At 41.4% G+C, this 125,394-nt stretch overlaps 1 protein-coding gene across 3 annotated transcripts; it reads right to left on the bottom strand.

Annotated features, from left to right (window-relative positions):
- Positions 1-39,456: 39,456 nt before the first annotated feature.
- Positions 39,457-124,691, bottom strand: LOC138602270 (potassium/sodium hyperpolarization-activated cyclic nucleotide-gated channel 1). 3 transcript variants are annotated; one of them, XM_069673718.1, is made up of 10 exons: positions 124,124-124,691; positions 116,329-116,752; positions 88,306-88,467; positions 71,411-71,629; positions 65,082-65,228; positions 60,231-60,471; positions 50,950-51,114; positions 43,330-43,451; positions 42,856-43,212; positions 39,457-42,819 (listed from the first exon to the last, which is right to left on the bottom strand). In XM_069673718.1, exons 1-10 carry the CDS (start codon positions 124,471-124,473, stop codon positions 42,340-42,342), a joined length of 2,667 nt encoding a protein of 888 aa, XP_069529819.1. In that variant the 5' UTR covers positions 124,474-124,691; the 3' UTR covers positions 39,457-42,339. The 3 variants fall into 3 exon arrangements, with proteins under 3 accessions (XP_069529819.1, XP_069529818.1, XP_069529820.1); XM_069673719.1 differs by lacking the exon at positions 39,457-42,819 and adding an exon at positions 46,963-47,026 and having other exon boundaries at positions 43,187-43,451; XM_069673717.1 differs by having other exon boundaries at positions 39,457-43,451.
- Between the last annotated feature and the right edge of the window lie 703 nt (positions 124,692-125,394).

The raw sequence follows: 125,394 nt of genomic DNA, 5'->3' as shown, positions 1-125,394 counted from the left end.
CCTGTAAAGGATATGCTAGTGAAACAAGAGGACTGCGGTGTCACTTACAGCCACTATGGTTCCTTTTCAATCTGAGAGGTCAGTCAGGTGTGATTGAACTTTATTCTGAAATATGACATCAGTCAGGGTTAGGGTTTCGATTCAGGTGAAATGTAATATAATATTTCCTGATAAAATCACACTGAAGATTGTGAATCATGCCTTTGAGAGTGTCATATAGCAGAAAATAGCACCTCTAGCCTGCGTCAAAGGGCCTGCTCAAGCATGAACATTTCAGTTCAAAGGAAAGCAGTGCGTCTACTCGCTCCATTACAACAAGGCCGTCTGAAGCTGCAGTTCAATTTCCTACCACTTGATGGCCCTTTCAACCAACAGATCCCACCCCCACCCCTCTTTCGCCACTATCGTCATCATTGCCCACAAAATGGATGACAGCTTTTAGAAATACCAGGGTGCGTCACGACTCTGAGGTGCACATGCTGTGCCATTTATGTTCCACCTGTTCTGATGCCTCAGCAGCCCCGAGAGGAGAGGAGAGGCAGAGAAGGATCATGCCTGCAGCAGCACAAGTAGCCGATTAATGTTGCAGGCTGGTGCTGCATATCAAAGCTACAGGGCTGATGCCCTCACTGTAATATCTGGCAACATCTTCTGCCTTAGAGACATGAGATAATTATCTGTGACTCTTTTGCTGTGTCATCAACTTCCAGGAAACAACACAGAGCAACAAAGGAAGCATCCTTACCCTTTACTCTGCACTTTATTGCCTCTTTCAAACAAATGAAAGAGAGTTTAATTATGTTGGCTTGGTTGATGGCTTTAAGTAGTTAAGGCTTGTTTACCGGGACTGTTCCTTGCTTTAATCAGCTCTCTCTCTCTCTCTGTTTGTGTGTGTGTTTCCATCTGCCTGCCACATTACAAACTTAAAATCTGGTTCGGAAAAGACCACAGTGTCATTATACATTTCCTTTTCTCTCTGTTTACCCACAAACCAGTATCAGTTTTGCGGATCTGAGTGGGTGTTTCCTGACCTGGAAGGATTGGTTAGAGCAGAGCGGGGACCTTTATTTTCCACTTAACAATACCACATCAAGTGAAACTCCTATCTTTACTGCCTCGACAGGGGAAGAATCTGCACCGTCAAGAGACCAAATGGACCCGGAATCAAATCAGACGAAAGAACAGTGAACCAAGGAGAGAGGACACAGTTGGTAGAGGTTTTTGTGGGTAAAAAAACCCCACAAAAGCCAATGAAGACTAAAACTGTCTGTCTGGGATGGCTCTTGGCTGTTTCTCTTGATTAAGGAGCTGTCCTTGAGATTTCTGCGAGTCGAACCGGAGAAAGGTGGAGCAGAGCTACTCTGCCAATCTGGGATAGTTTTCAGGGTTGTTGTGGTCGTTGACAAGAAGAAATGTGAGAAGAAAGCAGAAGAGAAAATATGTTGTGAAAAAGAGCATTTTATGATAATTGGATGCTATATAATACAGCGGCATGCAAATACAGTCTTTTATCCTCTAAATACTCCCTCACACATGGGATGGCGACGAGAGTATCACAGAAAACGAGCACTCCACTGTCTAAACTCCTCTCCCTCAGTCTTCCTCTCTTCACAGTGCAGCACTGCAGTGCCGCTCTGCACATGCCCAGACAGACGGCGAGAGAGCCACAGCAAGTTCGAGCTCACTGGAAATATTAACAGGCTGCATCACCGACACTTTCATGCACTCCCGCAAGCTGTGTTTGTATGAGGAACAATAGACTAACTTCACACAAATAAATATGGACTTCTCAGTGATGTTTCTGAAAGGTTAAATGCATTTGATGTCCCGAGAATCAAACCTGTGACTCACTCGTTACAGGGCTTTCTTTTGTTTCAAGGTCGATCTGCCTCCTACACAAACTGTTAATATACAATGAGAGAAAATTTCCATCATTACTATATTGCTTAAGCTTAATACTGTATGTTACTTTCTATATAGCTCTCTATGTTAATTATCTTATTAGATCTCAGTATGGTTCCGTTTTATGTATATTTTATTTTACAGCTAGACCACGCCTGTTACAATATTGTCATAACAAGCCTCACTGAAGTATAACTAATGCAATCTTAGAATAAATGTAGGTAATAATCTAAACATTCTGGTTGGCTCACTAATTCTGATATGAATAAGACAAATATGTTGTGGTTTAATGCTAGCACAGCTTCTGTAGAACATTATTCATTCTGCTCTTTTAGAGTGCTTGGAACAAAAGTAGACCAAGGATGCCTTCAGTGAGCACACACAAAATGTGAATCATAACTCACCAAAAGGCTAAATCAATGCTAAAATAAGCAGGAGAAAGGACATCAATGGAACTGAATGAGGAAAAGGCTAAACTTAGAGACACATGGGTGTGTTATTTTGGCTGGAAAATCGAAGAAAAACGACGTCAGTAACACAGGGGAGATGTATCGCTATTTTACACTATTCTATGATGCTTCCGCTGCATTAAACAGAATGGAGTGGAGACCAAGCGGAGGAGAAATGGTCTGAAAATGGTCTCAAAGGATAGGTTTACATTTTTCTAAGTGAGCCTGACAACAGCCGTTATTGGTTGGTGTAAATGTTCCTCCTCTCCATACGGACCAGGAAAGGCTCCCTTTCTGATGCAGTTCCCAAAAAGGAGATGAGGCACAAAATCCACAACAGTTTTGTCCAAAATGGCATTTATTAATATATATGTAACATCTTCACTCTAAAACATCTTCAAACGACTAGGCCTATATTCTATGTATTGTTGAGTTGAGTGCTTTAATTATCGCCCCAAAAAAATTGTATTATTTAATTTGAGGCAAGTAGCAGTGCCCTTTATTTGGTCAGTCTTCTGGGAAAGCCTGGGAAAAACCTTATGATACATCAAAGTGATGAAGTGGGTAAACTGTACATGCTAGCCAACGTTAAATACAGTAACTTAAATAGAATGTAATGAAGGAAATTAAAAAACTAGAAAGTGAATAAAACATTACCTTGCCCGTGAACATGATTCCTGCCTGAGTCACGTCAGCTAGATTTTCATCAACAACAGACAAAAACGCCCATTATCCCACGCTACTTCACAATGTCATTCGACAGGTGTTTTGTTATTGTTTTAATTGAGAGACCCCTATCAGCAGAAATAAGTACTGTGCCTTTAAAGTACATGTTCAAGTTTTGTTTCCTCATATGTAAAGCATGTATCGTTGCCTATATGCCAGTATCCAGCACTGAAATGATTCACTTTGTCGCTCACAAAAGTTCATTTATCGAAATATGTGGAAACAGAAAGAATTATATAAGCAGTTTCATGGGGACTTAAAACTTTAGCCAATGTCACAGCCCGATGTTGTGTTGATAGCAAAACCTGACATTGGGATGACGTCAAAACCCAATGTTGGGATGATGTTAAAACCCGACTGTGGGATTAAGTCAAAACCCGACAGTGGGATGATGTCAAAACCCGACATTGAGTTGACTTCAAAACCCGACGTTGGGATGATTTCAAAACTCGCATTGGGTCGACAGCAAAACCTGAGGCTGGGTCGACTTCAAAGCCCGACGTGGGGTTGACATCAAAACCTGACATTGGGATGACGACAAGACCCAAGGCTGGGTCGACTTCAAAGCCCGATGTTGGGTTGACGTCAAAATCTGATGGTGAGATTACGTCAAAACCCGAAGGTGGGATGATGTCAAAACCTGACATTGGGATGACGTCAAATCCCAACGTTGAGTTGACCTCAAAACCCGACGTTAGGATGACATCAAAACGCGGCATTGGGTCGACTCCAAAACCCGACATTGGGATGAAGGCAAAACCTGATGCTAGGTGAAATCAAATCCCGACTTCAAAATGGGAACTTAAAAGTTAAGCCAAAGCTAATATGAGACTTGTAGAGGCTGGTAGTCTAAGTAATTATGGACAGGAAGAACAATTTTTGCATCTGAAAAGTGTTTTAATGTACATATCAGTATGTTTTGTTTTAAGATTGACTTGAGAAAATGCTAATCTTAAAATTACAATCAAAAGTAACAACGTGCAGCACAGGCAACATCACTTTGGCTCTTCCTCCCCCTCCTCTGTTCGGGCAGCAGATTAATACAGAGTTTTACTTCCTGTCATCTCAGTGAGAATGAAACTCCACCACACGTCACTGTGACTCTCTCTCCCTCTCTTTCTTTCTCCACTCGCACCAGCTGTTCAAAGGTTCACTGGTGACTCACATAAGGTGTAAAGAGATGTGACGTGCGAGGAAGTCTGGTTTTTGAGCTGCTGTAAACATGCCCATCCCCGCAGAAGGGATCCTGGATAAGCAAACGCTCACATGTCATAAGAAAGACGATGAACATGATGGTTGTCTTTAAACCATAAGAGCATCTGGACATCAACAAGTCCAAAGTGCTTTTGCATATTAAAAACAGCGCTTCGTGTATCCTTATTGGTTAAGTTCAATCTTACAGATTCACTGCCAAAACAATCAAAATCTGGACAAAGCCGATTTAAAGCACTTGCTCCATGTTGATTACTACAGGAAAAGAAAAAAAGCAATGACAATTATTGTTAGATTGAAATTTTCCTTTGGTACAGAGCATGTTACTGCACGTGTTCCTTAACCAGTGCTGCGATCAATAAATATAACCTCAGTGCAGTGTCCTTGGGATGGCCACAATTCACTGCCCATCCCTGCCATTATGGCTCCCCCCCTCCTCTGGATCTCCTGGCTCACTGTTACCGCCCACCCCTAGAACGCACGCACACGCACAGTCCACTGCATCCCTCCTTGAATTAATCCTTCCTCTTCATCCTCTTATCTGATCCAGATACTTATTCACCATATTCACACGGCAGCCATTTTCCCTTGACCTCGCACTTAAATGCTGTTATAATGTTGTACTGCTGCATTCCAGGTAGGCAATATAAATGTAAAGTGTCTATCATGATTGTCATTTCAGTGCTTCCTTACCAATGAACAAATGAAAAGACACTTGATAGTAAAAATGTGGAGGGGATCAGGCAGTATTTCAAAGTAAAACAACATATTTGATAACCCATTTGCTACTATTAGACATCAGCTAATGTTAGCATTTAGCTAGTCTAGCTAAAATGACGTTAGCAAGCATGTAAATTTCTAGCTAACATTCTGCTATCAACAAATTTCCTTTCCTTTTTTATTGTGCGACACTACCAAATGGTATAACAAGCTTTCAGCCACTTCATACCTTATGGAAATATAAGCTAGTAAGTGGCTAAATACTAGCGTTAACTGGTGTCTGACTGTAGCAACAGCAGCTAGCTTTAGCATTCAACCACTTTCTAACTATCATAATGTTAGCTAGGAATTCATGCCTTTCCTGTTTTATCGTGTATCACTACCAAACAGTTATATAAGCAGAAGCTAGTTAATAGCTGAAGCTAACAGCTAACGTTAGCCGTCGCTAACGGGTTGTCGAATACGTTGTTTTAACTTGAAATATGTCCAGATTTCTCTTTCGTATTTTCACCGTACATTGTCTTTTCAGCTGATGATCCATCAAGAAACGGTTAAATGATAATGATTCCTCAGACATCCAAAATTTATACAACTTACAACCTTGAACGCAGCAGTATGACATTATAACAGCATTTGAGCTTCCCACCCTGAGCCTGACATCAGAGGAAAATGGCCCTTTTTGTGAATATGGTCAATTGATAAAGGAATGTAATGGTCTGTTTCCACAACCCTCTATGACAAAGTGTGTGCATATGAAGTGAAATGGGGTGAAAAGAAGTGTTCAGAGTTTATGACGAAGGAAAAAAAACAAGGACATTTTCTGAACCTTCAGTAAAATGTATGACAGAACTGTTGCCGGTTCCCATGTCAGATGGATTGGTTAATTTATGAGGACATGGAGAATGTGCTGCATATTTCGTGATCTGGATGTCCTGAAATCTACAGCCAGGGAGCAGATGGTTGGACTGTAGCAAGCCATGCGGGAAAAATGGGTAAAGATGCGTTTCTTTCTCTCCCAGACGGACCCTTTGAACTAAGGTGACATTTCACAGATCTCTACCTTTTCCGCTCTCCTCTTTTTAGCCGCTTTTCTTAACTCAAGGTGTTCGGGACTAGCACAGCTCCGGTAAATTGCTCATCATCATTTAAATTAGTTCTGAAGCATTAGACAGAATTGGCCCTGGGTATGAGTTAATTTATGGCTCAGTTGAGGCAACATGCACCACTACACAGAGCCATATTGTTTAGCTTAAGAGTTATTAGCATACCCGTCTGCCTCCCTTCACTTCCACAGGATGTTAGAATTTGCAGCAGTGAGTTCAGTTCAGGTAGTTTTGTGTGAACTGAGCTAACATTTCATTTCGATTTGCCCAGAAGGGTGTGAGGCTGACCCGCATGTACAGTTCGGTAAAGACAGACCTTTCACTGATACTGTGATCCTTCTTGGCAAGGCAACACGAAGGTGAGGATATCGCCTCTGGATGGGAAACTTCCATGTCTACTTTTACCTCTTATTTACTGCTTTTACTGAACCAAACACCTCTACTGAAAAACAGTGTGTCTCTTGTTTATTGTTTGCTACAAGTAAGGTTGTTTGTATTTCTGTATGTTTTGTTTGCATAATAATGCCCTGGATATTCACAGTGTGTAGGTGTGATAACGATGGTGCAAAGAAAGTTTTTGATCCTGTGTGTAGTTTCAGGCTTACTTAAACCATCTGTTTTGTCGACACTGGCTTTTCTTTCTCCTTGTTTGAAAAAGAAAACAAAAACCTGCCATCAGCAAAATATATAACAACATTTTCAGTTCATACACTTGGCTGAATATTGTCCTTGTTATCTGATGTGACTTGAATTAAACAGAATTTTTTATGTATTAGCAGGATTTTCATTCCGTTTACTTTGTTGCAGGTTGTCAATCTCCCCCTGATGTTTGATTAAGCTTCAGACACAGGCTAATGGTTGTAAGGGTGCTAACCAACTACTCTGATTGCCACCACAGCTTGTATAAAAAGATGGACAACATGACAGCTCCCTAAAAGTGAAGCCAAAACATTTGGAGCGCCCCCCTGCTGACTGGCTGCAGTATAGGTCATAAAGCCCGCCTCCTCCACGATAACAGATGGGACATGAGTCAAACTATAAAATCAAAATACACGCTAAATGATTTTTTCTCAAACATGGTTTCTGTCATTATAGTTCGTTCTTATCATGCTGATTTATGTCCAAGTGTTCATTTTCTGACAAGTTTAGTTTTAATGGGGCGCCCCACGTACATCCCCCACTCACTCCTCCTCACATTTCCTGTCTCTCTTCAGTTGTCCTATCAAACAAAGGCAAAAAGCCAAATAAATAATCTTAAAAGTTTAGTTTTAATTAGTTATTTGATGCTGTCAAAAGGATGATTGACAGCTCTGTTGACAAATACGGCTCCTGCAGCCGACCTGTTCCGGATTAGCAGAGTAGAGGAGGATCGGCGAGAGTAGACATAACTAAAACAATCACTACAGTCGTTCAAGTTTACATATCTGTGAACGTCTGCTTCAGACCAACACAAGAAGCTGTTCTGCTGTTAAATAAGCCGAGGTGCAGGACCTTTAAATAGGGTGTTTTTGTTAGCGGAAGCGGCTACGACGGCTCTACCTGCCGATCTCTACTGCGCAGCTCTGGCTCCAAATGACGTCACCAAAAAATAGGGCAGCGCCCATCACGGGGGTATCTTGGCTTTAATTTCCTACAATGAGAGCAGATGGAGACCATCTTTATATACAGTCATTGGTTGCCACATACATAGCAAATGCAAAACTTCACATTAGTCTTCTTTTTCTGATTGTAAAACCTTTCAAATTGAACACCACATAACAGCATCTCTTCCATGTTTGCTTTTAGGATGTATCACTGAGAAGCTTTGCAAAATGTCCTTCTACATTGTACACGTTTGCTTCTCTCCGTTTTCTGTTTTCATGTAATGTTTGTGGTTATAAAAGCAAAAGACATCTCTGGACAGCTTGTATATGAGGATTGAGATCTCAGCAGAAACTGGCAGCTTTCATCAATAACACTTACAAACCCCCGATAATATAATTACTGCCAAAACACTGTGACAGGTTTTCACTTTACAACAGCGACTGAATCAGATCTTTCCTCGTCAGGTACTCGCCTCATCCTTCAGTCTTATTTAAAGTCTTCCTCATTTGGTCCAACAAAACACTCTTCAGCCGCACAGCTCATGCAGATTGCTGATCCGCTGTCCGACCGACCTGTCTGAGAGGTCATCGGCTGATGGTATCACCTAATTGTATTTCCTGTGAGCTGGCCAAGGTGTCAATCATAGGCCACAGGCAGCAGTAGCTCCCGGTTTTCTTCTTTTTTGATTGTATTACCCTTCAGAAATGTCACTAATTAGTCAGTCATACATTTTAAATGCCAGTATGTTGGTGGCAACATTTGGGAGAAAAGCAAACAAGTCATGCTGACTGTGTAGGTGATGGTCACGGCTCATAATGCTGTGGATCTCACACTGTGGGTTTCTGTCCAGCTGTGTCACACTCCTGGGTAGATCACAGTCACAGTACACGTGCTGCTTCCATTCAAAAAGTACAAATACAACTGGAAGCTGATTTTATATGTTGCAACAGATAGTACAGGTTTAAAAGTTGTAATGAAGATTATTGACCACCACACACACAAACACCTTCCCTGCCACTTGCTGATAAGGTTTCCCCATCAGCCAGCTGCAGCCACAGCACTCTCTCTCCTGTGGGACGCAACATTTCCATCCTTGAGGACACCTAAGCTGTAAATAATCTCTGGCATCTACATACAGCGCCGATGCACCGATATGTTCGTATCATTCGCAGCAATGCGACCCTGATCAGTTATGACACGTGGCCGTAATGCAGCTTTACATTCTGTGTTACAATACATAAGGAACTGGGCGACAGTATGAGGCCTAAAAATCACTTCTTAGTCGTTTTCATTTGCCGCCTATTTAATTGAAATACATCGAAAGATTCCCCCTAATTTAATAATATATTAATAAATCCTCTTGTACCAAATGTTTTTTCTTCCACAAGATAGTCAGAAGACGACTTACCATGAAGTGAAGAGATTTTTGCCCTGGAAAACAACACACATTGTTAAAAAATGATGGCAAAGTGGCAGAACATCAAACAAGGTTACTCGCTGCATTTCCTGGTGCAATGGAAAATGAGGACACAGATATTCGAAGCTTACTGGATTCTCAAGTTTGATTGAAGTTGTGTAAAAATGTTCCTTTAATCGGAGTAAAAAGTCTGCAAGTCACTCTTTAATATAGCGTGGGTTCCCAGTACTTAATGGCTTGTAACCCATTAAGATAAAGCAGTGTTGACCTGTTCACTGGTTGCATCAGTCAGTGATTTTTTATACGTCCAAACAAAGAGTTATTTTTCACCTTTTCTCTAAAGGATTGTCCTGTAATTCACTACAAATGAAGATTGCACTGCTAGCAGTTCTGTGAAGTCTGCTTAAAGACACAACGGCGCTTGCAACTAAATGCTAATATCAGAATGCTAACATTCTTACAATGACAATACTAACAACTTGCTCATGTTTTGCAGGTATCATGTTACCATGTTCATAGTTTAGCATGTTAGCTTGCTAGCATTTGTTTATGCACAAAGTACAGCTAAGGGTATTTGGATGTTATTAGTTTTGCATGTGTCGAAAAGGTCAGGCTCTCAAAAGAGTCACCATTAATATCTATGAGTACATTTATACTAGAATTAGTACTATTACTAATCCGTCAAATGGATAGCAGAACTTCCGAATGCAGATCAGCCTTCTTATCCTGTGAATCATCATGCAATGCCTCAGTTATGCTCAGTGATCCCATGTGGGGTGGCTGTGGCTCAGTGGTAAGGTCGGTCGTCTCTCAGTTGGAGGGTTTGGGGTTCGGTCCCTGACTGCTAATCACATGTCGAAGTGTCCTTGGGCAAGACACTGAACCACAAATTGCTCCAGTAGGCACAGCCATCAGGTATGAATGGGCATAGATCCTGATTTGAGATTGGCACCTAGGCCTTTGCCATCAGTGTGTGTGTGTGTGTGTGTGTGTGTGTGTGAATGGGTGAATAGTTTGAATTCACACTAGTGGAGCGAAGAAGAAGACCCCTCCCTGGACCGTCTAGTCAGTCAATCGTTCTGCTAACACATTGAACAAACATTGCCATCTCACGCGGCTCTTCACACTTCAACTCTTCATGTGCAGATGCTCTGATTGGACTATTCGAGCCATAAGTAATCACTACCTTGTAACTGTGATGTGTGGTGATGCATCATGCTCCTGATGAAACGGTTAGCAGAGAGGCACACAGCATGACACATGCTGAAGTAACTGGCTGCTGACTTGATGCATAAACAACAATTTAAAAGCATTTCCACACTTCACACATGGCTCTCCATGGATGCTTGTATTGTGCAGCAGTGCTGTGCGGTACATGTTGTTTATCAGTAAGTGTTTGCACTCCCAGCATTCTGCCTCTCTTCCTTTAAAAGTACCACTGTTAACTAGGCAGCAAATACGCCTATAAATATACACATTTGCAGCTGAAGCATAGAATATCAAGCTCTTCTCATACTCTTTATATTGTTCTGAACACTTGAAGCCCCTGAGCCTCTTCAATAATGCATTAAACTGTAACTTTCAGGTCAGCGCGGGGAGGCGGTGGAGGTAAACACAGCATCAATATGGATAAGTCTCACGCAGCCTCGACGCTGGACTCATCGCTCCCTCTCTCTCACCTCTTCCACATGGTCATCTTTCTCTCTCACACATACTGTACACACTCTCTCTCACACACTACTGGAAGGGCGTGATTGCATAACACTGACGCTCACAGCTGCTGGTTTATCATTTATTAATGCTTCTTTCAGAAGCATAATTTGCTGTGCTCTGTATAGGACAGTAATAATTCAGGTGATATGCTGAGAAAAATGTGAGATGGGCCAGGGAAATGGACCTAACTGAGTTTTGGAGCAGAAAAGGGTTTTTGTTCCTTGAGCAAAGGGGTCATTTAACACACAAAGGCAGCAGTATGAGGTGAAAAAGGCTGTTAAAGTCATGTTTCAGGTAAGTAATTCAAAGACAAATACAAGTAAAACAGGACGTTTAAAACCAGACTGTACACTGAGAATATCTAACATGCATGACAGACATGATGTAGGATGGAGGGGCGTTTTTATGCATACAACTATAAAACTTCCCTGACCACGAAGCCATATGGCCAATTTGGGTGGAGGCCATCCCCCTTGTTAGGAACATATCCAAAACAGCATCCCTGTATAAATATTACTTAATTTTTAAATAGAAGTGGTGGGTTGGAAAAAGATCAAGAGTAAATGTGCATCATCTAGACATCGTGGATTTCTGCCCCCAATTTTGTGCCAATCCCTCCATTAGTGGTCGAAAAATTTCCTTGGTTAAGTGAAAACTTTGACCAGATGGTGGTGCACTAGGATAAATCCCATGGGCACCATTGGTACCAGAGTCCAAGAATTTGCAATCCTTCCAATATGTGTGAAAACATACAACGTAGACTAAAAAATGTAAACCTCTAAATCTCTTTGATGTGCTCAGAAGTCGGTAGGATTCATCCCTTGGCAAACTTTAATATCTACTTTACAATAAGACTCCTTTGGCAATGCCTCCGAACAGAGTCTGGGCCAAAGAGATGCATAGATCAACTTTACCATCTCATTCTGTGAGAAGGTTCCAGATTATGTGGCTACGAAATAAAGAAATCTCTTTATTGACAATACCATAGAACCCTCGGCTGTCTCTGAGGGCAGGCACCAGTATGATTGTAAGTAGAAGAGGGCAGCTACATAAAATATCTACTCTCTATTTCACAGCCCCATTTTTTCCATTTCCAGTGTCCTCCTAAAGAAATCAATACTTTCTTTAGTAAGCAGAGAGAGGAAGGAGGAGTGGGGTGCAAATGAACAAAAGGCCCCAGAGAAAATGAAACAGGAACTGGAGGAAGAGAGTGTTCTAAAAGTGCTCTGAAAGAAGAGCAGCAGAGGAGGTGAGAAGAGTCTGAGTGCTGCTGTCTGCCAAAGGTGGGGGGGGGACAAAGCAGCCCAGAACACCTGACCTTTGATTTGAAGGCAGAGCAAAAGATTAAAAAGAAAACCCTGCACAACGACTGGGCTGTAGGGCAAAAAAAATGGACAGTGAGCCTGTCAAAGAGAAGCTCAAACCAAACAGATCCACCTATCTCCTCTTTGAAGCAAAACAAGTCGGAAGACTTATGTCATATTTGTTTCATATTCCTTTATTCAAACCTCTTTGTTATCATTGTTATTTCCTTTACTAGTTAGTTTTTATTTCACAAAAGAACATGATTGTCTTTATTCAACATTTTTCTAGATAACACTCAGTTTTTGTCACAGCAGAGAAGCAGAAAGAACGTTGGACTGCCTTCAAGGAGAGCCATGCCAGTTTTCCCAGCATGACTGTTATTTTGTGGTTGAGCAGAAAAAAAAATTGTGTTGAAGCAAAAAAACTGAGCTGTACTGATACCATCTTAAAATTGGTTAATTCTATTGAAGTGATGTCAGCATTCTATGCTGAAGTCAAAAAGCACACAAGGTATGGCCATGCTAGCTGCTCTGTGAGGCTGCACAGCAGAGCTCTGAGCTACATGCTAACGTGGGAAGCCTAAAATATGTGAAGGAGCACAAACAACATTACAAGAATATGAATCCGAAAATGCAGACCTACCAGATTGGCTAAAAAGAGAAGACACAGGAAATTGACACTTTGGGGCTCTGAAATATAAAGTAGTACGTCATCTGCATACAAACACATTTTATGTAGCTGCCCTCCTCTACATACAATCATACTGGCGTCGGCCGTCGGGGAGACAGATGGATTTGCATGTAAGTATTGGGATTCTTGGTAGTGACATTCAAACACATTTCGTTCCTCTTTACCAAAATCTAGTTTTTAAGTTGTGTAGTTATGTCTCTTTTGTTGGAGACATGAACCAAAATATAATCCTTACTATGGATGTTTTGGTAAGTGTTTCCATTGGTCCATCCCTGTTAAAATATGACATACCTACGCATGTTGCTTGTCCTGTTCTTGGTTTTGAGAACAATGTTGATGAGCAAACACTGCAGCCAACTGGAGGGCTGTTAACTCTGGCATCATATGAAATGGTTGAAGTACCTGCGCATGTCATCCTCCTAATTTAATAACCCGGGAGCCGGGCTCAAGGACAGACAATGGTGGTGACAAACTTGAGATTCAGAACATGATAGAAGAAGACAGGGAGGAGAAAGACTGGGGACGGAGGGAGGGGAATATGTTCCTCTCAGTCCTTCACAATATTTGATCAAACAAAGTTAAAGGTAGTAAAACTAAAAAAGTGCATGTCCAACCTTCTTTCTAGTTTTCCAGCAAACCTTCTGCACAACCTGCAAATGTGTGACATCATTTTGTTTGAGGCACTGGTACAGAGAGTTGCAGTAACTCAACTGTTAAGAGATTAACGCATGGTTGACTTTCATCTGGTCAGCAAAAACACTCAGCTCTTTTCAACTGTTCATCAAAATTCAATTTGGCTTCATAAGCTGACTTATGGCGTCGATGGACTCAGGGCACACGCGCTCTTCATGGTACATGGATGACAGATGTATGAACTACAGGGGTTTATGGTCCAGAGCATTCAGCAGATGGGGGAGTTTCTCATACTGTGGTATTTACATTACCACCCTTACGTGTGGTCTACATTATGTTGGGGATGCAGCTTCAGAGATACAGTTCTGTTGAGTCATAATAAACACAAATAAAGGAATATATCTTTAATTGGACCATGAATCAGGAAATTTTAAATACTGATAGCACTGAAAATTTAAGTGAGATCTGAAAGATGCATATTTTTCTTCAAACAGATAAAAGACTTGACACGTTTTATTTATGGTGAAACTCTAGTTGTTTTACACATTAATATCTGTTAACAGGTCTTCGGCAGGACTATTGTCTATGTGGAAAGAGGTGTAGAAAGTGGCAGCAAAATGTCACCATCAATCCTGAAAATGCAAGTACAGTTAAAAGCGAAAGGACAGCGGACATGAAAAGCACATGCAAAATACAACAACTTTATATCCATTCATCCATCCATCATCCATCTATCCATTTTCTTCCGCCTATCCGGGATCAGGTTGCAGTGGCAGCAGGCTAAGCAAGTTAGCCCAGACGTCCCTTTCCCTAGCAACATTCTCCAGCTTCTCCTGGGGGATCCCAAGGCATCCGGATGTCTGAGCTCCTAACGCTATCTCTAAAGCTGAGCCTCAGACATCCTGCGGAGGAAAGTCATTTCAGCCGCTTGTATCCGTGATCTCATTCTTTCGGTCACTACCCAAAGCTCATGACCATAGGAGAGGGTTGGAACGTAGATCGACTGGTAAATTGAGAACTTTGACTGACAGGTCAGCTCCTTCTTCACCACGATCCAGAACAATGCCTGCAATACTGTTGATACCGCATTGATCCGCCTGTCAATCTCACCATCCATTGTACCCTCCCTCGTGAACAACACCCCGAAATACTTGAACTCGTTCGCTTGCGGCAGTACCTCTCTTCCCACCCGAAGTCATCAATCCACCGCTTTCCGTCAGAGAACAATGACCTCAGCCTTGGAGGTGCTGACTCTCATCCCATCTGCTTCATACTCAGTGACTGGAGGAGGTCACGGCTTGATGAAGCCAACAGAAATAATTCCATATTTACTTTTTAAAGAAAAATAAATTACATTTTATAATTATAATATAAAAATGGAAGCTGCTCCAATTATACACAATGTATTTAAATGTATTCTTAGCTGTGCTGTCTTGTTTGTCGTATTTGCATATTTAGCGACATGATGATGATTTTAGTTGAAGGATGGATTAAATGGCTTCAGGGATGGGGTTATTTTTTATGTGAAAAAACAACTTTGCAGACTATTGTGCTTAAGTAACAGAAGAGTTGATGTAAAATAGGCCTGAACTGACATCTCTGTGTGAATTACACTCGCTTTTATATAAGAAAAACTTGGGTGGGGTGCTACGAAGACGATGACTACAGTGTGCAGCGTGACTGAACGGTGCAGAAAAGCATCAAAACAGTCAGAGAGAAACAAGCCCTGCAGAGCAACTTCAGCCTGAAAACGTTAAGTGGTTCTGTGTTCTGACCTGCAGATGTCTGCTCTGAATTTTGAAGCACTATTACTAACTGGAAAATGTATTTAAGCTGTGAAATGCAGTTGCTGGATATATGTGTTCAATCCCACTGCACCTGCCAGCCTCCACCTGTGGAGGAGTGATCCAAAACTCAGTTACTGAGGATTTTCTCAAGATAGAGTCTGATATCAACATTAAATGTGTATTTACATTATTCTTAATAAGACCTAACAACAATAAGGTTTCAAGCTGAAAAATAAAAAGATACTAATTCAGAATTTTAAACTTGCAAGCTCAAAAACACATCATATAACCAGGATATTAAGAAGAGGATTGATGCATGTGTAGCTGTTTGTATGGGTTTATTATAAAGACAGCTGACCGCTCAAACCTATAAGATTCATTCATAAAGGCCTGGACTAGAGGCGTTATAAACACAGAGAAATACACAATCACCTGACTCTCAGTGCTCTCATGCTCTGCCTGAGGACACGCATTAAAAAAAAACAGGAACAAATATTCCTTCATCATGTTGCTCCCCTGTTCTGTTTGTCTATTCTGTCTCATCTCGTCTCTCTGTTAAGATGACAAGAACAAATGGCGATCATTTTGTTCTGTGAGATGAGATGAGATGAGAGAGGATCCTCTGCTGAGCAAGCCTCACGTGAGCCTGAACACGCAGGAAATATGTTGTGTGTGTGTCGCAGCGGAAAATGTGAAACAGATGACAAGCTGGACGGAGTGTTACAGGACGACAAGGCCTTAAAGGACCTTAAGTGACAGGATGTGCCATGATGAAGAATCTCTCCCTGTCATACTGCTGACTATAAATCTCTTTGTGAAAAAAACTATTTTAAATCTGTCACCAACAGTTGGTTGGCTCATGCAAACACTCAGTGAGAATGATATATGTTGGCTAACAAACTGCTTTATCTTTTAATCTGTAATTTAAAAACTGTCAGATGGATTACGGACCCCCTCAACTCATCTCAATGGGTCAGGCTACATGAGACTCTTGTAGTCATCCATAAGGTCCCCGCGCGGCTATGTCCTGTCTTCTCCATTTTTTAGTCTCTAGACTAAAAGTTAGTACAAGTGCAGGTAATTTCTTAAATCTACAGATGAGTTGTTCTCGGCCTGCTTCATGGAAATAAGGTATCACACTGGCCTCTGAGACACTGTGAGCTACACATTAGTAAAAACTTAAACACTGTTATTGACTCAAACATAACTTCCACCTTCTCAGATCCTTGTTACAGTTTCTTGACAAGATATCAAACTTTGCGCTATAATTTTTTCATTCTCACTGGTTTCTTGGTATTTAAATGTGTAAAACATCAATCAACTAGAAAATATCGTTGAGTTAAAACATTGCTTAGGACTAACCTTTTTGCCAGAGATTTTAAGCCAGTTAATGGCATTGTAAGCTAAACAGCATCCTTTCCCACTGGTCAAATAACCCGCTAACACCCAGCTTTTTTGCTTCGTGGGAAAGGCTACAATCGACATTCAGACCCGGGTCAAATGACTCTGTCTACTGCAGGGTCATTTGACCCGGGTTAACCAGGGTAATTATTGCCTCGGCTCCGATCGGCATTGATGGGAACATAAACCCGAGTCGACACGCTAATCTCCGCCCCCTTTCCGGCATGATGCTATACTCCGTCGGTAGCTCTTGCGACTCCTTGTCACATCATTCCAAATTTGTCGGCGCGGAAATCTTTCCAAATTGGGACAGGGTTTGATAAATAGACTGAATGAGTAATAGATACAATGAAGAAAGAGGCTGTCTTCAAAATACCATTCTATACAAGCAGTACGTACTGATTTGGCCAAAATGTAGTATGTAGTACGCAAACAAAAGCTAAATTTACAGTATGCCAACAATACCCGGACGCGTACTGATTCGGAAAAAATCTCCAGAATGCACTGGACCTATGTGGGATACCTACTGTAATGCTGGAACGTCACAACGGCAGTTGAAATGGCAGACGACAGCAGAAGAGCAGAAGGGGGCGCTATAGCTAAAGAAGCAGCTTTTTGCTATTGGCGCCTGGTGTTGTATACTGCAAAAAAAATTTGAACAGTTCTATACTACATACTACAGCCGAAAGCAGTATGCAATATGTACTGTAGTATACAGTATACAGTATATAGTATGACATTTCAAACACAGCCCTAACCACAGTAACATCTTCTCTGTTTACTAACCCTTTCCGGCACGTTTGTGACGTCAGACGGTGACGCAGCAGAAAAGAGACCGACAGGAGTATACTCCACTGGCAATGGGAAAAGAGACAATCGGGATCTATAAGTCTTCCCTGGTCTGAAAAACCCACGTCAACGCACTCATTTCGGTGGGAAAGGGGTTATAGTTAATCCAGACTATTCTCTGTTAAAAGAATGTGACATCTTCTCCCCTCTGTTAGGAGATAATATCTGAAAATTACAAACCAATTATCTCATACGTTTTAAACCCTGAAGCTTTGTTGTATTATGCTACTGCCTGATATTTTCTAATTTTCTTATTTAGGTTTTTTATCATGTTTATGTTTTTATTCCGCTCCAGGCTGAGAGAATTTTCTCTTGTGGGACCTGAACTGAACTATGATTTCACACACTGTACGGGCAGCACTTCCTATGAGAGAGAGAGAGAGAGAGAATCAACAAAGACAGGAAGACAGTGATTGTCAGTGATTGAAGTGGTGCGGTTTGAGATGTGCAGGGTGCAGACAAAGGTCAGTCCTCGGGTGTTACCTCAGACAGACTGAAGTTTATTTGTAAGACTGGGATGATAAAGATAGTAAACTTGTAATTTAACAAAAAAAAAGCCATTAAGTAACTGCCTCGTGCTGGCTTTTGTCTCGGCAAACATCAATCAAAGAAGGCTTATAAAAACCACAAAAGATATGACTAATAATGAAATTTGGCATCCATGAATAACTTTGACTTGCCTGTTAATAATCATTGATTTTTCCTCTGAGGCTCTTGTGTTCAGGTCATCTGAGGTGTGGCCAGTAGTGTACGTCAAGTAACCCAACAGCTTCCCTCTCATCAATAAACCTCTGAGATGCTTCATCAGAGTCACAAGCAAACACCGATCCAGAAATAGCTTTCCTCCAATGTCACGATGACAAAGAGAAACTTTCCACAGCAACATCTGAGCCTAGAATCCATGCACACACACTCACACACACGGAAGAGAGGAGCAGAGATAGCTCACCTGGCCTCTTTGTTATGTAAATCGATGGAATCAATATGACAAATGTACTGTAAAGGGGGAAAAATACAATGCTTTCTCATCTCCACCCGCATTCATCCTCAACCACTGCTCTTATCGCCCTTCCCAGCCACGAGCAAAGGCCTGATTAATGGCTGCCACGTGTCAGCTACGTAAATCGTCAGGGCACGCTTGGTTGCATATGAATGGACAGGGTGTGAATTAGAGGGTGACGCACAGAAGTGAGGGCTCAGGGCCTCCACTTCTGATTCTGCAGCAGCTCCGTGTCTGAGCACAATCTCAGATCATTTTACTTTAGGGAAAATACTGACACATATATGGAAGGGAAATGATTGATTTATAACAAAGACTGAACGGTGCACCAATTTAAAACTTTAAATCAACCAGACACTGTTTGACAATGTGTATATTCAATGCATTCATTGTGTGGCTGAATCTATAGCCGTGTTAGCAGCTCTGGTCGACTGAACTGTAGTGCTTTGAGCTAAATGCTAATGAAAACATGCTAACATGCTCACAATGAGAATGCTTACATGCTGGTTTTCAGCTGTTAGCATGCTATGTAATTTAGCGTCAGCATGCCAATTAGAGCCTGATCGATGTATCTGTCTGCTTATATTATCGGGCCTGTCACAGGTACAGTGTATCGGGATTGATGTGTAGTTTTTCCAATATGTGCTGATATCAAAACGTATTTTAGTGAACATATAATACAGAAAACAATGCTTGGGGTGATTTAGAAATTATGTCGGCAAGAATTTAGTAGCAGAGCCCTGACATCATAGTTTACAAAACTCTTAGTGTCTGCAGCACATGCAGCAGAGCAGCACAGCTGAGCAGATGGTCTGCAGTAGAATTTGTTTAAGAAAGCAGCCTATTGAGTATCTATTATGCCTATTATGCAGACATATTGGTGCAAAATTTGTTTTCAATCCAAAAGGTCTTCTTTCATTGCGGCAAAATTTCACTTTATTTCCCACCATATCAGTAATTTTTCTCCTTTAAAGTTGTAATCTCAAAGTAATTTACGGGAGCAGACTTTCCAGATATCCAGACAGTGTTGCAGGTGTGACGTCCACGGTTAGCTCCGGTTGTAACTCTTGATTTTCCTCGCCAATGGTCGCTTTCCTTTTTAGACTGTTTGCCTTCATCTGAGCGTCGAATTAGTTTCTTTTTCTTTGGATTTTCACTTTGAAGTTGTATCTGTAGTCATCCATCTTTTCTTTCTTTGTTCAGCCATAGTAGATTAATGTTTACTCGCAATGCTCGCAGGGACCGAAAAAGCAGCCGCTTAGCCCCGCCTACCCTCTCTGGCAGACCAACCACTGCTGAGCGATGGTTGTGATCACTGCCTGTGTCGCCACAGACACCCAGTCTGTAATACTGCAAATGCAAAGGCTTTCATCATTGGGCCATAGGCTTAATCACCACTGTGTTATCTCATTGGGCGATAGATAGTGACTTAACATGAAATATCTTCAATTATCACTTTAAAATTGGTATCGTATCAGCCTCAATTATCCTATATCTGTCAGGCTCCATGTGCTAAGTAGCATTTATTCCATCAAACCGCCCAAAAGTTAAGTTATAAGATATTTGGAATCAATCACTGCCCAACCCCTTTCACGATTAGGAACAGTCACCATCGTGTGCGACACAAGTGCAAAGTTGCTGCATCTGTTCGTAAATGTACCTTTGGGTTCAAATTGTGCAACCTAGCTGATGTGGCCTGACTGCCTGCGTAACAGCCACATGGCCACTCACTGTGCCTGCATTATTACCTCAGGCCGATCACCAACGTGTGGTTGCTTACTTCAACACCACATCTGTACATGTCCATTCCCTCTGTGATGTAATACTTCCTCCTGATGACACACAGGAAACAATCTGATTATCACATAGCTTCTGTCAGAGCAGCGCAGGCACGTCCTGCAACATGAGGGGAAGGGGGGGGGATTTCAGGTCGGGCAGATGGCGTTCTTTTGTGGACGTATTTATGTTTTCATATGCTTTTGCTTCACCCTTAAAAAGGATTTACTCTCTCCAGTGAGGCTCCAATCTTGTTTATGTAATATTCATGATTTTCACCAAAATGACGGGATACTTTTTGACGCCACAATTTCCTCTGTCATTGCTTCTTCTGTCAAGATTGTCGTCTATTTGATTTGGGAGAGCATCAGGCAGAAATGTCATGAATACTTTAAAAAGTGGCTTAGTAGCAGATATACAAGAATATAAATATATAACCTTATTGATAATGTGTCTTTATAAATTAAATAAGCCAAAGAAATCTGTGTAAAAAATAATATTTTACTTTATAAGAGCCATAAAATAACCCTATAATAGACCTAAAAATACTGTTTATTGTCCTTAAAAGTAGTCCAGTGTGCTTAATAGGCCATCTGAGGAATTCGGACACCAATCTCAGAATCTAGGGCTTGCATGTCAAAGAGACGACAAATATCTACTTCTTAAGACGACTGTGACGGCACACACTTAAAAAAAAAGAGAGAGAGAGAAAGAATTTACAAAGTCTCCATTGGTCGAATCTTAATGCCAGATTATATCGAGACCGAATGAAACATCTGTCATGCAAGGAGCCGAGTAAACGGCACAATATGACTTGTGAATGTCACAGGAAGAGAAAAATAATCTGCTGACCTAAGAAGAGGAGAGAGTTTAAGATGTCTTTATCTGTTTGACATGCTGCTATATAAATAGAAGAACTAGGAGTTAGTGAAAACAGGTCACTGTTATTGTTGGGGAGATAGTGGATAAATCATAACATCATTTTTTACTGAAATTAAGTTTCAATAAAGAATTTTTAGAAAAAGAATTGAGTGAAAAACCTAAAGATTAAGGCCTCAAAAGAAACTCAAATAATCAAAAGGCCGTGGTTTCTTGAATGCATCTTCTTGAACTCTGCAGAGAACTTATTTAGGACACAATATAATACTATTTTTCAGCAACTTTGGGTATTATTGATCTATCACTTCCTGGAGTTTGTGAACAGACCAGCATTTTCTTGAAGTGACAGTCACCTTGGTTTTAAAATATACCCCCCCAAAAACAATAAAGTCATAGTACCATGGCAAAAAAAGTAGAAGTAATGGTAGAAGCTCTAGCAGGTGAACGGGCAGCAGTAGCGGAGCCATAATAGAATTACATCAGATCCCTTTCATATTTTATTTTGGAGAAAAAAAATAAAATAAAGGCTTATGTGTCGTCTAACAGACGGTTCAGGATTCCACAGCTTAGACTAAACAGGCTGCAGAGGTCATTCACTTCCCAATCCATCAAATTACTAATACATGTTTTGTTGATCTGAACGTGCTACGTGCTACGTTAGCTAGTCTGATTTACCTCCACTGTAGTTCTTCCCTATGGTGCGATGGCTGTATGTATGCGTGACTCTCTGTATGTTCCGATCACAACAGCTCCACAATCTGTTCAAATCCTGGTCCTGAGAAGACAAAAAAGAGGGGAGAATGAAAATATTATCATTAATTTGGTTATAGAAACAACAACAAAAAGTCAATTCATAAGGGATTTGTTTAATCTGGCTGGGTTTAATGAAGGCAGGATTATTTACTGTTACGCAGGAGGCTTTGGTGTCACATGTCCACAGAGTCTGGGATAGGGATAGGGCTCTACACCACAGGGAAACCTCTTACATCCTTTTGCCCTCCAACTGACCAGATTATAGTTTGCTTAAGTGATGACTAACTGAGTCTGAATGACCAGGGTTTCAGTACATCTAGGCACACAGTAAAACAAAATTCATAGTAAAAGGATGATAAAAATCTTATTTCTATATAGTTTTGTAAGCTATAAACAGATGCCCTCACATGTGAGATTGTCGGATCAGACTCAATTCATTCATGCTCAAAAACAATGCAGACGTCATCTCCTCAGATTTAATATAATCCTGCCATATTACACTGTTAATAGTAATTGTTGTAAGCAGTACTCTGAAAGATAAATTCATCTGCAACAGACCTTAAGAACCGGCTGTTCCTTCGCTTTTTAGACTGATGATATAAAACCATGTCATGATCTCTGGTGCTCTTATGTAATCACATATCATTTCATTACATTAGAATTCAATAGTCACGCACAGTCGCATGCTGATAACATGTAAACATCAGATCAAATGTACAGTAAATATGCTGTGTTCTTTTCCGGGCAGAAAAAGCATTTAGAGTGATTGACGTAGTGAGGATGTATGTTTCAACTGCGGTGGGAAGTATATACATTCAAATAATAAAGTACAAATTTTTTCTGGTACAATACTTATATGTCCATTTTATGTTGTTCAAAAACTCAGAACAACTGCATTTCAGATAGGGATGCACGATATTGGATTTTTTGCCATTATTTTCAAACCCTTTTTGCCGATTTAGATACCAATACATTAGGCAAATGTTTATTTTCCACTTAATTGCAGTGACCATCAAGTCTCCCCTTTAGTTGAATTGATATCAAGCCTACTCTTATTGTAGTGGACAAAAACTGCCATACCGCAGACATCTTGCACCCTTCTTCAAGCTTGATGGAAGAGGCATGGTGCAGGCAGAAAAATGACATATCTGCCGATGCTGTATTCCCATTCCTACTTTTTTGGATTAAGGATTTAATTGCAGAGTAAATTATAAAATTCCAAATACTAAAATGGAGTAGGCTTATTAAGTACCTCAGTTTAGTAATGAAATATTGATTTAAAGTACAGGTTCCTCCAAGAGGGGGCTATGTATTTTACTTAGGATTTAATCACAATAGAATTTAACCACCCTCCACCTTCACTTTGAACTATATTGACATTTTAAAACAGCCATTTGCTTTTGTTATTAATACATTTTATGTTTGTTCTTTACAAAGAGATGTTTCTAGCGTGCCCTCATTGATAGAAAAGGGGGTTAACTACTTAAGAAACTGGCAACTTATGTTAAAAGGAGTTCTATTATACAGTACTTATTGACGTACTGCGCAACAGCTAACCTAGCTTGACTGCTATCCTCCTCTATTGCTAATGTAACGTTAGCATTTAAATGCGCAAACTCACCTGTAAACAGCGAGCCCTCATGTGACTTTAAGACGTATGAGGAAAAATAAATATGTCCCATTTGCTAAACATTTCAGCCTGTTGAGCGACGGACAGTTAGCTTTTAAACTTACCCTGAAGTTGAAGTTGGAAGAAACGTTTTTAACTCCCGCTCTCTTCCGGTCGGACTTCCGGTCGACAACGTTTCAAACGGTTGTTTTGAGATCCTCAGCATTACCTCTCCAAGGTAAGACTGTCCACTTGCTGTTTACATAATGTAAATTATGCATTAGCCTGAATTTGCGTTTTCAGTCGTGTTTATGGACTGTTAAATATGGCTATAGACCTTCTAGTGTGTGTTTCCTTGCCGTATTGAGTGATGTTTTGGCTGCAAATTTAAGCTAACTATTTGTTTTATTTTGAGTTGTGAATTCATATTTGTAACTTGATGTGGCAAAGGTCGGTTAAGATATTTGTTGTGGTGAAATGTGCAAAGTCCCACTCATGTTTGAGTATAAGAGTGATATGAATGGTGCTGGTTTTGTGGCATATATCCTTACAGGTTGTTTCTGTTTTAGGGACTTTTTGATGATGCAATGCTAGCTGGGGGTCTATAGTAGAGGCTTATGTTGCATATTGTGATAACATGTTTCCTTCATGCCCAGTTACTTAAAAGACTCCACATAGCTGCTGCTTCTTTTATTGAGGGAGCAGAGCTTGGTTAATTATTCCTGAAGTAGCTAACATGGTGAGAGCCTGGGCAGCAGTGTTGTCATAATACATTGAGCCGACTGACTGAAATACTTTTACCTTTGTCAGAATTATACAAGGGGCTTAGTTTCCGCATACTGTACACTGTAATTTGGTACAAAAACATAATTTTCAGGCAAGATATGTCAAGAGCTGAGATGAGATTCAGGGGTCAGGATCATAACGATAACTACAAAAAGAAAATTAAGTCGACCTATATGCAATATCTAATTTTTTATTGGCCAGTAGGATTAGGATACCATGAAATTATAAGGCAGTAACTATACGTAAAAACTGTATCTATATGTTAAAACATGTCTTTCAAGAAGGCCAATAACAAGTGAGCCTAAGGAGGAATTTGACTCACAGAATTTAACCAGTATCATAAAACCCACCTGAAGGCTTTTAGGGGAAAAAAGTACATTTACAAGCCTTGAAAACATTTTATAGAAAAAAAAAATCTATACAAAAAAATGTTTTAGTATAGATTCATCTTCTGATTACTTTCCGGATCATTAGATTAGAGTTTAAATTAGAGTTTCCATTTTGCAAAGGTTATATGTAGTATATTGAACTGTGTTTCTTGTCTGACCAAAACACAGCTTACTATGATGTGAGACAAGCAAAAACTCACAAATCACATTTTTCCCCATTATTGCTTGATAGACTTAAACCTTTATCCTGTTTATTTGATATAAAATCCTGTCAGTCCGGTGTATGACATATTCAGGCTCAGTACTCATTTATTCATCAGTATCTTTCGGGGCCTTGACCTTTGAGCGGATCAGTCAGAGAATGTCAGGTTTCACTTTACCTTCACTTGTTGACACTGTATGCTCGACTTTCTGGGAAAGTATTAATCTTGTCTTGTTCAGACAGATTAATGTTGGAGAGCAGAGGAGTGGGTCTGGTAAAGGGATATTGTATGTTGTCCTTGATGCAGTGACAAGATAATCTGGTGGTGGAGACCCCCTAAGAGGGCCCCCTGCTGCATGTGTGTGGGATCAAAGCCAACAGTCAATCAGAGGGAGGGATTCAGATGAGAGACTCAAGATATGGAAGGTCTCCAAGGGTGCTGTATTGTGAGCGTGTTGTGTATGATATGATATCTAATACAGCACGAGACAAGTATGTTTGGATAAAATGTAAGAATTCATGGTGTTTACCCGCAGTGACATATTAATCTTTGTCAAGAGCCTGAGAGGAGACCGGGTTTAAATCGCATTTGTGCATGCAAATGAAGATAAATGAATGTTGAAAAAGCCCCAGAATAAACTTTTTAAATAAATCTGATAACCTCCCCCCCATCTGTATCAGATCTAATATCCTACTCTCTGCAGTTAGTCAGCACTTTATACACATTATCGCAGCATTTTGAAGCTCAGTTGGATTGAGGCAACCTGTGGTGCTCTGTGCCTTTTTAATCTTTTTATTACCCTCCTGGATGCGTACTGACATTTTACTTTGGGCAGATTTTGTGGTATTTTAATCTGGTTACCTTTGGGCGGGAGGCCTTTTCTCTTTTTATCTGTCTGGCAGCAGGAAAACAGAACAAATACGGGAGTGCTTTACAAAAACAAGCTAAATTCATAGGAGATCCAGCTCACAAACAAAACTCAAACTTTCCTGCATGATAGATCTGTGTATGTTTTGCTATTTATGCAGACATAAAAGGTTTTTCAAAACATACAATACAGAAAACACTGCTTGTGGGGGGAATAAGCAATGATGTCATCACCAAGTTTTTGGCAGTTATCTTTGACTCTATTGTTTACAACACTTCCCACCAAAATTAGCGCGTTGACGCTGGTTTTTCAGACCTGGGAAGACCCTCTAATAAATGCCAATTTTCTGTTTTTTCATTGCCAGTATTGGAGTATACAGCTTTCGGTCTCTTTTCTGCTGCGTCACCGACTAACGTCACAAACGCGCCGGAAACAGAGTTAGTAAACAATAGTACACACAAAGAACATTATACTCTTTGGTAAGCAGCACGGATGCCAGTGAAGATGTTATGGTGGTTAGGTCTTCATTGTATCTATTACCCATTCAGTCTATTTCTCAAACTTGGCGCCGACAAATTTGGAATGATGTTTGAGCGCTGCTCGGACAGAGATGGGTGGAATTTGTTGCTGTGCGCGCCAAAAAGGGGGCGGAGATTAGTATGTCGACCCGGGTTTTGTGTTCCCATCAATGCCGATCAGAGCTGAGGCGATAATTACCCGGGTCTACTGCAGAGTCATTTGACCCGAGTGTAAATTCTGATTGTAACCTTTCCCACTAAGTAAAAAAGCCGGGTGTTATTGGGTTTTTTGACCTGTGGGAAAGCGGCTTATGTTAGCACTGAGAACATGTCTCGAAGCCCCACAGCCAAGACAGTCGTCCACACATGAATTAGTTGACAATATCTAATTATGTTTAGTATTTTTTGATAAATGTCTAAGTTTAAGAAAGCAGCCGTTTGAGCACATTTGCATGGTCATATGTGTATTATAATGACCATGCATTAGCTATAGTACTAGTATATGCATGGTCGTAGTCTTGGGCTTGTTGGAGGTGTGTGCTCTCGGGGAGCCTTTATAGTTGTTGATATGTTGTTGTGTATGAGAACAGAAATGTTTAGGGGTTATGGGAAGGAGAAAAAAAAGTGCAGGAAAGGGAGAAATCCTCTATGTGTTATATATTTGATGAAGCAGAAGGCCCACACTATCTGCTGACAGATTATCAATAGGTTTTTTAGTGGTAGAGGCAAGGCAGCATCAGCAACGAGCATGAAAAATGGCTATTTTACGAACATTTAATTGACCTCATGCTACTCTCATGGCGTAATGGGCACGCTCTGTGAATGCTTTTACTGGTAACGAGGATTCTGCTTTTTTTCTCACACAGGTGTTATGAAGGCGTCTGTTCAGGGAGAAAAAGATACGTCTGTGTGTGTGCGTGAGAGAGCGAGCAAGAAGAGCGTGTGTGTGAGATAACAAGAAGCCTCTGACCTCTACCATGAGGTCAGTGCAGACGTCCTGCAGTCATATCTGAGGTTAAACGCTACGTGAAGGCGAGGTGCTTGTGAAAGGTCAGAGTGACTCACAGCACATCTGGGTACCACACGCAAGAAACAAAATATAAAAAAAGAAAGAGCGGCTATAGACAAAGGAAATGTCACTTGTCTTCAGCTCGATCGCTGTAGGAGGAGAAGAGAGCTGCTGCATGTGGCGAACACGTGTAAGAGTCGATGGGAGGGTGCTGAAAAGATCAATTATTCAACTGTAAATGAATCAATGAGTAATCAACTTATTACTAATCCTCACTGAAGCTGGTTAATGAGTAGTTTCTTAAACATCAGTGTGCATTTATCACTGTGAATTAGGGAAGTTTTCATCCAGCTGTAGTTCAAATCTCCATAAAACAGTCATAGCAAAGCTAATTAATGTTTGTTTCCATCCTGTTCAAAAAAGAGAAGTTGGTTCATCCACATAAACAACAGACAGAGGTAGCAAGTAGTTATCAAACAATATGGAAATATGACATTTTGGTTTGTTTAATTAATTAATTATCGCTCCACAATGTTGAGATGTTTTTGTCTTTTCAGTGAAGCAGAAACTTCAGTGGATGATGAAGTCAATTCTTCATGTTCGGCAAGATTTATTTGCTGTCTGTCTGTCTGTGGCATTTTGTCTCATTTGCTTTATCAGCACACTGTTTGAATTGAAAATGTGCATAAAAACAGGTAGATTGAAATGCACTCATTGAGAATGTAACTTTAAGATCAGGTGACTTATCATATGTACTTGTATTTAGCAGACTACAATAATAAGGCTAATAGTAAAAATAGCGCAGTAGAGATCGGCGGGTGGTGTCGACATAGCCACTTCCGCTAACCAAAACACACTTAACTTACCAAAAAAACAGCAAGGATCTCGCTCGCCGGCGTGTTTAACAGCAGAACAGCTTCTTTGTGTTGGTCTGAGGTTAACGTTCCCAGGTATGGAAACTTCAATGACTGTAGTGATTGTTTTTGTTACTTTTCCACTCGCGGATCCTCCTCCACTCTGCTAATATGGAACAGATCGGCTGCAGGAGCAGTATTTGTCAACTGAGCTGTCAATCATTTTGACAGCATCAAATAACTAATTAAAAATAAACTCGTCAAGATGGTTTAGTGCAAGTGAAACGTTCATGGCTGCTCGAGTCAATGCTTTTCAAGCTGTTTGACCAAATCTTTCTTTGCCGGCTTGATGCCTCAGAGAACGTCATCATCTTGGTTTTGTCAAACATCAGATGTAGTTCTACTCGCTACCAAGCCCAGCTCTGGAGACACTGGTACAGATGACTCGTTAAAATTTGTATTTATTTTACATTTTAAACCATGGATTTTTATTGTGCTTTAGTATAACTTATTGTGTAATTTTAGGTAAACAGATAAGGACTTGCAGCTCTCAAAGCCATACAAACACAGCTTTTGTGTCTGGTACTTTAAATGATATCAAATAAATTAAAGTACAATAACAAAGAGTCGGTCTAGACCTGCTCTTTCTGTAAAGTGTCTCGAGATCACTCTGGTTATGATTTGGCGCTATACAAATTTGATTTGATTTGATACATTTTTGATTTGAAAGTACCTAATATTACATCAAATATGGCCCCAGGGCGGCCATATTTGATGTACCAAAAACTCAGAGCAGGCTGGACTTCTGTATCTCTTATATAAACGTAGAAGTTGTAATCCTAAATGAGGTGTTTTTACATACAGAATATCACAAATGTATGTCAAAATATTCACATAAAAGCATTACTGGGTGCCATTTAGCTCACCTGGTAGTGTGTGTCCAGTGTACAAGGGCTTGGTCCTTCGTCACAGGGTTCTGTCCCAGCTCTCCCCTTCTTTTACTGTCAGTCATCTGCCTTTAAATGGAACAAATTTGTTATAAGTATTTACATCTACTGTTACACAAAACATAATTTTAGTATAATTACATCTTAGAAATTAAAGACACTTTGATATCCGCTGTAGCTACACAGGAAGTAGACAGGTCTGTGTCGACTTGGCCTGCTCAGATGATAAGAGTACACTTACTTTCAACAGACACTGAGGCCGTGCCAAACCAACAGCTGCCTGAGTTTGTAATCATGTAAAGAGCTAGACTAGCTGCCGTCACAGTGTATAGGCCGCGTTCCCAGTGGTGCCAGCACCTGTGTACCTTCACAAACCTCCGTAAGCATCTATTTATAAGAACATGGCTCATCATCTTATTTGGATGGTGTCCAAAGTGCCAATATCTGAGTGCGATTTATATTAGAGTGTGCCAGCTGCTGTGAGACAACAAGGTGATGTGACTTACAGAGCCAAAGTGAAACTAGAGCCTCTGGGTTCTGTTCCCGAAGTGAGAAAACACCATTCAATATCCCCCTGACATTTGTAGTAGCATAACAAATAGTCAAGCCCTGAAACAAAACCTTACTCACCAGTAGGTTTCGTGTTCTATCGGTTTTGGCCTAGATCAGGGCAGTAAAAATAACATAATATAGATTGTTGTTTATTCAGTATTTTTGTTTCTATTAGCTGCCTAATTCCCAAAAGGACTAGACCGTTGCAAGTCGAGTTCTGCATAAGGGGCCGGTCAAGTCGAGTAAATGGGTCACAAATAGCTCAGACTGTGAATTGTATGGCTATGGATGAACCAGGATGATGGATGCGAGCACCTTAATTAGCTGAACTGGCTTCTAGTGACCAGCTGAACCTGTCAATTCACAGATGAAAACAGAGCAAACCTTTGGCTTATTTGTGAGTTGCTAAATTTAGTGAAAATGTAACTGAACCACCCTATAAACACAGGCCGCGTGTTTCTTTATGTTGCTTTGATGGAAATTAGTTTAAGGAGTTAAAAAGCAGACTGAGGTGGAGAGCAACACTGTGGCTGCTCCCACATTGAAAACAGCCTCCCATGAAGGGCAGACTGAGACCTCACAGAGATAATCTCGATCGACTTTTGTGTCGCTACGGACTTCAGTATTGAGCTCAGATCACAGAGACAGAGCTCCTGCTGCGTCCTCTTTGAAGAAGATGTGTTATCAGATAATTTTCACCACAGTGCAGAATAAACTCTGACCTTTTACTGTCCATTTTAGGGAATGTAAATGGAATCCTACCCAGTCCAAAGTTTTACACAATTGTGTTACGATTGGTTTTGGCTGTGAGTTATTATTTCTTATTTTATTATTATTTATTTATTCAATAAAAACTATACCTAGGGTTTGTTGTGTCCAGAGTCTATGGACATTTTGCTGCTGCTCCTGGTTCCAAGTCGTCCAAACCAAGGGAATCTGACAAATCGTTATCATTAACAGCTTCTCAATCGAAAAGGTAATGGATAGTGAAAACCAGGAGGACCATCAGGGCATATTTCAAGGTAAAGCAACATATTTGAAATCCCACAAGCTATTGTTAGACAACAGGAATACATTCCTAGCTAACATTATCGTTAACTAGCGCAACGTTAGCATGTTAGCTTGCTAAATATTTAGACTAATTTTATGATTTAGCTTGCTAAAAAGCTAGAAAATAGGAAAAGGATACATTTTAGCTAACATTGGAGGAAAGGCCTGAATCACTTGCAAAGAGTTATGTTATGTGTCCTCTATCATATAACTTCTTAGCTGTAAGTGGTTGAATGCTAACATTAGCCGTTGTCTGAAAGGTAGCTAATGAGTCATCAAATATGTTGTTTTAACTTGAATTAGGGCCCAATGTCCTCCAGGTTTTCACGTCAAGTTAATCAATCAAAAGCACAGAAAGGAAAATTATTATTGTCAGATTCCCTAATACGATTTGCAAAATTAAAACACAGCAGTATGACATTATAACAGCATTGACCCTGCCCTGAGTGTCATATCCGAGGAAAATGGCCACTGTGTGAATATGGTCATTAGTGTATTTGTAAAGCTGCGGACATGGTGTTTTGTATTTACCGTATCAATATTACACAAGTAAAAAAATGTAGAGGTCAAAGGGTTAAAAAGATCCTAAACCTAACCCCAAAGAGACCGGCTGGTGTGTGTGTGCGTGCGCTTGTACGTGTGATCTGTAGACAAATAGAGTGGACAGACACAGGCAGACAAAGCAGCAGAGGAGGAGGCCAAACAGCAGCAGGACAGCTCTTGAATTCTAATCAGAGTCCCCTGTTTTGATTCCCAGAAAGCTCTCACCCAGCAGGCCGGGACATTGTGCATGTCATCAGTGCTTGCACAGATACAGAGTAAACACAAACACACACAATGACTGAATCTGACGCATGACAGTGGGGAAATATCTGATATGAAAGAGCCGGCTGACCGTGGGACAGACAGAAAACGAGGTGACCCCACTTTAAACGGGTTCACAATCAATCTCTGGACCGCTGTTGAAATGAAAGCTGCATAAATTTAACTAAAACCCCAAAAATCATCTTGAGGATTACTGTGGTTGTCTCCCCTGTTGGGTGTGTGTAACATGGGCACCTAAGGACGGTCGCTCAGTTCGTAATGTTAGAAATGTCTTGAGGATGATTGTTTGAAATGAAATGCAACGGAGGGAAGGAAGTTAAGTTGACATTGATTTTGCCGGCCTGATGCATTGATCAGAGGGACAAACAGGACGCATACTGGAGGGGCTGCCTTTCTCTAAACTGACGAGTGTTAGTAATTTATTACATGAAGACGGTTTCAGACAAGGATAAATGAAGAACATCTTTCAACATTATATTTACCCCCTAAATAACCTATGTGACAGCCTGTGTAAAACTAGCCAAAAATGTTTCAAACACCAGGTTAAATTTGTGGAACGTGTCGATGATCGAGACATCTTTACTTTCATGCCAGGATATTGTATCATACACTGGCTATATGAGGTTGATATAGCGAACGTGGTGTCATCCACTGGTTTGGTGACCCTTCTGAAGCCTTATGTTCGGTATTTTGCCATCAATATTTTTTTGGAGGCAGAAATTAGCATATTTGGGGGTATAAGCAAATGCTAAGTTAACGGAAAATAGGCGAATCTGTACTTCATAGTAACTTGGGAAGAAATTGGAATGCTAATTTAAGCTAGCAAAAAGCAGCCAACTCGTTGTCTTTAAGATCAACTGAACTTTAAATTAGGCATTTTTCGGTCGCCGGGGTAACGACTTACCAATCACAGGTAGCCACGCTCTAAAGCTAACCCTGCTTAATTGTCTTTTTTACTCTAAATGGGACCTTATTTTACTAAATTTAAAGACATGTAGTATTGAACACAATTTGAAACCAGCCACTGAGACCTGATGTCGCCCCCTGCCATTAGAAGGTCTGCAGTTTTAAGGCCACTCTGCACAGACTTCCCTTTCAGACTTGGAGCCTATGTCCGTCTCTTATGTACAGTCTTTGAATGATACAAAAGCAGTCTTGGTTTTGAATCTTAATCCCAGTCCAAATGTCACATTTCTTTAATTAAGATGTTAAGGATCTTTATGATACTGTCAGAACACTTTGAAACTACTTAAGGCTGAAGACGGCAAGATTCGCACAACTGTAAGACAACGATTACAACAGCTGTTGCTGCTTTGTGTGGGATATACTTGTGTAGGCTATCTGCGATATTGCTGTGGATTTTTGCAGCAAAGTTGTTTTTCAGATTCACAGAAAATGTGGTGTCACTGAGCACAGCAGTGGATTTAAAACACAGAGAGGTCACCATACCCATTACAGTACTTGGTGTGCTGCAGTAGCTCATTAAGCCCTTGATAAATGGTAAAATGTTGCCAGATAACGTATTAGTTTCATTAGATATATGCAAATAGGGAAGTAATTTAATTTCAAATCCATTATTTCTCAGGTGGGAACTCTCCGCAGTGTTTTATCAGTCGCCAGTGAAAAGCTTTACCACACAGTATGGTCTTTATCTCATACTGTGCTATGTTGTCCTTGGTATTATTAAACTTGCATGGTTGTTGACCCCAGTGCTGCAGGATAAATAAAATGTGTTCATATGCAATCCTTAATAATTTAATCTATAGGATAACATCCTTCTAGAGGACAAGCAAATATATTTGTAGGGCACAAGTTATTCTCCGGTCATACCAAGGTTAATGCCCATGTTCTTTCAGTGTAATGCTGAAAGTACAACATCACACAATAGCTACACAAAAGGGTATCATAGAAGGATCTCTACCATACCTAACCTTTCAACAGTTAAATCAGATATAAGTAGTTTAATGGAGTTATTCCTCTCTACATGTTTACTACGGAACAAATAATCCTTAATTCTACCTCTTCTGGCTGCTTAAGCTCTCAGGGACTTAACTAGCTAATGACAGTGGCTTTATTTTCTATTGAACACATTTTCCAACCTTGAGTAACTGATGGATCAGTGAGGGTCACGCATAAGCCTGCCACCTTGTTTTAGCCTCCTTTCAAAGTTCATAACCCCCACACCACTAATCCTGTCCGTTCATACGCAAGCCTGTAACAAAGGTCAGAGCCTAACTAGTCAACAACATCTGAATGGGAGTTATAGAACGAGCGGTACTGGGATGAAAGGTGGGAGTTAGACCTATATGCATCCATAACAACAGGCCATTGACTGTTTGACTTTTTGTGCAATAAATAGCAATATCTGCTAATGTTCTGTTCTAACCCTATTGTGCATTACATATTACATTAATGACTCTAAAATGAAAGCATGTAGCCAAGACATGACAGGGAGGAGTGCAGAGCAGATATGTTTGCTAATGACATTGACATTTGTCTTGTTATCAGTGGTAATAATCAGCACCTAAATAAAACTGTGCTCTACCTTTTAGCTAAGAAAATAAAAGAGGGAGCACAGAGGAAGTATTGGTGAGTCTTTGGGACGTCACTCACCCAGGCAGGATCTTCTATCATCCCCTTGGTTGGAATTGGGTGGCTCTGTCAGGGTTGTGGTTTAAACAAAAAGGTAGAGGATCCAGGTGCAAACTTATTGATATTTATTGAAACACACAAAAAAACAGGCAAAAACAAATGCTTACTGTTGAGTCCATGTAAGAAATCCAACAAAATGAGATAAGGTCCAAAACTCGGCAAAACACAAGAAACCCCACAAGGAAGCAATTCACAAGGAGAAAAGGTAGATGCAAGACAAATGACAAATGTAGAACTGACACTGAGACAGGGGAACACAAAGACTGAATACACTTGGGAGGTGAGGCTAATTAGACACAGGTGAGGCAATGAAGGGGCAGGTGAAAACAATAAGGACAGGGCACGTAATCAAACAAGTGGGAAAAACGCAGGAAGGCAGGGAAGTGGAAGAACACTGGCTGCTTCTCATGTCTCTTAAATTGCATCCATGCTTCCTTCACTTGCGTCTTAGTCCCTCCCACCAGAGATGCATGGAGAGACGCGAGGAAACCAAGAGAGATGGGAGGAAACGAGGGAATGTTTTTTAAGAGACATGAGACGTCCTTTCCGATGAAGCGTCACGTGCTGCAACATCTGTTTGTGATGATCTTGTCAGCTGATCACAGCTGGATCAGCTGTCAGTCTGCTTTAATAGCTGTTTGTGTCTGCACTCATGTGAACTGTATTAATTCCAATCAAACACACAGTAACAGTGTTTCCTCTCTGTATCCTGTTACCTGTTTAACAAACACCTACACATGAAGAACAGGCTGCACTCTGTGTTCCTGCTGCAGAGCCAGACGGACATTTCTTACCAGCACTATGTCTTTATATTATTTGTTCATTATTTACATTTTCAATCACTAATAATCTGATCTGAATTAATTATTTAATAAGCCCAAATACTGTCTGTTCATGAACTATGAAAATGATTTATTAGGCTCAAAGTTTCAGGATGAATAGAAATCACGTCACGCTGATCAAACTTTGATGATCAGTCTCACATGTAAAAAGTGTGCCCTGCTGACAGAGAGACTCTCCTGCTCCCTCTGAATTCATTCATTCATCTGTAATAAAAGTTAGCAGGGAAATAACTGATCTATTAAATTTAATAGAAATGAATCTGTTTTTGCTACTTTTGATTTGAACTTATTTTTATTCACTTTTATATATCTTACGACAAGTTATGATCAATATTTCGTTCTAAACGATCACAGCTTGTCAAATACCAACTCATTATACCGACGTTGTTTATAGTCGGTTTCAAGGCGCCCTGTAAAGTCTGTTTTAAGGTCAGCTTCTTCCTCTCTGCGATATCAAAGTCCAGCGATGTTGTGAAGTTTCACATGAGTCCGATCTGCTCCAGCGTCCAATCACTAACTGATCTGTAATAAGGGGGCGTGTCGGCCGGTAAAAGACTTCCGTGGAGGCTGCTCTCGTGTATCCTCGCTTATCGCTCCTCGTAACTCCCTCCTCTCTCCTCGATCCTCGCTCCTCCGAGCAGCGATAAGAGCTTTGAGACGGTCCTTAATATGGTGGCTCCGGAACTACTTCCGGTTCGAGCGAGGAGCGAGGAGATATCAAATAAGGTGACAAAGTAAAACAGGAAATGATCCAAACAATGAAACCCAAATGACATACTTGACTAAACAAGACTAAATCAAGACAAGAGCACAGATTAATGAAATACAAAACTGAACATGATAACTCATGGCAGGATTGCACTGTTCTAGGTTGTGATGCTGGATGTTTTGATGCCCGAAGCAAACTACATAAAGATGAACAGCGTTGGGACATTCTGTGCCTTAGTAATGTAATAATGATGTATTTTTAAAAAGTTCTGCACCAGGGTTCCTATCATGCTTTGTGTGATGTAAACAGGAAATGTCACAGGGAACATTCAGCTGTAGTTAAAGTGTGTTAGTTCGGAAAGTTTGCACCTTAAAAAACCTGTATGTAAAGACAACAATCATTGAAATGGTTATTGGACTATTGCCATAAGTTGTGGTGATTATTGCAATGTTTGTATGATGTGTGCATGAATGCTAATTGTTTCTATAAGGGTCCAAAACTTTGATTTGATTGCTTTTATTCTTCTCTGTGTGCCCTCCCAGGCGTTGGCGTCCCTGTTGCGCATGTCGCCTTCACCATGAGCTCCCACTGGTTCCAGGTACCTCTACATATCGTATCAGAGGTGTTGCGCCCCAGGTGCTGTGCTATATAAATACAGTATTTATAACCATGCTGTGCACAGTGTTTTCAAGTAAGGCAGTTAGATGCAGATATAAGAAGAGAAACTATGAGGAGAATTGTGTTTAACAGCAGCTTGTGGAGGAAGAGCTGCAAGGATAGCAGTATACAACAATACAAGGTTTTGTTTTAAGGATGCTCCTGACTTTTTCATAGGAGCTAATAATGTTGGCTGTGGTTCAATTACCCATGTTTAAGTATGCTAATCAGGCCGTTCATTCATCCCATTAAGCCCTGCTATCTCTATAATTAAACAGAAGTTGAACAGTTTTACCAGCTGAATGGAAGATGAATGGATGTGCTTTGTTCCTGTATCGCACTGTAACTCCCAGAACAGTAACAGATTTAGAGCGGCCTGGCATGCTCTAACCCACAGTGATACATTCCTGCCTCATTGTAGAGATAGTTAGGAGTAGATCCAGTGGATATCTTCAGAGACATGAGTCGGAGATGACAGACCCCTTATGTATAAAGTGGTTTTGATTGGTACCTACAGCAGTTCAGGTTAAGATGTCAGAAAACCAAGTAATCTCTGTGTAAAATGTAGCACAATTCTCAATCTAGAAAAATAATATTGTGTTGATTTTTTCTATTTTGCACTGGAAGTTATTTATTAGTTATGGATATCAATATATTGTTAATGTCTTTTAAAGTTGCATAATTTACTCTGGTCATTACGTGGCAGGTAGCGCTGCTCCTGTGACGACGGCCCTGCAAACTAACTCTACATCTTCAGTCAAAACACACAGGCACACGCTAAAATATTCATCCCCCCCTGAATACAATTACTCACATTTAATGAAGCATTAATGCCTAATTGAGGGCAGCGTTTCTCTGAGAATGGAGCGCCGCAGCTCAGCCGAAGCCCGCGTCACCTCCGCGTAACCCCTGCGAGTCTGCCGTTCAAAAGGTAACCGCAAACCGGCCCTGCAATATGAGCTGTGCTCAACTTCTACTTTGTACAGGGAGGGAGAAAACAGACAGCCTTTCAGAGTAAAGTACTCAGAGTTCATTTTTCAAGATATGATATCAATTATTAAAATGTGCTGATAAATCGTCTCCAGGGCTGCAAGTAATGATTGTTCTTATTAATGATTGAACTGATGATTATTTTCTCAATTAATCAAGTAATCTTTTTGCCTATTAAATATCAGAAAGTAGAGAAAAATACCTGTAATAATTTTACAGAGTCTATTTTTAGGTCTGGTTTTGTAATAAAAAAAGATATTCTACTAACATATGAAAAATAAAACCGTCATCCACATATTTCAGAAGCTGGAACCTGCAAAAAAAATAGGCTTTTTATGTTGTTGTGTTTTTTTGCATAAATTACTAAAATAACAGGTCATCAAAAATGTGTCTATGAAATGACCAGCTTGTTCCAGCTCTGTTGAACATGCAAACAAAAATCAGTAGAGCTTCGATATGAGCAAAACATTAGCTTGCATTTTGTCACCTGTCCTGTAAATGCGTACATAGTCAGAGGTCTGTCTTTTGTGTGATTACTCCGATTTGTAGGTAATAAATGGAAATCCATTGTGGTCACATGGACGTATTTTTCTCCCCGCCTGTAGCTGCTGACAGACACTATTCCTGAATACGCTATGACCCTCCATCACCGCATCATCTCTCAAATCATTTCTCCATTTTCTCCCTCCATCAAATTGTAAATGAGTAAAAGATCACACTCTCGCGCAGCGCCCGTCTCAACCAAAACACACTGATTGACAATAGAACGACACACACTCACTTTTAGATGACAATATGTCGTTTATTTTCTATATTTTAAAGGTTTATTATTTACAAACAAAATAAACAAAAAAAATCAAAAAGATTTTTTGACAAACACTGTTTGTCTGCATATTGTTGTAAGAAAGTTTACATGTATCTTTCTTTCGTCTGTACCAAGTAACCAACTGAAAGTTCGTTTAGTCAAAGCCTTGGATTACATAAATGAGCTGAACAATGACCATGTGAGTGGGCTTTAAGAGGACCGAGCAGCTCCTTGTAGCTTCTGCCCCTCTCTCCACTACGCACATCATCAGTAAACATATGAAACCTGTGGTCACACAAACCAAACGAACATTTGGTTTGTCCTCTCTGGGCATTTTCCTCAGTTCTTTTTGCATCTCTTTTTTTTTTTCTTCTCAAACCAACAAAAGAACAAACAAAAAAGAAATATACAAATATATGTGCTGGTTTGTTGAGAGTCTCTATACTGCTAATATGTAAGCTTGTTAGTTTGTGTTTTACATCACCATTAATGCCCATTCCAGTATGTTATTTGTGATTGGTAAAGTGAAAAAAAGCACATAGTTGGGAAGCTCTCCCTCCAAAGGCATGTATCAAAAACAGCACAAACTAACAGTGCTGCTATCCATCTCCACTGTGTACTAGTTCCTAAACACTATGGCATATTCACGATTAAGCGCTCTTCGTTGTAAATAGAACATCTCTCCCCCTCATTTAGAACCTCATACAGGATCAGGGCAGCACAAACTCTCGGGGTTATTCGCCATAGTCACACGGCGGCCATTTTCTTTTAACATCACACTCAAGGTGAGAAGCTTAAATTCTGGTATAATGTTGTGCTGCTGTGCTCCGGTTTCTGAGTCGAGTAAATGTAGCGTATCTGACAATCGTTGTCATTTCACTGCTTCCTGATGAATAAGTTAATGAAAACACAATTGACATTAAAAATATGATGGGAAATCTGGCTATATTTTAAAGTAAAACAACATATTTGATAACCCTTAAGCTACTGTTAGAAAACAGCAACCACCTCCTAGCTAACATTACGTTAGCTTACATTACATTAGCTAAGAAGTCAATTACGTTAGGTAGAAATGTATGCCTTTTCTGTTTTATCATGTACCACTATCCAACCGTTATATAAACTTTCAGCTACTTCCTAGCTAACACAATTATACGCTAGTAGGTTGCTGAATGCTAACTTTAGCTGTTGTAGCTATCAAATATGATCTATTGTGATGTTTTATCTTGGCCATATGTGGCCATATTTCCCTTAAAGATTTTGAAGCGCCAAAGTCCTCAGATACCCTAAAATTACACAACTAACAACCTGGAACGCAGCAGTACGACATTATAAAAGCATTTTAGCTTTCTAGCCTGAGTATGACATCAGAGGAAAAATGTCCGCTTTCTAAATGTGGGCAATTGCTGCCTTACTTACTCATTCAACATCTAAGCTAGCTGCAAGAATCCACACCCCTTTTTATTAGTAAATCAGAAAGTGCAATTTAAAACAACGACAATGACTTAGAATGTTTTGCTTTGGCCAGTTTCCTTCCACACATCAATATTCAACCCAAACATCAGTGGCTATAGCTACAAAGAAAGGTATAAAGGTGCTCCGAATTTGTACAATGTCTCATTGAGCGTGATATGACTGCAAGTCTAAAGATTGCACTTTTATTTTTTAAACTGTACAAAACCTCATTAAATATTCTATATAGCTTGACGGACGATGTTAGAAAAAACCTGCCTCTAGGAGTTCACATTGTAAGTAAAGATACCAATTGGATAAAGTGAGACATTTGGCCATCATCATTGCTTACTCCTTTCCGGTCTAAAAACACTGAGACATAGAACACATAGAGTATAGTAAGAATGAACTGTGTGCAGAAGTGTCCCCCGAACGCACCGAGCTCACACTCGTAACAAAGGATGGAACATGGCTATAGTTTAGGCACAAATACTTAAGAAATGTCCATGTGAAGAGTCAATGCTTCTGTTCACACACAGGTAACGTCTAGGCAGACAGACAATGAACAAAACAGAATCTAACATTACATTTAACGTCAACATTTTTGAGATAGTATCTTTTTAAGTATTTGTGACAGTGCATGCTTTCATGACATTGGTGGGTTGACTGCATTGGTACACTATCGACACAATCTGTAGCGAAGACTTGTTATCTTTTAAAAACTGTAGTTCCAAGGGCTCAGACACTTTGAACTGACGGGATATCCGATGCCATGAAAACTATGACTCTATAGGAGAAATTCTGCGTTACTGACAGCCGTTTGAAGACTGCAGAGAAGCCATAGGCGATCTAATGTGTGTGCCAGGGAGATGGCCTGTAAGCCACGATGGCTGGCTTATTTTAGCTGAGTCATCATTGGCTATTGTTAGATTAAATTATTCAGAATAGCTTTTAACCTTTTTTGATAGAGTCATAATATTCCGGCTTGACCTTGCGCCCCCTTTCCTCCAACTTGAGTCCATGTCAGTTTAGAGTACCTAAGCCCATATAATGGATTTACATGAGACAGAAACCTTAATGCAAACCAGCATTTTCTTTTTCCGACACCTCAGGGTGAAAAAGTCCGCATACCTGACGCCTTCAACCTCTAACGTGTGTTAAAAAACATGTCGTGCCGGGCTCTTCAACTACAGCGATATGACAGTGTGCAGTACAGTTTTAATCAAGAAGCAGATGCAAGCACAATATTTAATTGTAGTTTTAAAAAAAAAAAATGGTGTATTGAATGAAAAAGAAGCCTCATTTCAGTCCTTACAATAAATGAATATGACAAGAGTTTGTTTTGGGAAATGCGGTGATAGAAAAGACACATTAACTCTGAAATGAAGTTGTGTATTGAAGGTAAATATTGTATATGTTCACTTGATGTGAAATGAAAACCTACACTAGGACCAGGAGTAGTATACAGAGAGAGAGAGAGAGGGATCCTTAAATGTCCTCCGATCAGGCATTTCTCAGCATCAAGTACTGCTAGCTATTGCATTAAGGTTTGTCCATCTCTTATGAAACATATGTATTTTGTCTCTTATAGATGATATCCAGGTTCCTGATAGAAGTAAGACATTGTTATGATAGAGAATGCACCACACAGTATCTGTAAATACTAGCTCTACAAAACTATTTACAGCACACATATAGGTAATCTTTATGTCACAGTCTATTGCATAATGGTGATAATCTTTAGTTTATAAATATTATAAATATACACAGAAGTTTTAAGCAACATTACATAACATCTCAGCCATCTGAAATCAGAAATAGAAAACAATAGCATCCATCCATATCTTTCTCCACGTTACACTCCTCGAAAATAAACACAAAGTAAGCAGCATTTCTATAATCTATGATTCCCTTTGGACCCATAACACTGTCATGGTTTGTACGCGAGCCGCTGTGGGGGCAGAGTGGCTCAGCAGACTGTACTTTTGTCGCTGAGAGCAACATAACACTTTAGTTACAGTATCTGTGTTGAGTTCTGAAAATGAGGATTCAGGAGATTCATTTTTACGTGCGTGTGCTTTTTGAGATTATTTGTCATTTTGAGTCGCTTGCGTTTATTATTCCACAGTGGTGCCTAAAGCTGCTTAATAGGAGAAGATAATTTCTCTTCCTCAATTTAAAAGAAAAGGAAAAGTCATTGTCAGAATCCACAATGCATTCCAGTTTAAAAAAAAAAAAAGCAAAACGAGAAAGAAAAAATCTTCATACATTGAATATAATTCTTTATATTTGTCAGAAAGGAAGACTCATGTTTATACTACAGCTTTTAAATTGCCTTTGCCAAATATTCTAGTTGGATTTTACACACGCGGTCACATGCACGCACACACACTCTCTCACACACCCATACACACAGCAGCATATATATAAACACATATATGAATATATGTGTGTATATATATATTTAGATATATAGCGCAAATGAAAAGAGAGATGTATCTGTATAATATACATTCTTAAGTTTAGGGAGACAATGTGTCTAAAATATAATACAAGGGCTTGTATGTACAGGGTTTCTATGAGGTTATTTTAGAAGAAGATCGGAGAGAAACAAAAACGCTGAAGTTCCTCATTTTTATCTCTTTTGTTTGTATCTCCATTTTTAAAAATGAATTGAAAGATATATAGGTTTAAAAAATGAATTGGGGGGGGGAAAAATTGGATCATAAATTGGATGCAAAACGCATTTTGTCTTGCTCAGTCTCCGTACTGCTCAGAACAGAATCTCTCCTGGATCCGGGGGATTCCCTGTGCTGGGTTGAGGACGATGTTGATGATGATGCTGCTGCTGCCGCAGCCGCCGCCGCTGCTGCCGCGGCCGAACGCACCGGGGGCAGCGCTCCCGACGACATCTGGCGGAATAGGTTGACCCGTTGGGGGACTGTGGTGCGGATGCCGCTCTGCAGACTCATCCCCTGGATCGCTGCGGCCGCGGGGGGCACGATGGAGGCCAGTGAGTCTCCTGAGGCTGGGTGAGCCCGTGGCCCCAGAGATGTGTCGTGTGGCAGTGATGGTTGGGAGGCCGATAAGTGTCTGACATCTCTGCTCAAGCTGCCTGACTGCAGAGCCTGTGTGCTCTTGTGGATGTCTCCCCGCTGAGGTGACGGGACCTGCTGCACCTGCTGAGGTGACGGCTGCTGCTGCTGCTGTGCTGCTGGCCCTGCGGTTGTGGTCGACACCGACGGCTGCTGGGGAAGCTGCTGCTGCGTTGATAGAGACGGTTGAGCGATGGGCTGCTGGATAAGCGACAGCTGGGAGGCCGTGCGCGAGCCGTACTGGAAGCTCCGGTTAGCCAGAGGGGTCTGAACAGACGGACTGCACATAGCAGCGGTGAAGGAGCAGGGCGACATGATGGCTCCCTGCTGGAGGGGGGTCTGTGGGTTGGTGGAGGAAGAATGGAGGCTGCCATGTGAAAGACTAGGAGCAGGGTAGACCCCCTGCGCTGCAGCAGCGGCGGCGGCAGCGGCCGGCAGCATGCGGGCAGCAGAAGCATTGGCGATAGCTGATGCGCTGTAGGTCAGGGGCATGGAGGACTGCTGGAGCGTGTTGGTGCCGAAGGCCGTGGGGAAGGGCGGCTGGGCTGGCGAGTTAATGATGGAGTTTCCTGACATTGGTGTTGAGTTCATCCCGCTGACCGACTGCTTGCGGTCCACCATCATCACCATCTCCCTGTCCTGACGGATAATCTGCTTCAATATCTCGTTCTCCTGCGTGTTGAAAACGCCGGCGTTCAGATCCTTCTGGAACTTCTGCAGCAGCAAGGAGTTCTTCTTCCCTGTGGGGATGCAGTCAGGAGAGGTGAGCACAGAAAGCAGTGGCAAACTCTGGTTGCCCTAAACCACAGGAACATTGCAGGAATCACAACACTCGTGAAGAAGATGCAGCTTGCATGTTTTAATAGGACACTTTTTTTTTAACATTTATTTCTTGTTGCACCAAATCTGCTTCATCTGCATGAGTCAACAAACTGTTTGAATTCCCTCCATTAATGTCAACCCTTTCAAGCTGCATCTTTTCACATCCACTAAGTTCTGTCATATTGAATACAAAGTGTGAAGGACATTGAATGGTAATGACTATGGGAAATATACGGTTTGAGAGGAGTGAAGGACACATAAGGAGACAGATTACTGAAAGTGTGACGTGAGAGCGGAGACTGTGAAGGTGCTGATGTGGACGATGAAACACAGAAGAATACTGATACCCACACATCACGCTACTGGATAGTTTGTCTTTTTAAGAAAGGGCAAAAAGTCTAACCTCTAGGAATAAAAAAAGACACTTTCTATTTAAATCACAAAGACAACTCTGCTAAGTCACATTACAGGGACACTTAGAATTAATATTTTAATTTAAGATGAGTCAACACAAGCAAAGAAAACCACAAAGATCTATTGTTTACACACTAGGAATGGGCTACAGATTATATACATTATAATGTGTTTATACCTGTATGGAATCTTACCACAGAATGCTATATTACCCTTTATCATAAAAATGCACTGAATTCAATGTTTATTTTCCAAAATAAGAGGTTTAAAATGCCGTGTTATAGTTTGCAACAATTTGTCAGAAGAATTAAATAATAATAGATACGATTTTTCCTTAATGCAGTAAACAAATTAGTTTTAAAAATGCTGCGTTTATGCACAACAAAGGGCATTCTGAGCCCACAGGCCTGCTAATCTTTCCCAGCCCGTCACAAGTCGTGGACCGGAATAATAAAAGCTTGTAATAAAAGCTTGACAGATGGCTTCTTTAAACACCAAACACTTCTGTGGCTTTGGGAGTTTGGGAGCAAACTGTGGTAAGATGCTAAGTGGTACTAAAAGCATGAAAGACGTCTTGATACTGGGCTTTTGTAGAAATTAATGCCTCGCTTGACAGTGATAATATTAAAGATGTGTTTAACATGTTTACTTTGAATGACTGCGTCCGAATGTATTTAGAGTATGTGTTTCCTGTAATTACTGTTGACCTTGCGTATCGACAGGCTGCGAGGCGATATTTGTCAGTAAAGAAGACAGAGTCGACTTTTAGTGTGCTGACGGCTTTAGCCTCAGTCAATCAATCATTAAGCCCTGTCCTTGAGGGCAGAAGATTTCTGCTCAGAGTTTACAGTCGAGCAGCGTTTGTTGGAAGCTTTTCTCTCCTCTCAAGGCTGCCAACGAGCCGAGCGTTGAGCTGTAACTGCTGAACACGGATTGATGTTATGTTTCGCAGCCATTTCTCAGAATCAGGTTCTCCATTTTGACCGAGACAGTCACTACAGGGTCGGGGAGTTAGAGCTAAAACTAGCACCACAGACGAGACTGCTGTTAACTTACAAGGCTGCTCTCATTGCATTTTTAAAGGTGACAGGGTTAAACTCTGTAGATCGGAAGGACAACATGTGTTTATTATTATTTCTGCAAATAGAAGCTGTGAGGGTCTGAATGCCTGCTGGGGGTTAGACACTTGAGTATTGTAAGGATTTCAGAGTAACAGACATTAGTGTTTACTTTTTCATCTATTTAAAATGAAACTTACCACAATGGTTGACTGTAATGTGTACAATGTGTTATTTCTAGATTCTTCTGGCCTCTTTGACACTTGCACTGTCAGTGCAAAAGACAACAACTTCTTACACCAAAGGAAACAAATATGGCCGCTTGTTAAGTGGCCCTACTAGAATATATGACCATCTATATTATCAGTTTTGCACATGCAGGGCTCTGCGCTCAAGTTGGCAAATATGCACCATTCATTTAGAATGTCAAAATAAAGTGTTCAACTTAGTGATAAATCATAAGCAAAAGACTGTTGCACTTTCAAACTAAAGCTTGTTGAGAAATATTTCTTATCTAAGGTTTGTGCTACAGTAATAAATGTGTTAAACATTGTGAAACTGTTCTAGTTCGGTTAGGTTTAGGTTCCCCAATAAGACGTTTTAAACATACTGAATATTTCCTTCTTAAAAAGATTCTCTTCTGCTTTTCCAATGAATGCCAGCTGTCAAAATTGAACAGGTATGCAAAATGCAGTTTAGTGGATCTATGCACTTTGGACTTTGTAAAAGTCTGACTTTGTAATATTACGACTGATTACAAAGAAATATTAAAAACAAAATGAAAACAAACAAATAAAAACATAAACAAAACACCGATCCATATTAATCCATATTAAGGAGCGTATATAAATACAACAGAAATGGATCAGATATGGGTTTAACTACCATTTACACGTATAGGATTATAATACTGTTAGAAGTTTGTGTTTCCAGACACAATAGAACCTTTTGATATGAACTCAATGTGCATAATTGACCCATCAATTTGTTAATATATTAATACCCATATCTGAAACTGAATCACAACCACATCATTTTGTAAAAAAACAGTCTGAAAGCCAACAAACACACCAAACAAACACGTAAAAAACAAGCAAAACACCATAATGTAAACAAACACCATATAAAAAATGAACACCATATTTAAGGAAAAATAATAAACACAAACTTTAAAGTGCATTCAAGACTTAACAGAGAAATTGCATACTACACTGTAATTTGATCAAAACAAATTTTCCTATAATCTTAATGAAATACTTATTTTCTTTTACTGCAGGAAATATTTAATTCATATGAATGGATTAAATTAACATCTTCCCTCCACATGGTGTCAACATGACATAACTGAGGCTCTGTATTAAAAACAGTTTAACCGAAATATGAGGTTAAAAATCGAAATCTTTTCCTTCATTATTTACACAAAAGACAGAATTCCTTTTCAAAGTCAGACAATCAGAAACAAACTTTTTTTTTTTCTATTGGTGAAAACATGAATAAATAATGAAATGGGATTCTGCATGTAACAAAAACTGTTTGTGGCATTGCATTAGTAAAGTCTTTACTAATCTGCAGACATGGTTTTAATAGTGAAAAACTTTGAACAAAGCATTCAAAGATCAAATAAAAAAAATGTCACATCAATAGAGCTGAGCATGTGTTCATAATCCAGTCGATTATAGTGTTAAAAAATAAACATGGCATGTGACACTGAATGAGAGTTCTTTGTTTCTGTGATTGTCTTTGTGTTTGACATTTTGAATGTGTCCATCAAAACATCTACAGGACTTGTGTGGGTGACTGGAGTTATGTGTCACTGATGCAGGAATTAAACAGTTAATGTAACCTTCAGCAAGAGGTCAAACTCTTGGAGGATGAATTTGAGACCGGATCCATTTAGCAAGCCTCTATAGGTCATTTTGTCCCTGTTCGAATATTGGAATTGGAATAAAGTGTTTACCTGATGCCTACTCGTCGGCCAGGACACTCTTGAAAACGAGATGTGCTCGTCTCAAGACGGACTCCTGGTCAAATAATTTTTAGATAGATAAAAGATAATGTCAAATGTGCAACACGTTATTGGTTTCAAAGCATGGTTACTTTTTTTTTCTTTCCTTTTTTTTGAGCAAGACAAGCATGTAACCAAATGCAGTTCATATATAGAAACGATACAACCAGCACGGATCATGACAAGTATCTTCCCTCGTATGAGACAAAACCCCCTTCATGGTTAGTCTGAAAGGATGGATCGAATCTAAATCACTCTGAGAAGTGTCAGTCAGAGTGGGCAGCTTTATATTTAGCTATGGTGAAAAGCTAACTCAGCTGGTAGCTCTCAGAAAAAGGGCAAATGTAGATTTGGACTGTTGAGGTCAAAGGGCATACGGTATGGCACAGATCCATACACTTCCCTTCAGGGCAAAAAAGGATTTTATTTTTTTTAGTTTATGCCAAAACATGCAACCTTGTCTCCTGTGAATTACATTCATATGCAACTACTCCTTTATTAGTATTAAGTTTCAATGGAAGAAGTGTGACATACAATACAAAGTGACGTACGGGTGGATGGAGGTTCGTAGCAGGATGTGGAGGTTTGTGTAACACATTTAACTACAAATCGTTGTCATTTGTAAAATATGACCACATTTTTTCCTTAAAAAATATCCAGTAGTTTTATTCGCCACAGTTTAACCAGCCTCGAGCAGACATTGTAAGAATACAGGCCCTGATCATGAATATTTAGCTGTCGAGCAGACATTTCAATGTAATCCAGTCAACCTGCCACCATAAGGTTTCCCCCCAAATCTTAGTGATATAATTTATATATGAATGTATCTCTGAGGAGAAAAGGTTGTCTCAACAGTGACAAACATCTGTTATTCGATTCTGATTGGACTCTTAGTGGTTTTGTTCCAAATTTGTCGTTTAGTACTTGTTGCTGACACTAAGGTATTGCAATTGTTAGTCTACACTTGGCTTGCAAAGCAAATTCAATATTGTAATATACTGTATGATATATAGAAATGTATATATGTGCCTGTGTCGGGCAAAATAATACACAAATACAAAGCCATGACAAAGAAAAACAACAGTAACAGATAGAAAAGTAGATACAGACTGCAAGCTTAACCACTGATACGAGACAACATTGGCACACTGTAATTATGCAAATTCAGCTTAAGTTTTGTATTCAGGCGATATTGTTTTCTGGCTGATGAAATAGGGAAATAAATCACCAAACATTACGTCTGTAGTGTCATTGGCTGGCTTTAATGCTTGTTGACAAGCGGGCTGCTTCATTGGTAAAGTGAGCGGCCTGATTTACGCCACAAAAGTAACGACAATCATAAATTGTAGGGAAAGTGGTTATTTAAGAAATCCACTTCTTCAAGCAGCAGAATTAATTCTTCAAAAGTACTTTTAATTCATTCTAAAAATGTATTTTTTCAACCACCAGTAAAAACGCACCAGGCAGTACCTGATAAATCAGCTCAACCTCACACAGGTTGGAAATGCACGTTATCACATACTTTACAATTATTTGGCGCTTTAAGTTGATTTAACGTATCATAACAAGTGTAATATCCACCATATTCACACGGCAGCCATTTTCCTCTGATGTCACGCGTAATGAGTGAGAAGCTTAAATGTTATAATGTTGTACCACTGTGTTCCAGGTTGTAAGTTACGTAAATGTAGATTATCTGACTAATTAGTGTATTTTAATCACGTCATGATTGATCAGAAACTTGTAAACTTCATTAGACAATAAACAGTGAAAATATGGAGGCACATTTGGACATATTTCAACGTGAATCTACATATTTGATTACCTCTTAGCTACCATAAGACAACAGCTAATGTTAGCATTCACCACAAACATTATGTTAGCTAGGAATGGACGCCTTTGGTAGTAAGAAAGTAAAACATCATACTTGATAAACCATTAGCTAAAGTCAGACAACAGCTAACGTTAGCATTCAGGTACTAGCTAATATTAAGATTAGCTAGCAAGTGGCTAAAAACTAAAACTACCACTTGGTAGTGTTACGCAATACAATTACTTTATTTACTTTACTTTGTATTGCGTAACACTACCAAGTGGTAGTATTGGTTTTTAGCCACTTGCTAGCTAACCTTTATATAAGCTAGAACCTGAATGCTAACGTTAGCTGTTGTCTGACTTTAGCTAATGGGTTATCAAGTATGATGTTTTACTTTCTTCTGAATTTTCATTCTCAAATGTCTTCTAAGTTGCTGATCAATATTCAATCAGTAAAATGTTAACAATTGTAAGATACCCTACATTGTGTTACAACCTGGAACTCAGCAGCGTGACGATATCACAGCATTTGAGCTTCCACCCTTAGCGTGACGTTGGGGGAAATGGCCGCTAATGGTCATATCAAAACATCACTATACAATTTTAAAATACTCCAGTCGTAAATTATGGCTTTTGTCTGTCATATCATACAGTATTTTGCCAGCTCAGCTTAAGATTTTTGTTTGCTAGTTGTCACAAATTTTTTATCAGAATAGTCATAGCACATCAACATCATGGTTGCCACATACATGGGAGCAGAAAGGTACACTATGGAGCTTGCTACCTCTTTGACGGCGTACATCGGGTTTGCTACGAGTTAAAGAATATTGTACTATAAAAATCGGATGCATGCTTTTAGCATGTACAGTGTGTTCTGCATCTACGCTTTGCTTTTTCAAGGTTATCTGATTTTCCGATATACAGGGGATGAGTCAGACTGTGATACCAGATCTCAAAATAGATAAGGTACCGTAGTATCTAATAGATCAACACATGATGCATATTAATCCTCATTAAACACTTAAAGCATACTCACTATACAAACAGAAATGTCCATATGGAATGTAGGAGTAACATAGTGTGCCTAAGTGTTTCTCTCTATGACATGAGCTGAAATATTCATATATAAAAGGAGAACATTATCATTTCAAATAGATACATAAAACTTATGCAGCAAAACGTAAGCAAAGACAAAGACATACGATCTACGCCTGGGATTCAAATATGATCCTTTTAGACAACACTTTCACATCAACTTAGTATCCTCTACATGTTTTATTTATGAATGTGCCAGTTCCAATTAATGCATTCGAGCAGACTGTCAGAGGATTGTGCAACATGAGGGTCAATGCAACCAATTATTGCCCTGTTTGCGTTACATACATGTGCCCCTTTTTTAACTGGTTACAAATCTCAGTGTGTCTGAGACATGTTCACTAATACAGCTATTACCTGTTGTGGCCAAGTTGTTTTATAAATGTCGCTCTATCAGAGAGCGAAGATAAGGAAGAGTTGTGGATAGTTAGGGTTTTTAGCTGAATGGGTCCTGCCGGTTGTCAACCAAGGCTGGACCTGATGTATGAGAGGCTATTAGTGCCTGAAACGACTCCCTGATGTGACCTGGCCCTGCTCTTTGTTTTCTTTTGACAGGGCCTGGTTGGTTTTGAGAGCTCTGATACGGGGCGGGGTGCTGCTCATACCCAGGAGTGCAGATGAGTGGAAAGAGGGCCAGACACACATGCATGTGAGGTTAGCTTCCATCCACTCGCTGACATCCAGCGGGGGGGTCAACACCAAACCAACGAGGGGGCGAAGTGACTCCCTCCCGGACAGCGACATGCACTGCCTTCCAGTTAATCCAACCACAAAACGCTACTTTGGTTCTTTAGAAGGATTAATGCTGGTTACAACAATTTATTTAAATGTTATTTATGACAAAGAGACGGAAGTTAAAAAAACGAAACAAAAAGCATACAGGTCATGCAGCACAAGATGGCAGACACAATGCTTTTATGAAGAAAGAAGGCAAACAAATACTGATAAAGACAAGACAACAAGGCACGATGACAGGCAAGAGATTCGACCAATCAGACAGGACAAGAACTAGATGTAGGCAGGTCTTACCGATGCGGTCCAATCGGTCGATGGCAACAGTTTCAAAGGCGCGTCGCATCATGGGGTACTCTTCTAGCACCTCATTGAAATGGTCGACAGAGAGGGAGAAGAGTCGGCAGTAGGTGTCTGCGCGCACACTCGCTGTCCGTCTGCCCTTGGTGAGCAGACAGATCTCTGTGTGGCGGGAAAGAAGAGAGACAAAGGAGAAATCATTTTGACAAATGCAGAAACAGTAACAGGGGAGGAGAGTGCACGGGGACATTAAGGAAATTATCCCAGTAATCACAAAACAGATTACCATACAGATGAACCTTGAGAACAAAAAGGTACAGGAGCAGAAGCTAATGCGAATGTAAATAAAATGAGAAGCCCATCAGCGCTGCTGTCACTTACATTATACTAAGATAATTCATCATCCAGCTGAGGCCTAATGGTCCCATAATATGATACAGTAGTCAGCCTTAAAAAAAAAGCATGTCAGGCCTCACTGCATCAATGCTCTGCATTAGTTCTCTAATGTAATGTACAACCAACCATGGGTATGGTTACATAGCATTCCTGTAATCTGTGCAGTCACTGTTTTCTTATATAAACACCACACAACACTGGGGACTGCTTCTACTACAATTGATAATACATCTACAGCCACATCTCAGGTGGAAAAGTTAGTTTGGATAAAATGTTGGCTCTCTAATTGTGATGCTGAATTTCCTCAGCAGGGTTCGGACCCCACTCTGACCCTACACGCAAAGCCTAAATCAGCTCACTTAATTAAGAGGATGTTAAATATGTCAGATTGTATCTGAGCGGGGTGCTTGTTATTGCTAACACTCATTCAAGTATCAAAATCTTCTCAACAGCAATTAAATGATTACAAACAGAACTCATGTTGAGAGGAAAAGTTCATGCTTTGATTCAGCCTAAATTGACGGGAGCTAAAAGTTTAATGACCAAAAAATATGTTTCACTTCGGATGTCAGTCAGAGCAGACTAAAATCTAGTTTCTATGATGCGATGATTAGACACTTGGATTTATACAATCTAATCTTTAATTGGGGTGCAAGGACGTGCAAACCAATCTGAATCACCTCAAATGAACATCTTATTTAGTCAGCATTAAAAAGGAAGAATGCATGCTACCTCATGACTGATACCAGTACCAATTTTAGAGGAGAAAACTAGGGATGCATGATACTGGATTTTTTACCGATATCCGATATGCCGATATTTTCAAACCCTTTTTGCGGATTTCGATACCGATATATTAGACATGTTTTTTTCCCACCTAATTGCAGAGAGCATCAAGTCTCCCCTTTAGTGGAATTGATATCATGCCTACTCTAATTGTAGTGGCCAAAAACTGCCATACCGCAGACAACTCGCAACCTTCTCCATGCTTGACGGAAGAGACGCTGTACAAAAGGTCACGTGTCTGATCACTCACGTTTCTGAGTGCACCAAAATGCAGCGTCCCCCCCGAAACACGACAGTGAGGGAGACATGCCCGGACTTGTTTACTGCACCTACTACGGAGACATCAGTGATCGCCGACGGACTCTTTTTATCGTGTGTGCGTCAATGAATATGTAAGTTAGTTTTGCACTGATGTTTATGTTACACTCTGTTAGCATCGGCTTTTGTGTTTCATGTTGTTAAGTCCAATAAAATGATGAGAATGTGAGCTAACTGTTAGCTAGTTAAGAGCTGTGAAGTTTAACTTCTATTCATTGGCTCGAGTTTCTGTCTTTCTTTATACACTACCAGTCAAAAGTTTGGACACACTTTCCCATTCACTTGTATGAGAAAATGTGTCCAAACTTTTGACTGGTAGTGTACATTTATTTGTATATTGTTGATAACTTTGCGCAGGCAGTGCGTGCTGACACTCGCGCCGAGATAATGTCGTAGCATTACGTCAAGCTTTTTTAGGGAATCATCGAGCATTTAGGCAGAATTAAAGCGTTGATTTATCGGCTGAAAATATCGGCAGAAGAATGACATATCTGCTGATGCCGATATGTCATTTTCAAGCCATAATCTACAGATACCGATAACGTGCCGATAATATCGTGCATCCCTTGAGAAAACATACAGATACAGCGGCAAATATTGCGAATTTTTGAGCTGACCTTTCTGTGTGTATTGTGTGCAAATAATGTATCAATATGACAATGCAAAATTACTCAGGATGCTGCTTTCCTAAAATAACAACTTCATTAAAGCTCCTGCGAGGAACTTTAATTGTGTCGTGATCTTGGCGACCTCTGTGGACAAGCGGTCTGTCTTAGTAAGTAGTGTTTTCTGACGAATAATCTCATCCTGCTTCCTTTTAACTTAAAATACAGAAATCAGTGCATATCTGAAAACATATACACCAATACTGATATCTGTGATAGGACGTTATCGGCTTGATAATATCGTCTTTCTGATATATCGGTCAGGGTCTAATCGTGACACTTGACCTTCACAACACCTCATCTCCTCAGTGTTTGATGAATCAGTTGCACATAGAAAGTGCACAATCTATCTATCCACCCATTCGTCCTGCCTTTTTCCTTCTCATCATTCACTTCCTAGTTCTCTTGGTTTCTCTCGAGTCTTGTTCATCTGCCAACACTGCTCAACCTCCACCCACATTTTGCACTTCTGTCCAATCTACAGCTACAACTTCCATCTTCATTAAATCGTTAAATGTTAACTTGTCGCGGTGCGATCTTTCTCAGCCATGCCATGAGCTGTCATGAATAGTACACGTAGCGTGCAAGGTGTGAGAGCAACACCCTCAAGCTGTGGGTGTGAAAAAGGTGTTAGAACTGTTATAATGGAAAAGCTCCTTTAAGTGGTACCTCTGGTGTTATGTATCAAAAACAATACACAAAGAGAATGAAAACCTGCTCTTGATAATTATAACTCCCTCTTATGAAAGTGGGAAACGAGGCAAACACAAAGACTGGTAGTGAGAGGTTCATCCACAGGCCTTAGTGTGTCACTGTGTAGCTACAAGCAGATTCAAACGTGTGAGTTAACAAGAAACAATAAGAAACAATCAGTGGTTGATGTTCTTGTTGCTGCTATTCGTGGCCAGGTCTCCCTTGTAAAAGAGATCTGGTTAAATAAAGGCTAAATATAAAAAAAAGTGGGTTAAATGGTTGTTTGTTTTGACTAAAAATAATTACTAGAATGTTCCACACTGAAAAACATTCATATAAGTTTGTAAATTTGGAAAACATCTTTTTCTTTCTTGCCAAGAATTTGATTAAAAGATTGATATAACTTTCAAGTGTGTACGCTAAGTAAGAAGCTAGATACAGCACCTGTTAGCTTAGCTTAAGAAGCAAAGTGAATAAGCTAGCCTGGACCTGTATAACGGTAAATATATCAGTTTTTACACTGAAGTTGTTAGTGAGCTTTAGAGGGACTGGAAGATTTACAAGCTGTGGATTGAATCAGCCTACTTTCAATCATTGCTAAGCGAAGCTAACAATCACCTGGATACATCATATATGATGTATGGAAATGAGGGCACCCATTGTTCCCTATTGTAGCATGAAACCTGAAAGCAGTGGGAAACAGCTGTCGTGGCCCTGTTTTAAAGTGTTATATATTGTTTTTTGATATGTACATAAACTGGTGTTCATGCCGTTCTTTGCCTCGCCCTCTCAGTATTACAACGTGAGTGTCACAATAACACAATAACCTTCAAAATATTTTAGACAAAGCTGAAAGAGATAATCCAAAAACTCCCTGAGGAGCACTAACTGTCGGGCTGCCTAAAATCATTTCCTGGATTTACAAACGTGGCCTCCTGAGGACAGGTTTCAGGGGATTAGTTTGTTCAGGCTCCTGTTACTCCTGCATTTTAGATTCTGTTGCTCAGACCGGACAAAAGGATTTGAAGTGTTAGCCTGGGTTGGCTTTTTTTTTTTTTTTTTTTTACTGTGTTTTTATATTTTACAGACAGAAAAACCTTCACCAAAAATCTGACAAAACCTAAATTGCTCTACTCCAGTCCTCAAATGTGCAATAAATGATTTATTTAAGCTAAGAGTTTATTCACATCTCTCTCTCTTTTACCTCTGTTTATGGTCTCCACCTAAATGAAATATCTGGCTCTGCCGGTTGCCTAGCAACATAGTACAACACATAAACCACTGTAAATACTTGCTGTATAGATGCTGGTAAGTACATTATTTAAACTTTGAATAAAGCTAACTGTTTCCCCTTTCCTCCAATATTAATGCTAAGCTAAGCTAACGGTCTTCTTGTTATTGCTTCATATGTGTTACACAGACACGAGTGGTATCAATCATCTATTTGAATTCTCATGAAGACTACGTAAGACATGCGGGAGGTTTTATTTTACTTCTTTGTGAAGACAACTCTGACCTTCTCGTAGGAGTCACTAATAAGGTAACAAGGATGAAATCTCTTGCCAGCTTCCTACATTTGAACGCCACAGGCCTCCTTGCCGGTGACGGAGAATTTGAGTATTACCAGCAGCAGATTAATAGCTCAAGCAACAGTAGGAGAAGAAACTTTTTTTTAACTTTCCTCTGTTGGAAAAATACTTTCAAACTGTGCTAATTCATTCTGACAGACTACACTGAACTCCAGTTGTGAGTGATTGTTTGGGAACATGAAAGGATCATGCTGACAATGAGCTGACAGAGAGCTGACAGAGAGCAGGAAAGTCTGTATTTTTAGGCTTTGCTATACACAGTATACAGTTTATACGCTCTCAGTACACCGGACATCAAAAATGTTCAGCCATGTTCCTGCTTCCCTTTAAAGATAACGGTACAATTGGGAAGTAATTTACACCTCCAGACACCTTTTCACTACTTCCTGTTACTCCACTACTTTCAAGCAGCCAAAAATGGTGCATTCAAGTACAATCTGGGCGCCTTCTTTACCCCGAGCTGTGACTGGCAGGTGCCAAAATTGCCAAAATTGCAGACTTGGAGCAAACCAATCTTTTAAACCTCTTTGTACTGTCATCTGAAAGACTCCTGTGTGTATTCCTATGTGTGTTTGTGTGTGTGTTTATAAGGCATGGCCCTGTTAACACTTCCCATAATGCAGTTTGACACGTGTCAGTTGCCTCGACACAGAGCGTCACCGCTGACCCCGGGAGCATTGCTGATAATTTGCCATCACTTCATGTGTCACGTACTCTCATGGCAACAGGCCCCCGCCTTCTCCTTGCCCTTCTCCCCTCATGGCTGAGGCTGAGGAGAGGAAGTCCCACATGACTCAGACATTCAAGCCCAATAGGGATTTTCATCTACAGTCTGTCATTGTCCTAGCATTACACTCTATTAGTCCCTTAGCCTCAAAGTGACTCCACTGCAGAGCTGTGTGGTAGCGATATGTAATCCCATCTACGGTGGCCCAGGAGTGATTATTATGATACCTTTTTAGCATGCAGGCGTAGCGTTGACCGTGGATGGAGCTGCTTTTTGACCTACTGTCCTCATAGATGTCCTGCTCATTACCATGCTAATAGTTTCATGCGGCCCGGCTCGGTTTTTGTTACTCTCCCTCCCTCTGTTTCTGTCTCACTGATTTCTCATTCTGACCACGCTTTGGCCCGGTTGTAAGGCGAGTGTGAATCATCGGGGGAAAAGGGGAGAAGAGTGAGGTGCCTGGCACAACCAGCTGCTCCCAACTCAGGGCTCAGATCTACTAATGCCGAACAAACGGGTGAAAACACCAGCTGAGCAGAAGGCAGCAGCAGGTGGCCGGGCACCAGGAGAACACTGGTGAAATGAGAAGTGAACCTCTTTTTGTTTGGACGGATAGAACACATCTTTTAATCAGAAGATTAAATGATTCATTTAATGAAAACACTCCTGCATGTTCTCATTTGTTCTCTGGCATTTTGATTGATCAGATTTTAGGTGCTCCTTCAGCGTCTTATCTTACTAATTGCACTTTTGAACTCCCTTTATATTCCGCTGAATCAATTTGGGCCGGGCAATTATGTGGGAATCTGTTCTGTTTTGTGGTAAAGAATAACCTTCAAAATGTTTTATTCAATGCTTGAGAAGAAAAAAAAATCCCCAAATCCCCATAGAGCTATAACTGTCGAGCTGCCTGAACACATTTCCTGGATTTACAAACAAGGCCTCCAGAGGTCAGGTTTCAGGGGAGCAGTTTGCTGAGACTCCTGTTAGTCCCGCTCTGTGCTCAGACCAGACAGAACTAGTTGTGTTAGATTGGGTTGGCATTCTTCGCCCTGTTCTGACAGTATATGAACAAAAAGGATAATTAATTAACCACAAAAAAAACCACAGATTAATTACTAGTATAACTTTTTTGTTCCAGCCCTCTGTGGATAATTTGGCTCATTGGTAAGCTTGTTATAAAACGCTTAATACAAATGAGTGCTGTCAAAATTAACGCGTTCATTTTTGCGATGAATTTGAAATATTTAACACGTTAAATAAAAATGACGCAATTAACGCAGCTGTGTTTACTTCCTGTGGCAGTTCCTGTGAGTGTTGCCAATTTAGCGACTTTCTCTCTCTCCCTCTTGGCGATTTTTTTTCTAAAAAGCGACAAATTTAGCATCTTTTTCAGACCAGCGAAATGTATTATATTGTAATTCATTCCCATGTATGCTGCTCAGAGTAATCGCAGTTGAAGGCTCCTCTGCCAACAGCTCCGAGTAGCTCTCTCTCCTCTTGTCTCGTGCGCAGGCAGTCAGGGGCGGGCGTGGCCGGCCTGGGGCAGCGGGCATGAAGAGGACAGCGGCCGAACCATCCTGGCTAAAGTTGGATAACGACAATGATGGTTTTGAAATTCAACTGGCACTTATAGGCCTGGGGTTTTTTTTTCCTTTTAGTACATAAGAAATCTGCCTTTTAAACTGACTGTCAATTTTGATGGCCTTGAGGGTTTTATTGGAAATCTGTGGTTCACAGGAGAGAAACATTTAAATATCCATTATTACAAGCCTCAGTCTTAAGAAAAAAGAAAGACGATTAATCGTGATTAATCACAGCAAATTGTACGATTAATAAACATTTTTTTAATCGATCGACAGCCCTAATACAAATACAACTTATGGCTTTTTCGCACTTCTGGTTAGATGCTAAACTGCGTTTCGTTGCTCAGTACTTGTACATGTGCAATGAGAATAAAGTTGAATCTAATCTAATCTAATTTACAAATCCAGTTAAGAAAACACATGATCATTCATTTTGTGTCGGGTTTCTGTCCACCTGATGAATGCCAGTCCAACATTTACTCTCTTTTTGCTCTGTTTTGGTCTCCACCAACTCCTGAAGGAAATATCTGGCTCTGCGCTGACTAGCTAGTTTCTAACTGTGCCTGGCTGCTCATTGCAGGTCGTGCACAGTGTGTTTTTTAGATCTTTTGTCTTCCATCCAGTTGATGAGAACAAATAGGACATTATGAAGGTTTGGGCAAGTTAGCTAAACTAAGGGCTGAAACTTGGTAAAAGCTGTTGGGAACTTCAGAGTCAGTTGAAAGTCAGTTATACCTCTGCTTTTATTTTTTAAGCTGTGTCAGTGCTAAATTACACAGAGCGTTGCAGTGGTAACAGCATAGCAGGCTGTCAAAGTCTCAAAACAACTCTTTAGTTTTAATCGTTCAAAAGCTTTTACCATGAGCCAAATTATCCACAGAGGGCCCATCCTTTTCAGAACAAATGGCCCAGGCAGTTAAAGCCGATATAACCACAAATAAAGCAGCTTCACATTCAAAAACATTGTTTTTGTGACGCTGTCGGCAGGGATTAACTTCAGCTCAACCTCCGACTAAATTCATTCCTCAGGTCAAATGATAAAGATGGTTCTGTAGTCTTCTTGAAGTGTTTGGATGTATGGCTAACAGACGGCTGCTCTGAACTGAGAAAAAGGAATAGTCGAAGCTTTTAGTTTGACGAGTGACTCCTTTTACATTGTCCCAAAATTGATTTGATACATAATTGTTACGAAAAAAACTGTGAATTTAAGTACATTATAAGTTAGAGTCACTAGAAAGACACTAGAAAGGCTCTTTTCTGTGTCCTCAGAGTCATACATAAGGAGATAGGAGTGTCAACCACCACTGATTCTCTTCTTCCTCTAACTGGAAACAACAGCATTTAAACTCAAACAGTTTCCCTTCCTTTGTCTGACACAGTTTGATAAATGCATCCACTCTCGTTATGATCCATTTGTCAGAGCCTTATTTGCCGAAGGTTTCATCCTGACATTTCAGCTTAGTCTCCTAAACACGGTCGACTTCTTCTGCTCCACAATGACTCTTTGGCAGGATGTCTGTGGAGCTGCGGTCCCAGGGGATTAATTGTTGGCACATATCTTCCTATATGACGTGTCCACTCTGTGTAGAATTTCAAATGCCCTCTTCCTCCGGCAATCCCGTATTTTAAACCGGCGACTTTGACAGCAATTCTGAACAAGAAGGCAAAAAAGATGAACGATTTCTTTCCTTCCCCAGCTCGCCTGTGAGACAAGAAGAGCATGCAAGCAGACGCACCAAAGAGAAGGTATTCTTAGACTCCTCTGCCTGCCTCCATAGTGGGGACCAACTCGTGAGATAAAATATGCAAGAGCCTCTAAAATAGGAAACTTTGCTTTGCTTTCACATTGACAAAATCTGCAGGCAGGCGATGTCATGTCTGTGTAAACAACTTGCAACGAAATTACATTTGACTTTTAAAACATTAATGCTGTCTGGAATGCTTCGGAGAGGTAATGGGACTTGTGCCGAGAGAGAGAGAGAAGAAGAAGACGGAAAATGAAAGAGCAGCAGAGAACAGAGCGAAGAGCTGATTACCGCACAGAAGGAACGACAGGCTTCTCTTGTCAGCGCCGAGCATAGGCAGCGGCGGGAACGTATGGAGGGGGAGACGAGTTCACGCATGTGTGTGTGAGTGTGAGGATGAGGATGGGGGAGGAACCTCTGTTTGTCCTAAGGGATGCCTGATCCACGCCTTGGCCTACTCCAACAGCCAGATGAGAGGTTATATAACAGCAGAAACTGACTAACGTCCAACACTAGTTAATGAGAATCTACATCCACAATAACTTCACTTCAAACGGCATCAAACGCAGGACCTCGGGCTACAATCACGTCTCGATAGATAATCGTATGAACATGCTGCAGGAGTGCATGTGTGACTGTGAGGGTCGTGTTCTTGCATGGCAGCACTGGCATGTATAAGTATCAGGCTTGCAACATTTAGATGAAGGGAATTAGGTTAGCAAAATCACTATTATTTTATGAGACGCAATAGATTGTCAGGTTTCCGTTCATACCTCCAAAGTAGGACCCGTCCGTCAGCTTCATCTCCTTGTTGAACTTGGTGATGACGCTCGCGACACCGTGCTGAATAAAGTACATCTTCTTCCCCACCGTGCCTTCTCGGATGATGTAGTCGTTGGGTTGAAAGACTTCGAACTTCAACTTGCTCAGCATCCCCGTCACGAAGTTGGGGTCAGCGTTGGCAAACAAAGGCATGGTGGCCACCAGCTTCCGGCAATTGAAGTTGACAATTTCCTGGGAGAGAAAAGAAGAAACTGTTGGTCAAAGAGACGAAACAATTCAGTTATTTGCGCCTGTAATTTGAAAATGAGGGTTAGTTATGTAGTCAGACATAAAACACCAGCGCAAGTCCTTCATCTGTGCTGCTTTTATCTCTGGGCATAAATCAATTGGATGCATATTGCTGCCTTATCCCTAATACTTCTAAAGCACTTCCCGTCGCTCCTGAGAAGAAACTTTCTGGCACAAGAGTCACATCCTGATGAGTTTGCCCCGCGGTGCCGGCTGCGGGCCACGTCTCTGCTCTCATCCTGTCCCCTCAGACCCAGCAGGAGATTAGGAGCGTGTTGTCTGTTTACCCATACGTCTCTGTTGCTGTGCAGATGGAACGGCGGGGCATTTGGCATCTCGCGGTGGTGTGTCGTTGACCCCCGTGACGGATAACTCTCCTCCAGTGACAACAGGACATTAACAGAGAGATAACCAATCTCGGGGATGTTAGCTAGCTAGAGATGTTAGCACGGTCTCAGATGACGGTGTCGGCTAATGCCACGGGGTTCTGACCTCAATCATGCACCAGAACTAATGAATTAGAGAGTAAGCAATTTTCATTGCGAGTCCTCGTGGGGAAACAATCTTTGGCTATGCCTATTTAAAGATTTGTCATATGGCGGGGAATAACGACGAGACAGAGGGATGAAAGGGGGGTGTGGGGAGGGAGAGAACGGCAGAACAGCTCGGCGGTTATGTCACATTTTAGCCCATATATTAATGCATGTATTGGACATTGTTATATATCTGTTTATGCTTTTTTTTGCAGCAATGTCAAGCTTGCCCAAGACAGGCAATCCATCACCATGAGAAATCTGTCACTTTATTTATTGCTTTTGTCTGTCAATTTGTCATTTTGTGGCGATAAAGTTGTGAGCAGGAGCTGGAAAATTATCCCGTCTTTATTTACTACTATGTTAACATAATTAGAATCTCTTCTCCTGGAAAGACAAAGAAAAAGAGCACTGCATGAGGTAGAGTGTGAGGAGGATGCAGGTTAAAAGGTAATAACCCTTTAACCAGTTCCCCTTCATAGTGTCTGCGTTGACTTGAGTCTTAAGCCCCTTTCCCACTGGTTAAAATCCCGCTAACACCCAGCTTTTTTGCTTAATGGGAAAGGCTACAATCGGCATTCAGACCTGGGTCAACTGACTCTGCAGTAGACCTGGGTAATTATCACCTTGGCTCCGATCGGCAATGATGGAAACATAACACCCGTGTCGACACGCTACTCTCCGCCCCCTTTCTGGTGCGATGCTATGCTCCGTCGGTAACTTCTGCGACTCCTTGTCATCTCAGCCGTCCGTCTGAGCAGCGCTCGAACATTGTTCCAAATTTGTTGCCGCGAGTTAGATACACAGACTAAATGAGTAATAGATACAATAAAGACCTAACCACTGTAACATCTTCACTGTTTACTAACCCTGTTTCGGGCGTGTTCGTGACGTCAGACGGTGACGCAGCAGAAAAGAGACCGACAGGAGTATACTCCACTGGCAGTGGGAAAAGAGACAATCAGCATCTATACGCGCTAATACGGTGGGAAAGGGGGATACCTGACCAGATTTACAGATTCCAGCTCTTATCAATGAAATGCTTTTCGCCAGCTAACAATCAATAATGATTGTTGTCAGAGGATGTCAGAGCGTCCTTGAAAGTAACACCAAGGACAGCTCTTAAAGTGGTTTCTGCCCACAGCTGCAACAAACTGTTCAGTGTGATGGATTACCTGCCTCCACAAGTTTGAACTCACTGGAGGTTGGTTTTCATAACGACTACAAACCAATGTTAGAGGGTTGTTGGAAAGAATTAGTAGACATAGTGATTGACTATAATAAGTAAAGTCTCATGTCTCAGCAGATCCTAAATGAATTCTTCATCGTCCATCGCTGCACACCAGGATGATTAACTGAGGACTTTGCTGTAAGCTTCATTACCTTTGACCTTCCCAAACCCTTCACCAAACCCCAGAGCTCTTTCATCCACTGTAGCACAGTTGTTATATCCATAATTTCTTGAGCCAACAGCGGCCCGAATCTGGCACACCTGGTTCAAAGACTCCTAAAAGACTTGCCAAAATCAGTTGAAGTATACTTGGACTGATTTCATGGCCCTCCTTCGGCCCAAATCGAGTCTGAGTGCTGCTGAGTGGAGCTGATTCTGATCCCAAATTGAGCCATAAGGCTGCACCCCAAAAAAAAAAAGTGCGGGGACACTCAGCGGCAATCAGCCCGGCTCAGATACTGTCCCAGTCGGTCAACCAGGTATGGGTTTGCTTTTGAAGAGTGTTATTGATTTCTGAAGCTAAATGGCGAGGGACGAGGACACAGCCTCAGGATACAAAAAAACAACAGAGCCCGCTGCTCTCTTTAGCTCTCGAAACAAAACTTATGACCACTTTACTACAGAGGCCAAAGAGGCCGAGCCTCGCGCCACAGGGAAGGTGCCATTAGCTGTGCCACAGCGACAAATCATGAGGTAGCTAATTAAGTAAGGTATAATTTATGACTGTTTGTAAAGTGTTACAGTTGCTTTTAGTCTAATATGATTCAAATGGCAAAAAGAAGGTCATTCGGAAAGGTGGCATTGGCATATTCATGAAGGTTGGCATTAGTCATCAAGCTTTTTAAAAGGAGGCTGTAAGAAGAGACGAGGCGAGGGTAGGGGTGTACGTGAGGTACGCAGAAGACGATCAAGCTAAAACCCGGCAATAACAGCAGCTGAATAGCTACCAGATCTCAGGTGAAAGCTACATACAGCGCACTAGCACCTGAGTATTGATGATACAGTATGAAGGCAGCATTGGTAACTGCTGCAGACTTCTTTTTTGTTGTTGTTGTTTTGAGTAATAGAACTAAATTAGATTGTAAGAGATGCTACAACCAGGGTAAATATGGACATATTACTAAATCAACCCCCAGGTGACCTAAATTTATCGTGCATGCTAGAACATAAAAGAGTTAGTAGCACAGTACAGAAGTTACTAGATTGGAAACATTATGAAACTGGCCTAAAGTTGCTTTGTCGGCTGCAAAATCTGTTCTCATTTTTCATACCTTCCTGTGCAAAAACACTGAGCCAACAAAGTGAGGAAAAAAAAGGCAACTGAGTCTGGTAAACATGCAGGAAAAGTAGCAAAACTACAGGGACCTCATTTAGAAGCATTACAGAAGACACATTTTTGGAAGTGTAGCGTGATTTCAAGCTAATTCTCCTCCAAGACAGGAAGTACAGGAAACGGGGCCGTAATACACAAATGAGCAACACAGACGTCCTTTGTTTGAGAAGTCGTTTCTGCTTCTTGTACCGTCTCTGGGAGAAGTAATCCATACCTGACACGTCTTACGCACACTGAAATAGCAATGTAACTATATTTTCCAGTCCTGTTTTGCTCTGTCGCGACTCGCTTTGTTTTTACCCATCAGTCCCGCGGGCGCAGCCTTCATAATGTGACGCTGTCTCTATGCAGATTCTGCCACCTTGCTTTGCACAGGGAACTAAGCCTCGCAGGATTTTTCTGTGTAGTAAGTCGTACCTTTAAATCCCTGCACCTCCCTGCGAGAGTCGTGCAGCGACTCCCCCCTCGCCTCAGAGTTCCACTCTGCAAGGTGACTTAATGGGGCTACGTGAGGGATGGTCACGAATCCCCTCCTTTTTGTTCCTTGCACCTTTGCATAATTACCTGTGTAATCTGCTGAAAGGAGGAGGTCAGCCAAGTTCTTAATACTGGTCACTGACTCCACATAAAGCATATTTTTTTCCTCTTACTCCCTCTGTTTTTGCGATGACAGAGAGTAAGTTGTGTTAATCGCACTGCTTAAGACCCTGCACAGGCTCCCTGTTCTTTTACTTGTTTATACAGCTTTATATGACTCCACACATCCATCTTTCATTTCATGTTCCAGCCAGATCAATAAGGGTCTCTACTGCTTCTCCTAAATGTTCCTCATGTGTCCACAGGGAGTGCCTTCTGCTTTTTAAGCCCTTAAACTGTGGAACTCACTCCCTCTGGATATTATAATGCCAAGCTCTCTCTCTGTCCTTTTAAAAGGAAAAAGACATATCTTCTTAATCTGGCTTTTAATTTGGAGTAATGGAGGTTTCTTTTTTTTAAACAATAGCTTCATCCCTCATGTTTATTTTGTCTTATTTGTCCATCTGCTTGTTCCTCTGTGAAGCACTTTGGGCTGCTTATTTGTACGAAAGTTGCTACATAAATAAAGATGAGCTGGACGGCTTCAGACTTGTAAATAATGTAAATAAAAGAGCGATTTTTTTTGTCTCAGTACAGAACATTTGCTCAGTCTGAGTTCACAGAGGATGCGGTGGAGAATCCGTTCCACTGTTTTTCTCCCTGACCTTGTAAGAGGAGATGACAGGTGTTGATACACTCTTCATCTTAAGGGGATTAAGCTCATTCATGTCCCGAAACTAAAGCCAGCCTACCTGTCAGGCCTGCTTTTTTTTCTTATATACCTGTTCTAAAAATAAAACTTTCGGCTTCAAAAGGAAACCCTCAAAGAGATTTATAAATGTGTATCAAGTGAAAACAAAGCTCGAGAGAAGTGTCTCACCTCTTTGAGCGGGTCGTTGAGTTCGCTCAGGATGTTGTCCTCGTCGAAGATCTTGCCTTGGTAGCGATGTTCGTAGTAGTCGTGGATTTTCTGCCTCATGTCTGCTGGAAGCTTGTGGAAGGACATGTATTGCTCCACTTGTTTGTACTGGGAAGACAAAAACAGACAGATGTCAGTTAAAGTTAGCATAAAACAAGCATACGTTTAGGGTTGGCAGACTTAAATATAGAGCAAAGCTTCTGGAAAATGTAGTCTTCACACAGTCTGTCCTCATGTCTCTGTATTGAGGACAACCGGTGCTCGCGCTCAGTCTCACTGCCACGTCCTGGTTCTGTGTGCGGGGAGGCAGAGACAGAACGGGGGAGGCAGGTGGTGGAAGAACGAGTACAGGCCCAGGGCTATGTCAGACCAAGGTAGCAGTTCCGATTATCTCACCCATGCAGGAAGCTCGGTCCTAATAGGACGAGCTATGATCTGATGCGAACTAGCAAGTTTACCTGATATCCTGGAGAGATTTTAGAGCTACGTGGACGACGAAGCGGATGGAACAGATTGCACGACTGATGAAGTGATAATTATTTGCATGGTTTCTCCGGAATACTTTGTTGTGATATCTCTAATTCAGTGCACAAGAGTTCGTAAGGGCTTTTTTAGGGTCCACCAAGGTGATGCCAAAGAGTTTCTCTAACTGAGAGCAGGAGCTCCTTGTCTGCAATTTTCTTGTTTAGTTTCATTTTTGAAGTTATTTATGATGTTTTTTAGATTAAACATAAAGAGATGCAACTAAAACCTAATTTATATTAAGGTTACTTTACATGCAAATTCCACAAAGGGCATTATATTGCTTTCTGGATTTAGAGTGATATAAAGAGTCGATTCAAATTCACAATTACATAATGACATTTAAACCTTTATCACTGTTACTTCCGGTACAGTACACAGAAGAGAGGAATGGAGCGAGAAAGAAAAATAGATAAAGGATGGAATATTATTTGGCCTCTCTGTCAAAAGCCAGATGGCCTGTGACTTTTCTATTTTTTCTCGCTGCACATGCATGACTGGATGCAGGACATTTCCGGTGGTGCAGTACTGCCAGTAACGAAGATGGGCGAACCGTTTCTGTTTCTGGTAATTAATTGAGACTTGGTGGGAAGTTAATTTTGTCCACTTTAACCTGACGGTAAGTGTTGGCCCAAAGGAGGAGGAAAGAGAAAGAAAATACCTCAGCTTATCTCAGTTTCCTCACATGGGTTTTTTTTCCACAGACAGGGCGGTGAAAACAATCTTCCCAGCCGGTCTGAGGTCCCTGACACCTGAGAATAAACACTGTCTCTCACGCTGCCTCTGGTAATCACAGAAGAGCGGTTGGCGAGAGCGAGCAGCAGCTAGAGGTTGGTGGCCCGGTCCAGCGGAAGACCACAAAGTGAGATTTTTCAATGAGAGATAAGACACACTTGTCTCAATTCAACATATTTAGATGGCGGACATTTTCCTTTGACTTCTAGCTTAGCGTGGGAAGCTCATACACTGATTTAATGTTGTACTGTTGTGTTCCAGGCTTGCAAAAATATAGAAGTAGAAAATCTGTCAAATTGCGGTCATTCCTTCGCTTCTTGATTGATCAGCAAATTAAAAGTTACAATCTGGGGTGACTTATTTAATGGTAAAACAGGCTACTTTATAAAACATTAGCTACTGTTAACATTAGCTGCTTCCTAGCTAACAGTAGCCTTACCGTTGATAGTGTAATAGGATGATAGAAAAGGTGTTTATTCCTAGCTAACAATAATCTTAGCTAGCTAACAGCAATGTAACCTGTAAAGCTAACTTTAGGCTTCAGCCAATTCCTAGCTAATTTTGCCGTAAGCTAGCTAACATTACAGGAAGCTAGGAATTTACGCCTTACCATAATATCATGTAACACTATCAGTAGTAATGTTAGCTAGCTTAGTTAGCTTACTGCTAATGTCTGCTGTTGTCCACTGGTAGCTAAGGAGTCAAATGAGTTTTCCTTTTAGCTGCTGATCATTGAAGAAGCAGAAAATGGAAATTATTTGTTAAATTCCCTTAATTTTTATGACTTGCGACCTTGAACACAACAGGACGACGTTATTACAGCATTTGAGCCTCCCACCCTGAGCCAGAGGTCAGAGGAAAATGGCCGCCATGTGAATGATGATGAATGCCTCTCTCATTGATTCCTCTCCTGGCTGCAGAAATATGACGGCATGATTGTGTCGGAGAATGTCTGGACCAGGCCATTTTCACAGGGTGGTCGATGGGCATGAGTTGACATAGTTGGCCTCAAGCTTTAGGTTATGTCATGTTTTCATAATGATGACATAAATCCCCTCCCACACCAATACACATTTCTTATTGGTTCATCATCGCGGATCAATGCTGACTGCATCCCCAACCATCCCGCCTCCTCTTCCTTTCTCATTCTTTCTCTCTAGAGATAGTCCGGCCTACACTCACCCAAGGATGAACCATTTGATACAAAATTAACCCACTCATGTTTTTGCCTGTGGCACTGTCAGGCATTCCTGTTGATAGAATACACCCTGAGGTACACCTTGTTATCTGGAAAAAATAGCATCCTTGGAAGTATATGTTCGGATGGCAGCTTAGGTTAGCATGAAGGCTAAAAACAGGGGGGAGCGGCTAGCTTGTGGCTAATGTTAGAACAGAAAAACGTTATTTTAGGGATGACTTTCTCTCGTCTAGTTACGCCAGGTAACTAAACATTTAACTACAACTTGTTTTTACACTTCAGCTTTTATAAAATATATAATAAGTTTATTAGTAAGCTTTTAAGTCCCTATGCTAGGCTAAGCTAACCGTCTGCTTGCTTTATCCTCAGATTTGATGCACAAACATGAAACAGTAAAATGGCAAATTTCCCAAAATGCCAAGCTATTCTTTTAACGCATCACTGTTTGCTTGTATAATGCAAAATGCATACACAACATATTTTATTTCCATAATTGGTGCATAAAGATTTCAGTGTCTTTATTGCCCACCTTTTGACCTATTATTCACCATGTAATATTGCAGACTAGTTTGCTTTTCTACATGCAATTGGGATTTTATTTTTACTATTTCCTAAACCCTATTGAACCAGTTCAGTATTCCAGGGCAGACAAGTAGCTAAGCCAGGTTTACATTACACTATAAGCCCTGCATATAAGATAAGGCACGGCTCCTCAGCTGCAGGATGACACACAGCTGTATGCTGGCTTACAGTGATTCAGCAACAGGGCATCACAGCAGGCGTGTCTTCAGATTATGTATGCTTTACATCATCACTTCCTTCCAACCCCTGTGCCATTTCTCTCTCCTCTCTCCCTCTTATCTCTTCGTCTGTTTCCTTCCATCTTTAAAATGTTTTTTATTCCAGTGTTTGTTTTTGTAAAAAAAATGTTCTAACAAGTCAGCTCAGGACAGGCTGTTTGCCGTTTACGTGGAACCTATTGACAAGAATGATTGCTTCCATAACTCTTCCTCTCCCTTCCTCATCTTCTTTCCTTGTCATAAACATCTTATAGCCAGGGCTAATCTTTAACCTCACACCCGCATCCATCTCTGCGTCCATGTCTCCTCCACCTCCCCACCACTGGCATTGATAGATGTAACGACCAGAGGCTGAGCGCCCTGAACTCGTCCCTGCTGCTGCTCAGCCTGCCCCGCTGATATGCACAGCCATGCAGCAAATCAGCCCTCGCTCGCTGTATCTGGCTCCACACTGCGGCTCTGTTACCACGAACATGGCATTCGCAGCCTCAAAGCTGTCACTTCAATGTCTGCAGGGATGCTGAGGGGCCAAAGTGGGATGTAGATTAAGCAGATTTGCTGTGAAGCAGATGTACATACATACTGAGCATGACACATGTCGCTAATGCAAACTTTGAACGGCTGACTTGTTTGCTTTGGGCGACCCGCTGTCCTTAATTTCTTGGTGGAATGTGCGCCGACATCTGTGAGCCTGATCAATCATAAAATTAGGTTTTGGATTTTAGTCAGTTCGAGCTTATGAAGAAATCGGCTCCATGCTGTGAATTAAATACACATGCCACTGATTCAAGTGATGTTTCGCCAGACTAAAAGGCTTTCAATGAGCATTGCTCCGACCCATAACGTAGGCAGTTTCATGTCGTGATTCTGGAGTTCATTAACATTTTCTGATCTGCTCACTGTGTCAATCAACACCTGAGTTAAGTGGACCTGCAGTCTATAAGTGTGAGGATGAAATTTTCTCTTTCTCTTTGTATTCTTCTGCCAGAGGTTGATGAAACTACACGATCCCATTAACTTCTTTAGCATCATCTTGACTAGAACGGACTTTCCTTAAATGTGCATTTCCCCCACATGTCAGAAAAACAAGCACGGACTGGATAAAAGACGTTGACTAAGCCACAATGATGCCCCCCCAAAGCTACGTTTTGAAGACCCAAGATTGGTATTTTGGCCGTAGCCGTCTTGTTTTTTTGGAACCAGAAGTGACCATATTTGGACGAGAGGAGATACACATTGCTACGTCTCTGTCCTGGACTACAGGCCGTCCTGGTAGAGACAAGCCACAGGTGACAGCACCCTAAATCCTACCCTGCTGTGATTTAACTCTAAATAGGATTACAAAGTTAACATCATGCTGTCCCAAAGAAGACTTGAGACCAGCAGTTGGACCATAAATTCCATAAATGTTTACTGAGGTGATAAATTAACTGAGATTTGGGATCATTTTATCATCTGGTTTCTACAACTGATCATCTTCTTTCAACGGTTGCAGTCGCCCCCAACTGGCCCTTCAAGAGACTTCACTTTTGAAACCAAGTGGTTAGGTCCATTTCCTATACACAGTCTATGATCCCAACACTGCGCTCAAAGCCCACAGGGATTGTTTCTCTGAGTTGCTTTGACCATGGAAGCAGCTAGGCAAGGTCAGGCCATCGGTCCAGAATGGATTGATAACGGCTAAATGCTTTTATGTGCAAGTGTAAATTAATGAACTGGTATTTTAGCATGTCCTGTTATAGTCGCAGCCAAGGTGACTGTGCCCGAGCTCTGGGAAGAATTACGGCAACAACCTTCAGGAGGATAACTGATGTGTGCTCTGTGTGTCAATCCAGTCGTGCGTAAGTGTGTGTTGGTGTCATGTGTGTGCACTCAATATAGAAGGCCTACAACTTCTACATTACTATGGCCATGTTTTAGTATTTTATATTGTTTGGTCTGTGGAATTTAAGATAAGATACAAATTCCCATGTTTACGTCGTCAAATATCTTGATCAACAACCCAAAACCCAAAGACATACTTACACCCAGACACAAGCGAGATAACAGCCAATCACCAGTGAAGGATAAAACATAGTTTGGTATGTCTGCTTGAAAAGCAATGTACATGGTGATTACATTTATCTGTTAATGTCATATGACCGCAACTAAAAGATCACATCAACCCCAATAAGTTGATTGCTCTTTCCCTTGAACCAGTTCCCTTACACGCGACAAAGAGCAGTTTCCCATTGATATTAAACAAATTTCTATATGTGGTAGACGAATCAATCTGTCCAAGCTTACATCATCTATGTTACGGCATAGGTTAAGGGTCAGCTCTTTATTTTAATCATAACTACAGTATCTTCTTAAGTAGATCAAAACATACCATAGAGGCCTGTAATCCCCCGCTCTACAATGCTGTATGCACGTGAAAACCTGCAGCGTAAGCACAGGAAAAGTTTCGGAGTTGAAACCGGGCTCTTGCGTGCGAGCACAGAAGCGCATCAGTCATGGCCTTGTGTTCTGGGAATTGCCCCGGCCCCCTCAGCGCGGATCACAGATGGTGGCTCGGGCTGAAGCGCTGGATAATCACCCTCCATGCAACAAAAATAAAAGTGATGTAATAGGGGCGGAATTGGAAGTAAAGAATAAAATGTGTTCACTGGCAGCGTTCAGACAATGAGATGGCCGGTCAGACCTTTTCACCCCCATGCCTTGCATGATCTGCTTGGGAATAGAAAATCCTCTTTCCCAGTCCTCGCTTGGGATATTGTGATTTGTGGAGCTCAACACATTGGTCCTCAGGGCCACGGAGAGATCACCTAATTTATTTAAGTCTAGCTCCAATGAGCAGGATTGTATACAGTCAGAAAGAGCAAAACCCTTCAGATTAATACTGTAAGACCCTCCCAGTGCTTCTTACTTACCTTGAACAACAAAAAATTAATGATCTGTAATTCATACCATGCACTAAATAGATTTGAAATAACATCCAGTATCATATCCTCAGGTCTTTATCTTTATAATGTGTGTCACTGTCTGGTTCTTACCTTCTCTTGGTATTGCCTGCGTGAAGAGTCCAGTGATTGGATTAGTGCTGTAGCGTGGCCCACAAACATGGCGTAGCACGTGGCGCCTACAATCATACTCAGCATGGTGATCCACAGGTCGGACATGCTGACAGGCGCCCGGGCACCATATCCGATGCACAGCATGTGGCTCATGGCTTTGAAGAGGGCGTAGGAGTACTGCTTTCCCCAGGAAACATTCTGTAGGGAGGGAAAGAAAGGGGAATGGAGAAACAGAAAGGGGGAGGAGGAAGTTACTGCAAGGCAAGACAGAGAGGGAGAGTTCTCCTGGAGGCAGAGCGGAAAGACAGGTTTTCCTTTGATGGATCCCTGAAGGTCCACCAAACGTTTGGACAACGTACTCTTCATTCACCATATTCACACAGCAGCCATTTTCCTCTGACATCATGCTCAGGGTGGGAAGTTGAAATTCTGTCATACTGTTGTACTGCTGAGCTCCAGGTTGTAAGTTTCCTTTTTGAAGATTATCGGTCAATTCACTATCATTTCACCCCTTCCCGATTGATCAGAAACTTGGAGACCATATTTCAAAGTAAAACCTCATATTTGATTACTCATTAGCTACAAAAGAGAACAGCTAATTTTAGCATTGACCACTTACTGCCAAACATTACGTTAGTTAGGAATTTACACCTCTCCTTATGTAACTTGCAAACTGTAAAATATGTTTCGAATCATTTCCCAGCCTTTTCAGCCATTTCATGACCAAACTGGACAGCAAACAAAAAACAATGGATAGTTAGAATGAATCGGGCCACCTCTGAAGTTATAGAAAACATATTTAAAAATGGATTATAGGATTAATGTTAACACTCAACCACTTCCTAGATAACATTACTGTTTGATCGTATAACGATACGATAGGAGTGAATTCCAAGCTAACAATAACGTTAGCAAGCTAACATTAACGTTAACTAGCCATCACTAATGTTAGCAAACTCACATTAACGTTAGCAAGCTAACATTAAAAGTTAAGCTTATGTTAATGTTAGCTAGCAAACGCTAATGTTAGCAAGCCAACATTAACATCAAGCTTATATTGATGTTAGCTAGCAAACACTAATGTTAGCAAGCAAACATTAACGTTAGCAAGCTTACATTAATGTTAACTTGCCATCACCAATGTTAGCAAGCTTACATTAACATTAGCAAGCCAACATTAACGTCAAGCTTATATTGATGTTAGCTAGCAAACACTAATGTTAGCAAGCCAACATTAACGTTAGCAAGCTTACATTAACGTCAAGCTTATATTGATGTTAGCTAGCAAACACTAATGTTAGCAAGCCAACATTAACGTTAGCAAGCTTACATTACCGTAAGGTAGCTAATATAAGTGTTGGTTATGAACTGATTGAATGCTTACATTCGCTGTTGTTATTTAGCGGTCTGTCGGTTTTACCTTGAAATATGGCCATATGTTCCTCCAGAAATTATAAAATGTTTTCATATTCTTTAGGTTTTAATGGTTTGCAACCTGGAATGCATTTGTAAGACATCATAACAGCATTTGAGCTTCCCATATGTGAGTGTGATGTCAGAGGAAAATGGCCGCCATGTGAATATTGTGAATGCCTCAGAGCCTAATGCCCGCAGTGAGTGACTGAACTTTTTACCTGTCCTTTTTCTGTCTCCTTTAAATCAGTATTCAATCTTTCAACACTCTCAGAACCCTCTTTGCTCTCCCTCTGCCTGAAGGTTGGAAAACAGCTCATATTTGAAGTGCTCAACTTGCATTATTTACAGATTTCTTCGGCCTTGTTTCTCTTAAAACCCAGGGCTTCCTTCACAGCGAGGGGTACGGAGAAAAAAGAGGGGAGGACTGGCCTGGATTTTTGCGCCCTCTCTCTCAGTTTTGGTTTTTAAGTGTTGTGATGGGATTCAGTTGTTTGGAGGTAGAGGAGCAGAAATACAGAGCTGAGAGGAAAGGAATTTAAAGCTGACAGCGGTGTAACATAGCTTGAAAGTACAACAGTATTCCTTGTTGGAAACGCAAGTCAGTCATGAAGGACTCTTGTGCACAGCGCTGTGTTATAATCGAGGGGAAGGGATTTGCACTGGCTGGGAGTCGTTCCCTTTTATCGTTCCCGACATGTGTTCTCCACACAAAGTGACATCGTCTCATGTTCCTTTAACTACACAATAACTGTGAGTCGAGTTCATGAGGCTGCTGTTATCTAATAATGTGTCCAGCTGGGTTTATGAGAAGCCATTTCATTGTTGTCTCATCAGACTTAGTTGCTTGAAAAGAACCCGATAGGTCGCTGCAGCGATGCTGCCGGCAGGAGTTTAATTCTGCCACTCAGGATCAGCCTCTATGTCTCCTCTTGTATATCATAACTCCTTTACAGTATACACTCTTAGACAGAAGTATTAAGGGGCATGGATGGGTTATGTTACGATGGGTATAGATGCCTTAAAGACCTCCCCCATCATTCTTGGTGATCAACTGACTGCAAAGGTGTGGAGTTATGATTCACCAGATTTGGAGGGACTATATCGTTCCTACGTGAGCGGTGAGAGATCAAACACAAGATTTGTTCTCGGAAGGGCATCAAATTTATTGTTAACGGTGTCGTGCTTTAGGCTAAGCTGTCAACCATTGAACAGCATCTGAAACTCCCTCCCTCTGCAACTTTTGATGTCAGAATTGGAAGACTTTGTTGGACAATATCTCTAACATCCTTAAACCAACAATATCATACCTATGATATAGGTACCTTTTATTTATAGGACAGCTGAAGAGACACAGGAAACTATGGGAGTAGAGAGTGGGGGACGACATGCACCACATGATCGGCAGACCGGAAGTCGAACCTGCGACTAGTTGCTCTACCAACTGAGCTAAGCCAGCGCCCCGCCTATGATCACTTGTAGCAGTGATTTGCCAAGTGAATAGGTGGTAGGAAATTGAGCAGCATTACAATATTTCCTCATATTTTGTTTTTAACACAGCTGTTTACATCCCCTTTTGAGTGCAGTAACAACTAAAACTCTTTAAATGTCTCAAATGTTTAATGCTAACCAAACTGTAGAACAGCCAAAAACCCCTTTGACTTCATACATTGTGGGGCGACAAGTCTTACAAACTAGCTCTGTCCTTTGGGCAATTCATTTTGATTTCCAAATATGACTTTTGCTTTCTTTTATGCAAGAAGAAATCACTTCCCACAGAGACTCAATGTCTGTTTGGACAACCAGCGAATCCATTTTATAAACCATGTTAGCGTCACTAAAGAAAATGTGCTTCCTTCATAGTTGCGTTCCAGATTTTCCTTTTTCCCCTTTTTTGTTGCTCTCAGCCTCAGGATAAGTCATCTCTCCGAGTCAGAGCAGGATTTAGACTCCTCATTAATACAGTCCTTGTCAAGTGTGCGACTTTTGCCTGGAGACATGCAAAATCTCCAGTGAGCAGCCTAACAGGCCCATCAAGGCTACATCTGTGAGACCCAGTAAGTTCCATACTGGAGGCAAACGTGACAGCTCTGATGCAGGCTTATAACCACAGCCGAGCTGCTGACTCGCCCAATAGTTTGACTTCCTGTGAGCAGGAAATGCTGAGGAAGCGTTCTACACACGAAACCTCTCACCCGAAACTGAAGAGAAATATAAAACCCCCAGAACATATAGTTAATCTCTGTCTCTTCTTCTACTGGCTGGCATAGTTCCTGTTACAGTGCACAACCCATCATTCCTCCTTCTGTCACTCTTCTCCATTCCGCCTGACAACACACTCATCATCAGCTGGGGTTTAGTAAATTTACAGCCAATCACGTGCCCTGGATGACTCACCGATTCTCATCTCCATGCTGATTAAAAAACGGTGATAATTACACTTGCTTTAATAAACAAATAGAGTCCAGTGTGTTTGTCCTGTCAGTTTAATTTCTGCTTCTACAAAGAGCAAAGAAGAAACTCTTTCAAGTGTCAGACGAACCATTTTCTCCACTCAATAAACTCAAATGGAAATATTTGAAGCTGGGGCTGGGTGATGAAATGATCTCAATAGGGGGCCCTTACGCCAAAAACAGTGATAAGACATGTTCACTTGATACGCCAGTTAGTCTGCAGTTTTCTGTCTGTGAAGTACACGCCCACTTTCCCCTGCAAAGCATTGCTTTAGCTTGTTCAATTCTTTTAGAGGGAAAAGAGTGAAACTGAAGCGCATGAAAGCGACTGTTTATCATAAAAGATGGAGGAAATTGTTGACAAAAATCAAGAACTTAAAGTAAATCTTGTGGAATTTAGCGGCAGCTCGGCTAGAAGTACTTGTGTACCACTATTATTGGCATCATAATCATAAGTATTAGCTGTTGTTGTTGCTGTAACAAGAATCTACGTATTGTTGCACTCTCTTCCTGTCTCTATCCTGCATCTCCTTCTATCCCACTTCTCGGCCCATCCAGTCGAGGCAGACGTCTGTTCAACATGAGTCTGGTTCTGCTCGAGGTTTCTGTTAAAAGAAAGTTTTTCCTCGCCAATGTGCCGAATGTTGCTAAGTGCTACTCATTGTGATTCATGTTGGGTCTCTCTCTAAATAACATAACAAAGAGTCTGTCTAGACCTGCTCTCTTTGTGAAGTGTCTCGAGATAACTTTGGTTGTGATTTGGCGCTATACAAATAAAATTTGATTGATTGATTGATTGAAGAGAATTAGAGAAACACTGAACAACAACACTTTTCAATGACCTGATCTGCATATAAATTAAATCCTGTTAAACTTTCCTGTTAGAAACGATGACCACTGAGGGAATCCTGACGTAAAGGAAGCTGAGCTGCTTGAAACATGCTGAGCTAATGTTAGCGACAGCCCCCTGCACACGCTTTATCCACAGGAGAGTGTCAGAGAGACACTAGCCCTTTTTCACACTGCGGTTCCGCCTCAGCGCCGTAACGAAGCTCCGTCATCATGCAGCCTTTGTCATTTTACATTGGACCAAGCAACGCCGGCCGCTTAAAGCCGCCCCAGTGTGTGTTTTTACACAATGTTGTGGCGTTACGGAATCAAAGCGTGCACACACACGGCACGGAGGCATGTCAATTCGTCAAAATTGTTCACTATGCTTCTATTTGCTTCATGAGCAGAAATATGCTGTCATTTACACAAACACTGAATAATCTTTTTACACAGAGAGAGAGAGAGAGAGAGAACAGACCCACCAAAGCATGTAACTGGAACAAACACCATTTGTGGGGTCATTGGCCTTCAGTGTCCCTCCACATGTGTACGTTCAGCGTGCGTGCCGGAGATGCTCTCTCACTGTTTATTGAGCATCACTGCAGAAAGCTTGTGTTGACATTTGTATGCATGGAAAAGCAGAGAAAAGTGTTTTTGTGGGATGAAAACAGAAAGGCCGGGCTGACTCACGGCACCTTTCTGCTGTTTGGTGCTCGTGTGCATTTGATGCACAGATAAGCACGCCCAACAGGGAACATCTGCGCCGATCGAGAGTGTCACATAATCCTGTTGTTGTATGGCTGGTGTAGGGTTTGGGAATTGATGTCACATCTTGTAGCACTGTATGACATATGTCTGATGTTTGTTTATATATAGAAGATGAGAAGCAGGTGCTATTTTGAGGAACATTTCAGTACAGATTCGAGCAGTGAAATCTAGAGGGAGAACATCATCCAGCACAGTCACTTAAGTTTTCAATTTTCTATCAAAAACATGAAGAAATTAAGCTTCTGTTTAATAAATAATACTAGTCAATAATGCACCAACATAATCAAACCACGGCATTCAAGAGTGGACTTGAAGTGAGGCGCTGGTTTCAAAAAATAACCTTAAAATTAAATTAGACTTGAAGTTAATAGCTGCATAGTCGCTGACGGTCGCTTTCCTTTTCAGACTGTTTGCTTCATCTGAGCGTCAAATTTGTTTCTTTTTCTTTGGATTTTCACTTATTTTTGAAGTTGTATCTGTAGTCATCGATCTTTTCTTTGTTTGTTCAGCCATAGTAGTTTACTGTCAACACTTGCAGAGAGCAGAAAAGGCAACTGCTTAGCTCCGCCTACCCTCTCTGGCAGACCAACCACTGCTGGCTGATGGAAAACATGTCACTAACTGGGCGCCGCTTGTGATTGCGCCACAGACACCCAGCTTTCATCAGTGGGCCATAGGCTCAGTCACCATTGTGTTACCTCATTCGGCGATAGATAGAGACTTGACAGACATTTATTTAAATAAAAATCTTCCAGATTGCCAAAGGCAGCTGCAAATATGTAAGTGATAATTAAATTGCCATCTAATGCAACCTAAGAAATTCACTTTAAATTGCAATTTAGTTGTAAAAACAGTTTATTGGTTCAGTCCTGAGCCCAGAGACGGTCCGCTCATTGGCTAACCAGCAACTCACTGTCTCTATCTGACTTAACACTCACAGGTATGGATTCTAATTCAACAGCTGAGACTTTACTGGGGTAAGTATAGAAGTAAGTATAGAAATAAACAAAAACTACTACAGTTGGTTTCATGATAACACACCTGAAGTATTTAAAGAAATCGAACCCCTAAAAGAAAACCGTCTCTTTGGGTAAGAAGTGTGTTCCAGCTGGGCTCACATACTTTCAGGCGTTAGGATTAAATATGTACTTCTTCCTTAAGCAGGTAGTAAGTGGCTTTATACAGATTCGCAGCAGGTATTTTTCACATGCTAATGAGCCAGATAGTTCTTGTTCAACATGGGGCTGCAGAAATATTGAAACAGCAGCCAAGCAGCTTTGCTAAACTCTCCATGTTTGGAATAATGCAAGTTATGTAGCATGTTGTAGAGCCATGGTTCTCAAGTGGTGGGTCCGGACCAAAAAGTGGGTCGCGGAGCTGTTTTCGGTGGGTGAAAAAAAAAAAAAAAGTCTATGTTGCGCTTTTATTTTGAAGGACATGGGTCTCCTATGACGTGCGTAGTACAAGTGTAGTTTGACACTCTCCTCTGATTGGGTAATCCCAGCTACAGTTACATTCTTTTAGTTTATTTCTGTGGGGAAAAGGCTGCTAATTAAATGACTCGTAGATGGGATATTTTCCCGCTGCTACCTGCTGGTCAGGTCGCCGTCTCGGGTTCAATTTCAGTGATTGAGAAAATTGCGATTAGTCATTAAGGAGGTGGTGGTGGGTCCTGAGGTTAGAGCAGTTGAGAACCACTGTTGCAGAGGGTTCCTTTAAGATAGGAAATCATGGGAGCAGGGAAAGGCCAAAGCAATTCTGTCCTTGATTTAACGGAGATGCAGGTGAAACATTTATGACACATTCAAAGACAGCTTTATGGGGCACGGACAGTTTGAGACTGAATATTGCAGCGGTAACATCTGCAGAATTACAGGCTGGATTCCTTGAGTTTGTATTTTCCCTGGTATTAAATGACTCACGGCATGTTTGCTGCAGCACATTATGATTTCAGTAGCCCACATTACCTGTCCTTGTCCTCTTACAGTTGTAATCAGGACAGACATAAACATATATTTTTTTCAGTGTGTTAAAAGTGTGAAACCAACAGAACAGAGAGATTGACAGAAATATTCTGCTGCTGTTTCTCGCCTCTGTCCTCCGGGAAGAGTGACTCATTGCAGTATTAACACATTCTCTCCAGAAAAAGCACTTTCTACTTTTCTCTCTACAATCCCCCTGATTTTAATAAATGTGGCTAACACAGCAGAAGCATTCAGTTCGTCCTCAGCTCCAAATATAATTAAGCTCTGGATGCAGCAAAACAAGTGACATCACATTCTGCATATTCATGTTCAGCTCGGCCTTTGTTTACAAGTCGAGCACTAAAAGAGAATTCACAGACTTCATTATGCATTAGTACTAATCTAACTCAGCGCCATTGTCTGGCTATTCAGAACCACAAGTTAAAAGTTTCTATAATTAGTCCGAGTCGAGTCTTTCACAACTCGCCCGCATTTCTATTCATTAGTCACAACACAGAGCCTCCAACAGACGCAAGGCGTTTCTTGTTATGTGACCGGGAAGGCAATCGATGAGTCACCGTCGTCCCAGTGCCGAGCGTGACCCAGAGGCGGTAGTTGTTTCAATACCAACGAAGAAGAATGAGACTAATCCACGGCTGAAAGGACAGAAAGTGACCCTTTAACAGCGCAAGAGCTCACAGGGCAGCAAAGCAAAGTGACTTCTGATCTCTGCTCCCACAGATTCCTCTGACTCAGTCGCTGTTTGATCAGTCACTCCAGGATTTCAAGCTTTTTTTGGGATGGTTGCGAGAAAAAAATGCCTGTTTTTACAGCAGCGATGCGAGTTCAGTCAGACAACTCACATTTGTAATAGTTTGAAATGTTTATTGCAGCAGCAGAACATAGCTTGTGTTTGGTATCTAGGCTTCGACCTCGTCACTCCTCGCAGATTTAAGCCGGTTTCTCACTGGTCAAAAAACCCACTAACACCCAGCCTTATTGCTTAGCGGGAAAGGTTACCATCGGCATTTATACCCTGGTCAAATGACTCTGCAGTAGACCAGTCGTTTTGTGTTGCCATGGGAACACAAAACCTGTGCTGACACGCTAATCTCCACCCCCTTCCCGGCGCGTTGCTATGCTCCGCCGGTAACTTTTGCGACTCAAATTTCACCCGTCTCCGTCCGAGCAACGCTCGAACATCGTTCCAAATTTGTCAGCGCCGAGTTTGATAAATAAACTCAATGAGTAATAGAAACAATAAAGACCTAACCACCGTAACATCTTCACTGTTTACTAACCCTGTCTACAGCGCGTTTGTGACGTCAGACGGTGACGCAGCAGAAAAGAGACCGACAGGAGTATACTCCACTGGCAATGGGAAAAGAGACGATCGGCATCTATAAGGGAGTCTTCCCGGGTCTGAAAGACCTGCTATATTTGAAAAGCATGGAAGTGAGTTTGTTGACATATATGCCGAAGGATGCTGGGGGAAATATAAGTTCTGCAGAAAAGTTGCAGTGATTGGTCAAAATTGCAAGATTGCACAGAATGCACGATTTTTGGTTGAGTTTGCATTCACTGTTGCAATCACAACATCCGTTATTTCCTGGAATTATTGATTCATTGCCTAGTTTCACTTCAGAATGACTTATAAATGAATCAGGAGAATAAACAGGAGAGAATTTGTTGAACACATTTTGAAGCCTGATTTCATCATAAATCGACTCGTTTCAGGTAAACGCCTCCCTCGTGTGCTTTTATCCAAAGAACGAACAAAAACATCCGCATTAACCGACCGGTTTAATTACTCAATCATATAAAGCTTAAACCCAGCAAGCTGTCCCATGCATTGGGAAAAATGTGATGCACAATATTCATTTTTCAATTACATAATCAAACCACAAGCTGTTCCCACTGGGAGGCACAGAAGGCACCGCGGTCTTTGAACACATCATTGAGGCAGCGGAGGGTCTGCAGGCCGAGGCCGGAGCCAAGCTGGAGGTTGGCAGGAGGAAGGCGCTCACAGCGGTGAGTCTCAGTGTGAGGGCGTGCTTCTCTTTGTCTCGTAAGTTTTCATGCCTTCATGACGAATCCTTCTTGAAGTTGGCAGGTCCAAGCTTCCTGCCGGCTTATGGCTGTTCGTTTTTTGTGTTTGTTTTGTTTGTTTGTGTCTTGCAGAGGTCTCACTTGCTTTCCTCGGACGTTCTACTGAAGGTTTGAGTTTGTAGTTGACTGCAATTTTTATAATGGATTATTCTGCCATTGTTTTCTTTTTTGATCAGTAAAATATTAGAAAAAATTTTTAATAAATGCCCTTTTTCCTAAATCTTTCATTGTTTTGTCCAACCAACAGCCCAAAGTCCAAATATATCCAGTTTACTATCAGATAAAGCAACAACAAAACCACATTATCCATTTATCTACTGATTTATTTCATGACTAATCTTTCATCCTATAAATCGGCCAAAGTCATGTCATCAAACTGCTTCTGTTTTCAATCCAACAGTATGAAACTGGCTCTTCTTTTACCATCATCAATGACAAAGAAATGCAGCAAACCCTTACGTTAAAGAAGTTTGAGCCCACAAATGCTTTACATTTGAGCTTTAAAAAATAACCGAAACGATGAATTGAGTATCAAAAAAGTTGCCGATTAATTTGATTTCAATCGACTAATCGATTAATCGTTGCAACAAATAGCTAAAATAATTTGTGATGAATTTGTTGTTGTAGGTTCGGCAGCAGGGCCTTTAATCTTAATCCCCTCCGTGTTATGATGTGTTAACCTCGCTGCATTTTCTTTATCGCATAATAAATAACTTAATTTGACACCTGGTATGAGCCCTTTATTCTTCTTTCTATGCAGTGTTATAAAAATGAGTCTGCATTCTGAGGAGCGAAAAAACTTTTTCTTTCCAATCATGTGCAATCAAGCGAGCAGCAGCCACTTTCACTGACGAGCTCTCGCTCAATCAGAGAGGTTAAACTAAGCAAAGAGGGGAGCTGTTTTATGTTTGGAGTGAGAAAGTGTCTGCACTCTCCTGATGGAAGTAGACTCCACGTGTAAGCCGAGTTACAATGCCTAAGATTCTACATCATCTTCATCCTACATTCCGAATAAACAGAGATGAATGTGATTAAACTCCTCTAGACTCTCCAAGAGGGGTCAATATCAAACCCAGAATTCTAACCGACCAAAGGTCTGCACTTGGGCTGCAACTAACAATTATTTTATGATCAGTTTTTACAATAAATCGATAAAACAGTTGCAGCTTGTTCGCACCAAATAACAGAACAAGAGAGCCACAACTGCTCACATCTGGACTAAACCAGTCTTTAGTTTTACCTGGCTGAACCAGTGTCCTCTTGTTGACTGATGTGCCATGAGGGAGCAGAAAGGGGAAAAGTTTGATTAATTCATAACCCCTGGACTGAGCCCGCCTGTGACTCATCCAGAGGTTTGGGGAGAAGTGATGGAAAGTAGCGGGTGGTCGAGGGATAAAAGAGGCCAGGAAGGGTGAACGCAGCTGAGGGATGATGGTTTGTCGGCCCTGCCTAACTACAGTTCGTCTCTGAGACATGAGTCTGCAGAGGCTCAGCTGTCTCTTTATCGGAGCTTTTAAGGGAGCAGTAAGCAAACAAACACCAATAAATCTATCTAAACAAAAAGCAATTTGAAGTTGTGACTTTTGACTCTTGAATTTGTGATGAGCATTTTTTCAATTTTTAATATTTTATAGACTTTTTTTTTTACAATTTTCTTTTATCTTGTGGACCAAACAAAAAAACAAATTAGCCATAAACCCAAACCAGCACAAATATGAAGCTTGCTACGGAGTGTGGCCAAAAGTAAAAAAAAAAATAAAAAAAAAAGTTAATGGAAAAACTAAAATTTAAAACTGAAAATTCATGTTTTTATCTTTAACTATGAAAAATAAAAAAAATGAATTGAAACAAAAAATAAAGAAAGAAAAAAACGTTTCAATTCATATAAAACTAAAATTCTCTCAGTTGATGCCACGCCCCACACTATTTCAGGGCCAAAAAAATGAACTGAAAAAAAGTGGGGAATATATATATATATATATATATATATATAAACCAAAAAAAATTTATTGGAAACAGGAAGATTTTTTTTTTTAATATCAAACTTTATATGAGGATGAAAAATAACAAGTAACTTATTCAGGAAAATTCCAAAACTGAATCAAAACTATATTTGGAATTATTTTTCTATTTGTAATTGTTGTAATTTTCGAAGTTTAAGATTAAAAAAAAAAAAAAAAAAAAATGTAGTTTCAAAATGTAGTTTTTTATAAACAATTCTGCTTTCCAAACTGTGAAACTGTTTAGCCCCATTCTACCTCCATACACAACGTGCTGTCAGTCTCTTTATTTGAGCCTTTAGACGAGGAGTTAGGACACAAACACTAACAAAATGCTCCTAAACACACTTTGCCACACTGTACTGTACATGCAGACAAAAGCAGCAGCCGTCACCTTCTCACTGAGCCAACACAGCGACAGCGGCCCTATCTCGCCTGGTGATTAAGTAAAAGCAGCCTCTACAGAGTAAGAAGCTACTCTCAGGCCATTAGTCAGGAAGATAACAGTCGTGCACCCTGCATGTACTGCAGCACTCAGCAGTATCTGCAGTCCTCGCCGGCCCCGCTCTTCTTCCTTTCACAGCTGGAGACACGAAGTACCGAACCAACACACCACAGAAAATAAAATGTGACGCAACGTGAATTTAAAGCAGGGAGACACACACGACCTTCACCTGAACACTCACGTTGTGTTTTTTTTTACCTGCGGTAAACAGGAGGGGAGATTTCTCATCAACATTTAGAGCTCATGAACTCTAATGTGTTGTGATGGTGTGAGAAGAGGAATCCCTCATGGAGGCAGGACTTTTCACTTTAGATTTGCCAGTTCACATTCCGCACACAGGCCTCTAGTTCTGCTCAGATCCACAGGGAAGAGGCTCACAAATTGCTCATTCTAGCACATCACAGTCACTAACACTATGTTAGCTACAGTACCAATCACACACACAAAGGCTCTGCTTACAATATGTCTTATTTAAGGCTGCAGCTGAAGACTATTTGTCTCAATTGCAATGCAGTTATTCAGTCATCAACAAAAACTGATGGGAAATCCATACAGAGCGCAATCAGGATATTAAAATACAGTGGATTCAGATATATCTTCATTACTATCTGTATTGATTTCTCCTCAGTTGTTTTGTTTTGTTTGAGCATCCTTTGTAGTTTGACAGAGAATCAGTTTTCCCGTGATAACGCGTAATTTCTTGACATCACAACTTTTTTCTTGTAATTCCGGGATAATAACGCTGGTTTTCCTGTTGTAACAGATTAATTTATCCCATTATCTTAACTTAACAAAGCTTGTTTTCACGTGATGAGAGGATAATTTTCCAGGGATCTAGAAAACAAAACGACCGGTCAGTGTGATATTACAGACCAGGACATGCCATGCTGCCCTTGCCCACACTAATGATGTAAGTTGAGCCTATTTCTATGTTTGTTTGGTGCTTTTTAACTCTGGGTTTATGGTGGTGCAGCCTTGTTATCTGAAGTTAACAAAAATATAACATCTATATAAACTAAACTAAATCTCGAGAAAACTATGGAGCCAGATCAGTCTCAAAAAGAATAAATGCACACAGATGGATTCACAAATATATTTCACAATATACAAAAATATTTATCCTTCTATATAAATGTAAAAAAAATAAAAAATAAGATATATATATATATATATATATATATATATATATATATATATATATATATATATATATAATAAATAAGATGCATAAATGTTTAAATTTCTGACGCACACACACATATTTGTTGTTTTAAAAATATGTAATGAAAATTCACAAATATATGAACTTTGTAATTTTTAACAAAAACGTTTTTGGATGTTGTGACATTTATATACAAACCATTTAACTTGCATTTACGAAGCGGTTTTGGTTTGTGAACATTACATTTAAATAGAAGTCCAAATACAAATATTTTTGTGTGCATTGAAAAATATTTTTTGAAGAGAGTCATTTATATGTAAATCATAAAATATATTTGTGTAATTATTCTTTTTGAGACCGATTTGGCTCCATAGAAAGCAACTTAAAATTACTCATTATCACTGGACATGTCTGCTTAGGGCTTCCGTAGATTTCCACATGTAGAACAGTGACGGGTTAAGTTGCGTTGTAATTATTTGCATGTATTTGTAAATGGAATGGAAATTCATTGATTCCTCATAATCACACACATTTAGAAGTGTTATTTAAGGCTCATTTTACTCCACGCTACATTGTGTTTCTGAAACTTTAAGTCTTGTTAAGAATTTTTGCTTTGTTTATAACATTTCAGTAATGCCCATTTCTATTAATAGTGTCCGACCAATATCGTCCTTAATCTAAAAAGATTGTATTTACAGTGGCAGGAATCAAACCACTAATAAGAGCTTTCATTTGAGAAGCTGGAACACTTATTGACAAATATAAATATAGTGATAAATCAATTATCATCATTTTGGATTAACTTATAAATGAATGGACGAATCTTTTCAGCAGTCTCACTGCTGTCAAAGACAATATTTTCCTACCTGAAGACAGGAGGAAAATTGAAGTGATGAAATATATGGTAATCCTAATCCAGCATTCTAAGTAAGTGTGAAACTGCTGAGATGTGAAAGCATTATTGTGCCTTCAGACTCCTGCACAGACGAACTCTGGGAGCTGCTATATTTAGGTGTGCGAGTCTGCAGACAAGCGGCTGCAGCCACGACGTGTCACCAGAAACCTTATATGTGCTCAGAGCTGGGAGACATCTTTGTTATGTTGTCTCTACACTCTGAATACAAATGATGGTGCAGTTTCAGTTTACAGAGGAGAGAGGATTCAGATTAATGAGTCGTCAGAGTGTGTTAGCTCTTTTTTCCAGAGGCCCGTTTGCCAGTTAAATCTATGGCTATAGATTTCCACAGCGCGAATGATCCTGCCACACAGGGGGCAACGAATTAGCCTTTCACATGACTCCCATTTGGTATCGATTTGCATACAAGGAAGTTTATCTGACTTATTCTGAGCAACACGTGTTAATAATTAAGCTCCAGAGCAGCTGGCAGAGGGAAGTTTAAAAAGCTGTGGTGCTGCAGTAAATGAAGTTGCTGTTTGCCCTGTTTTGTACACAACCATTAGCACGGATGAATTGTGACAGTTAAGTGGGAAATAATTTCACTGCACATTCATTTCGGTGCAAACAGACATGGATTACGTCTGTTTGGATGAATAACACATGCTAGTTGGTATCGGGCTCACTCGGGCAACTCATCGCCTCAAAGTAAAAAATGAGAGTGGGAAACAGAGTCGTGATGTTTACGGAAGCAGACATTTGCACCTCCAGCCCGGTGCCTCTGAGCCGTCAGTGTGCATGTGGGGAGCAGAAATGTAAGTCTCAGAGAGAGAGAGAAGGAGAGAGAGAAATGAGCGGGCAGAAGAGTTCCTCGGGCGAGCATTTACAATCAGCGTTACCCAAGAGGCCCTTACACACTTCTACGCTATCATGTCGCTCAGGGAGGAAAGCAACTGCGGTCCGTTTGACCCTGAGTCAGAGAGAGAGGGAGGTGGAAGTATACAGAAACATAACTGTGAAACTGTTTTAATAACTGTGAACGTTTTTTAATTGTCCTACAGTTACAAAGCCAGTGGTTTCATTTACTAAAGAAAGAGCAATGTGGGGTGTTTGAGGCCGATAGCGATGACAATTTTAGCAGGGTCAAATTTACAGATAGCTAATATTGGAGCCGATACAGTGATTTTTTTTCTTTTAGATGTGGTTTGTGCTACAATTTTAGCCTGATATGACTATTTAAAGGTACCCAGAAGGCTCCTTTCTCGAATTAAATACCTTTATCTAAAAATATATATGATTATTATACATTGCAACCAATCCTAGTCCCGCCCACCATCTGCTACATGTGCTGCAGACAGTACTGAGAGTACAGGCTTTTGCACCATGGAAGAAATAAACCCTATATGTATCAAAGCTCACTGCAGTGTGTGCTCTGAATAGTTCAGGCTCTGCTGTCAGACGAGGTGGTGTTCACACAGGACTGCAGAGGAGGAAAGTTGTTCGAGGTTGGTTAAACAGACCTCCCAAGAAATTACCGCCGCAGCTGCAAGCAGCCGAGCGGCCAGAGAAGCAAATGGGATGAAGAGGGCAGAGCAGTGCACACTGTTACGAATCCCTGCAGATCTTACTTCACACCTCGCTCTATTGTTCAGTTTCATTCTAATAGGCTACGAAAAATAAATCGACTAAAAACAGATTCCTGGAAGTAAATAAACAAACTGAAATTAGACACAACGTTGCTTTATGCAGCATAATATAATTTATAATATTCCAAAATGACATTCTGCATAATGAGTAAATAAACTTTTGTTTTTTTCTGATTCTTTTTTGGCATTTACTGAGACCGGAATATTTTCATCAAACGCTGGAAACGTTGGACCCTTTGCTGGGATGAATAAAAGTTTTCCATTGATACATCTGCCATACTTAAAGGGGGGGTATTATGCTAATTTCCAAGCTTCATGTTTCACTCTGTGATACCTGTGGAGTAGCTTAGCCTAATTTACAGTTCACAAAGGTCAGCATTTTTCTCACACTGGTGCTCTGTGTAGACCCTCATACAGCCTTTGCCTGAAACGACTCACTCAGCTCCGTCCCTTTAAGAAACCCCGCCCCTACAAAGCCCGCTTTCTTCTGATTGGCCAGCTCTCTGAAGCCTGCTGAGGCGTGTAGAAAAAACTGTGTGAAACCTGGCGTTCACAGCAGCCTGCAGACTGAGCTGAGAAGCTTGGGGATTACTCCAACATACTTTTACCTACAGATTTGAAACTTCACCCATGTTTAGTCTGGACATCCAACATTTTAACATTATATATATGTGTCTTAAAGTGTAAACCCCATAATACCCCCTCTTTAAGATTGAAAACTGAGCATTGGAATACGAAGCATTAGAGTCGTAGCAGCATTCACTAAGAGGCTCGCTGGGTTTTGCGAAAGGGCCAATTGTTAAAGTGCTGTGTCCAGTTGCACTCACACACTGTATCTCAGTGGTCAAGTGATTCCCCTCCAAGCAGAAGGTTGGCGGTTCAATCCCTACCTCCTAGGTTCAGTATCCTTGGGCAAGATACTGAACCAAATTGCCCCCAAAAGGCATATTCTGCTGTGTTAGTATTTAGCTGATTAGTGGCACAGCCCTACATTAGTGTGTGGTCCGGAGACTAGAAAGGCACTGTGCGAGTCCACCCCATTTTAAGACCATTTACAAGGCAGCTTCATACAGTTTATACACCGAATGGCAAAATAAAAAACAAAAGAGAAGAGTGGGCAATACTTACAACCATACCGTTTAGCGACACCCAGCAGTCAGGGGGGAAGTCTTGGAGGAGCGGCACCAGATACTGGAGACAGCCATCCCAGTGACACAGAAGCAGCATCATCCCTATCAAATTAAATATTCTTACCACTGCACTCGCCAGGTCATAGGTCATATGGAAGATCTGCAGGAGACAAAGACAGACAGAGAGAGACCCCTGTTAGACCTCCGGAGTGTTATAAGAAGTGATATAACTCAAACAGAGAGTTTCAGATTTAGATCTGTTGGTGTCTCTGAAACATCACATGCGTTGGTATTTCAGAGATACAAAAAGATTCTGTGGAAAAAAAGATGAAAAAGATACTTAAAACGCTCACACAAGTACAAAGTCACCTTTGAAGTGGAGGGCATGGTGGGCCTGTTTGGCCACCAGAGAATGTGGAGCCACCAGTGTGTGTGTGTGTGTTTGTGTGTGTGCATCTCGCAGATGTTGAGCTGCATAATTCAACATGGCTGCTTTCCAAAACAAACTGACCAGTGGAGGAAATCCTCATACAGCACAGAGCGATGGTGAATGAAACACTGAATGATGAAGGCAGTGCAGACCTCGGGGATAATCAGCCCGTACGTGTTTGAACGCCAGTGTTACTGCAGGTGTGGCTATTTAATCAGAGCAGGAAGTTTCAGAATAGAAAGTCATCAGCTGGGTGAGTAAGCATGTCCGCAATGTGAAACGGTTTCATTTACACGGGATCTAGGCGAGAAGAATTGACACACGCCCGGTTGGCTTTGACGCTCATTCAGAGGGTTCTCATTAGCATGAGAATCCCATTACTTCTTTCCAGGTTGGTTATTCCGTAATCACCCTCTCGCTGATGCTCTATTTCTCCTCTAAAAAAGTTTAAAAAAACTATAGTGATCTCTGATTTGTGGGTTTTGCATAATAAACCTGCCTCATCTGCTAATTTGTTAAAGTAATTTCAGGTAATTATTACCTATTTTTAAGTTGATGGCCCTCCATTCCCTCTAAACTGCCCATTCTACTAATTATAAGTGTAATGAGAGTTTAATTCAGCGTCAGGGTTTGGTGCTCCTCGCTGTCATTAGGTTAAAAAACATTACACTTTTTTTGGTTACTTGTTTTACATTCGAGATGGAAGCTTAAAGAGAGTTCAACATTTGTAATTAATGCAAATAAAATTGCTTAAAGGAGATCAGAAATGTATTTTTTCAGACATCATTGATTAAAATATAAACTGGCTGTCAGTCAAACTCCTCGCTATGGCAACATCAAAGCCCCCCGCTACCTGATGTTTTCCCCCCAAATAGAAGCCTCATCAGTCGCACTCGTTACTGCGCAATAGTGTCTCAGAGCAGACCATCATCACGCCTGCATCTGAGCCAAGATAATAAAGATACAAGTCATTGTCATACTTTTTGAGGTTATATAAATTGGACAATAATATCATTATTAGACGGGCTACTAACACCTTGTCTTTTCTCTTTATAAAGACCAGGTACTACAGGTAAGAGTGCTGTATCTTGGGTGGAGAATCAGTGACTTGACTTGCCTTAACTAAGGACTCGACTTGACTTGACTTGACTTACCCAAAAAAGAAATGACTCAAGACTTGCTTGAGACTTGGACCAAATGACTTGAGACTTACTTGGGACTTGAGCAATGGTGACTTGGTCACAACATTGCTAATTATTGCCAATCGACTTTGTCTTAATAGCTCTTAGATCAAGCTGAGAAATACCGTTCATTCTTTCCTCATAGTTGTCGAACACAACGCTTTCTTTGTTAATTAAACACATATAGGCATTTACAGATGGACTCTAAGAACCCATAGTCACTTGTTAAAAGGGCTAAATAAATAAGAGTGTCATCTGCATAGCTGTGATATGCAATGTAAGTGTCATGGTTGAGTTGACTTCGACGGCACATGTACAGGTTGAATAATAGTGGCCCCAGTATTGAACCCTGAGTGACTCCACATGTCATGGAGATCCGCTCAGCTTTATGTTCACCTCCTGAAACAACGTAGCCGTTGCCTTCAAGATCAGAATCAGCTGAGGACCAGATAATCCAACCCACTGTTCCAGTCGACGTCCTTTATTGTCAAAAATATCAACACTACTTAGATCATTGTGCACCAAACTGATGTTTTACCTGAGTCATTATCCAGACAAACATCATTTAACATCTTTATTGGGGCAGTCTCAGTGATGTGATGTTATCTGAGGAGAGATTGAAATCTGCCCATTTACATTTAGAATGTTATTGAGCTGAATCGCAGCAGTTTCTCATTCATTTTCCCAATAAATGGAAGATTAGAGATGAGCCTTTTCTTACGCAATATTGAAGTTGAGAGTTGTCCTTTTTTTTTTACTCGAAAAGGGGATTGTGTAAGAGATTAAGTCAGCAGTACTTTGTTATATTGAACATATCTATTTTCTGATATTCTCTATATTTAACATCAAATCCAATCTTTTTCATGGTGTTATCTGCCTTTTATTTGTTCTCCTCAGATCTATTTTTGCGTTTTCTGGCATCAGAGAATTTGGGATCCACATTTGACCAAATTGCAGGGGCTACTTACTCCCTCTTCTCAGGGAGTGCAATCCCTCCAGAAAATAAAGAGAGCCGGAGCGTGCACTTCATTTTGTGCTGACATGTATTCTGCCAGATTTCTGAACCTGTTTTTACCACGCGTAGGCAAAAATCTGCCTAAACCCCAGGTGTTTTAAAAGCTCTTTGAATCCACGTCTCTCCACCCCGGTCCATTGTGACTGTCCTGTAACCTTTCTGCACAAAGGACAGTGTCCACACAGAGAACAGATGAGAGAACAAGAGGCTGAGCTGATGCTCAGATCCCTCTATGGTTCAACTCATCTACAGGGAGATACAGTGCACTGCCCTGACAGGCTAAAATTAGCCACTAGCTTACAGGACGGCTGTCTCAATGCACCCAGTATCTCTTCTGCTGCCTACATCTTTATTCTTAATTTAGAAGAACTCTCTGTCCCTCTGCGGAGCGTGTGTGTGGCTTCGCAGTCATCATAGTTTGATGACATAATTGTAGAGATTACAGACACAGAGAAAATGGGGGGAGACAATAACAAAGCAAGGGAGAAAAAGGTAGCTAATAAATGTAGACGTTACTGGAGGATTGCAGCTAGACTGGTCGCACTTTGGTCCCTCTTTGAATTGCAAATGATTCACAGCAGGCAGAAATAGAAAAAGGTCGACCGCTTGTCTGCCCTTTCCTCCTTCCACAAATGCATAATCAAAAAACACAACAAAAGAGGCTCTGGAAACATAAGTAGAAGTGTCAGAAGGTTGCGTGGGGGTTTTTGCAAATTCCCAGGGATAGTCTCGCTTTACTAGAAAGCCTCTGCGACCTCTGGGTCACTCTCAGGGCACGCGGTAAAGATGTAAGAGCTCATTAACACAGTGTGGGATTTGTTTAGGTTTGTACTTCAGAGCCACCAGTCTGCTAGTGGCAGCAGGGAGCCGCCAGGTAGCTGTCTAAAAATAGACATCTTAATAATAGAGGCTCCAGGTGTAGATCACTGGTCGTACAGGATAGCCTTCACTGTGATGTAGGGAGATATGAGGATGAAACAGGGGGGTGTTGTTACAGGGAGTGTTACCACTGCTGGAATACACTCACCTAGGATAAAAACAGCATCCTAACATTGCAATGTCACTTGGTTTGTAAGCTAATACAGTAAATAAGCTAACCGAACACTTAAGGCCCTGAAAAGCAGGAGAGTTTGTCAGGAAGTTAAGGGATGAGGTTGTGGAGGGTAGAGGATATTGGAATCTGCTGTCACTGTAGGAAATGATGGCTATTCAGATGGCCAGTGATTCCACAATTTAGTATCCCTCAGCTTTTATTTTGAAATAAAGGATTGCCACTGTTTTGTCCAACGCATGAAGTTAAGGAAAACAGTTCTAGAAAGGAAAATGTCGCAGCATTGACAATAAAGTACTTGGCCCTGGAAGTACACAGAAATAATCCTGTGACATTTCAATATCACCAGAAGCATATAAATTACACAAACAGTAATTTTCTTCCTCTATTTATTAGCTAATTTTTTCACGACTTATTAAAAATGGATTACTTGCCCTCAGCAATTTCCCAGAACTAGAGGTGACATTTTCAAAGAGTGTTTTCTCTGACCAATAGTCCAAAGGTATTCAATTTACATTGATTTGAAACAGTGAGCAGGCATCTAATACTACAAAAACAATTACTGCCAATTACTTTTCTGCTGATGAGCTAATCGATTAATCAAAAATTGTGCTTCATGCGAGAAGCGATATACGAACAAATTTTCTCTTATTTTTGATCTCATCCACGATTTTGTCTTATTTTGTTCCTACCCACTGGTTTCCAGGATTCCCCAATGTCTTCTCTTACGTAAGAAAATTTTACGATTGATGGAGAGCAGTCAAAAATGTTTTTGTTGTCATGGTACGCTTTTTATTTTTTGCTTCATACCAAACCACTTTTTTTTATGTCAGTAACCGCGCGCCCCTCGTCTGACACGGCATTCGCAGTGTCACAGATCTTTTGCCACATCTGCGTTTTTGATGTACCTGTAACGCCACGACTCGCGCTCTGGAAGATCACGTGTTGTTTAAGTTGATTTAAAAGTACTTCAATTCTGCGACTGCTGTTGTTCTTCTTCTACATGCACCTGCCCTTATATGGTGTTTAAGGGGCGTTACCTATGCTCATTACAAAAAATCAACCATGCGCCATGACATCAGGTGGGATTCATCATTCAGCTCTCCTGGGTAAGAGCGGATTGGAACTTTAACTGCATGAGGCCCGTTGTTTCAGCCAAATTTTTAGAGTAGCATGGCACATCAGAGTGGTAATGAAGACGATCTAGATAACTGTGGATGGGAACAAATCTCGCACACTTATTGAGTGCTTTTTCTCAGGGGATTCTGGGCTTCTGATTGGTTGCGGTAGCAGCCCAGTCAAACGTGGAGTTTGGTCGCTCCTCTGAGTGTTTCTGAGGAGATGTGAGCACAGCTGCTGTGCAGTAGCAGCCTTTCTTACACTCTAGTTTGTCATGCAAGACCCTGTTTCTTTCTGCAGCTCAGTGGTCCGTTCGTGTTTCTGCGTGGTTCCTTCATCAATGTATTGATTACATTTCAAGACTGATGCACTCTGTCTGTGTTGATCCATGTAGTTTGTCCCATATCACCCAACACCTCGACTTCCTCGTTTCAGCTTGTGTTTTGCAGGAGTGTGCCTCTTTGTCATAGATTGTCTTTTAAACATCTTTACCCATTAGCTCATGTTACAAACACACGTGTTGAAACTGAGAACCAGTGAATGAGTTTTATAGCAGCTGTGTGTCTATTGCAAAGATGGCTCCCTCCCTCTGCCGCTATAAGCTCTCATCAGCTGCATGACTACAGGAAATAGGTAGCGCTGACCGAGCGCCAGAAACACCGCCAGTACTTTCAGCTGGCATTGGCAAAATATAGGCTTAAAATTAAGTGCATCAAGCTTAAATTTGACTGGGACGAGGGCAGAGGTCGGCATAATCCTCTAATACAGGAGAGAAAGACAGCCAAGATGCGATGTGATAGCTGCGCAAGGTCACACGCTGGTCGTGTCGAGCCAGCACGCCGCTCATTCATATTTGGAACCATTCAACAGTACACAACGGTAGAGCAGATGTTTACGTGTTTACACAAATATGCTTCTTTAAAACTACTGCAGGCACCAAAGCTTTAATAAATTACTGCTCCTAATGTAGAAATGTTGCATTCAACATCGTCCAAATTAAGTTGATTAAGATGTGTTTTACTTTGAAAGGGTCTACACCGCTGCCAAATGTCCTCTGCTGTACGCCGACTTTATGAATCATACGTGCAGGGAAAAGAGCACGCAGAAGATCAGGCTGCGGCGGAGCCTCCAACACGCAATTAGGAAGCGTTCTTTATGCATCTTCAAATTGGACATGAGTGACCTCTGGGCGAGGTTAGTGAGGATTAGCGAGGGACTAATTTGACGGGATTAAATCCACCACTGGCTATTACATTGGAGGATGACACAACTGCTTCCAGGAAAATCTGGAATTCTCCCGCTTCAAATCGTCTTGTAAATCTGCTTTTTGGATCTCGCCTGCTTTCTTTCCTTTTTTTTGCTTAATCACAAAAACTGCAGTTGAACTTGGATTTGAAAAATCATATGATCACATGCTGGGAATTCACTGGGATTTACTGACTCATGTTTCCTTCTTCTATCTTTCCACAAGCCATTACAAAAAACCTAAAGACGCGTCGTGGCAGATAAAGCTGAATATGGAATATTTACAGTGTGCTCAGCGCAACACTGGAAATAGACTCGCAGTGCCCCCTAAAGAAAAGCAGCTTGCTGGAAGTAATTACCTTTCACATGACTGCAATGCCCTATGCGTAATCATGTTCCTATATGTATAGTTCAGCAATAAATAAACATAAATAGAGTTGGCATTATTTCAGTGCTTCAGGCGGCCTGCTGGGTACTCTGAGAGGCTCATCAGTCTGCAGATCTGTCTACAATGCTGCCGGAATAGACGGGACTACACGGGAAGAGGTGGAATCTTCTACATGTCACTGGGTTGTTGCCGAGACGGCAGAGATGTTGTTTCCCAGCATACAAAGCTGCGGATCTTCAGCTCCGAGCTGCAGTACATTTAGGTAATGAGGCCCAACAGTAATTTGTAGCCAGAGACTTAATTAAAAGGCAGGTGGTGATCAATGGGCCTTTACACAGGCAGAAAACAAGTAGTGATCTATTAATGTAGCGGGATGCGCTTTAAAGAGGAGGTCGTTATTTCTACACTGCATGCAAACACACGATTACATGTGGGGTACAAAGTGCAGTGTTTCCTCTTTAAGGCAGGAAGTATGAAACTGACACGCTGCTCATCCAACAACACACTTTGTGCCACTTATTCCTTTAAGATGTGCTACAGTTTAAGTTGTTAAAAAACATATTGTTGCATCGATTTATAGGCTGAACTTTAATGGATTTTTTTTTTTTGCAAAGACAATAAAATATAAGCATCAGCACTTCTGAGCCACAAGGAGCAGAGTTGTAGTAATAACTGACACATTAAAACTCTCTGGGAATCACACATTGAAGTGTTACCCACACTTGGCTTCCTTTTAAAGTCTGGCTTTCCTGTTTACAAAACACATAAAGGACTGGGGGACTTTTATTTTGGAAAGCCGAAGCCTCAATTTTACCTTATGATTGGTGGTTTCTTTTTTTAATGAATTCTGCAGCACATCGAACATCATTAAATCCTGCTCACACTCAACGATCACAACTGAACGTGCGAGTGTTAAAAATAGACGCCAGGCGCGGTGTTATGGTTCTTTACAGGATTAGCCCAGTCTAACCATCAATCAGGGCATTCATTTAACTGTAAAAGCCCTCCCTTGTTGATGTGTCAATCAGGAGCTTAAGTAAACACTCTTTCTGCCCGTGTAGCCGTTTCCTGCGGGAGTTCATCCGCTCTGTTTTCCATCATTTCTCTGTCCGTCAGCAGGATTCTTCTTCGTCTTCGTCTTCTTCTTCTTGTTCCTGCACTAAGCACATCACGCTGTACTGCGAGCGGAGCTGCCTTGCCCGCTGTCTCACCCGCTCTGCGTCTATTTCGGTCGTGTGAGCGTGATAACCTCAACACTACAGTTCTGCCTTAATCTGCGCTCAACCGTTCAGAGCTGCATTGGCAGGGGCAGCATTCTCTGGGGCAGAGGCTCACGCGGCTACGGGGGTCACATTTAGGAGGTTTTCTGCTTTGAATCTTTGTGTGAAAATGTTGTTTATGTAAGACTGTAAACATTGACTGCAGAAGTTGCATAAGAATCCTGTAGCTGTTCTAACAGTACTTATATATTCTGACCCAGTAAGTTAAGCCTTTTTTTTACCGTGAAAATATCGACATTATTCCGAACGTCTGCAGGGATTAATGTATGCAGTTAATTTATGCAAATTCTTCTATAAAATGTCTTTAAAAGTCGCTCTATGTGGGGATAAAGGCTCAGTGCATCAGGGGAAAACCTAAATGTATTTATGGCCCGAGCAGGAGCTTGAACGCTCTATTGATTTGTACCTGAAACCTGAGCACAGAAACAAAATAACATCAGCGCATGACTGACAACACCGGCGTATCAATAACCCATCAGTGCAATGAGACTTTGGCCATATGTGCCGACATATTGTTCATAAAGCACGCCAGTAGGCTCAACAACAACAACTGTTTTCCCACATGACCCATTTTCCCTCCAATTGTCTGGTTATGCAAGTGTGTTTCAGGGCGACAGTTTGACAACATCATTCCAGGAATTAAATCAGCGTCGTCAGTCTGCCGGTCTGTGACAGAGGGCTGATGGAGGGAGACAGACAAAGACAGCTGGCTGCTATAGTCAAACAGAAACACATGAATGCTGTATAGTATTCAGAGAGGTATAGAGTATAATTATAGTAATGTTTTTGTTTGTAGCTCAGGTACATACTTTATTATACGACTCAAAAACATTAAAGGCACATATTTCTACACCGGCACTACTGCCGTAAAAGTTCTGTTTTATGATGTTGGATTGGATTTTTACTGCTGGATGTCTCCTGTCGTACATCTGAAATAATAAGACCATGCACTTTGTTATTTTTAGAGTGTCTAATGATGTGTTTTCTTCTTCATACAGTATGAAAGTCTTACAGTATATATAGTACATTTTGTTTGGAATGTGAGTTTATATTTTTCATTAATTCTTAGTTGAATAAAACTTTGGGGCTGCAGAAACAAGCTGCTAACACATCTTTGACTTTGACCTTTGACCTTTAAGGATTATATGGCAACCTTGTTAGATAATAGCTGCTTATTTTCACATCCGGCACATTTAGAGAAACTTAAATCATCCATTTGGAGTCATGTTATTGTAACCTGACAAATGTAAGTCCAGTGTTATTTTTTCTTTTAGCTCAACCGAATTTTGAGGGAAATTTTAGCTGCTAAATGCTCCACTGTGTTGACCAGCTACTAACTGGGCTAGCTAACTGGTGTGACCTGCCATTTGTTATGGAGCAGTTCACTAATTGAGTCAGATAAGAAGTTTGACCCCGCTTTGTGTCTGTGTCTTAAGGTCTGGAGCTGATCCAGGGTACAATTAGCTAACCTAAGCTTTGTAGGAACACAGTCATTTGGCTAAAGAGCGAACCTGTCTCTTTTCCAAGTTTGAAAAGAAGCCAACCAGCACCTCGAAATCTCACCTTAATCACAAAAACAAAACAAAAGTTCCTTACCAATGTTAAACATAATTTTCTTAAACATACCCCGGCCAGCTGTTTTCCCCTGCCTTCAGTTTTTATGCTAAGCTATGGTAATTGACACCTGGTTCCAGCTCTTTACTATGCACAGACATAAGTGTGTTACATATCTGAGTTCTTGTCAAACTTTGGGCTGTTCAAGTATCAACATTTAAATGATGGTACACCTTGTGTTATTGTGATTTTAAGCAAAGTGTACAAACACGCAAGAGAGAGAGAGCAAGATACAGTTTTTGCAAGTGTCATGGAGGAGTGAAAGAGAGGAAGTGCTGTAGCCTGAGTCGCAGTTATGCTAAGAAGGCAGTCAGGGAAGATTAGTGCCCATGTGAGAGCGGGAGGGATTTGACCGGATTGCACAGGGTGACCTGCTGTGTTCATGTAAACATCAGCAAGACGGACCCTTCCTAGCACGGGTTTCTGTGAGGACACACCATTCTCAGGGGAAGGGGGCCATCATAACAGTTACTATGATGGCTTTAATTGGAGCTGTGTTTGTTCTAAGCATGATTTGGGAAAAATGGAGTATAAACAGAAAAACTTAAATATTTTTTAGGAGGGCAACCTAACCTTGTTAAAACCCACTTAGGCAGTTTTCAAGAAGACCCTGACAATGGTTGTGTTTTTGTCAAATGTAGCAATATGTCATTAAAGGCTTTATATTAATGTGGCTTTAAGAGTGTTATCATTCATGGCATTCAATTAATCTCTAGAAAGAAAAACACAACCTTGGGAAAAGTTTCAGTGTAGGGTCGCGTCATGGTGATATGAGCATTTTTTAAACACTGCCTATATCGCAATAAATTAGAGAACGTTTTTCACCTTTCATTCACCGTACATTGCCCATGCTTTCACATCATTTGACCAATCAGATAAAGCCCCAGTTGTCCATCAGCTACCCTACAGGTATGTTGATGTGAATTTGGGGTCGGCTGCGAAGCCAGGTTAACGACAACGTTAGTTTAGGAAGGAAGGGAGAGCAGGATATGTGGTTGTTGAAGACCTTTAGATTAAAAACAGCACTCCTACTATTTAAGTTGGGAGTACCAGGGTATATATTTATTTAAAAATTAAAAAGTTTTCTTTCTAAATAAATAAATGTAAGAAAAAACTAATGCAGATGTTGGTGAATGAGGCCCATTAAGTGATAAATAACCAAAGCAATACAATGGCTAGTTGTAACCCGGAGTGGAGCAACAACACATTATCTAGTCCCACATACCTCACTACACTACACATGATATGCTGCATTATCTAATCTGTGCTGTGGTTACAAACTGACATCCATAATACTGCGTCTCTACGGTGTAAAAATAGCTCATTGCTATAGTGACGCCCCTCCACAAACAATATAAATACTTGTGTTTTGATATTAACAGTGAGGCTGCGATACATGAGCGCAGCTGTCGTGGCGGCGGATGGATGGAGGGCGCGTCAGTAAATCCATCCTCTACAACATTAACTCCCAGGAAGTGAAAGTAGAAGAACCCTAAATGCTCCGCTGGTTACTAATTAATTATTTTGCTGCAGACATCATTACAGGATGTGTGTGATGAGTGGTGTATCTCGGCTCTAAATAACAGGGCGTCATTAGGAGCCTCGAGGAGAAGCAGCGGAGCGAGGAGAGTCCGTCATAGGAGCTTTGCCCGGCTAACTAGCAGGGATCACCGATTGTGTCTGCGATCCCTGCTACTAGTGGGTTCACTTCAGTGTGGCTCCCCCTCTCCGCATACCTCCCCCGACAACAGCCCAGCGAGCAAAAATAACCGAGATTAGCCTAATCTCCACACTTATCACTTTAGCCCCCTCCCAAGACTGTATCTGTCATCTGTCTGCTTACTGTACTGTGCACACCCGGCTGCCGGGATATCCCACAGGCACGGACGCAGGATCAAAGCTGCTTTCACCGACTGTTTTCTTACTCTGGAGGGGGTAATTAGAAAAATCATTGGACAAAAAACATGTATATTGGTGCTTTATATCTAAATTAAGCTAAAATAAGCAGCAGATGTTGACTTTGTTTGACGTGTGAAGCCGTTACACCCCTGCAGGCTCTCTTGTATCACTTCTTCTGCTTCCATTTATCCTTCACAACATATTTTTGATTAAACTGCTTTTATTTTGAAATTACATAAAGTTTTTGCCTCTTGTCCGGACTCACTATCCTCTCCCCCCCACCCCCCCGTCCCTGCCTCTCGGTGTCACTGCCTTTCTGTCTCTCTGTCTTCGCTGTGCGGACATGTCGGCTTCTATCTGACATCAAATAAAGGAAGAGCCGGACTGAGAGACGGACTGACGCTGACAGTGGGAGATGAAAAGGCAGAGACAGACCCAGAGCGAGGGAGAGAGATGGAGGTACTCCCAGTGGAGGAGTATACAACATTTGAAATGTCATACATCAGCTGGCCGTGACAGTATAATACAAAGTGACCTATAAAGGCTGGTTAGTATGAAGTCTGACTTATTGGGGATGTAAGCTCAATGAATATGATCTGGCAGCTGCTGGTTTTATATATGTTTTTTACAGATGTATGTACCTTAAAGGTATAGAAAAATAGATTTTTACAAATATAATATAATATAATATAAATCATCACTTATGGGCCTCTATACATGTGTGTTGGTGAGTGTGTGTGCAGACCCTTGTGAGACCCTTCCCTCTGCATCTACTCTGTTGTTTTGCTTTGCACAAGACGTTTCAGGAGGGGCGCTGTTGTGGGAGTGGTTCAAATTAGCAGCTGGGCCCCATTCAGACCGGTGAACACGGCGAAAGAGCGATGCAGAGTTGACTTCTTTCTGTTGGACAGGTAGGTGCCTTAAACCGGGTAGGACAAGCTAACCGGTGGTTAGCATGCTAGCGCAAAGGTAACCGTCATTTAGCATGCTAGCGCAAAGGTAAAGGATGGTTAGCATGCTAGCGCAACGGTAACCAACGGTTAGCATGCTAGCACAAAGGTAACAGTGATGCTGTCGGTGTTAGCTCGGCGGGGTGGCCGTGTTCTCGCATAAGAGAGTAAAAGTGAGCTTCTTGTGACGAAGAGCCCAGGAGGAGGGGCCCGGTTTGAATGTGTTGTTGACAAAATGCAAAGAAAAATCCTACTTATTATACCTTTAACGTGCTTACCTGTGCACTGAGATATTACTTTATAATGCTTATATTGTAGCCACAGCAGCAGAGTTAAAAGCAGTTTTAGACCTGTTTCTCAAACACAGCATTTGTATACACATAACTGGCATCAAGTATAAAACGCATGTGTATTAATTAAGTGAAATTATCTTCAAGCACCAAATTCCTATGTGTGTTCTTAAACCTTACTCACACTGGATTTGTATAACCTGGAAACTCCATTATTTGTTACAGTTGTGGTTATTGTCTGTTATATTAATCCCATGCAAATCTGCTGTCATTTTTTTCTGGGGCTATTTGCCTTTATTTGATAGGACAGCTGAAGAGAGACAGGAAACTTGGGGAAGAGAGAGTGAGGGATGACGTGCACCGAATGATCAGCAGACCAGGAGTCGGACCTGCGATCAGTGCAACAAGGACTGTAGCCTCTGTATAATGGGGCGTCTGCTCTACTAACTGAGCCAAACCAGCGTCGCAAATCTGCCACAATTTAAGTTAAAATTGTTCTGTTAAATTGTTGCCAACACAGAGGTCACATGGAAACACAGAGGTCATGCATCTCTGTGATTTCTGGTTGTGGTTTTTTGGCCTCAGTTGTGCCAAGTATACTTGCTGCACTGGCAATTATACACGACAGTTTTGACGGCATTTTGGATGCAAAATTAGGAAGCACATCATGCTATGCAGCATAGGGATTGACAAGGAAAGTTTTTCAATCTTTAAAAGCTTATTTTGTAACGCAGAGCCTAACATCATTCTTCGGGGATCATGTTAGTTAATTTGGGGGCGCTGGTTTAGCTCAGTTGGTCGAGCAGGCGCCCCAGAGGCTACAGTCCTGGACGCACTGATCGCAGGCTCAACTCCCAGATCATTTGGTGCATGTCGTCCCCCACTCTCAACACCACACATTTCGTGTCTCTCTACAGCTGCAAGATATAAGACAATTTCTTTACAATACAGAAGACTTTAGTTGGTCCTTCTGCCAAAGTACCCAATATGGGATTGCACGTTTTTGGCTGAACGTCCCTCTCCTCCCTCTGTTCGATCTATTTATGATGGAACCTGAAGACTCGCTCTGCTAGCTTAAGTCTGTGTGCGCTACCTCCAATATTTGATATGTCAAGAGCAACCCCTCACAGCACCTCTATTACACCCTGTTATTTATGTAGCATTCATAAAATAGAGCAGAGGAGTTGCTGTGCAGACTTTATCGTTTGCATAGTAATTTAAATCGCCTCCTCGTGTTCAGTAAAGTGTGCAGCATTATGTTCTTCAATTTTGATCCAGTCTTTAATTTACCTAAACACAGCAATAATTCAGTGTTTTTAAAGCTATATTTAATCTCTACTTCAACACCGAGTGTGTCACAATTAACTCTGTACTCTAAACCATATGGTCGAGCAATTAACACCCCTTACTGCAGTTAACGAGCGCAACTAGCAACAGAAGGAGCGGGGAACACTTGGCGAGGGAAAATGGGTTAAATCTACAGGAGGAGAGGAGGAAAAACTCGCTCTTCCAGGCAGTGGAGGATTCTGGGATTTTCCACCCTGTGGGTAGAGAGCGAGTTTCTCCTCCGCGAGCCGAGCGAGAACATGATTCAGAGCGCATTACGTTCATCGTCAGAGAGCCGAGACTTAAAACAGAGAGGACAAGAACGCAGGCGGCATGTGAGGGGAAAAGCATTGTCCTTCATTTTTGTTTGGTAGACAAAATTGGACTGGAGGAGTCCATTAGGCTGCTGCGTGTGTGTGTGTGTGTGCGACTTCAGTGGCCTGTTTGTGTGTGTGACGGAGGGAAATGGACAGAGAGGAAGAGACGGGTTTGGAGGAAATCAATTAAACTAAATTAAGAGATTAGTATCTATGTGAGGAAGATGATTCAACGTATCCAAAGCTCTAATAAATCAGACTATTTTTTAGTGCGAATAAATTCAAAACAGCGTTATTATTCAAGTGTACTTAACCCTGATGTTAGTGAGTCCTGACACTGTTGTTGCCTCTTAGTTAAACAACAAAAGGTCCCTCTCCTCACAACATGTCAAAAGTGTGACAGGCAGATTGTCACACACAAAGACACGTGACGGGGCTCTTTAGCCCCCCGCAGGCTGCAGCTCCCACAAACAAGACAACAAATGTCTGCTTCCACTCCCGACAGCCGCCGCGCTCTGGCTCTGCAGTGCCATATACAGGGTGGGGTTCTCTCTAAGTCAAAATGCTACGCTACCCTTTAGGGTCTTCTGAACAGCAAAACATGCATGTTTATCAAGTATTCAGAGTGGAATACGACCGGATTCGGATGTTAAATACAGGCAGAAAGTCCAACATGAATATAAACATGCAGAACATGCTCATTGCTAACATGAAAATGCTAATCTGTTAGCTTCCTCCATAAGAAGGCAGCTGCTGTTTTAAGACTTGCTCAACCAGCCGGGATAAAAGATGCACAAACACCGCTCTGCAGCTGAACGCTGATGAAAAATGCAAGTAGAGGGAACAGTGAATTCACTGCTCTGCAGCCAAGTGCTTAGCAGAGCTGGACGGGAGATGTGCTTCTTCTCCTGCTTTAGTAACAAATGCAATATGTCCAGTTATGGATATCGGGCTTTAGTATCCACACAGCACTTGTGTTCACTGATATCATACAGAGCTGTTCTCCTTTCGTTCTGTCCATGATGTCTAATTCCTGGTCTAAGACGCTGCAGGAAAGCACAGGTCAAACATGCCCTGCACCTTTTATTTAATAAGCATTTAAGTCTGCAGCTATACCAACACTTTGCTTGTACTGAGCTTGTAAGATGCAGTTTATCGGAGGCATTTGTCCATCAGGCTCAGAAAAGATCAGAACTAATGAAGTAATGAGCAGGGAAACAGTCCACAAACAGATTTGGCTTCTATTACTCATAAGATCCCAACAATCTGCACTTACATAGATGGGTTTTTACAGTGCAGTAAGAGTCAAGACATTGTAATAAAATGAAATGACTGTGAAATAATGGAATAAAAGCAGAGGCAGGGGGCCAGACAGAGCAACTGCATCAGCAGAAGCTCAGATCAGAGCTGTATGGAGGATGTGGGTGGCACTGATATGATTGACATCTCCCAACACTCCCACGTTCATGTATCTAAACGCACACTAGTAATGGCCAGTCATAATGTCATGGTTTAATAACCACTGTGTGTCGGTTTATCAAAGCTTTAAAGGTGCAGAAATTCCACTCAAGCCTGCACATTAGTCCGTCTTCATTGACCAACACGTGCTCTTCTACGATGATAAATCTGCATCAAAAGGAAAGGCACATAAGCTGCACATCAGATTACAAACTGTTCTCCTAAGCTGCATCCTTACACAAAGACGGCATGAAATCTATAGAGAAAATCAAATCCTTTCATCAGCAGGGAACAAGTGTTTTTAGAAATGACATGAAAGTCTGCAGGCTAGGGATGCACGAGTTTTTGCCGATATGCCGATATTTTCCAACCCTTATTGCTTATGGAACATATTTTTCAACCTAATTGCAGAGAACATCAAGTCTCCCCTGTAGTGGAATTGAAATCATGTCTACTCTTATTGTAGTGGCCCACTGGCAGATGCAGAAATAACATAATACAGTACTTTTTAAAATGTACACATTCAGTGGGCAAGATAAGAAAAGTGCTTAAACTCAGGTTATGTACAAAATGCCAGATTTATTTGTATGTAACATTTTCTTTCAAATTAAACTGTAACATTCACACAGCTTAGACAGGCTTGGATGAAGCTCTCCCTGAGACAATCCTGACAATAGCCACAACTACAGTAAGGCAAGTACCTACTAATTACCTATTGCACATAACAAATGAAATCAGCCTTGCTGTCTGTTTCAGAAACTTTGAATAACTGCCATACTGCAGACATCTTGCACCCTTCTTTATGCTTGATAGAAGGGGCGTGGTGCAGGCTTGCTTGAGTTAATGTCGTAGCATTATGTCAAGCTTTTAAAGGGAATCATCGAGCATTTAGGCAGGATTAAAGCATTGTTTTAATGGCGGAAAATATCGCTAGAAAATATCGGCACAAAAACGACACAGCTGTCGATGCCGATATGTCGTTTTCAAGCCATTATCTGCAGGTACCGATAATATCGTGCATCCCTACTCCAGGCGCAGCAACATCCCCCCTCTGTGTCCTCAACAAACCTCCAAGTGAAAGCAGACCTTTGTGTGCTTTGCAAAACGAAAAAACCATCCAACATCCCGACTTCTTCCTGTTGGGACATTAAATATAAACAACCAGCTGTGCAGCCTCGGCTACGTGTGCAGCAGCAGGAAGAGAATCTGGGCTAAGTAACACCTGCTCTAAAGTTGTCCTGGGTTGTCCTAGCGGCCTCTCCTCACAGAGTTCCTCTAAGTTTACCCAGTGTGATTTAATTACAGGGAACATTAACTTGTTGTTAACTGTTTTTGGATTAAAAGTTATGACATGGTACACACCTGGTATTGAGAGAATGACCTCTAAGTAGTGTCGGCCTGAGAAAATGCATGTATTTTAGTCTATTTTAAATAGTATAAAAGACAACTGAATTTCCATATGCCTCCTTTAGGCTACTGGGCATGAAACATCCGGATGCACACGCACAAACACCTCAACGTGACACATTCCCCCGACAATCCTCAGACCCACACATCGCATCACATCAGATCAAACCCCGTCACGTAACAGGAAACAGTTGCGTACAGTCATCAGCCGAGGCTCAGCTCAGCTCAGTCACAGACTCCAGTCCTGCAGCCGCACTACTGTGTGTGAGTCCCCCCCCCACCCCCACGAAATGCCATCTGAGAGAACATGATAATGAGGCCAGGCTCCTTTTAATTATCCTTCCAGAAATGTCATTTGCGGTTCTCCATGATGAATGCATTGTATACTTTCTTTATAGATTCACGTTGTCTTTGCAGTCGCTGTGATAAATTACATGTAGGTGCAGCTTTAAAAGGGCGATCGCATGTACCGAGCTGCAAACACTGACTAAAAAACGCACATGGGTCACATTTTAAAGACCTTTGTACTCACTTTGGTTACAAGCTGCAAGTACAGGGGGAAATAGGGTCAACACAATAGAAAATCAATCAGGGGAACTTAGTACAGGAGTCACTGTTGCTGCAGAGTGACGCGCACAAAGATAAAATGTAACACACACGGGCCTCCTCCTTTTGTTTCTTCTCTTTCTATCTGTTTCCATCAGTGTTTCTGTCTCTGTTTCAACCGCACACATGAATCAGCACTTCATGATTCAGCACACATTCTGTGTGTGTGTGTTCGTGCCTCTGCACCTGTGTCCCTGCATGAGACAGGGGCGGTGGCCTCCAGGCTCTGTTGACTTGGCATAGACTATTCTGACTCTATAAACCCACGCCAACTAATCTCCTTTGGCACCAAACTATCTGTTGCTGAGGTGGCAAATTACAGAGCACAGTGACTTCATCTGGTCTCCTTTTCTCACCTTATGAGGCCTCTGCCCACGGTCATCCCATTTACCTAACCACCAGTGGAATTGTCTTATATCTGTTTAAACTAAGCGCTGAGACAAAACAGAATTCAAATGTAAGATTATCAGGTAAATGTTAAGGTAGAATTGTGCTGATGTCGATACCACATATACATTGAGGTACTTAATCAGTTAAAGGATACCATAATTTATCTGCCTCACCAACTGGTTTTCTTCTTACTCTTCAAAACACTAGCCTACACAGCAATAACATATGTCTTACTTGCTTTACTTTACTACTTACTACTGCCCTTATTACTGTTTACTGTTTTTAATTATTCAGTAAATGGTAGATGAGATGCCAGACAAGTACATTTCCCTTTGGTGATCAATACAGTTATTGTTATTGTTATTAAGAGCAGCAGAGAAGAAGAGCACACTGCTAGCATAGAGTATAACGTTAGCTAAAGCTAGCAAAATGTCATCAACCAGTGTTTTTCTAATCATTCCAAAAAAGCTTTTAAATTTGTAAATGTAACGTTAGATAACTAAGACTGGCTAAAACCCAAACCTAGACAGCAATAATATGAATTATGGTTGCCACTAGCAACTACTGTTTAAGAGCAGCAGAGAAGAAGAGCGCACTGCTAGCATAGAGTATAACGCTAGCTAAAGCTAGCAAAATGTCGGCAACCAGTGTTTTTTCTAATCATTCCAAAAAAGGTTTTACATTTGTAAATGTAACGTTAGATAACTAAGACTGGCTAAAACCCAAACCTAGACAGCAATAATATGAATTATGGTTGCCACTAGCAACTACTGTTTAAGAGCAGCAGAGAAGAAGAGCACACTGCTAGCATAGAGTATAACGTTAGCTAAAGCTAGCAAAATGTCATCAACCAGTGTTTTTCTAATCATTCCAAAAAAGCTTTTAAATTTGTAAATGTAACGTTAGATAACTAAGACTGGCTAAAACCCAAACCTAGACAGCAATAATATGAATTATGGTTGCCACTAGCAACTACTGTTTAAGAGCAGCAGAGAAGAAGAGCGCACTGCTAGCATAGAGTATAACGCTAGCTAAAGCTAGCAAAATGTCGGCAACCAGTGTTTTTCCAATTATTCCAAAAAAGCTTTTCCATTCCTAAATATAATGTTAGATAACTAAGACTGATAAAAACACAAAATAAAGCAGTTTCATTTTAAAAAACAGGGTTCTGAGATACTCTTAGTTAGACACAGGACAGCAGGAGACGCTGTGAGTTGAGCTAGAGCTAACGTTAGCTTAGTTCGTTTTTGGCTGCTTAGTTTGTTTTCAAGACTTCCGTCAGTATTCTTAGCAAAGCAATACAACAATGATAGCAATCATTTAACTCTATACAGGGTAGGTACTATAACCTACAGCTGATTAATAACAACACAATTAATATAGTTTTGTATTGCACTAGTATCAGTGTATCAGCTAATATTCAAGCCTGGGTTTCAGAATAGTGATGAGGGGAAAAAAAGTAGTTTAACATCTCTAGTTGAACTAATTAATCAAGCACAAATGCCAAACATTTTATATTTCCAATTTCTCTAATCTTCTTAATCAACTTATAATCTACTTAAAGACATCACTGTAGGCTCACTAAACTCACAAAAAACAGTGCTCACTAACAGCCCTACTCTAAACTACCTTAATTTAAAATTTCTGTTTGCTTTACTCAAATAGCTAATTTTGTTATTGCACTGTACTATAATATAAAACGTAGTGTATGCAACGGATAATTAAATCCGTTACTGTATATGGAGAAACACCTCTGAAGTTCTGTTTTGATGATCACACACAAAAGCAATAAGACTCTGTGCGTAGGTGCAGACAAACATTCACACCTCCACAGTCAGTGTGTTGACATTCTGTGTCTAAAGATGGCAGAGTTAAAAAGAGGTCTGTGGTCACGCTGTCACAGAATAGTGTTATTTTGTAGTTACAGCGAAGTCTCTTCTCGTGCTCCCACGCACTGAACTAGATACCAGGGTCAGTTGGCTCACATTTTCCCCCCTTTCAGATCAATTTACCAACCGAGCCGTGAATCACCCGCGCACCTTTGCTGCAGACGAGGTCTCCCTGCAGACTCTATAATTAAACAGATCACTTGCTTCTTGCTGTAGCAGATACGACCATACAAAAAATAAAACCGGCAGTTTAGAGGATAAATCTAAATTAGTGTCTTTTCAATGCAATCATTGCGTAGAAGTGACGCAGTCTGTTGCGTTCATGTTCACAGAAACAGGTTGTACTTTTGCACGACAGCTCCGTGATGCTGCTGCTGACGAAGTGAAACTGCACATAGGGGTTAGCATAGCTGCCACTTCCTACAGGCAGCTGCTAAGTGCCTCACACACATGAATGTACTTCTAATTGCATGCGAGAGATCGTGAAATGAATCACTGATTAAGGGAAGGCCCCAGCGTGATAGTATGTACACAGTGCCTCTGATTGGCAGACGCTCATGAAAATGACTCTTCGGGGCATATTTATACCACAAACCCATCATGATGACACAATGGCGAGGAGATGATGATACGGTTTCATCACCAGAAGCAAAGAACAGAAAGTGCATCACTCAGGAAACATACTGTATGTTTTTATCAATGGAGCTCAATTATACGATGCTACGGTAACATTACCTCATTTCCTGCTACTGTAGTGTGTTTGTACAGACGAGAGGATGGGGGAATGACTGCGTAACTCAGCACGTGTGAGTATCAAGTGTATCAAACGGTATCAAAGTACAGTCGACTCTGCAATATGACCAGACAACATGATACACTGCAGTATCTGTTTAATTAAAGAGGAAAACAAAGCCTGAACTGGACGGACAACGCGTCAAAGTACATATTATGTAATAGTCACTGTATTATGAAGTATGTACTTTAATAAATGTGTTTGAGTGAGAGTCTGTGCTGCTCTAACACACACAGACATGATGAGCTGAGGGGAAGATTTCTGTGTCTTAACTTTAATCACGAGCATCTCAAAAAGCTTAAGCTTAAAGCTGAAGCGTTCATCTTTTAAGAGTAAACAGGTTTGTCGATTATTCTCTATTCTCAGTTGTCATACATTTACCTTACACGGAGAATTGGGCAACACATGCTCAGTAATACCACATATATGAAAATGCAGTGCTGTAAAGATAAGCTTCACTGATTGTTTACTAACGAGCTTTAAACTGTAGAGAAACAGACAAATTGTGCCTGGGGCTTCAGAAAGGGTACGGGCTCCCCCGGGAGCTGGTGCGCTGCCACAACCCCAACCTGAGCCCTCGTCCTTGGGCTTGGGATGTGGTGGGAGGCCTGGTGGATGTGATGAGCCAGATGTGGCACTGGGAGCTGAGGGGATTCTCTACCCCAGTTTAAAAATGTTATCTACTTAGTCTGCGTATGCATTTTTTAATCAACATAATAATCCAAAATAAGTATCTAAAAGTAACTCCCGGTAACACAAATCATGAGCAGAAGTTGTGACTCTAAGGTCACTGGGATAATTAGCTCTGTATCTGAGCGGACATGAAATAATAAGAAAAAAACATGAGGGAAGCAGGCCGAGAAATGAATAGGGGCAGGGGGCAAAAATGCCCTTGAAAGATCAGAAAATTCCTGTGAAATTACACATGAAAGAGCAAAAAATGCCCCTGATAACTGTTCTCATTATTTTATTGAATTATTAAATACTGAACCATTTAATATGATCCCCTGCGGGCCAATATAGGTGAGTGTTAGAAACCTATGACTAGGATTTTTGTGCAGTTCTCTCTGTGTGGGATATAAGCAACCATCTAATATGAAGTACTTATAACCCCCTTGTGATCAATAAAGGATTCTCTTATCTTATTGGACCACATTAGGGCAGTGGAACAAATTGAAACACAACAATAGCATATTAGCAACATAAAGAGTTATGAACATGTTAGCAACATTCTGGCTACTTGATGAACGTAGGTCTAATATTCATTCTCCTTTTTGCTCTGTTTTGGTTTCCACCATCTCCTGATGGAAATGTCAACCAGTTTTCTTGGTAGTGTTCGCAAACAGAAAATAATACAGAGATATTAGTTAGCAGACATCAAACAAGTTGTGTTTTTGGACAACTGATGCAAATATGTCAAATGTTGACTCTCCTTTTTGCTCTATTTTGGTTTCCACCACCTCCTGATGGAGACGGTTTTCTTGCTAGTGTGTTGCACATGTTTGCAAAAAGATAATTATATAGAGGTACATTTAGCAGACATAAAGCAACTTTATCAATTATTAGGTCTTTAGTTTCTGAACAATTAGTGCATAAATGTCCAATATTGACTTTCCTTTTTGCTCTGTTTTGGTTTCCACCACCTCCTCCAGAAAAATATCTGGTGCTTAGGCTGCTTCTGTAAAAGCTTCACTATGTTCACCTGATAGTTGCTAACTCTATCTGTCTGCTAATCGGTGCTGGATTGATTTCATACAGTGGATGTTTTCCTACAAAATGCCTACTGAGGTTGAAAGGGGTTAATGTTGGCTATATTAGCAACAGAAACCGGATAGTTGAGAAAACAATGAGCTGAAAGATGCTAAAAAGTTCAATAGCGCTGAGTGGAACTGAAGGCAGGGGTTGATTCCACATAGAAAACAACTTGAGTAAAAGTTGCTCTAAAGAAACGCTTAAGACCATGTCAAAGAAGCAAAACAACATGCCCTTGAAAAATCATTACCCGGGGCACAAGATGCAGCTTACTCTGCATTTCTTCTTGCCCTTTCTGGCACACATACAAAACGCCTCCAACCCTTTCTGTAAGCGCACGATAGGGTGCAGGTTATACATTACAGAGCTACAGATACCGAACAGTAAAAACATGTTGATGTCACTAAGAATCACTTAAAATATTCAACTCAAGTGTTTAAATGGCCACAAGGAAACAAGAAGAGCTTGAGTTACTTCCAGGCGTGTAAACAGTGCACCAGCCTCTGTTTGGTTAGTGCCTGTTTAAATTGTGGTGTTTGAGCGCGAGGCGTATTTACTGCTCTGCATGACCTTCACACTGCATGCTGCAATTTCCCTAAGCACTGTGCATTGCAATAATTATGTGTGAGCAAACAAATGAATGCATGATTGAACAAACACACAGAGAATCATGCGTGCAGATAGGAACAGTAGCATCGCCTGTAGCACGTACGAAAGCTGGAGTCAGAGCCTGCAAAATCTTACCCGATTCTTAATACGTAGTAGAGCTGGTATTCGTATTCAGATTTATATACAGACGTCATTATTTGTCTGACTAATTGGCACAGCCAGATGGACTCATCTCATAGTCCTCTCTAATGAGTGACATTCGAGCGAGTTACTTAAATAAGATGCATCAGTTCCTCTGTGGCCGCTAATACTGTCGACACTCAGCTGTTTTAATAAGACCACAACACCCAGCCGTCACTTCCCAGCAGCACTGTCTGTAAAAGGTTCCTATTTCGGCAAAAGCAGGATTTAATAACAAAAATGAGAAACACATTCAGATGTTCATGATGACGACTATATTGACCTTGTTGATGTTGTTGATGATAACGCCCTGTGCACTGCCTGTCGGCACCAGTGTCCGGTCGCACTTGAAGCTGTTTGTTGACACTAACTGACTTTGTTCCCTCCTGTCCTGATCATTGCTTGTGTTGTATTAACTCTCATATGTACGTCGCGTCTGCTAAATGAAATTGTAACATTGTAAGATACCTTGACTTGTGTCCTGGCTGATAGCGATTTCCCCTTCGATACTAGTGCGATATTATATTTTAAAGGCTTTATACTACTCACCCTGTATGGACGTGATATAATTGCTATCATTGTTGTAGGGCCTGGCTCAGAACACTAAAGGAATTCTAACCTAAAAACAAGCTAAAAATCTAGAAACAAGCTAGGCTAACCCATCAACATCAGAGTGTACTAGCGACTCTCGGTGATACCAGGGCCAGCTCAGGCTAACGACTCACTCTTGATTAGCATGCTAATGAACTACAGAAGCTTATATTTCTAGCTCTGTCCACCAGTCAGTTTAGAACTGAAGAAGCCAAGTTGCCTTTTGGATTAAGCCTAGAGGCTAGGCTAACGTTAGCAGCAGCTTGGCTAGTGGCTTCTCGTGTCGTCCTGTGTCAGTGGATTTATACCATTAAACCTATTTATTACCAGTCTTATTACTCCTAACTCAATAAACAATCAACAATTTGGCCTTAAAATGTGTGATTTGAAAACACTTGCTGCCATTTTGCTAGCTTTGTAGCGCTACTCTTTTGGCTAGCAGCCCGCTGTTCTTTGCTGCTTTAAAGCAGAAGATGCTTGTGGTAAATTTCAGATTACTGTTGCTAATATAATATTATAATACAAGTATATTGTTATAGTTATAATTCATATCATTGCTGTGTAGGCAGCTGTGTCACAGAAGAAGAAACCAGTCGACTTTTCAGGGGAGGGGGCGCTAATGAGTTATGGTAGCATATCCTTGCATTGCCTGGTGTACTCGCTGATACCAAATATCGCATTAACACATTAAGCTAACTATTCAGAATCTTTCTAACCTTTGTATCACCTTAGTGTTTCATATACTCAGCAGGAAAACTCTCCTTCTGTCAGGTGAATGTGAAGCGTGTGGGAGTGTGAGGCCTGTGAGAAGGAGCTTTTGCCCGCTACAGACCTTTGACGTGTCTGACATGAAGATTTATGAGAAATATGGAGGAAAGGCTTTAATAGACAGTGTTGATGAACCAACAAATCTGACTTAGCCCAGTTCTGACTGTCCAGCCTGCGCTGATTAAATAACCGCAGATGGAGGGAAGAGATAGTGACAAAGTAAAGAGGAGGGGGGAGAGGGCGCACGACAGATGAAGGAATGACGGACACACAGGCTGGAGGATGATTTATAGTCCAAACTCGCAGTCTGATTAACTAACAGAGTCCATCCCAAAGCTGATGTAATGATGCTGCGCTGCTTGAAACCCATTATGATGGCAGGAGACTGCATTTGTCCCTCCATTACAGCGCTAATCCAGCATCCTACACCTAACATGTTACGACAGCTTGGAATTTTTCCACCGAGTGCCTTTCTCTCCTCTCGAGTTTCCTGTGGATGTGTCTGATTCACTACTGATTTATTATTCAGTGCGTCTCTTTTACGTGGTCACACAAAAATAACTGCGTTCAGTTTCTATACTGTCTCCTTAAGCATACTGGGGTCAGACACCACATCCAGAGACGGACAGAGGGCTAAAGGAGAGGAGGAATGATATGCCGTGAGAGTGAGAGCAGGCACGCGAGGAGGAGAGCCAGAGAGGGAAGAAACAGGCCGAGTTTGATAAGCAGAGAGACGAGCGGAGACAAAGAGGGATGACGGAGCGTGAGAGGAGACGAGCTGAGAGTGCAGGGCTGTAAGCTCTGCCGCTGTATCCGAGCATTTCTGACACTTCCCCACATACTGCACTGCCTGCCGCCCTGCATGCTCGCTGCAGAATTTCATTAACCTTGAGGCACTCGTCTATTTGCGTTTCTAACCTGGTCCATACCATCTCATCCTCCCACTGCGTACAGCTGTGCAAACTAGACAGCAGTGTAATATACTGTGCTGCCCCGTCAGGAATCTGTAATCAATTTCCCAATGTGCACGTCAAGATAATCCATATGGTTCTCACATTCAGAATATGTCTTCTTATATGTGTGTTTTATTCTGAAAATTCAGTTTATCTCTCGTCTGTTTTAGAATCAGCTGATTAACCTGCACCGTGAATCCGTGATGTCATCACTGAGCAGAGAGAAAGTGAAATCTCAGCAGTCACTGGATTAAAATAAACATGTGTAACTGCAATAAGTGCAAGAAAATAACATCTGTCATTAAGGAATGTATAAAAATAAGACTTTTATTGATTTATTTAAAATCTCTAACCGAGAAATTTGTATCTTTGTGTAGTAAATCTGATCATTTGTGAGGATTGTCTTCCTTTCTTTGTGGCTAAAACACCCTCAAATAATTTAGCAAAGCTTATAATCTCGAAGATTGTCTGTTAAGTCACTATGTAGCGCCGATGATGAAAGCCTTTGCATTTGCAGTACTAGTGTTATTAAGGACTAGGTGTCTGTGGCGAAATTCCCGGAAAAAATCAGAAGCGGCGCCCAGTTAGTGACGCATTTTCCTTCACCCAGCAGTGGTTGGTCTCCCAGAGAGGGTAGGCGGAGCTAAGCAGCTGCTTTTCCAGTCTCTGCAAGTGTTGCGAGTAAACAGTAATCTACTATGGCTGAACAAACAAAGAAAAGTTCGATGACTACAGATACAACTTCAAAAATAAATGAAAATCCAAAGAAAAAGAAACAAATTCGACGCTCAGATGAAGGCAAACAGTCTGAAAAGGAAAGCGACCGTCAGCGAGGAAAATCAAGAGTTACAACCGGAGCCAACCGTGTCTGGATATCCGGGAAGTGTTCTCCTGCAATTACCGTTTATCGCCATAGGTGCTGCCAAAGAGAGCGAACCTGAGATCTTCAAGATTATCACTTTAAGGGAAAAAAAACAAAACTCCTATTGATTAATCTAAATTTTCTAACAGAGTAATTTGTATTATTGTGTCGTAAATCTGATCACTTGTGAGGACTGTCTTCCTTTCTTTGCAGCTGAGACACCCTCACAAATTGAAATAATTTAGCTTGAGCACTGCTTCGTTGAAGCATGAATAATGCTTTTGTTTTGAAAATGCCACATTTTGCAAAAAGGCTAAAATAACACAGTTTAAATCAAACCCTGACAGAAAAAAATAAGCCACTATAAACCCTGTAAAAGTGGGCTGCCTCTTTGGTACTTAAGGACAAAGACAATCTTTCACCGCTCCATAAATGTTCACTGATCCAGAGCATGGGGGCCGGGAATTGGACACGCTGCACAATTTTACCATTAACATTAAGTTCTGGGCGGTAAAAGTTCTTGAGTATAGGTGTTGGTGTGCTTTTAAAAGCTTACGTTCACAGATGAGATTGCATATAGCATCTTTTTACAGTCATTTATGTTACTGTTAGAACATATATCTTATCTCCTTTCTGTTTCAGTCCCTCTTCTCAAGCTTCTCCTTTCACATGTCTTAGATGTTATGTATGATTCTGTTCTCTATTTTTGCACCTCCATTATTACTGACATGTCTTTGAACTATACAGCCTGTGTCCTCTAAAGAATATAAGCTCAGGTTGAGCCCTGACAACAACCCAATTTGCTTCATCCTGTGCAACAAACAGCACGGATAACAGCAGCGATAACAACAGGCATAAGGGACGGACAGGGAGCTGTGAGGCAAGGACGTTCAGGGCGAGGTGCGTTGGAGAGCGGCTACCTCATTATACACGACGGCGTTATGCTCGAACATTAATATTTTTATCTAAGCTTCAATTCAAATCAAGCGTAGTGTCTCTGTGCTTTTGGTCGTGATGTCCGAAATGCCGGAGTGGTTCGGTCCTGATATGGAGGAGCACAATCTTTCTCTCAATCAGCGTGTAATGAAATCGTTACCAGGAGAAGGAGAAGAGTGGAGCTTTGTTAAATAGTCTGAGTCAGGGAGTGCAATGACTCAATGGAGAGTAATAATGTATCACTCTCCGCTCTGTCCAGTGGGGTTTAACCTTGTGGATGTTCAAATCCTCAAGACTCATCTGGAACAACCACACCAACAATGAATCGACTACGTGAAATGATACCCTGAATCCTTATATACTCATTATATTGTCTGAATGAAAGGATTTTATTCTGAAAAACCGGAGGCAATTAAACGTGACTTCTGATTTTGAATTAATTTCACCCATCAGTGAGCTGAAACTGACGTTACCGGTTGTTATCCACAGATAAGCCTTCTGACCACTGATGATTGACAGCACCTATTAGTTTTATACGTGCTCAATCATATGTGCAGTAACCTTTCAAGGTTGTTACCGTGCGGCTGGGAAAAGCACCCAAACAGAGAGCCACCGAGCAGCACAAACACATAAACAACCGTAAAAATCATCATTTTCCTGCTCGCTGCTTTTAAATCAAAACTCTTTCCCTGCTCGTGATATACACCGACAGGTATACGCACCTCCTCCCACTGATGTATGTATCTGATGAGTCGGGACAGTCTCAACAGACGCAGAAGACTGAGGATCTTGGTGAAGCGGACGATTCGCAGGGCGCGGGCCGTTTTATAAACCTCCGAGTCAAAGCCTTTCTCCACTATTAAAAAGATATAATCCACTGGAATGGAGGAGAGGAAGTCCACTACGAACCAGCTCTTCAGGTAATTCATCTTGATGACCTTGGGGTCGAGGATGATCTCGGAGCTCTCCTCGTTGACGATCCCCGTCCTGAAGTTCATGACCAGGTCCACCAGGAAGATGGTGTCCGAGGCCACATTGAAGACCAGCCAGGTGGTGGTAGTCTGCTCTGAGAAGAAGGTTATTCCCACAGGAATGATGATTAGATTCCCCATCATCATGATGAGCATTATCAAGTCCCAGTAGAACCTGCGGAGCGACACAAAGGAATCAGTAATGCAAGGGGAGGGAACATGTTGTAGAAGGTGAATACAGAAGCATTTCCAAAGAATGTAATATACTTCTTTTCCTGCGAGTATTAACCCAAATCCTTTATTAATGCTGCAAGGCTAAAAGAGAGATTAGAAAGCTTTAAAGTTAAACTAAAGAAAGAGTCAGGAGGTCTGAAAGGCAGTGCCAAATCACAGTGGTTCTTTGAGGAAAATGCTAACATTAGCATGCTTACTTTAAATCTTTAAATGCAGATGTTAGCAAGTATAATGTTCACCATGTTCTCCATGCTATTTAAACCGGTAGCATGCTAACATTAGCTAAGTTTGGGGCTGTTAATGCTTGTGAAGGTGTTTGGTCGTAAACCCAACCGAACAATGTACTCTGAGGAGGGCATGACGACTTAACCAAACTGCATGACGATCCACCTGATAGTTGTTTGTGCATTTCACTCACACTTACAAATCTAACCTCACCGGGGTGCTAGAGGAAAAGTCACTGTGAAGTTCAAATGCTGTTATAACATCGCACTGCTGTGTTCCACGCTGTTAGTCATGTAAATACAAGGTGTCGGACAAAGCGTTATAATTTCACTGCTTCTTTATTGATCAGCAGCTGAGACAAAAACTTGATTGCTTTTACAGCTAGTGTTAGCACTCAACCACTTCTTAGCTAGCATTACCGTTAGCTAGGTAGTAATAGCTTTCCTAGCGTATCGTATAAGAGTATAAACCTGTAGTATTAGCATTGAGGCGCTGACTATTGAATGGTAATGTTAGCTAGAAAGGGGTTTTATGCTAACGTTAGCATTGCTAATGATAGCTAATGCTTTATAGGATGTTTTTACCCTGAAATTGTGGCCCAAGACCCCTCTGGATTCTGGATTTTCACTGACTGTTCAGTTGCGGATCAATCTAGCAGTTGTGAAATGTTATCATCGTACAACCTGGAACTAAACAGTATCTACATTATTACAGCATTTGAGTTTCCCACCCAATGTGTCACGTCTCAGGAAACATGGCCAAAGTGTCTAAACAACAATTATACAGATAAGCAGAAATCCAGCTCTGACATGCGCTCGTGTTGTTCTCAAATCTCATCTTCGTCTTTTGTAAGTCAGAGCCCAAAGTCAGCGATGATTCAAGGGCATCAAGAGACACGCTGCTAGGCGAGCACTTACTGTATGTATTCAGGGCCCTGTTAGAATGAGACCCTCTCATCCTCCCTGACTGTGTTAATGTCCCTGCCCTCTGTCTTGTGATGAGCAGAGTCAGAAGTGATTCATCAGCACCCCGCTCCGCTCTTTTCACCACGTGTCCTGAGCCTCGATAAAGGCCGGGCAACCATGAATGAAAATAGATGCTTTCAGGAATCCTATCTCATGCTGAAAACTCTCCACTGACGCCATCCTCTCTGCCTGACTGCCTGTTTCTGCTCTGCCTTGCTGCTGATGTTTGAGGATAGAAATGGACTGGCTGGCTGGTTGGCAGGCTGCCTGTCTGGCTGGCAGAGCGGCCACACAGTAATGGATCTGTTTGAACGAGTTAAGATGGGGCCTTGGCTTTATAAATATCCACAGATCATGTGTCCGATAATTGTCTTCGCTTCGGCTACACAGCGGCCATCTAGGTGGTTCAGAATATCCACTATAGGTATTTTTACACCAGCAGGCATTGAACCGGGGCCTACAGAGTGGCCTCTTCAAATAAAGAGCCTTGACTTAACGCCCTGAGTGGGACATCAAAGCACAGAACATCTTTGTATCATTTGATTCAATCCATTCCTCTTGAGTTAAAATGGAAGCGAGTATAACAATGAGCACGCACTATTGTCGAGCTTTCAGTCTCCTGACGCTGTGATCTGACAGGCCGGGAACTTTGTGCTATTTATGTTTAAATGTTTCATAAGAAGCTGCAGTGGATAAAACCATTATAATCCATCTCTTTAACTGCTTCATAAGAACTAAACAGTCATTATAAAAAAACTATTCATATCCGCTGTGAAACACCACGAAAGATAAAATGAAACCATGATTATAGAGACAGTTTTAGGGACCTTTTCTCATTCATGGGAAATAAAACAGTCAAAAAGTGTTGATTTGACAGAAATTAACTTAAGAAAAGTACTATTCGATCATATCTATTGATTGCTGAGATACTAATACCCCTTTCCCAACGAAAGTAGCGCATTGACTCAGACCAGACCCAGGAAGACCCGCTTATAGATGCCGATTGTCTCTTTTCCCATTGCCAGTGGAGTATACATCTGTCTCTTTTCTGCCGCGTCACCGTCTGACGTCACAAACGCACCAGAAACAGGGTTAGTAACCAGTGAAGATGTTACGGTGGTTCGGTCTTTATTGTAACTATTACTCATTCAGTCTGTGTATCACAGTTGGCGGGGACAACTTTGGAACGATGTTGGAGCGCTGCTCGGACGGAGACGGGCGGAATTTGTAGCTGAGATGGCGAGGGGTCGCAGAAGTTACCGACGGAGCATAGCATCGCGCCGGAAAGGGGGGCGGAGATTAGCGTGTCGACCGGGGTTTTGTGTTCCCATCAATGCCGATCGGAGCTGAGGCCCGGGTCTACTGCAGAGTCATGTGACCCGGGTCTGAATGCTGATTGTAACCTTTCCCACTAAGCAAAAAAGCCGTGTTTGAGCGGGTTTTTTGGCCAGTGGGAAAGGGGCTTAAAATAAGTTAGTTATGAAACGTATTGTCATCCTGATTTGAAGATGGCCGACAAAAGTTAGTCAAATGTATTCACATGAATATGATCCGAAGCTTTGTTTTGAAAATGAGAGCCCACAGAGTGCCCACATCTCTGAGACATTTCCATTCCTCTGATGGCTTGAGTAGGTGGTATTTATACTGTGCATGACCTCTAAGACACCCACTCATCCGATGAATAAAACATTGTTTCACTTCTGGAATTAGAAAATGGGAGACTAGGAGCCATGCTGCGTTAGACAGACTGTGTTTACAAAGTTCAAAGTTTAGAGAAGGATCTGTGAGAAAGGGAGAGCGTTTCAGACGTTTGAATGCTAAATGATGCTTATTTTAAGGACAGCTGCACCCTTTCTGTTTTAAAGGGCCAGTCACAAAGCTTGACAACAACAGCTCTGAGACTCTTGCTACATCATTGTATTCAACCTAGCTCCGCTTAAACCGGTAGCTGTGAGAAGTACGTCCAGCTGCAGCTCTTTGTCAGTCACCAGACCCTTGACGTATCCAAAGCACGAGCTTTGAGCTGTAGAATCCCCACTAAGCAAAGATGATCATACTACAGCTACCACACCTTCACCTCAAAGCTCTGGCTGAGGTGGTGGACTCATTATTAAGGGTTCAGTCCCGCTCCAAATCAAGCCGGCTCATTCCTTCTCGTAGGTTTCCTCCCTACAACAAGTGCTCCATCATAATCAATGCCAGAGCTCTCCTGCCAAGCAACAGAGGGAACCCCACACGATGTTACTCAGCACAGTCTGACCCTATCCAATCTGCGATACAAAGAGCAGGATGTGGGATGTACGCAGTGAGAAAGTATGGACTTCGGATCAAACAAAGGGAGTATGATAGGGTGAATCATCACATCTGAAAATCCGTCTTCCTGCGCAGAGAAGCGTGATTAAATCTGAGGCTTCTAAAAATTGGACTCCTCAAATTTCAGGATGTCATTTTAAAAGGATAAAACTGTAATTTTAAACGACCTGAAGAGGTCAACAGGAAGAAAACTACCCCGTAATTTCCTGCACAAGACATTTAAAGTGGCGGGCCAAATTTAAAAGGCAAGAAACGTCATTGTGAGAACATAATAACAGCTGTGTCGAATTTTAACTATGATTAGATGTTGCTGTGTAAAGGCTCAGAGCGCACCCGTAGCGTCCTGGACGAACAGACGCCCTCTTCAAAACACTGAAAGAAAAGAGGACCACAAAGGCCTCTCCTTAGCATAACCAGAGGAGTATGAGGCCGTGCATGAGGCCTCTCTAAAAATCTATGAATAATGAATATTACTAACCTGCCATTAAACTTTAAGCAGCCACTGTGTACAAAGAATAAGTCGCATATTGAGTTTCAGACACTCCCACAGAGTGATATAAAGCCCACGTGAATGGCGGTGTCATTCAGGGACTGTACTTACGTAAGAGGTTTCATCAAAGGGCCGTGCTGTGTTTTATGTGGTCATGTAGGTTCTGACGCAGTAAATGTTTAATATATGACGACAAATAATTAGGTTGGCGAGCTGAGCCCGTAAGTAGAGGAACAGGTTACCCTTTTAAGCCACAGTACGAGGTGACCTGGCAGGCAAAGTGTACCCTTCACCTCCATCATTTATGCACCAGCAGGATAGGTAGCTCGAAGCACTGGGACGTAACCTCGCAGCACTGTAGCACTTTAAAGCGAAGAGGCAATCTCTCTGGTATAGGAGGGCTGGGTCTTTAAAGCGGCTGGGGGACAAGGACCGCCGATGAAAAAACGGCCTTTGGAAAATGTCATGTGGAAGGAGCCTTAGGGGGCCTGAGTTAGTGAAACAGTTTCCAATACAGCAGAAGTAAAAGGGCCGATCTCCTTGAGCTTGGATTAAATCACTAAATCCCCATTGATGGCCCAATTTCTCTCTTATTTTACATATTAAGGATGTGCTTTAAGACACGCAGTGATTTTCCATTTTACCCCAAATTCAACCACCGTCCTACAGAAGATGAAGCATGCAGCTGGGCCACAGACACAGCCCATAAACTTTAGACAAATGATTATTGCTGGATGGATTAATAAGTGTAAAAAGGTTCCCAGTTTTGCCAGTTTTCTGTCAAACATTGAGGAGTTATCTTGCAGATATGCCAAATTCCTCTGTCATTAACTGTGTCCCAATCCACGGGCTGCAGCTTTCAAAGGAGCCGACGGAGGACGCTCCATTCGTCGCCTGAAATGAGACGTCTGGTCAACGGAGGATTTCCTGTTTGCGTCACCAGCTGCTCCCGCCCTTACTGTTGTGTCACCAAACGCCGCTCTTGTTGCCTAGCAACAGGTAGCTAGCGGGCTAACTTGCTAGCATAACTTATAAGTTCATGTATTATTTTAAAGATAATTTGTTTCATGGGCCCTTTCATTTTTATAAACGTGTAACACTAGCTTTTCGATTGAGTTGAAAGCAAAAACCTTTACATTTAAAGTCTGTAAAGTGCGCCATCTCGTTTGAACGGACGCACAATGAATCTCGGGATATGTTGGGCCGCGAAGGATGCACCTGATGGATCCTTCGCAGCCCGGGAAACAGAGGAAGCATTTGTCGGCCGCATCTTAAGGAGCCTTCGAATTTGGGACAGCTTTTGACGTGCTTCTGTGACGCAATCTGCCTTCAACTACGGCCTTCAAAGGATGCAGCCCCTGGACCGGGACACAGCTATTGTCTAAGTATTAATTCTCTGCTGTCAAAAACATATTATTTGGGACATAAATGACCGCTATAAGAAAGCAACTTCTCTTGCTTCCTTCTTCTCTGCTTCCTGCTTCCACATGTTGAGTTTTTAAACACTGATATTAAGGTTGTATTGGTGACTTCCTGTTTCTTTTCGATTACCTTTTACGTGGTACAAGCCATTAACAGAAATCTACCACACCCACACATGTGCTTTTATTCATACGCTTGTTCTTCATGTGTTTTTGGTTGAAACTAAACAACTAAAACAAAAGAATCCATATCCCCAAATTGCTCAGCTCCTACCCTTTAGTCATTTTTAGAGGGGGCGATCTTCTTACATAATTGTTTTCAGAGACTGTTAAGCCCATTGACTGTTGTGTTGGGCTTTTAATCCATGCCCACTGTCATTGTACATCTGCCTGTGCAGATGGGCGTGTGCATATGCCTGTGCCTTTGTTTGGGTGGGTACAGGATAGTTAGGATTAATTATACGGTGAGTGCACTTTAGAGCTGTCGTAAAGCAGTTCATCATTGTTTTGCAGTAATCTTGTTTATGACTGAAAGGAAGGTAAAGCTACACAGTCTCTCAGGCCAACTATTATTCAGCAAGCAGAGTTAGACTCCGGCCTGCTCTGAGTTCAGCACCACGGACAGCTCCATGTTAGAGTCAGAGGGGCTCAACATGCCCCGGCACGTTACATGTAGCCTCAGTGGAAAAAACGGAGATGATTGTCACCATCAAGCTGTGTCAGGGGACACTGGTGCACAGACTGGGCCAGATGAGATGCTTAATTGGTTGGAGTGGTGAACTGTAAACACGCAGCTTGTGGAGAACCAGCCGTGGCTGTACCTGATCTCATCTGTTTACTGTTTGAAGGCAACGTGCTGGAAATGTGCAACAAATTAGAGGCCGTTCGACTAGAAGTCAAACTGACCGGGCTCGTCGGCTACAGTTGGTTGCATCTTCCATTAGGCTGCATGTAGTTTACCTGCACGTTGTCGCTCTTTAGAACAATAAGGTGATGCACTGTAGGCTAGGCTAGAGGAAAACATAAACACCTATTATCCTGCACTGTTAAACTTTTAGCTGTAAATTACAGGCTTCAAAGTGTTTCTAACTACTTTAGTTTTCCAGTGTCAGTACAATATGAATGTAGAGTATGTATACTGTGTTGAATGCTAGATGATGTGGCATTTAGTGGAAGTGAAGGGAGGAAGTGTTGCATGATGCTCCTGCAGCTCCTCCTAAACACATTCCATCACATTTCCACAACATGCATTGGTGCTGCTGCATGCTTTAGTGCAACTCCACCGTCACATTCGAATGCTAATGTCAGCTGATTAATGCACAACACGCATATTTCCCTCCTTAAATCGCCTCCCTGCACGATTCTTTTTACCGCATTCTGTGCATATATTTTTTAGTGTGCAGGCCCGTCGCTGTCTCCCCGCCGCCTACAATGAAATGTTTACACCCGTGATGGTGCAATGGCACTGTCACGTTGTGTTCAGGTACACGGGAATATGTCGCAATGAGGACCTGGGAGTGTGTGTGCGCGTGCTGTTGTGGATCAGACAGAAAAACGTGCGCTCGTGTATGTGTGTTTGTGTGTGTGTGTTAAATGATGACATTCAGCATGCTTTTTCCAAGGACATCTCCCTGATACACCTTTGAAGCCTGAACGCGTCCCTCTCTATTAGAATAAAAATGCCGCAATGATACACACTCTCTCGCGGAGCGGGGTTTTGGGAGCCTGATTGCCTGAACGCGGAGGTTAGATTAGCGCTTCTGGGCTGTGTGTGTGTGCCGATGACAGAGCTTTATGTGTGAAAGTGTATATCTTGCAGACCCTAGGGTGACGGGAGGAGGAGGGTGGAGGAGAAGAAGGGGAGGGGAGGGTGAGCAGGTGTCTTTTCCAGCCCTTACCTAAAATCGCTATATGGATGAATGATCCAGTATCCGGCCGTTTGCACCCTCTCCTGCTCTTTCTCCACCGCTTTCTGACTGCCGAACATACGCAAGGAGAACTTATTGACTCCGGGCTGCATCATGGCCCCAAATTGCCTCTGCATAAACCCGTGTTGCCTGGCCGCCCCGTCCAGATCGTCAAAGCCGACCATGGCCTCTTCCCGCTCCCCCTTGAAGCCCACGGAGTTGCCATGGTCCTTCTGGCTGCCCGTGTTGTTTTTCTGTATCGAGTCTTGCCTCTGAAAAACATTATTCCCATCCGCCTTCTCCTCCTTGCTGCTGGAGAACGAATTCGATTTGTCTTCCATGGTGTTCGGACTTTTCCCGTTTTTTTCTTCTTCGTCTTTGCGGCAAAAAAGCGTTCCGGCTCCGGGCTCGCGAGGGCTGCGCGCGCTAAACTCGAGAGGACCCGCCGTGAGCTCTCTCTCTCTCTCGCTCGCTCGCTCTCTCTTCTGTGTGTGTGTGGTTTTTTTTTATGTCCTTCAAAAGTGTTCAGCTCCTCTGCCTTCAGTGCGCGTGCTGCAAACTGAGACAGGGAGCCCGAGAAGCCGCTGGATCAGGTTTCTTGGGTTACCGCCATCTACCGACGGCCCCGGCCGCTGCCGTCCAAAGCCTCCTGTTCCTCGCGCTCCGCACGGCACTGCGGTTTAACTGGCACATGCCCCTGCACCTTATTTACATAATGTGGCTCATGATAGCCCCCCCTCCGCCCCCCTCCTCCTCCTCCTCTGTCATCACTTTCACACATGACAGGAGGAAGCCAATATCAGAGGAGCGCAGCGAATTCAATTCAATGGTAAATACAGTTAATAAAGGGCATTTTAAAATCAGTTACAGCAGCGTGTGTGTATGCGTGTGCGCGTGGCTTCCTGTGGCGGCAGGTTTGTTTCCCACAGAGTGTTGATAATAGGAGACAACACGGTGAAACAGATTGTAACGTCGGTGTGATCATTCTGCTCACGAGAGAGAACTAGTAGAACATCTTGTGAGGAAATCACACCTTTAAAGGTGTTGCAGATATGATCCAACATTTACACTGTGGGTGCTTCACAGTAGGCTACTTCTGGATGAAGTTGAAGTCCCTGAACTTTAGCTTGTATTGTACTTCGATACATTTGGGCCTGTTTCATTCTAAAGCAGAGTTAATGAAGTCTGCAGAGTGAGTCATGAGTTGTCTCATTTATGGATGACGTCTCCGAACTTTTTTCACACTAATCTACAAACTTTTT

The sequence above is a fragment of the Semicossyphus pulcher genome, unplaced genomic scaffold (genome assembly GCF_022749685.1).
Source record: "Semicossyphus pulcher isolate SPU_LCO1_2020_fin unplaced genomic scaffold, fSemPul1.0.p SCAF_22, whole genome shotgun sequence".
Taxonomy (NCBI): Eukaryota; Metazoa; Chordata; class Actinopteri; order Labriformes; family Labridae; genus Semicossyphus; species Semicossyphus pulcher.
Note: the sequence above shows the minus strand (reverse complement) of the source record. Positions and strands in the feature narration are given on the sequence as shown.

Excerpts from the sequence above, each read along its gene's own strand:
- LOC138602270 (XM_069673717.1), bottom strand. The coding sequence starts at position 124,473 with ATGGAAGACAAATCGAATTCGTTCTCCAGCAGCAAGGAGGAGAAGGCG. Across the intron at positions 51,115-60,230 it reads GGACGGGTCCTACTTTGGAG|AGATCTGTCTGCTCACCAAG; the intron begins GTATGAACGGAA and ends CCCGCCACACAG. Across the intron at positions 43,452-50,949 it reads CGACCGATTGGACCGCATCG|GGAAGAAGAACTCCTTGCTG; the intron begins GTAAGACCTGCC and ends GCATCCCCACAG.